The sequence below is a fragment of the Symphalangus syndactylus genome, chromosome 14, assembly GCF_028878055.3.
Source record: "Symphalangus syndactylus isolate Jambi chromosome 14, NHGRI_mSymSyn1-v2.1_pri, whole genome shotgun sequence".
Taxonomy (NCBI): domain Eukaryota; kingdom Metazoa; phylum Chordata; class Mammalia; order Primates; family Hylobatidae; genus Symphalangus; species Symphalangus syndactylus.
In genome coordinates, this window is record NC_072436.2 from 108087958 (window position 1) to 108231470 (window position 143513).

A 143513-nucleotide genomic window follows, 5' to 3' on the forward strand; every position below is an offset into this window, starting at 1 on the left:
CTCTTGGGCGGCCTCCCAAAGTGCTGGAATTACAGGCGTGAACCAACGTGTCCTGCCCAGTTGTTCTTTATAGTCCCTGTTCCCTGATTTTTTTTTTCAAGCTTCTCTGTTAATCTTTAAATAAATTCAGCCTCTGAGTTGAGTTGGTATTTGAAAATAAATAAATAAATAAAATAAATGTATTCAGCAGTCTTCTAGTAAATGTTAAACAACTGTATCACTGTCTCTTAAAAAAAAAAAAAAGAAGCCCTAATTTAGTGTTTGCCAACCTCCATGGTGTAAATATTCCCACCACGGACAATGTCAAGCTACCAGTGTGATATTGCTGCACATGGAGTTGGGAAGAGATGCCCACAATCAGTTCTCCTGACCTACGCCAGCTGGCTTGAGCACACCTCTGATTTTACACATTTGTATCTATATTCTGGTATCCGAAGTCTCTGGGTTTGTTTATTTGTCTTTTAGAGACTCTGCTGCCCAGGCTGCAGTGCAGTGGTATGACCACTGCTCAATGAATTCCTCAATTCAAATCCTTGAATTCCTGAGCTCAAGTAATCTTCCTGCCTCAGCCTCCAAAGTAGCTAGGACTATAGGCACATGCTACCACACTCAGGTAACTTTTTAACTTTTTTGTAAAGATGGGGCTTCACTATGTTGCCCAGGTTGGTCTTGAACTGCTGGCCTAAAGTGATCCTTCCACCTTGACTTCCCAAAGTGGGAGGCAGCCACCGGGCCTGGCCTCTGTTTTTGCTGTCTATGGTTTCTATTTACTTCCACTCAAGATGCTGTGCTTCTTTGCCTGTGTGTGTGATTTTTTTTTTTTTAATGTGAGCTCTTCATTTCTTTAGAACTTTATTGTAAGTGACCTTTGAATCCTGGAATAAAGTTAAATTCCATTAGAGAGGAGTTGACTCCACCTCTGCTAATCTTTAAGCACCCTCTGCTTCCAGTTGATAACATCTTTAGATTATTATTTTTATTATTACCAGATAGCATGAATTCAGGTCACAAACCTGAGTATGGACCACTTTGTAATGACAAGTTCTCAGGTAAGATGTCTTTCTTCTCCTACATTCAACCCTAAGATTGGGAAAGGCAAGTTTCAAAGCTGTTTCTCTGGCAGGGTTTAGCTCTCGCTCGTTCTTACAGTGACAGTGTACTCTATTAGGGTTCTGCTGTATGCAGAAATCTACCATTAAATTATACCTGTGGCCAGGTGCGGTGGCTCACGCCTATAATCCCAGCACTTTGGGACACCGAGGCGGGCAGATCGCTTGAGCCCAGGTTATTGAGACCAGCCTGGGTAACATGGTGAAACCCCGTCTCTACAAAAAATACAAAAAAGCCAGGCTTGGTGGTGCCTGTAGTCCCAGCTACTTCGGAGGCTGAGGAGGGAGGATCGCTTGAGCCCAGCAGGGTGAGGCTGCAGTGAATGTGAATGCACCACTGCACTCCAGCCTGGGTGATAGAGTGAGACCCTGTTTCAAAAAAACAGAAGCAAAACAAAAATTCTCACCTGAGGTCTCCTAGTATGCTCTACAGCTTTCAAAGGAGGAAGCTCAGGTTGTCCAGAGTTTGATAGGAAACTTCAGGAAAAAAAACACCTTCAGTGAGTGCTCACCAGCATTCTTGACTTCATGCCACTTGTAGGATCTAAGAAGCCTTATCTTTGTGCCAGACAAGCAATGCGTTTTATTTTTATGTATTTATTTATATATTTTTGGAGAGAGTCTTGCTGTGTTGCCCAGGCTGCAGTGCAGTGGCACAATCTCGGCTCACTGCAACCTCCGACTCCCCGGTTCAAGCAATTCTCCTGCCTTAGCCTCCCGAGTAGCTGGTACTACAGGCATGCGCCATCACACCCAGCTAATTTTTTTGTATTTTTAGTAGTGGTGGGGTTTTGCTATGGTGGCCTGGCTGGTCTCAAACTTTTGGCCTCAAGTGATCTGACTCCTTTGGCCTCCCAGAGTGCTGGGATTACAGGCATGAGCCACCATGCCTGGCCCACCAATGTGTTTTAAAATGGTTTTGTTTTTGTTTTTGTTATGAGACAGAGTCTTGCTCTATTGCCCAGGTTTGGGTGCAGTGATGTGATCATAGCTCACTGCAGCTTCCAACTCCTGGGCTCAAGCAATCCTCTCACCTTGGCCTCCCAAAGTGATGGGATTACAGGCATAAGCCCCTGCACCTGGCGTAAAAGGATGTTTTAAAATATTTTATCCAGCAGTTTAGTTGTTTCATTGGGCAGAGTCATGAAAGTATCTAATCCTCCACAGTGGCAGAACTGGAAGTCCATTACCTTTAATATATAAATGACATCAAGGTGCATGACATTTACTACAGTATTTTCTGAGTCCTTTTCCTCCTCGAGCCCTCTATTGTCCCTCGCACTCTAAAAGGCATAATTTCTAGTAGTTGAGATAGCTGCTATAGTTGCCATAGGTCCTTCTGAAATTGTTTATGATAAACATGCACTAAATAAAAGGACTTCTCGGCCCGGCACGGTGGCTCATGCCTGTAATCCCAGCACTTTGGGAGACTGAGGCGGGTGGATCGCCTGAGGTCAGGAGTTCGAGAGCAGCCTGGCCAACATGGTGAAACCCGGTCTCTACTAAAAATACAAAAAATTAGTTGGGTGTGGCGGCCTGCACCTGTAATCCCAGCTACTCGGGAGGCTGAGGCGGGAGAATCGCTTTAACCTGAGAGGTGGAGTTTGCAGTGAGCAGAGATTGTGCCATTGCACTCCAGCCTGGGCAACAGTGTGAAACTCCATCTCAAAAAAAAATAAAATAAATAAAAAACACTTCTCACATAAAGATAAAGCGAATTAACTATGATGTGGCGACATGGCTTCTGTCCTTCTACACATGCTCCAAAACAAACCCACTGGCTCTGAACTCAAGACCTGCTCATCTGCCTTTGTTCCCTGAGTCAGTGAATGATATTCCTTCCTGCCCGCTCCCGGGACAGCCAGGCTGGAGACCTGGAGTCATCTTCCACCTTTACCATGACCTCCCACACCATGCAATCTGTTCCCAGGTCACTTGGTGATGTGTTCTTGGCATTTCTGGAGTCTCTTGTTCACCTCCATCTTTCATCCTCACCCAGCCTTAATTATCATCTGTAATTTTTGCTTTGTTTTGTTTTGTTATGTTTTGTTTTGTTTTGTTTGAGACAAAGTGTCACTCTGTTGCCCAGGCTGGAGTGCAGTGGTGTGGTCTCAGCTCACTGCATCCTCTGTCTCCTGCATTCAAGAGATTCTCCTGCCTCAGCCTCCCAAGAAGCTGGGATTACAGGTGTGCACCACCAAACCCAGCTAATTTTTTTTTTTTTTTTTTTTTTTTTTTGAGACGGATTCTTGCTCTGTCACCTGGGCTGGAGTGCAGTGGCGCTATCTCGGCTCACTGCAACCTCCACCTCCCGGGTTCACGCCATTCTCCTGCCTCAGCCTCCCGAGTAGCTGGTACTACAAGAGCCTGCCACAACGCCTGGCTCATTTTTTTGTATTTTTTAGTGGAGATGGGGTTTCACCGTGTTAGCCAGGATGGTCTCGATCTCTTGACTTCGTGATCCACCTGCCTCAGTCTCCCAAAGTGCTGGGATTACAGGCGTGAGCCACCACGCCTAGCCAATTTTTGTACTTTTAGTAGAGACAGGGTTTCATAGTGTTGTCCAGGCTGGTCTGGAACTCCTGACCTCAGGTGATCTGCCCCCCTCGGCCTCCCGAAGTGCTGGGATTATAGGCATGAGCCATGGCCCCCGGCCTATCATCTGTAATTTAAATCCTCTTCATCACTTGTCATCTGAACCTGGCTCCCTACATGGTCTAAGCACATGACTTCACAGTTAGTCCTCCCAGCAATCCTATGTGGTAGGTACAGTCATCATTCCCATTTTACAGATGAAGAAGCTGAGGCTCATCAAGCTTAAGTGAGGGTCCCAGGCTAGTCAGTGGTGGAGCCTGACTCCACACAGTAGTATCATCTAGAGTCTCTATCTTAACCACCACTCTTTGAAGTTTGCCTGGGCATGGTGGCTCACACCTGTAATCCCAGCACTTTGGGAGGCCAAGGTAGGCAGATCACTTGAGGTCAGGAGTTCGAGACCAGCCTGGCCAACAGGGCGAAACCCTGTCTCTACTGAAAATACAAGAATTAGCCGGGTGTGGTGGGGCGTGCCTGTAGTCCCAGCTACTCAGAAGTCTGAGGTACAAGAATTGCTTGAACCTGGGAGGTGGAGGTTGCAGTGAGCCAAGATCACACCACTGCACTCCAGCCTGGGTGACAGAGCAAGACTCTGTCTCAAATAATAATAATAGTAATAATAATAATAATGTTTGCTTTCCTGCCTTCACCATCATCCTCCGTGGCAGCTACAGGGATCTTTCTAAACTGCACCACTGGTCATGTCCAACCTTATCGCAAAACCCTCCAGCAGCGCTTCCCACTGCCTTGGATGAAGCGTCAGCTCTTCAGGAAGGCTCTTTTCACCCGCACAGCCTCATCCCCTATCACAGGAAATTGTTCCTACTGCATTCCATTCACTCTGCTTGCAACCTCACCACAGCCCAAACATGGCATCAGAAAGGAAGTCATGTTCTCCCGTCCTTCTCAGCCTCTGACACACTATTCTCTAACTGCACAGATTTTCCCGTCATTTTCCCTTGGTGAACTCCTACACATCCTTCAATACCCAGCCCAAATGTTACTTGGTGGAAGGCTTCGCTCACCTTCCTGCAGAACTGGTTATTGTGTCCTTTGCCCTATAATACCTTGGCAGGGGATTTTTTTATCTTCAGGGATCATTAGTGCCAGATAAAGTCAGGTAAAAGCAAATCTAGTCAGAATGGGACTAAAATTTCATAGTAAATATTGAGGGGAAAAAGGATTTGATTATTTGATTGAGACTCTACCTTAAAAATGAAACTAAATGAAACTAAAATTTGTAGATATAATTCTGTCTTTAGCTAATGAAATTATAATTGCAAAACTGTACTAATTTTTAGAATGAACAGAGTATGAAGCCAGGAGTGATGTATATTGTTTCTTTTAGGCATCATTTTCTGATAAAAAATTTGTTGGAACACAGGATATGACTGTTTTCTGCACGTTTCATGCCATGATCACACAGAAAGGAAGTCATTTTTGCAAAAACGTTAGAAAGTACCACTAGTTTCCTAACGGGTCTTTCTTTGTCTTTTCATAATGAAATTATCTGTTTTAAGCACCTGTGGTTCTTCTTGTAAATTTCCTCTTCCTCAGTTGTTTCTTAGCCTAAGTCTACCAGATGCTCATTTGTTGATATCTTTGTGGGTGCATCATTTACATCGACTTCAGGAAATTCTGTAATTTGGCAAGGATGGCAGCTTCGCTTTGCAGATGATCACATACACTCAGAGACAGACGGACTGAAAGAGGGTGTTGATACGATGGTCAGAGCCAGACTAGGGTTCAAAAAGGAAGGTTCTGCTGGTCTGGAGTCTAGTTAATTCTATTGGACTGATGTCAGTTTCCTGGTGCTAGTAATGCACTGTAGTTATGGGAGATGTTCCGGTTGGGAAGAGCTGGGTGAAAGATACACAATACCACCTGACACTCTTTTTGGAAGGTCACTTGAGTCTATAGTTATTTCAAAACAAAAAGTTAAAAACATAAAAATAACTCACAGTCAAGAAGGGCCTAAGGAAACGTGGAAATGAAATGCATGAGACCTAAACTGGAAAATTAAACTTAGCGATGACCAGATACTTTATTAAAACGTTATTAAAATTTATTACGGATGAAGGGTGGGGGCCAGATAATGAATACCTGGATTTTCACTAAGTCTTTTCATGGAATTATAATTACTTATTTAACTGCCTACCTTCGCCTCTTGGGACTGTGAGCTCCTTAATGGGTGGGAATGGGTCTTATTGACCTTCATGTTCCCAATGCCCATCATAGGGGCTGGCATTAGATTTAAACCCCTCGTAATGAATGAATGAATGAATGAATGAAGCCTCTGATTTGGTCTTGGCCTAGTTAAACCCTGGGAAGAACAGTGCCTATGGCTTCTCCTCTAATGGTGGCTATGGTTTGGGTTTCCATGGTAACAACAGTTGCTACAGGTTATGGAAACCCTGCTGGAAGGATTTACCTGCTATGATTCTGCCTTCTAACTTAGCAGATGGTGTTTGTCCACCTACCTCTCCTACCCCCTGAATCAGCGAGGAGGGCTTGGGGAATTTCAGGGTTGGTATGTTTGGGAAAACCCAGTTTTGGGTGAAATCACCTCCATGGGCACCTGGAAAGCGACCTGTAGATAAGAATCAATTCTTCCTGTAGAGGCTGGATGCGGTGGCTCCTGCCTGTAATCCCAGCCCTTTGGGAGACCGAGGCGGATCACCTGAGGTCAGGAGTTCGAGACCAGGCTGGCCAACATGGAGAAACCCTGTCTCTACTAAAAATCCAAAAAATTAGCTGGTCGTGGTGGCACATGCCTGTATTCCCAGCTACTTGGCAGGCTGAGGTAGGAGAATTGCTTGAACCCGGGAGGCAGAGGTTGCAGTGAGCCAAGATCATGCCCTTGCACTCCAGCCTGGGCGACAGAGAGAGACTCTGTCTCAGAAAATAAAAAAAGAATAAACTCTTCCCCATGCTGCTCAGCCTCAGATTCTAGGAGGTGGTTTCAGAGTTGGCTTTGGTCCCCTGGAAAAGAACAACTCCATCTTCAAAGTGAGAATATTATTCCCTACACTGTCCTTTCCTCCTTTCTTCTCCCTGAAACTTATAAGAAATAAATCCAGCTGTCCATACATAGTCTCTCTTTCTAGAGGCAATCTAGGGAAATCTTTAAATATCATTCTGTAATCATGCTGTTATGCAACTTGACTCTCAAATGTTTCATGCAATGTATTTTGGACCCCTTTCTATGTCCGTGAATGCAAATCTGCTTCATTCCTTTTTTGTTTTGTGTATTTACTTCCTTCATTCCTTTTAATGGCTCTACAATATTGCACAGAATGAATATATCATTGTTTATTTAACCAATTCCTTTTAATGATGGACGTGGACATTGATCTGGTTTGTTACAAACAATGTTGCAATGGTCATATACATTTGACTACCTAGCTGTTGACATCTATTGCCAACTTGCCCACTGCTGTGGTTTGGATATGGTGTGTTTGTCTTCGCCAGAACTCATGTTGAAATTTGACGTCCAATGTGGTGGTGTTGGGAGGTGGGGCCTAGTGGGAGGTGTTTGGGTCATGGGGATGGATCCCCCACAAATGGCTTGGTACTAGTAGTGCAGTAATGAGTGGGCTCTGGGAGACTGGATTCTCATGGGAATGAATTAGTTCCTTTGAGAGTGGGTTGTTATAAAGCCAGGACACCTTTGGGTTTTGCCTCTTTGCATGCGTCTGTTTCCCATTTGACCTTCTCTGCCATGATATGTTGCAAGATAAAAGCTCTCACCAGAAGCTAGTGTCGTGCCCTTGAACGTCCCAGCCTGCAGAACTACAAGCTAAATAAACTTCTTTTCTTTGTAAATTTCCCAATTTCAGGTATTCTGTTAGAGTAGCACAAAACGGGTTAACACATCCACCCAAAACGTTGTACCTGCTTTCACACTCCCAGCTATAGCATGTGACCATGAAGCCAAATCTCTTGAAACAAAAACAAATCGCATTAGCAATGAAGATGATGATTAGCATGCAAAGGAAGAATGAACCTCACTTTACAGGGAGATTTCTTAGCTATTTTTTGCTTTACTTTCAGCCTCCTAGCAACCTTGCGGGGATGAGGAGACTGATGAGAGGTGTGGCTACTATAATCACTACTCATTTTACAAATATTTGGTGTCAAGCCCATGCAGGATACCATGTAGAGGGTAGGCCAGGGTGCTAGAGATGGCCAGCAGGAGAAGGCACCTCTCTGGAGGATTAGGTTCCTGCACATCCTCCTCCAGCCCAGCTCCAGTTTTTTGCTACCTTTACAGCCAGGCTCCTTGAAAGCATTACCTATCCTCCTCTTTCTCGGATTCTTCTCTTTTCTCTTTTTTTCTTCCTTTCCTTCCTTCCTTTTTTTTTTTCTTTCTCTGAGACAGTGTCTTGTTCTGTTGCCCGGGCTGAAGTACAATGGCACAATCACGGCTCACTGCAACCTTGACCTCCCACATTCAAGCAGTCTCACTTCAGTCTCCCATGTAACTGGGACCACAGGTATGTGCCACCATGCCTGGCTAATTTATTTTTATTTTTTAGCCATAAGGTCTCACTGGAGACCTAAATAAATAGGGAGACCTTATCTCTAAAAAAGAAAAATAAATTAGCCAGGCACAGTGGCACACATCTATTTATTTAGGTCTCCCTATTTAGAGGTAAGGTCTGTCTGCCTAATTTATTTTTATTTTTTAGAGATAAGGTCTCCCTATGTTGCTCAGGCTGGTCTTAAACTCCTGGGCTGAAGTGATCCTTCTGCCTCAGCCTCTCAAAATGCTGGGATTACAGGCATGAGCCACTGTGCTTAGTCCCATTCTCTGTTAAACCTCCTCCAATCAGGCTTTCACTCCTACCTCTCTCCCAAATAGCTCTCGTCAAGGTTACTGTTGCCACATCTAACATGAAAAGCCATCAGCATTTGCCATGGTCTACCACTCACTCCTTGAAATGTTTTTCCAACTTGGGGTTGCTTCTCCTCCTGTATTTCCCCATCATCACCTCCACTTCTCAAATTAGAGCGTACCAAAGCTCTATTCTCAACCTCTTCTCTCTCTCTCTCTTTTTTTTTTTAGCTGGAGTTTTGCTCTTGTTGCCTAGTCTGGAGTGCAATGGCACGATCTTGGCTCACTGCAACCTCCGCCTCCTGGATTCAAGCGATTCTCCTGCCTCAGCCTCCTGAGTAGCTGGGATTACAGGCATGTGCCACCACGCCCGGCTAATTTTGTATTTTTATTAGAGACGTGGTTTCTCCATGTTGGTTATGCTGGTCTGCAGTGGCTCAATTTCAAGCAAATGAGTATTTCGAGCAAACGCCGTCTCCTGGGTTCAAGCGATTCTCCTGTGTCAGCCTCCTGAGTCGCTGGGATTACAGGCATGTGCCACCACACCTGACTAATTTTTGTATCTTTAGTAGAGAGGGGGTTTCACCGTGTTGGCCAGGCTGGTCTCAAACTCCTGGGCTCAAGCGATCCTCTCACCTCGGCCTCCCAAAGTGCTGGGATTACAGGCGTGAGCCGCTGCGCCCAGTCTTCTCTTCTCTTTTCTAGCCACATTCACTTCTTGAGCAATCCATCCAGTCCCATGTCTTTAAATACCATCTGTATGCCCTTGACTTACACATGCCAGTCACTGTTCTAGAACTCCTCCAGGAACTCAATAATCCTAATCCACTTCACAACGCAACTTTACATCAGCTTCTTCTGGGAAGATTTCTTAGATTAATCCACCCACTGCTCACTAGTTCTGTATTCTCCTTGTCCCCAGCATTTGCAGTTGCTGACAACGTTGAAGCTTCACTGGAAGCTCAACATCTTACAAGAGTTTTCACAGATCAAATAGCACATACTGGGGAGCCTCTCAAAAACTGTGTGACCTTGGACAAGTTAGTTGACTTCTCTGAGCCCATATCTGTGAAATGGAAGTAGAAATAAACTCCTACTTCTTAGGGTTTCTGTGGCACCTAAAGGAGACGTGGTCTATGAAACACCAGTGCCCAGTACACAGTAAGTGTCCACTACATATTAGTATTTATTACTATTTTTTTTTTGAGGCAGAGTCTCACTGTGTCACCCAGGCTGGAGCACAGTAGTGTGATCTCCCCTTACTGCAGACTCCGCCTCCTGGGCTCAAGTGATCCTCCCACCTCAGCCTCCCAAGTAGCTGGGACTACAGGCACATGCCACCATACCTGGATAATTTTTGTGTTTTTGGTACATATGAGGCCTTGCTATGCTGTCTGGTCTGGTCTTAAGCCCCTGGGCTCAAGGGATTCATCCACCTCAGCATCCCAAAATGCTGGGATTACAGGTGAGAGCCACTGCACCTGGCCAATTTATTACTATTATTATCTGGAAATGACCCGGCAAGGTAGACGTTTTGATGTCCATTTTATTATGAGGAGCCCAAATCACACAAGACTAGAACAATTTGTGCAGCTCACAGCAGCCAGCAGGAAATCAAGCCACACTTCCTGCCTTTCTGTTCTACTTCCCCACATCCTTTAGAGATTCCTTTTCTAATATTCCACTTTACACCCAACGGCATTCCTCTCACATGTGAATTTTGAATCATTCTCCGATTTCTGGTTTCACCCAACAACGACAATACTCTGCTTCCCAGGGCTTTGTGACTTTTGCAAGCATGCTCATGTAGGATTTCACACTTGAATCACCCAGCAATCCTGCAATATGGGGAACACACATCCCACAATGTGGGCAGGCACATCCTCATTTTGCAGACAGGAAAACTGAGACTCAGAGTGGCAAAGTCACTTGTTCATGATCTCACAGCACAAAATGGCAAAAACCATTGTTAGAATTCAAGGGCTAAGCCAGGGTTCACCTTCCAGCCTACCACAAACTCCTATGCCTTCTCTTTCCCCCTCTCTCCTACCACCAAAAGATTCCGCATTCAGCAGACATTCAATGAATGCTTATAGGGAGCTGCCCCCTCCAGAGAGGGTAACAATGTGCACCATGATCATCTGCAGACCCCAAGGAAGACCTAAGAAAGGCGAGAGGGTTGAGCGGCTGCCTTAGGCTGACCCAGCTCCAGAAATTGTGTCCCCAACTCAAGCATCACCTAGGGGATCTTTCTAAGTATTCAAAGTATTTGGGTAGAAAGTATTTCAAAAACAAGTTGGTTGTTTATTCATGGAACTTCCTCCCAAGACAGAGAAACCACAGGGGTAAGTTCTCTTTTCCAAGTAAGTACATTAATCTGTTTCTCCAAATTTGAACTGTGCAGGGGACAGATTCCCCGAACTCCTGCAAAGCCAGATTCCGCCCATGCGGGAACCAACTTCAATCAATGTCCACCATTCTTCAATCAACGAACGTGTTGCTAAGAGCCTACAAACTGCGATTCTCTCTCTCTCTCTCTGTCTCTGTGTGTGTGTGTGTGTGTGTGTGTGTGTGTGTGTGTCGGTGGTGGGGTGGAAGGGTGGACAAGAGTGGTTGGCATGAAGTATTTTTATTTATTCATTTATTAGGAACAGGGTTTCACTCTGTCATCTAGGCTGGAGTGCAGCGGCATGATTATAGCTCACTGCAGTCTTGAACTCCTGGGCTCAAACGATCCTGCCGCTTCCTGAGTAGCTGGGACTACAGGCATGTACCACCACACCCAGCTAATTTTTAAAAAAATTTTTGTAGAGATAGGGTCATGCTATGTTGCCCAGGCTCAACATGAATTATTCTCGATGTGAAGGGAAATGTCTTCACAGAAGGTGTTAGGGGCTGAATTGAGTCCCCCATCCCTATTCATATGGTGAAGTCCTAAAACCTAGCGCCTCAGAATGTGACTGTAATTGGAGACCAACTCTTCAACAAGGACATCGGGTTAAAATGAGGTCATTAGGGGCCGGGCGCGGTGGCTCACGCCTGTAATCCCAGCACTTAGGGAGGCCAAGGCAGGCAGATCATGAGGTCAAGAGACAGAGTCTATCCTGGCCACATGGTGAAACCCCGTCTCTACTAAAAATACAAAAATTAGCCGGGTGTGGTGGCAGGCGTCTGTAGTCCCAGCTACTCGGGAGGCTGAGGCAGGAGAATCTCTCTTTTTTTTTGAGATGGAGTCTCGCTCTGTCGCCCAGGCTGGAGTGCAGTGGCGCAATCTCGGCTCACTGCAAGCTCCGCCTCCCGGGTTCATGACATTCTCCTGCCTCAGCCTCTCCGAGTAGCTGGGACGACAGGCACCCGCCACCACGCCCGGCTAAATTTTTGTATTTTTAGTAGAGCCGGGGTTTCACTGTGGTCTCGATCTCCTGACCTCGTGATCTGCCCGCCTTGGCCTCCCAAAGTGCTGGGATTACAAGCGTGAGCCACCGCGCCCGGCCAAGGAGAATCTCTTGAACCCGGGAGGCAGAGGTTGCAGTGAGGTGAGATCGCGCCACTGCACTCCAGCATGGGCAATAGAGTGAGACTCTGACTCAAAAGAAATAAAATAGAGACGGAGGTCATGCTATGTTGCCCAGGCTAGTCTTAAACTCCTGGCCTCAAGTGATCCTCCCGCTTCAGCCTTCCAAACTGCTGGATTACAGGCATGAGCCGCTGCGCCCAGCCAGAAAATAAACCTTTTTATTGCTGAAGCCACCCAGTCCATGGTACTTTAATATGGCAGGCTGGGCAGACTGATGCAAAGGGAACGTCCTTTTACATCACGGATTGTTTCCAATGTGGACACAATTTCCACTCCTCCTTATCGCCTTGCACATGCCTGCTTTACTCATCGACATGGCCTCAATTCTACTGATGGTGTGTGAGTTTATACCTACTAAGAAGCTACTTGTGGAAAGGCTAAGAACTACTTTCCATCTTCCACCCCACGTGACTGCCAAACCTGTTATCATCAGGGTGCCTTCCCATCCATTCATTGGAACAAGATATTGAAAGAACCACCATTCATCTACCGCTCTGTATTCTTCCGTTCCAGGAAAATTTCTGGCTTTATTTCTTTGATGTTTTCTTCCCTTCTGTCTTCTCACTTCTCTTTTTAGAGAATCCCTAAACTCTTTTAGTCAGTTGTCTGAATACTCATTCATAGAGGCCTCACCAGTCTTGCGTACCTACCCAGGCTTCTGTTGCCCTGTATAGAAAGCAGAATGATGGGAAAAGATGGAGGCAGGTAGAATGCAGTGAGTTAAATTGTGTCCCTAAAAAATATATGTCTGTGGCCAGGTACAGTGGCTCATGCCTGTAATCCCAGCACTTTGGGAGGCTGAGGGGGTGGATCACTTGAGCTTAGGAGTTCCAGACCAGCCTGGCCAACATGGTGAAACCCCGTCTCTACTAAAATACAAAATTACAAAATACAAAAATACTAAAATACAAAAGTACAAAAATTAACTGGGCATGGTAGTGCAAGCCTGTAATCGTAGCTACTGAGGCTGAGGCAGAAGAATCGCTTGAACCTGGGAGGCAGGGGTTGCAGTAAGCTGAGATGGCACCAGTGCACTCCAGCCTGGAAGACAGAGCGAGACTCCATCTCCAAAAAAGGAAAGAAAGAAAGAAAGAAAAGAAAGAAAAGAAAAGAAAAGAAAAGAAAAGAAAAGAAAAGAAAATGTCTGTGGCCGGGTGGCTCTCACCTGTAATCCCAGCACTTTGAAAGGTGGAAGTGGGAGGATGGCTTGAGCCCAGGAGTTCAAGACCCACCTGGGCAACATAAAGAGCCCTCATTTCTACCAAAAAAAAAAAAAAAAGTTCAAGTCCTAACTCTCCATACATGAGCAAACTTAATTGGAAATAGAATATTTGCAGATTTCATTAAGAATCTCAAGATGAGATCATCCTTGATGTAGATTTGACACAGGTCAAAATCCAACGACTTGTGTCCCTATAAGGAAAGTAGAGGTAGATTTGAGACACAGGAGAGAGAGGAGAAGGCCATGTGAAGATGGAGGCAGGGACGCCCAGGGGTGGTGGCTCACACCTGCAGCCCCAGCACTTTGGGAGGCCTAGGTGAGAGGATGGCTTGAGTACAGGAGTTCCAGACCAGCCTGGGCAACACAGACAGACCTCGTCTCTACAAAAAAAAAAATTCTAAAAATTAGCAGACACGGTGGTCTGCATCTGTAGTCCCAGCTACTCTGGTGGCTGAGGATCGCTTGAGCCTGAGAGGTCGAGGCTGCAGTGAGCTATGATCGTGCCACTACACTTCAGCATGGGCGACAGAGAGATCCTGTTTCAAAAAAAATAACAAGTCTCCAGCATTTCATTTTGGGGAAATTGGGTTCAGTTCATGCTGGTCCCTCTTCCCTGTTGCAATGGTTTTACTGAATGAAATCTTCTTCAGTGCATTAGCTAGCGGTGGGCTCTGTTTATCTTTGATGGACAGAGCCAGAGGTATAAAAACAGCATGCTCATTCTCCTCCACCTTCCAATCTCCTGTCTGGGCCCCGCATTGGCCAATGGGAGCCTGTGGGTGGTGGGCACCACAGCTGCCTGCTGACTGGGGCTCTTATGGTCAGCACCTGTGCAGACGGCAGGTGGGGAAGGGAAGAGAAGGGAGGGGAACCCCTCTGGAGGCAACAGAAGCTAGCCAGCACATCCTGCTTCCTGGGGGCTTCTCATGGCATCAGCAACAGTCTTATCATGACTGTCCCTTAAAACATTCCAAAGCTGGGTGCGATGGCTCATGCCTATAACCCCGGCACTTTAGGAGGCTGAGGTGGGCGGATCACCTGAGCCCAGGAGTTTGAGACCACCCTGGGAAACTCGGCAAAACCCCATCTCTACAAAAAATACAAAAATTAGCCGGATGTGGTGGTGTACGACTGTAGTCCCAGCTACTCGCGGGACTGAGAAGCGGAACGATCGCTTGAGCCCAGGAGGTCAAGGCTGCGGTGAGCCAAGATTGCGCCACTGCACTCCAGCCTGGGTGACACAGCAAGACCCTGTTTCCAAATTAAAAAAAAAAATTCGAAAATGTCTCACTTCTTCTGGGCAATGTGCTCTGAACTTCCAGCTTAGGTCTCAGGACACACCTAAGACACAGGGGCTCTCCAGGTGGGTTCTAATGTCAGACAAAGACATGCATGACCCTGCCTGTTGGGTCACATGGCTGGCAGGATGGCTCTGAAGGCCTCATGTGTGTCTGGCCTGTGCTTAAATCCCAGCCAAGGGAAGCAGCCGTGCAGTCCCAAGGCCTGGCTTTAGGTTTCAGGCTGCCTGTGGCCACACGAAACTCAGGGACTCTAGAAAATATTTTCCTGGTTCTGCAGCCTCTGGAAACCCCCTAAAATTCCCAGCAGGTGGGAAGGTGCAAGGGGCTGTGAGGAGGAAGCCCCAAAGGCCCCAGCCCCCACGCTTCGCTGGGGTGCCGCTCTCCTTCTAGGATCTGGGAGTAAGGTTTCTCTTCTGATATCCTCAGCCTGGCCCTCCTGCCAGCCTCCACCCCTCACCAGGAATGGAGAATACTCATTTATTTTATTTATTTATTATATTTATATATTTATTATATTATTTATTTTTACAGACAGCATCTCACTTTGTCGCCCAGGCTGGAGTGTAGTGGCATAATCATAGCCCACTATAGCCTTGAACTCCTGGGCTCAAGTGAACCTCCTGTCTCAGCCTCCCAAGTAGCTGGGACTATAGACATGCACCACCAAGCCCAGCTAATTTTTTAATTTTTTGTAGAGACGAGGTCTCACTCTGTTGCCCAGGCTGGTTTCAAACCCATGGGCTCAAGCAATCTTCCCACTTTGGCCTCCCAACGTGCTGCGATTACAGGTGTGAGGCACCGTGCCTAACCTGGAGAATATTTAAAATCCAGAAAGGAAACAGAAACTGTGCTATTAGGAGGCAGGACAATGGTTCCTCTGGCAGGGGAGTGGCTGGAAGTGACTGACCCCCACAGGGGCTTCTGGGGGCTGTAAACATCCTGTTTCTTGGTCTGGATGCTGGATCTCCGGGAGTGTTCAGTTTGTGAAAATGCATTGAGTTGTACATTTATGATTTTGCACTTTATATATGTTAGGCTATTGTTTAAAAAATGTATTTTTTTTTTTTGATAGAGTGAAGCTTTGGAAAATAGCCTGCCAGTTTCTCAAAAGGTGCAAAGGGAGCTGGGCATGGTGACTCACACCTGTAATCCCAGCGCTTTGGGAGGCTGAGGTAAGAGGATCATTTGAGACCAGGAGTTGGAGATCAGCCTGGAAAACATAATGAGACCCCCATCTCTACAAATATAAAATTAGCTGAGCATGGTAGTGCCCCCCTGCAGTCCCAGCTACTCGGGAGGCTGAGGCAGGAGCCCAGGAGTTGGAGGCTGCAGTGAGCTGTGATCACACCATTATACTCTAGCCTGGGCAACAAAGTGAGACCCTCTGTCTCTAAAAAGAAAAAGAAAAAAAGAAAGATGTTCTAAAATTGACTGTGGTGAAGCTTGGACAACTTTATTTGCACACTAAAAGCCAGTGGCTGGGCACAGTGGCTCACACCTGTAATCCCAGCACTTTGGGAGGCTGAGGTGAAATGATGACTTGAGCCCAGGAGTTCGAGACCAGTCTGGGCAACACAGGGAGACCTCATCGCTATAAACAAATTTGAAAAGTTAGCAGACATGGTGGTCCAGCTACTCGGAGGTGAGGTGGGAGAATTGCTTGAACCCAGGAGGTGGAGGTTGCAGTGAGCCGAGATCGCGCCACTGCACTCCAGCCTGCGTGATAGAGTGAGACTGTCTCCAAAAAAGGAAAGAAAAGAAAAAAAGCCATTGAATTGTACACTCTTAATGGATGAGTTGTATGGTATGGGAATTATACCTCAATAAAACTGTTAAAAGAAATTCAGCAGGGCATAGAAACGAAACATAGGGAGTTTTTGGCCAACGTCAGCACCATCACCTCAGATTATTCCACCACATCGTCTGCTACATACTTGACTAGCCTGGACTCCAGGAGACTGAGCCCTGAGGTGCAATCGTGGCAGAGAGCAAGGGGGACGAGGCAGACGATGAGAGAAGCGAAGTGATCAGCGAAGGGCGGCCTGTGGAAACCGACAGCGAGAGCGAGTTTCCCATTTTCGCCACAGCTTTGACTTCAGAGAGGCTTTTCCGAGGAAAACTGCAAAAAGTGACTAAGAGCAGCTGGAGAAATTCTGAATGAAGTGAAGTAAGTTGCACCGAGGGAAGTTTAACATCAAGTTGAGATAGCCGGAGACAGCTCTTCAATTCCCATAAACTCATCGAATGTGATATTCTCTCCAGGAAAAAATCAGCTAGATTCAAGTCAGACAGTGGAAGTCTAGGAGATGCCAAGAACGAGAAAGAAACACCTTCATTAACTAAACTGTTTGATGCTACGAAAAAAGGAAAGTCAACTGGGAGTTTACTGACACCCACCAGAGGTGAATCCGAAAAACAGGAACCCACATGGAAAACGAAAAAAGCAGATCGGTTAAAACTGAGACCCAGAGTCCCTGCGGATGATGTGTTTGGAGTAGGCAATCACAAAGCGAATGCCGAGACTGCTAAAAAGAAAAGCACCCGGCGCAGACACACGCTAGGAGGGCACAGAGATGCTACTGAAATCAGCGTTTTGAATTTTTGGAAAGCACATGAGCAGAGTTGGGAGAGAGAATCTGAACTTTCAGCTGTAAACCGGTTAAAACCAAAATGCTCAGCCCAGGACCTTTCCATCTCAGACTGGCTGGCCAGGAAATGCCTACACACTAGCACCTCTGACCTTAGCAGAGGAGAAAGCGGAGATCCCCAGACAGAGAACCCAAGGGCACGAGAAATAGCCACGACCGACACACCTTTGGCTTGTCAGTGCGACACAGGCACCTTGGCTTCAACAAACAGGCCCCTTCTTTCCATATCACCGCAGTCACCTGACCAAATAAACGGAGAAAGCTTCCAGAACGTGAGCAAAAATGCTGGTTCTGCAGCGAATGCCCAACCTCATAAACTGTCTGAAACCCCAGGCAATAAATCACAATTTCATCCCTGTCTTTAAAGTGGGGTTATGTCCACTCTAGCAAGTAAAAAGCTACTGTTACACGTTCCAGTAACTCTGTCAATATTTTCTTGTACCAGAATTGTTATTATGCAGTCTTCATTTGGGCTGGTTTCATCATTTTGCACTGTAAAATAGCTTTACAGTGCATTGCTACAGCCAGAAGAACATATGTATATATTTAAAAATATATCGGATAGTCATATACAAACGAGCAAGGCATTTGTTGCAACTTATTACATAGAATATACCCCAAGCCACTGAAGAAAATCGCTGGCATTAGTGTGCAGCAAATTTGTTCTTTTGGTTTCATCACAAACAGAAGTGCCTCATCATAAAAATACATTTGTTTTTTAGGGTGCCATATTGTTAAAATTAGATAACTTACATTGAATAAATGAATATGTTTTATCGGTAACAAATTTCATTACATTTACCAGTTTTCACATAGGTGGATACAGAACTTCCATTCTTTAGTCATTCCAGGTGGATCTGAGTTTTATATTCGAATGTTTAATACAGTTTTTGAGTTTTGCCTGACTTGAATTTTTAATCTTTCTGTAAAATACATAAGTTAAATGAACATATTAAGTGTGTATCTTTTCTTCAGATACCAGATATGATAGAAATGTTGTAACATAGGTGTGTAGATAGCGGATCCTGGATGGAACAGGCTTCTTTATCAAGAAGAATATAATTCTGCATAAGGACTTAACGAATCCAAACCTGTGTCAAGCCTGTGTGCGTACCCAATTAAACACTGGAAATAAAAATCATTTTGGTGACAAAAAACAAGAAAAAAAGAAAGAAAGAAATTCAGCAGGGCATTAGCATTAGAAAGAATACCAGACCAATTCGAATGAATGCCGGACAGATGGCCCCACCCACAGGGCTGTGCCGGTGCCCACCAGCTGGGCTCCAGCCACCGGACCAACATAGACAGTCTGTTGGCTTCCCAGGCTCAGGAATACTGCAGATCATAACCTGGTGCAGAGAATCTTGAAGGCAGGAAGTACAGGCAAGATACAATGCAATCCTTGGGTTCCCTAGAAACAGATCCTGAGATGAGGATGTGGGTGGGAGTAGTTTATTTGGGGAGGGATCCACGAAGGAAAGGAAGTCAGAATAGGGGATGAGCAAATGAGGCTCAATCCCACTTTGGGGCGAGGGAGATGGGGCATTTATCCTCCACCCGGACCATCACTGCAGGGGGCTGCTCCTGGGGCATTCACTGCCTCCTTCTCGCCCTGGCCCCGGTGGATGGAGCCCACAGGTGCAGAGTCACAGCTTGCCTGGGACATTGGGCATGTGCTGGATTTTCGAGTGCCAAGGAATATGGGCAGGGCAGCCCCAACTCCACCTTGCCTGAGCAGCTCTCAGGTGGTGTGAAATCCCGAGTAAGTCCTGGCCCCCACAGGCCTCAGTTTTCCCTATCTGGAAAGTGAAGGTGATGAGAGCAGTGTTCCCAATGGGGCATTTGGCCATGTCTGGAGACATTCTGGGTTGTTACAACAGGGAGGGAAGGTGTGTCTGGTATCTAGCGGGTGGAGACCAGAGATGCTGAATCCTACAGTGCACAGGACAGAATTTCACAACATAGAGTTAACCAACCAAAAATGTCAGCAGTGCCTCAGCTGAGAAACCTGGGCTAGGATCCAGCCACCGCGGCCTCCCAAAGTGCTGGGATTACAGGCGTGAGTTACCGCGCCCGGCCGAGAAAGTCTAAGAATGATTTTCAACTTGAACATGCGAAGCTCTGAGTATATCCCAGAGAAGGCTTATGCCAACCTCATGCCAGTCAGGGGCCAATGCTCCTGTACCACTGAGGGCCCCAGGCTGCCCCTCAGAAGCAGACGAGCCCGGGCTCCCTGGCTCCAAATCTGCTGCAAGCCTCTCCTGGTTCTCCTGTACAACACTGGGATACCCCTCATGAGCTGTGGGAGCAGAAGCCAGGACCATCCTAAAGGTCTGGAGACAGCCCTATAAGTCCTCAGTCCTCAACCCAAACCCTCAGATTTTTAAAAATAGATTCTACTTTTTAGAGTAGTTTTAGGTTCACAGCAAAATTGAACAGAAGTTAGAGGCTTCCCTTGTACACCCTCCCCCAAAACATGCACAGCTTGTCCCATTCTCCACATCCCTCTCTAGAGTGGAACATTTGTTACAGCTGATGAATCTATATTGACACATCATCACCCCAAGTCCATGGTTTACATTAGGGTGGATGAATGTGCTCGAGGTACATTCTGTGAGGCTGGGCCAATGGGTAATGACATGAATCCACCATTACTGTGCCATACAGAGGTTGCACTGCTCTAAAAATCCCCCGTGCTCCACCCATTTATTCCTGTCTCCCCTCAACCCCTGGCAACCACTGATCTTTTTGCTGTCTCCATAGTTTTTCCAGAATGTCATAGAGTTGGAATCACACAGAGTATGGCCTTTTCAGATTGGCTTCTTTCGCTTACTAAGATGCATGTAAGTTTCCTCCATGTATTTTCATGGCTCGATAGCTCATTTCTTTTTAGCACTGAATAATATTCCATTGTCTGGATGTACCTCGGTTTTTATCCATTCACCTGCTGAAGGACATCTTGGCTGCTTCCAAGTTCTGACAATCATGCATAAAGCTGCTATAAACATCCATGTGTAGTTTTTTGTGTAGACATGAGTTTTTAGCTCATTTGGGTAAATGCCAATGGGCCTGATTCCTGGGTTGTATGGTAGGAGTATGTTTATTTTATTAAAAACTGCCAAGCTGTCTTCCAGAGTGGATTCACCATTATTGCATCCCCACCAACAATGAATGAGAATTCCTGTTGCTCCAAAGGGGGGAGGTACTACACACTTTTAAACAACCAGATCTCGCAATAACTCACTCACTCACTCACTCACTCACTCACTATCAGAAGGACAGTACCCACGGGATGCTGTTCATGAGCACCCATTCATGAGAAACTACCCCCCGATCCAATCACCTCCCACCAAGCCCCACCTCCAACATTGGGGATTACAATTCAACATGAAATTTGGGTGGGACACAGATCCGAATCCTATCACAGCTGGACTTAAGTCCTAGCTCTGCCACTTACCAGTGGGACCTTGGTCAAGCTGCTTAACCTCTCTGGGCCCCGGGAGAAGCAGCACAGTGCAAAGTAGCACTTGTGTTTTGGGGTGTCTGCCCATGTAGCTCTTACATTGGGGCACCTATGGAAACTACCATTTTTTATGCTTAGTATCTTAATACTGATGTCCCTTTGTCTTGGTCCATTTCATGTTGCTATAAAGGAATAACTGATGCTGTGTAATTTACAAAGAGAAGAGGTTTGTTTGGCTCATGATTCTGCTGGCTGGAAGTTCAAGACTGGGCATCCAGTGAGGGCCTCAGCCTGCTTCCACTTGCGGTGAGAGGTGAAGAGGAGAATGTGTGCAGAGATCGCATGGACAGAGAAGAAGCAAGAGTAGGGGCAGGTGCCAGGCTCTTTTTAACAACCAGCTGTCTTGGGAACTAATAGAACAAAAACTCGCCCCATGGGAGGGAGAGATCCATCCCCATGCCCCATGCCCTAAACACCTCCCATTTGGCCCCACCTCCGACATTGGGAATCAAATTTCAACATGAGGTTTGCAGGGAACAAATGTCCAAGGCATAGCACCCTTTTCCCACTGGCAGTCCTGAGAGCCTCTCTTCATGCCTAGTTTCTACTCCTCTGTACCCTGGGTGAGTGCTTATGTCTTTAAGGGGCTTCCCCATGCATGAGTCATGGAGCCAATGTCTTAAGCCAAACGATCTCAAACACAACACCACAGTGGACGAATATCCATCTACCCATTTTTTGCGTGATTCAAAATAAGGTAAGATACAGGTATGGCTGCTGTGACAAAGGCCAATGAGAGACAAATGTATTTCTTTCTTGGGTAACAGTCCAAGTATCAGCTATTTAGAACAGATAAGGAGGCTCTATAGTGCAGGGTCTCAGCTTCCCTCTCTTTCGTGGTTTCCCAGTCTTTATTCATGACTCCCACCTCATGATTCAATATGGCTGCTCCAGCTCCTACCATCACAACGGCATTCTATCAGAGGGAAAAGTATAATCCCAAAGTGGCACAACTTACTTAATTAGCTTTACTTTACATGACCATACTCACTGCTGGGGAGGCCAAGAAGGGCGATCTTTAGCTGATAGGACCATGAGCCAGCCAAAAATCCTCATCTGATGTAAGAAGATATTAGGGTCAGCTGGTAGTTTTGCCCTACATAACAGAACAGATAAAAGTTTAATTTTATTCATGTGGTTGGATGAATACTCAGACCAAGGGGTGTGAGGAAAAGGCCCTCAAATCCCCAACAGAGTAATGGGCAAGAGGCTGAAGTGAGACAGAAGCCTGTTTGGAAAAGCTGTCAATGTTTTCTTTTGTTCAATCAACAAACAGGCATTGAGCATCTCCATTGTGTCTGACACTATAGCAGACACTGGGTGTGTGCAGTGAGGAAAGTGGGTGAAAAAGCTTGGTCGTTCCCAGCTGACATGGTGATCAATTTCTTGCATGCCTTTAGTATTGTGCCTCTGTTTACTGAGCACCTAATATGTGCCAGGCCTGGGTAGGGGATAATGAAGCAGAAACAAATCCAGCCTGACCCCAAAAGACTCTCACAACGAATAGGCACTGCCCACAAGCCACATGGGAAAGCCCAGCTCCCTCTGTTAGAATCACACCTGCCTGGGGTGGGGTGGGGGTGAGGAAAGGAGGAAGGATGGCCTGATCTTCGTCAGCTTCAGTTGCCTGAGCCGTGGTTCCAATCTCACCCCCATGCTGTCCGTCTGTGGCCCTTTCCCCTCCTCTGATGTTCAAGGTCTAGAGCAGGATTCATGGCCCTCTCCTCAAGGCAGCGGGGATCTCAAGAGACTTGGACCTCTAGAAGTAGCCAGGGCAGGGGTGTGGCTGGCTGGTCTGTTATCCAGGTGGCATGGGGAACACGTAGAGTGACACACTCATCCTGGTTTGCTTGGACTATCCCAGTTTTAGCACTGCAGATCCTGCCTCCTGAGAATCCCCTTGGTCTGGGGAAACTAGGAGAGTTGGCCACCCTAGAACCTTGGATTCTGTCTGGGTCCTCCCCTGCTCCCCAACTTCTAAACCAGTGGTTCTTCACCCTGGCTGCACATTGGCATCTCCTGGACAATTTTTTAAGAATGCTGCTGCCTGGGTCCCCCTGCCAGATGAATTCATTCAGAGTTCAGGGTTGAGGCTGGGTGTAGATCTTGTAAAAACAAAAACAAAAACAAAAAAAGCTCCCGGGGATTCAAGGTGGATCCAGGGTGTGAGCCCCTCCTTGGGGATGGGGCCGAGCCAGGAGATGGTGGAAGGTAGATTTTTGTTTTCTAGCTCCAGTGAGAGCTGAGGAAGAGTGGAGCAGGAGCACTGAATTGGGGTTCATTGACTCCTTCCTTCACCCACTCATTCATTCATTCATTGATTCATTCATTCAGTCATTCATTCAACAATTATGTACAGGGGACCTGCTATGCATCAGGAGCTGTCCTGGGGCTGGGGACATGGACTGGGGGAAGAGGGTGATCAAGTACCTGTTTTCAAGAAGCTCACATTCGAGTTGGGGAAACACATAGTCAACAAGTAAGTCGACTGGATACTTCCAGATGAAGATGGGAAGGAACTTGATGGAGTGATGTGTTGGATTAATGGGGGTACATCAGCTCCTGAAAGTCATTGGTTGGGTGCAGCATCTGGGGGCTTCACCACTCCAGACCTTTGGCCTTGACTGTTGGGTCTTGAGGCTTCTAGAAGACAGAGACAGCTCGCAGGCAGAGTCCCAGGTGTTTGCCAGAGAGTGAGTGTCATAAGGTCCTAGTGTGGCACCAACCGTGGCTCCTCCAGAAAGTGACCTCTGAGCTGCCACCTGAAGGACATGGAAGAGCTGGCCATGTGATGAACATGCCAGGGCATGTGGAGGGCATGCCAGACAAGGGAGATGGCGAGGGCATAGTCCCCAAGTCAAGTTTGGTGCATTCCAAGAACAGCCACCAAGGACGGTGGGCAGTGTAGCCCGGGCTGGAGAGGAAGACAGAGTGGCAGGGGCTGAGAGTGGGGGAGAAGTTGCCAGGGCCAGGCCATGTGGCGCTGACATTCACCTGGGTAGGCAGGGAAGCCTCTAGGAAGTTTTGAGCAGGCATCTACAGGATCCAGTTACTTCTGGGCAACAAGCTCACTTCGCATGTGGTCTGGAGACGGGATTGTAGGGAAGGGCACAAGAGGAAAGAGGAGAGATGGTCTCACCCCCCTGGGTGGCCTTGGCCAGTCCCTTTTCTTCACTGAGATTCAGCTGATTATCTGGAAAATGAGGCCAAGAAGCCCCGCTCCATGTGCTTCAGAGGGTCATTTCAGCTGTGCACAGTGGCTCATGCCTATAATCTCAGCATTTTGGGAGGCCAAGGTGGGAGGATCACTTGAGTCCAGGAGTTTGAGACCAGCCTGGGCAGCATAGCAAGACCCTGTTTGTAAAAAAAAAAAAAAAAAAAAAAAAAAATTTTTTTTTAATTAGCTGGGCTTGGTGGCATGCACCTGTGTAGTCCCAGCTACTCGGGAGGCTAATGCAGGAGGATCGCATGAGCCCAGGAGGTCGAGGCTGCAGTGAGCTGTGATTGTGCCACTGCACTCCAGCCTGGATAACAGAGTGAGGCTCTGTCTCTAAAAAAATAAAAAATAAAAGAAGGGTGTTTGGTGACTCCCATGAATGGAAGTCCACTGGCTACAGTTGGATGAAAGTCTCCTGGCTGTGGCAGAACACAGGGAGGGGGCTTGACACCACCCTTTGGGTAGAAGTGGCCATGCCTGGACCCACCAAATGCAGACTGGGGCCTTTCTCAAGTTCTCTGCTTTGTGGTTGGGTTTTTCCAAGTGAACCGAGCTAAAATTATGAATGGTGAACACAGTGTCTCGGAGGTATAAAGGCCAAGTGAGGCTGAGAAATGAAAATCCAGTCCTCGAGGTACCTTGGCCAAGCAGCCCTGGGGCTGCCCGGTCATCTCACTCTGAACTCTGGGACACAGGAAGTGTGGCTGACAATTCCTGGCAGCATAGCACCAACTCCACATTCATGTTGAACATGAAGGAAGCTGGACTGAATTCTTTCTTTTTTTTTTTTTGTTTTGAGGCGGAGTCTTGCTCTGTCGCCCAGGCTGGAGTGCAATGGCGCTATCTTGGCTCACTGCAAGCTCCACCTCCCGGGTTCACGCCATTCTCCTCCCTCAGCCTCCCAAGTAGTTGGGACTACAGGCGCCCACCACCACATCCGGCTAATTTTTTTGTATTTTTAGTAGAGACAGGGTTTCACCATGTTAGCCAGGATGGTCTCGATCTCCTGACCTCGTGATCGACCCACCTCAGCCTCCCAAAGTGCTGGGATTATGGGCGTGAGCCACCGTGCCAGGCCTGGAAGCTGGACTGAATTATGAGAGAAAGGCAGAACTGCAGACACTTGGATTTCCCCAGACAGAATCCAAGAGTGATCACATCTCAGTGAAGGTCCCAAATCTTAGTGTATTCAGATCTTTTCTATTTGGCTGCCAGGAAGCTCAGCCCCATTCATAGTTCGCCTCCACAAATATATTCTAGAACCCCAATGGTGGCTACGGAGATTTACTAACACTGAATATCCATTTATTACAGGTTCACTGCCTGCCAGGCACTGTGCTAAGCACTTAATATGAGGAAGGACTGGTACCATTCCCATTTTACAGTCAAAGCGATGGAAATCCAGCAACATGAATTCACCTCATGGGAGCCACTAGTAGGTAGTCATTGAAATCAATTTCCTCCATCCTCTGTAAAAATAGAATTCAGGGCATGGTGGTGCTTGTCCATAATCCCAGCTACTTAGGAGGTTAAGGTGGGAGGATTGCTTGAGTAAAAGAATGAATAAGGGCTGGGCATGGTGGCTCATGCCTGTAATCCCAGCACTTTGGGAGGCCAAGGTGGGAGGATTTCTTGATGCCAGGAGTTGGAGATCAGTCTGAGCAACAAAGTGAGACCCTGTCTCTACAAAAAATTTTTTAAAATTATCTGGGCGTGGTCGTGTGCACCTGTAGTCCCAGCTACTCAGGAGGCTGAGGTGGGAGGATCGCTTGAGCCTGGGAGTTCAAGGCTTCAGTAAGCTATAATGGTGCCACTGTACTCCAACTTGGATGACAGAGAGAAACCCCGTCTCTAGAAAAAAAAAAAAAAAAAAAAAAAAAAGGATTGTAGTCAAGCACATAACTGGACTACATTTCCCAGCACCCCTTGCATTTGGGGTGGGCAGGTGACTACGTTCTCTCCAGTGGCACCTGTGCCTCTCCTGGGTCCTTTAAGTGAGTAATCTACCTCCTCCATAGTCTTTTCTCTCCTACCTTCTGGATATGGAGTCAGTGGGTCCTGGGGTACAGTGGATCCCCAAGCTAGAAAAAGTCAGGCTTTTCCAGGTGGAGAACAACTGCCCTGCCACCTGCCAACCCAGGACTGTTGCAATAAACAAGTTGCCATTATGTTTGAAAAGGCAAGGTGTGTTTACAACAGGGCCTAGCCTAGGCTAACTCATGATGCCCAGAGTTGGGGCAGAGCCAGGACGTAAACCCAGTTTTTTGGGCTCTGGGAGTCTCGGCTCTGGGGTGCTGAGCGTGTGGCCTGGGGGTTCTCTCTTGCAGCAGGCCTGGAAGCATGAGTGCCGCCTGAGGCTACCGTTCCACAAGCACCAATGCCCCCAGCACCTCCATTCCCCGACTTCTCTTTTTGAGACAGTCTTGCTGTATCGCCCAGGCTGGAGTGTACTGGCATGATCTTGGCTCACTGCAACCTCCACCTCCCAGATTCAAGTGATTCTTCTGCCTCAGCCTCCTGAGTAGCTGGACTACAGGTACGTGCCACCATGCCCAGTTAATTTTGTATTTTTATTACAGGCAGGGTTTCACCATGTTGGCCAGACTGGTCTCGAACTCCTGACCTCAGGTGATCCGCACACCTTGGCCTCCCAAAGTGCTGGGATTACAGGTGTGAGCCACTGTGCCCAGCCCACTCCCCAACTTCTGCTGGCTTCAGCCTCCCTAAACTGCTAGTGGCTCTATTGTGAAGGATTCAGAGCCACCGTTGCTGCTGCAGGGTGCAGCCCGGGCCGTCCCACTGATGCCACAGCCTATGCCTCTAGACAGGGCACAGTTGTCCCTGCTGTTATTGCTGGACAAGCTGGGACTTCTAGCTCAGGCCTGATGTTCTTGCAGGATGAGGCTGTCATCACCTCCAGGCCACCAGTTCCCTCTCCTGGGGAAGAAGTCTGCATGCTCTCCTGGGCACCCTTGTCACCTCCCTGTTTGTGTGATGCTACTAGCAGGGCCTCCCAGCAGGGCTGCCTGGGTCCCCAGGCTCACTGCACACAGCACTGAAGTGCCAGGCAGCTGGAGCAGGGACTGGTGTTAGCACTGCTGAATGCTGAGCCTGGAGCCCTCACTCCTTCCTCGTCCCAGGCTTCGGAGCTGAGTATAACCTACCAGACTAGGACCCTCTTCCCCTCCTAGGTGGCCTCTTTTCTGGCACCCATTGCTGCACACAGAAGCCACATTTCTTTTTTCTTTCCTTTTTTTTTTTTTTTTGTGTGTGTGTGAGACAAAGTCTTGTTCTGTTGCCCAGTCTGGAGTGCAGTGGCACGATCTCAGCTCACTGCAACCTCCACCTCCCAGGTTCAAGCGATTCTCCTGCCTCAGCCTCCCAAGTAGCTGGGATTAGAGAGGTGTGCCACCATGTCCAGCTAATTCTTGTAATTTTAGTAGAGATGGGGTTTCACCATGTTGGCCAGGCTGATCTTGAACTCCTGACCTCAAGCGATCCACTCGCCTTGGCCTCCCAAAGTGCTGGGATTACAGAAATGAGCCACCACACCCGGCCCAGATGCCACATTTCAAGACCTGTGTTTGAATATCCTGAGCTCACTCATGGGGAGGGCTATCTGATTTGGGGGTCCTGTTTCTCCCAGGGGCTCCTCAGTCCCTCTGTAAGTGAGTTGATGCTGACAGATATAAGGGCTCTACCACTTCCATCTTCTGACACTCCTCAAGCGTCAGCTGGTTTGGGGTGCACATGGATGGGGGTGAGTGGGCGTCATCCATTCTTTTTCCTAGCAGCTCCGGTCCCAGCTGGTGTGGCCTGTATGTGGAGAAAGTAAGGCAGAGAGGCCAGTGACTCATTTAGGGCCACCCTACTGGTCAATTCCCACCAAGGTAGTGGATGAGAGAGGTGGAGTAAAGACTCTTTCCTCTGTGTCTCCATGATGGTGGTTGGCAGGAGCCCACAGTCCCTCGGATCCTGTCACCATCTTCATTCCCACCAGGTCCTGGTGAGCTTTCACTTCCAACAGCAGCCCCTGCACCTCTTAGCTAGAGACACCCCTCATGATGTTGGAACCCACTTTGCCTGTGTGTGTTCCTGGAGCCAACGGGGCAAAGGCAAGATGGACAGGGGAGTATAAATACCCCAGCTCCCTCCTCCCACTGGAGACTCTGAGAACCCCCTGTGGGGTGAGCCACAGTTACCTTCTGTTAAGGGTTGACTATGTCCTTCATCTCAAAATTCCTACATTGAAGCCCCAACTTCCTGTACCTTAAAATGTGACCCTACTTGGGCATAGAGTCATTGCAGATGTCATTAGAAAGATGAGGTCACACTGGAGTAGGGTGGATCCCTAATCCAATATGACTGGTGTCCTTATAAAAAGGGGAAATTTGGACACAGACACGCATACAGAGAGAACATCATGTGATGATTGGACTACGCAGCCACAGCTAAGAAAATACCAGAAACTAGGAGAGATGCTGGGGACAGATCCTTCCCTAGCGCCTGCAGAGGGAGCAGGGCTCTGTAGACACATTAATCTTGGACTTCCAGCCTCCAGAACTGTGAGACAATGAATTTTTGATTTTTAAGCCACTCAGTTTTTGGTACTTTTTGATACACCTTTGAGGGACTTTGTCTGCTATCATACCCCTGTGTGGCCTCCCTGCCTCTCAGCCCATCTCTCCGTCCCTCCTCAGGGCCCTGCCTAATCCCTAAGGTGCTCATGCACCCTCATGCAGGGTATGGTCTGCTTCTGGGGAATCCCACCTGACAGCGGGTTTTTTATTGTTGTTGTTTGTTTTTGAAACAGAGTCTCGCTTTGTCGCCCAAGCTGGAGGGCAATGGCACAATCTCAGCTCACTGCAACCTCTGCCTCCCAAGTTCAAGTGATTCTCCTGCCTCAGCCTCCCCAGTAGCTGGGATTACAGTCATGTGCCACCATAACCAGCTAATTTTTATATTTTTAGTAGAGACAGGGTTTTACCATGTTGGCCAGGCTGGTCTCAAACTCCTGACCTCAGGTGATCTGTCTGTCTTGGCCTCCCAAAGTGCTGGGATTACAGGCGTGAGCCACCATGCCCAGGTTACAACAGCAGGTTTTCAGGAGCAATGGCAAACTCGCCAGCGGCAGAGAATGAAGTGAGCACACTGGTCTCTGGGGGTGGTGAGCTCGACTCTGCAACCCCATCTAAGGGGGGATAGCACCACTCAGCTCCCGCCACAGGGAATTCAGGCTCCATGTCACCTGAGCTTCTTTAAGAAAAAACAGAAATACAGGCTTCAAAAAAAAGTGACATCTGATTTTTCTTTCTTTTTTTTTAAGAGACAGGGTCTCTCTCTATCATCCAGGCTGGAGAGCAGTGATGTGATCACAGCTCACTGCAGGCTTGAACTCCAGGGCTCAAGTGATCCCACCACAGCCTCCCAAGTAGCAGGGACTGCAGGCACAGGCCACCGTGCCCCGCCTGGTTAGTATTTTTATTTTTTATAAATAGATATGAGGTCTCACTTTGTTGCCCAGGCTGGTCTTGAACTGGCTTCAAGAGATCCTCCTGCCTTGGCCTCCCAAAGTGCTGGAATTACTGGCGTGAGCTACCACACCTGGCCCCAATTTTCCAATTCTGGCCATTAATCCATGAACTCTGCCTTTTTTTTTTTTTTTTTTTTTTAACTATGCAAGTCCAACCCAAACGTGTCTAGAGCCCAGAGTTGACCCTTGGGCAGGCACTTTGCAACCTTGGGTTAAAGGTTTGGCAGGCACTGTGCACCCCAGTTTTGTGTGATGGGAAAAGCTATGAGCAGGGAGCAGGTGGAGACCTGATATCTACTCATGGGTCTACCACTGGTTTGCTGTATGCACCTGCTTCAAAACCTCTCTGAGCCTCAATCACCTGATCTGTAAAATGGGTATCATGCCATGCACTTTACCTCCTGGGGTGAAAATAAAGGCGGATTGACATAATTTATTTAGCAAACACTTACTATGTGCATGCAATGTGCTGAGTATGTGATAAAACATTAACTCCTAGCCAGACACAGTGGCTCATGCCTGTACTCCTAGCACTTAGGGAGGCTGAGGCAGGAGGATTGCTCGAGTCTGTTCCAGACCACCGTGGGCAACATAGCAAGACCTTGCCTCTACGAGAAATAAAAAATTAGCTGGGTGTGGGGTGTGCACCTGTAGTCCCAGCTACTAGGGAGGCTAAGGCAGGAGGATTGCCTGAGCCCAGGAATTGGAGGCTGTACAGAGCTATGAGTGCAGCACTGCACTCCAGCCTGGGTGACAGTGAGACCCCCACCTAAAAAAAAAAAGAAAAAAACAAATTTCTCCTGCATTCTAGCCAACAGCCCTGTAGGGGAAAGAAAGAGAGATCAGACTGTTACTGTGTCTATGCAGAAAGGAAAGACATAAGAGACTCCATTTTTAAAAAGACCTGTACTTTAAACAACTGCTTTGCTGAGTTGTTGTTAATTTGTAGCTTTGCCTCAGCCACTTTGCCCCAGCCACTTTGACCGAACCTGGAGCTCACAAAAACATGTGTTGTATGAAATCAAGGTTTAAGGGATCTAGGGCTGTGCAGGACGTGCCTTGTTAACAAAATGTTTACAAGCAATATACTTGATAAAAGTCATCGCCATTCTCTAGTCTCAATAAACCAGGGGCACAATGCACTATGGAAAGCCACAGGGACCTCTGCCCTTGAAAGCTGGGTATTCTGAAATATGGCCTCGTGGGATGAGAAAGACCTGACTGTCCCCCAGCCCGACACCCGTAAAGGGTCTGTGCTGAGGAGGGTTAGTAAAAGAGGAAAGCCTCTTGCAGTTGAGATAGAGGAAGGCCACTGTCTCCTGCCTGCCGCTGGGAACCGAATGTCTCGGAATAAAACCCGATTGTACATTTGTTCAATTCTGAGATGGGAGAAAAATCGCCCTATGGTGGGAGGCGAGACATGTTTGCAGCAATGCTGCCTTGTTATTCTTTACTCCACTGAGATGTCTGGGTGGAGAGAAACAGAAATCCGGCTTACGTGCACGTCCAGTCATAGCACCTTCCCTTGAACTTAATTATGACATAGATTCTATTGCTCACATGTTTGTTGCTGACTTTCTCCTTATTATCACCCTGCCCTCCTAATGCATTCCTTTTTGCTGAAATAATGAAGATAACAATCAATAAAAACTGAGGAAACTCAGAGACCGGTGCCAGTGCCCGGTGCAGGTCCTTGGTATGCTGAGTGCCGGTTCCCTGGGCCCACTGTGGTTTCTCTATACTTTGTCTCTGTGTCTTATTTCTTTTCTCAGTCTCTTGTCCCACCTGACTAGAAATACCCACAGGTGTGGAGGGGCAGGCCACCCCTTCACAGCCCTTAAAGCAGGTCATGATTCTCATTTCACACTGAAGGAAACTGAGGTTCAGAGACGTTTAGTAACTTGTCCAAGCTATTTATTTCCCGGCTGATAAGAGGCAGAGCTGAGCTTCAAAGCATGCTGACTGCAAAGCGTCTGAGTTCACAAACTGCTGTTTTGGTTTTTGTTGTTGTTGCTTTGGATACATAGGAAGGAGAGAGATGGGCAGTGACTCCCCGGCTTGCCTTATGGGTCTCTGGACAAGCCCACTGGGGAGGAACTGAGCCTGCGTGGGCGACGCTGGCACAGGGCAAAGCTTCCTGACCCAGTCTGGACAGGGGCCAGGGCTGGGCTAAACAACCTACCACTCTTTCTCCTCAGCAGAGCGTTTCCCGTAAGTGGTGGCAGCCTGCCTGCTGGCTCGCAGAGCTGCTAGGGCAGGCAGCCAGCCATTGCTTGGGCTCCTCCTGCAAGAGGCCCCCAGGGCTCCCAAATCGGGGCTTGGGTAATCTGAGTCCTGCTGCCCGCCCCAACCCAACCTCCCCGCGGCAGAGGGCCAGGCATGATGCAGCGGCTACTCTGGGCTCCCGGCCTCAGAGCTTAAATGCGTCCTCCATGTTGACATGCAGGACAGGGCGTTTTGGGAGGCGATGGGGACATGTGGGCCTGTGCCGAAAGGTAGTGTGTGTGTGTGTGTGTGTGTGTGTGTGTGAGAGAGAGAACTAGATTGAGACCAGACGCCCCTGGGAGGCAATAATCCAGGTCTCTGTGTCCCCTGAATTGTAAGGTCCTCATCAGGGGACTCTGCAGAGATTCGCTGCCAGGCGTGTGTCCTGAGTCGCTCATCCCTTTGTTCACCCACTCTCTGGCCAGCTTGTGGAACGCCAGCTATGCACCTGGCCCATGCTCTATGAACAGAAGAGACGCCTGCCCTTATGGAGACAGTACCCTAGTGGAGGCACGGGGAGGGGAATCTTAACAAACCAATAAGAAAACGAGAGAATTAGAGATCGTAGAAAGTGCTAGAAAGGGAACAAACACGTCGGGCCACAGTCTAGATCCCAGACCCTCAAGAGGGACTGAGAAACGGGTGGGACATGAGCTGGGCTTCAGGGAAGGCCCCTTGCGGGGAGACCTCGTATTTTCAGCCCTGAGAAAATCAGGAGGAGAAGGGCTCTCCTGGCCGGGGAGTCAGCAGGAGCAAAGGCCCTGAGCCAGGAAGGGGCTTGGAAGTTTCTGAAAATCTTAGAGTCTGGCCATCGTGGTCAGAGCATGATGAGTGGTGCAGGGAGAAGTGGGAAAGATCGGCAGGTCCTGACCAAGCAGGGCCTGGCTAGGTCACTTTCTCTAATGGGGACAAGCTCCAGACCCCCCGGGCTGCTGAGGGAGTGACCAGCGTCATGATCTCCCCAGCCCTGCCCCCATGGGAGGGGCCTGCCAACCTCTGGCTGCTCCAACAGGAGGCCAAGGCCCAGGGACCATCTTGCCCACTGGGGTAACAGCCACTGCCCCCCATCCCGGCTGGCCGCAGAGAAGGCCCTGTTGACCTGACATTTCTGTCTCTTAGCCCGTCCCTTGAGTGACAAGAGGCCTTCTCTGGCCTGTTTGCTGACTTCTCCACCGCCCTGGCGGAAGGGTGTGTTTCCCGGGAGGCCAGGCGGGCCACATCAAAACTTGGCTGTCCCTTTTGTTCCCTGGTCTGGAATTTCCCCTCTCTGTGCTTCTGGCATCCTATCTCTACAAAACTGAAATTAGCAGGCCGGGTGAGGTGGCTTACGCCTGTAATCCGAACATTTTGGGAGGCCAAGACGGGAGGATCACTTGAGGTCAGGAGTTCCAGACCAGCCTGGCTAATGTGGCGAAACCCCATCTCTATTAAAAACACAAAAATTAGCTGGGTGCGGTGTCGGTTGCCTGTAATCCCAGCTACTCAGGAGGCTGAGGCAGGAAATCGCTTGAACTCAGGAAGCGGAGGTTGCAGTGAGCCGAGATGGCGCCATTGCACTCCAGCCTGGGTGACAGAGCAAGACTCTGTCTCAAAATAGATAAATAAATAAATAAAATGGGCCAGGCATAGTGGGCATGTGCCTATGGTCCCAACTATACAGGAGGCTGAGGTGGGAGAATCACTTGAGCCCAGGATTTTGAGACCAGCCTGGGCAACATAATGAGACCCCAACTCAAAAAAAAAAAAAAAAAAAAAAGGTAAAATTTATTTGCTTTGTCCCCCAGGCTAGGGTGCAGTGGTGTGGTCTTGGCTCACTGAAGCCTTCACCTCCTGGGTTCAAGCGACTCTCCTGCCTCAGCCTCCAGAGTAGCTGGGATTACAGGTGTGCACCACCACACCTGGATAATTTTTGTATTTTTAAGTAGAGACAGGGTTTCACCATGGTGGCCAGGCTGGTCTCAAACTCCTGATCTCAAGTGATCCACCCGCCTCGGCCTCCCAAAGTGCTGGGATTACAGGCTCGACCCACTGTGCCTGGATGTTTATTTTAATTTTGACAGGCTTTCGTTCTATCACCCAGACTGAAGTGCAGTGGTGCAATCATGGCTCATTGTAGCCTTGACCTGCTGGGCTCAAATAATCCTCCCTCCTCAGCTCTTCGGTAGCTGAGACTACAGGCACACACCACCATACTGGGCTAATTTTTGTATTTCTTATAGAGACAGGGTTTTGCTATGTTGTCCAGGCTTGTCTCTAACTCCCCAGCTCAAGTGATCCTCCCACCTCAGCCTCGTGAGTAGCTGGGACTACAGGCATGCACCACCATGCCAGGCTAATTTTTTTTAATTATTATTTTTTTGTAGAGACAGAGTCTCGCTATGTTGCCCAGGCTGTTAATTATAATAATACATTCTCTTTAATCCACTATGTCTAAAAGATTATCATTATAGCATGTAAACAATTAAAACATGATTTCAATATTATTATTTTACATTCTTTTATTCCTACCAAGTCTTTTTTCTTTTCTTTTTTTTTTTTTTTTCTGAGACAGAGTCTCACTCTGTTGCCCAGGCTGGAGTACAATGGCACGATCTCGGCTCACTGGACCCTCTGCCTCCCGGGTTCAAGCAATTCTCCTGTCTCAGCTTCCCAAGTAGCTGGAACCACGGGTGCCCGCCACCACACCTGGCTAATTTTTGTATTTTTAGTAGAGATGGGGTTTCATCATATTGGTCAGGCTGGTATCGAACTCCTGACCTCAGGTGATCCACCTGCCTCGGCCTCCCAAAGTGCTGGGATTACAGGCGTGAGCCACCGCGCCCGGCCTTTTATTCCTACGAAGTCTTCAATCTCTGTGTGTACTTTGCCCTGACAGCCCATCTCCATCCAGCCTCACCCCATTTCAAGGGCTCAGTAATGACTTGTGGCTCCTGGATTACACAGCACAGTTTGCGTGGGGCATTTAGTGCACTTTGACAAGCTCTAGTTTGTTGTTTTTTCACTTGGCTGTATTTATCTGTCTGCGACTAGAATGTTGGCCTAAAGAGTGTCAGCAATCAGCAGCTTACAGCTCTTGCTAAGGGCTGCGTCCATGTCCACACCAGCGTGCTGGGCACAGCTGGTGTCAGGATTTGCACCCAGGTCTGTCTGGGTAGAAATCCAGGGCTATTTCCATGTACCACTCCCTGCGCCTGACAAGGTGGATGGCGCCCTGAAGGCAGCCCACGTGAGGGGACCCTCCTTCTTCCCTTGGCCCTCTGCTGCGCCCTCCTGGGTAATCTGCACTGGCTGCCAGCCTGAAGAAGGACTGGACCAGGTCACCTGAAAGGAGCCTCTGTGAAACGGGCAGCAGTGTGACAGTCACAGGGGCAGCCATACAAACAGGAGGGTGGCAGCCCCCCACCTCGTGGGCCCAGATGTCCCCTGGCCTGGAGTCATAGTGTAACTGAGTAGCTTGGCTGCAAAATGCTTTTCTTTTTTTTTTGCTCTGTTTCCCAGGCTGGAGTGCAGTGGCGCAATCTCGGCTCACTGCAACCTCCAGCTCCCAGGTTCAAGTGATTCTCCTACCTCAGCCTCCCAAGTAGCCGGAATTACAGGCACCCACCACCACACCCAGCTAATTTTTGTATTTTTAGCAGAGATGGGGTTTCATCATGTTGGCCATGCTGGTCTCAAACTCCTGACCTCAAGTGATGCACCTGCCTTGGCCTCCCAAAGTGCTGGGATTACAAGCACGAGCCATCATGCCAGGCCTCAAAACGCATTTTACACTTCTTTCCCTTTTTCTCTTTTCTCCTTAGTCTCAAGATGTAACGTCAAAACAAACTGCAGAAACCCTTTATTCCCTCCTTAGTCTTTTTTTTGAGACACAGTCTCGCTCTATTGCCCAGCCTGGAGTGCAGTGGCATGATCTCGGCTCACTGCAACCTCCACCTCCTGGGTTCAAGTGATTTTCCTGACTCAGCCTCCCAAGTAGCTGGGATTACAGGTGTGCACCACCATGCCCGGCTAATTTTTTGTATTTTTGATAGAGACGGGGTTTCACCATACTGGCCAGGCTGGTCTCGAACTCCTGACCTAGTGATCCACCCCCTCGGCCTCCCTCCTTAGTCTTAAAATATAGCCTTGAACTGTACTTTCAAACTCTGTCTCTCTCCCTTATCCCATGCACATTTATCTGGCTGTATGCTTGTATTAATTATGTGTTCCCTTAGAAGTTCCAGGAGCTAACCTTGAAACAGACCAGGCTTGGAGACCCAGCTGCAAAATTCCAGAGATTATCTCTAGGTGGTTTCTCAACAACCCGGACATGGTTGGGATGATGCCAGGCTATGCTTCAGGTGGAGCAAGGCTCGAGATAGCTGCTGGAACAAGACAAACTGGCTTCGCAGCCGGCACCACTCCCATTCTAAGTTCCCTTTTTAAAATGTTTTATTTTTTGAGACAGGGTCTAGCTCTGTCGCCCAGGCTGGAGTGTAGCAGCACAAACCCAACTTACTGCAGCCTTAACCTCCTGGGCTCAAGTGATCCTCCTGCCTCAGCCTCCAGAGTAGTCAGGAGTACAGGTGTGTGCCATTGTGGCTGGCTAATGTTTTTATTGTTTTAGAGACAGGGCCTCGCCATGTTGCCTAGGCTAGACTCGAAGTCCTGGGCTCAAATGATCCTCCCGCCTTGGCCGCCCAAAGTGCTGGAATGACGTGTGAGCTACCGCTGTGCCCAATCTTCCAAGTGCCCTTTTTTTAAGTCCCTCTCCCAAGCCTAAAGTTAGAAATGGTTCCTGTAAAGCACGAGCCTGGGCCATTTCCCCACCACTAGCCCTGGAATAAAGTCACTTTCCTTTCACTGCATCTGGTCCTTGTTATTGGCTTTGTAAGTGATCAGCAGCCGAGCCTGTGTATGGTTACAATAGGACTGCCAGAAAATAGAGGCCACCCAGATACATTTGAACTGGAAATAAACAAGTGATTTTTTTTTTTTTTTTTTTTTTTTTTGAGACGGAGTCTCGCTCTGTCACCCAGGCTGGAGTGCAGTGGCACAATCTTGGCTTACTGCAAGCTCCGCCTCCCTAGTTCAAGTGATTCTCCTGCCTCAGCATCCTGAGTAGCTAGGACTACAGGTGCATGCCACCAAGCTCGGCTAATTTTTTGTATTTTTAGTAGAGATGGGGTTTCACCTTGTTAGCCAGGATAGTCTCCATCCCCTGACCTCGTGATCTGCCCGCCTCAGCCTCCCAAAGTACTGGGATTACAGGCATGAGCCACCATGACCTGCCACAAGTGATCATTTTTAAGTATAAGTATGTCCCAAATATCGCATGGAACATACTTGCACTAAAAAAATTGTCATTTATTTCAAATTCTAATTTAGCTCAATTTCTTTATTTTGTTTTTTTTTTTGAGACAGGGTCTCACTCTGTCGCTCAGGCTGGAGTGCAGTGGGGCAATCTTGACTCACTGCAACCTCTGTCTCCCTGGTTCAAGCAATTCTCCTGCCTCAGCCTTCCTGGTAGCTGGAATTACAGGCGCCCACCACCACATACAGCTAATTTTTTTATTTTTAATCAGGATGGGGTTTCACCATGTTGGCCAGGCTGGTCTTAAACTCCTGACCTCACATGAATGCCCTGCCTTGGCATCCCCCAAAGTGTTGGAACTACAGGCGTGAGCCACCATGCTCTGCCTGAGTTCCCTTATTTTTATTTGCTAGATCTGGCAACCCTAACTGGGGAGAAATGACAGGATCATCATCAGATGCCAGGGACTGGGGTGCAGATCTTAGGGGCCAGTGGGATCGTAGGCAGTGCCACTCATAGGAATGCTGGGCTGAGGGTGATGAGCAGCTGCTGGCTTTGGTGTGACAGGTTTGGGGGCTGCCACTTCCATCCTGCCTGGTGGGGACACGGAGTGCATCTTGGGCCTTTTCAAGCCCCAGATGTAGTCAAACTCCTTCCACTCCCCACTGACCCTCTATGCCAACTGCCCTTTGCTCACAGCTAAAGAGTCCAACACCCTGCGTGACTTACGGCCTGCCATGGTCCTGCCAGACTGACCTTCCTCCCCTGGCTGAACGTTCTCCTCCAGCCTTTAGGCTCCCGCACCCTGACCTGTATTTGCCGGAATTCACACTCAAGCCTCTGCCTCCTGGTTCAGGACTCCTGGAGTCACAGGAGAGAAAGACTGTGTGTGCACCTCTGTCCAGGTGCCCTTTGTACCGGAGGCACGCAGTGTGAGGCCAACAGGACCCACTCAGGAAAGGCCAGCCCTGTTCTGCCGGGAAGACAGATATCCCCAGCAGAGGCCCCTGACACAAGGCTCCTGTCCTGTGTGCTGCTGGCCCATAGGGGCTCCTGACCCGAGACCCCTCTGCTGATGACCTTAAGTCACTGTCAACAAGGCCGCTGTTTCCTGAGCCCCTATTCTGAGAAGGGCATTTGACATGTTTTCTCTAGTCCTTCATCATCCTTGCCAGGTAAGGGGAAAGTATGGCCCCACTTTACAGATGTGGAGACTGAAGCCAGAGAGGTGAAGTCCCCTGCCTAAGGCGACCTGCCCCCTCCCCAACAAAGCCTGCAGACTCCAGATGTTGACCTCCAAGTTCATCCAGAGGCCAGTGGCTACCTGAGCCTGGACCTCCTTCCCTGGGGTTGTTCTGGCTTCAGGGTCCCAAGCCCACCTGCAGGGATCAGAGATGGGGTTGCTTCTCGCAGGTCTGCTCCCCAAATCCTTCAGGGGCCAAGACCAGTGGGGATAGTGGGAGGGGGGAGGGTCAGTGTTTCCCAAAGGTCGGGCTTCCAAGCCCTCTCCATGGCTCTTATTAAGGCAGATCTCCAAGCCGCAACCCTGGAGGTTCAGAAAACCTAGAGTGAGATCCTAAAATCTACCCTTTTGTTTGTTTGTTTGTTTTCCAAGACTGAATCTCACTCTGTGGCCCAGGCTGGAGTGCAGTGGCGCAATCACAGCTCACCACAACCTCTACCTCCCCGGTTCAAACGATTCTCCTGCCTCATCCTCCTGAGTAGCTGAGATTACAGGCTTGCGCCACCATGCCCGGCTAATTTTGGTATTATTAGTAGAGACAGGGTTTCGCCATATTGACTGGGCTGATCTCAAACTCCTGACTTCAAGTGATCTACCCACCTCGGCCTCCCAAAGTGCTGGGATTACAGGTGTGAGCCACTGTGCCCGGCCTAAAATCTACCTTTCAACCAGGTGACTCTGCCACAGCCAGTTTTGAAACCAAGATGAGTTCTCTGTGCAACCCTCAGGCCCTCTGCCCACCCCCCAGATTCAAGAAGGTGAGCCCGCAGAGGGCTGTCTGGGCCATGTGTAGAGGGAGGGTGCTTTCTTCCAAGGAGGGAATAACAGGGCTTCATATATGGCCCCAGTATCTGTATCCTCAGCCCTCTGCCCCATGTGGACAGGTCAGGAGGGAGAGAAGTGACTCTGTATTTATAGGGCCACCTCCAGATGGCAGGAGCTGAGGATATTTCTGGAGGAATCTCCAACCCAGTGGCTGAGAATGACAGTTGGTCCTGAGTGGGGATTCCAAGGGGGTTTTCCCATGACTGCAGGAACCCCAACTCAACAGACACCAACAGCTGGTGATTCTTAGGGTCAGAGAAAAAGCCCCTAAATATTCTGCAACGGCTTCTTCCCTCCAGCTGCCCTCCTGCCACCTTCCTCCCAATATCCCCTCCCAGGCTGCTGGGGCCCGGCTGGGAGTGGGCCTCTCCGTTCACCCTTCTGGGCAGGAAGAGCTCACAGGCCTTTCTAGAAAACCAGGCCTTGGTGGTTTAGATCTTTACAATTCAAAGGGTGGTCCAGGGATCAGCAGCATCAGCTTCTCCCAGGGGCTCTCAGAAATGCAGGATCTCAGCCGGACCCGGTGGCTCACGCCTGTAATTCCAGCCTTTTGGGAGGCTGAGGCAGGTGGATCACTTGAGGTCAGGAGTTGGAGGCCAGCCTGGCCAACATGATGAAACCCCCTCTCTACTAAAAATACAAAATACAAAAATTACCCGGGTTGGTGGCAGGCGCCTGTAATCCCAGCTACCTGGGAGGCTGAGGCAGGAGAATTGCATGAACCTGGGAGGCAGGGGTTGCAGTGAGCTGAGATCGCACCATTGCACTCCAGCCTGGGTGACAAGAGGGAAACTCCATCTCAAAAAAAAGAAATCGCACAGGAGAAAGCACTTTCCCTCCACACACACCTGGCAGGCCCTTGTGGGGTCAGCTTAGGGAATTGGGGTGGGGGCGGAGGGCAGAAAGCCTGGGACCCAGGCCCAGGATCAGAGATGAGACAGCTCCTGCCTCCACCTCTGCCCATGGAGACCAGCAGTGGGGAAATTGTGTCATGGGCTTGTGGCCCAGGAGCCCTCTTTGGGGTCACCAGGGGCGGGGGACACGCACCTATTGCCCATGGCGGGAGGGCAAAGGGCAAGATCAGTGGCTTTGGCATCTCGATGCTCAGCCCTCTGCCCGTGGGTGGGGGATCAGGACAGGGAGAGGGCACGCAGGAGAGGAGAGTCACTGTGTCCTGGGCCAGGAAAGACCCTCAGGTGACAAGTTTTCTTTCCTGGGAGGTACCCAGGAAGACTTTCACATCAAGAAACACTACTATTACTGTCAATAATAATATTAATACTACTAATAACTTTGTGCTTAATAAGTGCCTGGCATGGCAATGCACGCAGATCTCACTGTGGTTCTGAAGCTGTGGCTGTAGCAGTGTCACCCCTTAAAAGGCAGATGAGGCCGGGTGTGGTGCCTCACTCCTGTAATCCCAACGCTTTGGGAGGCTGAGGCAGGAGGAAGGCTTGAACCGAGGTGTTCAAGACTAGCCTGGGCAACATAGTGAGACCCTCCTCTCTACAAAAATAAAAATTTAGCCAGGTGTGGTGGTGCAGCCTGTAGTCCCAGCTATTCCGGAGGCTGAGGCGGGAGGATTGCTTAAGCCCAGGAGTTTGAGGCCACAGTGAGCTATGATGGCACCACTGCTCTCCAGCCTGGGCACAGAGACTGTTCCCAACAGTCTGCGCGCAAGAAATTCCCAGGAACCTTGTGAAAAGCAGATTCTCAGGCCCGGCCCAGGGGATGTGGAAGGCCTGGAGTGGGACCCTAGAATCTGCCTTCCCCGCCCCACCCCCACAAAAAAACCAAACAGGGCCCATCCTAACTGCATTTTGTTGAGGGGTGGGGGGGCGGGGAAGGCAGATTCTAGGGTCCCACTCCAGGCCTTCCACATCCCCTGGGCCGGGCCTGAGAATCTGCTTTTCACAAGGTTCCTGGGAATTTCTTGCGCGCAGAGACTGTTGGGAAACACTGACCTTCTCCCAACTCTGAATGCGGCTGCCCACCACTGACATTCATTTATTGCCTTATCATTCCCTCCATCCACGTTTATGCGCCGTCCACACCATTCGCTGACGCAGCCGCCCCCCGCCCCCAACTCCCATTCCTCCCAGTATCTCTGTCCGCAACCCCCCAGGCCGTTCCCTCCCTGCCGCCGCTTTCTCTCCCGGGCGCGTCCCCGGCGAGCCGAGCCCCCTCCCCAGCCCGCGACTGCGCCCTGGGCCCCGAGCGCCCCGCCCAACCCGAGAACGTGCGCTGAGGCGGCCCCACAGGGCGCAGGCCCCGACCCTCAGCGTCCACCGCCTGCTGCCCGCATCCGCCTGTGCGGCGTCCGAGCCCTTCAGCGGCGACAGGCGGAGCTGGAGCCCCGGGCCTGGGCGCCAGGTGGGCTCCTGGGAGGGTGATGAAGCAGGTAGGGCCGCGGGGATGCTGGGGCTGGAGGTGGGGCAGGGACGAGAAGAGCCTGCGGGAGGGCTGGAGAAGCCCGGAGGAGTAGGAGGGATGCCCCGGGGCCTGGGGCTCGGCTACTCCCGGTGGTCGAGAGGGTGGAGAGGGCTTTGCCACTGCGGCCGCAGCGGAGGGGCCCCGCCAGCTCGGAGGGAGCCCCGCCAGCACCCCACTTGGGAACCCAGTGGGGTGCGAGTGGAGTCCAAGCCCAGGAGGACAGGGCAGGTGGGGTCGAGGTGTGCGCTGTGCTTGGGTCTGCCACATGCCCTTGCTGTCCCCCCAGGCCCTGGTGGACGATACCGAGGATGTGTCCCTGGACTTTGGAAATGAGGAGGAGCTGGCCTTTAGGAAAGCCAAGATCAGGTGTGTTGGGATGGGGCTTGGGTCAGGCGTTCCCCAAAGCTGCAAATTCATTCATTTACTCACTCATTCATTCAAAATATATTGAGCACCTACTGTGTGCCAGGCCTGGGGCTGGGGACATATCTGTGGACACATCAGACAAGGTCCCTGCCCTCCTGGAGCCTGCATTGGGAGAGGCAGGAAGAAGGGGTGGAGCTGACGTTGAACAGGCAAGGAGATTAATGAGATAATTGAATGTAAGAAGAAAATCAGCCCTGTGATGAAAGAGAAGGTAACTAGAGAAGGCCACTTGCTTTAGTGCAGCCATGGAGGGCCTCTCTGAGAAGGTGGCATTTGAGCTGAGACCTGAATGATGAGAAGCAGCCAGCCATGGGAGACTCCAGAGGGAGAGTGTTCCAAGCTGAAGGAACAGCAAGTGCAAAGGCCCTGGGGCTATGTTGCAAGATCAGAGAAAGCCACTAAGGCCAGAGGGGAGCAATCTTGGCAGTGGGCTGGACAAGTGGAAGAGAGCTTGGAGTTTTATTCTAATCCCTGCTGAGTCTAGCTAGACAGACTTGTCCTGGGTCAAGTCACTTAACTGCCTGAGACCTCTAGCATCCCAGAAGGTGGCAGGACCAAGGCATGAGGGATGACCTGTGAACGTGGTTGCCGATGGCCCAGGTGGCAGCCACTTCTAGAAACATCCACAGCTCAGCCTCACTCACCCACCCAGTTCTGCTTCCAGCTATCAGAGCCAGTAGGCATGGGACAGGCCCTGGCACCCAAATGCCATTCCTTGTAAAGTCTCTGTTTTTAAAATCAAACTCTCTGATTCAAACCTAATAAACCCCAGAAAGTAATAGACTGTGTTAGTTTCCTATGGCTGTTAGAACAAATTACCATTATCATTTTGGCTTAAGACAAAAGAAGTTTATTCTCCTGCCGTTCTGGAGGCCAGAAGTCCACAGTCAGTGTTCCTGGGCTGAAACCAAGCGCCACACTCCCTTCCGAAGAATTAGGGGAAAATCTGTTCTTTGCCTTTTCCAGCTTTTGGTGGCTGCTGGCATTCTGTGGCTTGTGGTCTGTTCCTCCGTCTTCAAGGCCAGCGTTATAGCATGTTCAGATCTCTCTCTGTTCCATGGTCAGGTGATTGTGTGTGTGTGTGTGTGTGTGTAAGTTTCCCTGTGCCTCTTTCTTATAAGGACTGTTATGATGGCATTTAGGGTCCACCCAGATAATCTAGGATAACCTTTGCATCTCAAGATCCTTAATTATAGGCTAAGTGCAGTGGCTCACACCTGTAAGTAATCTCAGCACTTTGGGAGGCCAAGGCAGGCAGATCACTTGAGGTCAGAAGTTTGTGACCAGCCTGGCCAACATGGTGAAACCCTGTCTCTACAAAAAATACAAAAATTAGCCAGGTGTACTGGCATGCACCTGTAATCTCAGCCACTCAGGAGGCTGGGGAAGGAGAATCACTTGAACCTGGGAGGCAGAGGCTGCGATGGGCTGAGATCACGCCACTACACTCCAGTCTGGGTGACAGAGTGAGACCCTGTCTCAAAAAAAAAAATTCTTAATTAAATTACATCTGCAAAGTCTCTTTTATCATATAAGGTGGCTGTCACAATTTCTGGGGATTAGAACCTGGATTTCTTTTTTTTTTTTTTTTTTTTTGAGACAGGGTTTTGCTCTGTTGCCAAGGCTATAGTGCGGTAGTACAATTATGGCTCACTGGAACCTCAAACTTTTGGGTTCAAGAGATCTTGCTGCCTCAGCCTCCCAAGTAGCTAGGACTATAGGTGTTGCCACCATGCCCGGCTAATTTTTTAAAAATCTAATTTTGTAGAGATGGGGTCTTGCTATGTTGTCCAGGCTGATCTGGAACTTCCGGCCTCAAGTACTGTTCCCGTGTCAGCCTCTTAAAGCCTTGGGATTATAGGCATGAGCCACCACCGCATCCATCCAGGACCTGGATATTTTCAGAGGCTATTCATCCCACCATAATGGCCAATGATTGTCTTTAAGGGAAGACACTGCAAATGAAGATTCCAAAAGAACTGGAATCCTGGGTAAAGAATCTTCTAGAACATCTGAACTCATATGTGTTCAATTTCTGTTGAGCATCTACTGTATGCTCAACTCTGGTCTAGTGGCTGGGGATATGCAGTGTTCAGGACTCCACTCCTGCCTTTACGGATTGCCCCATCTAGGGCAGAGTTGCTTAATCTCAGCACTCCTGACATTTTAGGCCAGATACTTCTTTGCCGTAGGGAGTGTCCTGTGCACCGTAGGATGTTTAGCAGCATCCCTGGCCTCTATTCACCAGATGCCAGTAGCAGCCCATCCATAAAGTCTCAGGCATTGCCAAATATCCTTTGTGGGGCAAACTTGTCCCCGGTTGAAAACCATTGGTTTGCAGGGTGGGAGTAGGCATACCAGTGGCTGTTACAACTCAGTATTTTTGTTTTGTTTTGTTTTTGTTTTTGTTTTTGAGATAGAGTCTCACTGTCACCCACGCTGGAGCACAGTGGTGCAATCTCGGCTCACTACAACCTCTGCCTCCTGGGTTCAAGCAATTCTCCTGCCTCAGTCTCCCAAGTAGCTGGGACTACAGGTGCATGCCACCACGCTTGGCTGATTTTTATGTTTTTTGTTTTGTTTTGTTTTGTTGTAGTAGAGATGGAGTTTCGCCGTGTTGGCCAGGCTGGTCTCAAACTCCTGATCTCAGGTGATCTACCTGCTTCAGCCTCCCATAGTGCTGAGATTATAGGTGTGAGTCACTGCGCCCGGCCAGAATTCAGTATTTTAAATGCTGGGATAGGCAGAAGCTGGGGCTCTTATCCTGGCCAGAGAAGGAGGTACCAGCTAAGCTGGTACCCACAGGTAGGGTAGGAGTTGCTTAGGCTGGGAAGGGTAGCTATACCATGGGAAGGCTTGGAGGTAAGGTGATGAACTTAGGGTGGTTCCATGTGGCGTAAGACGCAGGTGCTGGGAAGTAGCCTGCGTGGAGATTGGGGCCAGACCCTGCAGCAGTCAGCAACCAAGCTCCAAGCTCTGGAGATGCATTGTCCACTGAACCTTCTACGAGGATGGGGCTGTGCCTTTATCTGTGCTGTGCAGCACCGTGGCCCCAGCCACCTGTGGTGATTAAGTATCTGAAATGTGGCCAGGGCGCCTGAGGGACAGATGTTTTGATGTTATTTACTTTAATTAATTTGAATGTAAATAGCCACATGTGGCTGTGGCATTGGGCAGGGCAGTTCCAGAGTTCGGTCACCATGGAAGGATTTTGCTCAGGGCAGTGATGTGAGGATTGCGGGATGGAGGCTGGGTTGTTGGGGTGGAAAGAGGATAGGAGATCAGACCAAGGCACTGGCAGGGATGATGGAGGAAAGGGGCCCAGAGGCACAGGGGAGGTAGAATCAGCCTGCCTTGCTGGTGGTCAAGATGTGGAGTGAGGACAGGGACCATCAGGGTGACACTCAGGCTGGTGGTCTGGTGACTCAGGTGAAGAAGCACTTGTGGGGGAAAGATGTTGAACTCAGAGTGGTCTTTGTTAGTCTGTGTTGGAACATTCTAGTAGCCAGTGGACAGCTGGGAGGAGAGGCCAGGAGCTTGAGAGTCACCAGGGCTGCAATCAGAGATCTGGGAGGCAGCAGCTCATGCATCCAGGTGGGTATGTTTGAGAGCCACCCATCCCAGAATCCTCGGTGTGCCTAATGCAGATTCCTGGCTCTAGCTCTGGACTTATTTAACCAGACTCACAGGGGATGGGCCTAGGAACATGAATTTAAAATAGCACCCCATTGATTCTGATGCGTAGGAATGTAGAGATGGCTCTAAAATCCTGAGAACAAATGAACTTACCCAGATTGCAGTGTAGAAAGGGAATTTTTTTTTTTTTTTTGAGATGGAGTTTCACTCTTTTTGCCCAGGCCGGAGTGCAGTGGTGCAATCTCGGCTCACTGCAACCTCCACCTCCCGGGTTCAGGTGATTCTCCTACCTCAGCCTCCTGAGTAGCTGGGATTACAGGTGCGTGCCACGATGCTGTCTAATTTTGTATTTTTAGTAGAGACAGGGTTTCATCATGTTGGCCAGGCTGGTCTCGAACTCCTGATCTCACATGATCCTAGTGCCTTGGTCTCCCAAAGTGCTGGGATTACAGGCGTGAGCCACCATACCCGGCCTAGAAAGGGGATTCTTAACTGAGGTCTACAGTTAGGCTTCAGGGGTTCAGGAAACCTCTGAAAACTATTATCTAAGTTTCATATGTATGTTGTTTTAGGAAAAGGATCCAAACTTTATTTATTTATTTGTTTGTTTGTTTATGAGACGAGGTCTTGCTGTGTTGCCCATGCTGATCTCAAATTCCTGGACTCAAGCGATCTCTCTGCCTCATCCTCCCAAAGTGCTCCCAAAGGATCCAAACATTAATTGGGTTATCAAATGGGCCCATGATCCAAAAAAGTTAAGAATCACTAGTATAGAGTGAAAACAGTTATTTGTAAATCCCTTGTTGAAATGGATTCCAGGCTGACATCGAAAGGAGGTGATGCTGTGGAAGGTGGCCTGTCACAGGAGTCTGGGACATTGGGTTCATCTCTTCCTTTATCACTTTCTGGCTTTGTGATTTTTGGACAGGTCACCTTGCTTTGCTGGGCCTCCATTGGCCAGTCTATAAAATGGGGATAATTGTATCAGCCTGACTTCACCACGCAGTTACTATACAGTTTATTTAGTAAATATTTATTCAGCATCTGCCAGGGGCAGCTGCTGGGCTAAGCCCTGGGGATGGAGCTCTGGTCTCTGCTCTTTCTGTCCCTGGTTCCAGGTCAGTGAGGTGCAGTGTTGTGGTGGGGGGCCTGGGAAGTACATCACATCTTGCAGGATAAGTGGAGGGTGTGATTCCACAGCAGAGCTGGGCACATAGAGGAAATGTTAGCCATGCTGTGTGTGTTTTTCCCCAGTGGGCAAACTTTTTATTTCTTTTACTTTTTTTTTTCAACTTTAAAAAACTGTGATTAAAAAAACCCCACAGCGTAAAATTCCATCTTAGTCATTTTAAATTATACAGTTTAGTAGTTTAAGTATAGTCACATGGTTGTGAAACAGAGCATTTTCATCTTGCAAAACTGAAACCCTGTACCGTTTAACAACTCTCCTTCCCCCAGCCCCTGGTAAACACCATTCTCCTTTCTGTCTGTATGCATTTGACTACTCTAGGGACCCCATAAAAGGGTCATACAGTGTTTGTCCTTTTTTGACTGGCTTACTTCACTTAGCATAACGTCCTCAAGGTTCATCCATGTTATAGAATGTGCCAGAATTTCCTTCCTTTTTAAGGCTGGATAATAGTTCCATGATATGAATAAACTATGTTTTGTTTACCCATTCATCCACTTGGGTACACTTGTACCTCTTGCTGTTGAGAATAGTACTGCAATGAACGTGAGTATGCAAAGCTCTCTTTGAGATTCTGCTTTCAATTCTTTCGGCCATATACCCAAAAGTGGGATTGCTGGATCCTATGGTAGTTCTATTTTTAATTTTTTGAGGAACTACCGTACTGTTTTCCACATCAGTTGCACCATTTTACAATCTCATCAACACTGTACAAGGGTCCCAGTTTCTCCGCATCCTTGCCAACATTGTTATTGACTGTATTTTCGATAGTAACCACCCTCATGGGTGTGATAACCATGTTATCTCATTGTGCTTTAGATTGGCATATCCCTAATGGTTAATGATGCTGAGCGTTTTTTCATGTGCTATGTGTCCATTTGTATGTCACCTTTGGAGAAATGTCTATTCAAGTCTCTTGCCCATTTTTTTAATCAGGTTATCGGATTTTTGTTGTTGAGTTCTTTATGCTGGATATTAATATTTTCTCTTATTTTATTGGCTGCCTTTTTATTCTGTTGATTGTGTCTTCTGATGCACAAAAGTTTTTAGGTTTAATGTAATTCCATTTGCCTATTTGTACTTTTTTTTTTTTTTTTTTTTGGGGGGCCGGAGTCTTGCTCTGTCCCCCAGGCTGGAGTGCAGTGGCATGATCTTGGCTCACTGCAAGCTCTGCCTCCTGGGTTCACGCCATTCTCCTGCCTCAGCCTCCCGAGTAGATGGTACTATAGGTGCCTGCCACCACCCCCCCGGCTAATTTTTTGTATTTTTAGTAGAGATGGGGTTTCACTATGTTAGCCAGGATGGTCTCGATCTCCTGACCTCGTGATCCACCCACCTCGGCCTCCTAAAGTGGCCTATTTGTACTTTTTGTTTCCTTTGCTTTTAGTGTCTGTGTGCGTGTGTGTGTGTGTGTGTGTGTGTGTGTGTTTAATTTAATATAATATAATTCATGGCCAGGCACTGTGGCTCATGCCTGTAATTCCGCACTTTGGGAGGCTGAGTCGGGTGGATTGCCTGAGGCCAGGAGTTTGAGACCAGCCTGGGCAACATGGCAAAACCCCGTATCTACAAAAAATACAAAAAGTAGCCAGATGTGGTGGCACACACCTGTAGTCCCAGCTACTTGGGAGGCTGAGGCAGGAAGGTCGCTTGAGCCTGGGAGGTCGAGGCTGCAGTGAGCCATTACCACACCACTGCACTCCAGCCTGGGTGACAGAGCAAGATCCTGTCTCAAAAAACAAAATAAATAAAAAGAAATATAATTCACCTTCCACCAATTTATTCTTTAAAAGTGTACAATTCAGTTTTGGTTTTGATACATTCACAAGGTTGTACATCCATCACTACTGTGTAGTTCCAGAAGTTTTTCACTGCGCCAAATGGGAACCCTGTACCCATTAAACAGTCCCTACCCATTTTCCCCTTCCCCAAGCCGCTGGGAACCACTAATCTACTTTCTGTTCCTATGAATTTGCCTATTCCGGACATTTCATGTAAATGAAATCTGGGTTAGTCAGGGATCTCCAAAGAAACAAAACCAATAGGATATCTATAAGTATGTAGAAAGAGATTTATTATGAGGGATTCATTCATGCAATTATGGAGGCTGAGAAGTCCCACGATCTGCCATCCACAAGCAGCAGGCCCAGGAATGCTGGTGGCGTAAAACCCATCCTAGCCTGAAGGCCTGGGAACCAGGGGAGCCTACAGTGTCTAGTCTGAATCTGAAAGCCCAAGAACAGAGGGGCCGACATGTAAATCCTAGTCTGACTCCAAAGGCCCCAAAACCAGGAGGTATGATGTCTGAGAGGAGATGAGGACAGCTATCCCAGCTCAAGTAGGGAGAGGAAATTCCCTCTTCCTTTCTTTGTTGTCGTATTCAGGCCCTCAAAGGTTTGGATAATGCCCATCCAGATTGGAAAGGGAGGGTCTTCTTTTTTCTTTTCTTTTCTTTTTTTTTTTTTTTTTTTTTCGAGACAGGGTCTTGCTCTGTCACCCATGCTGGAATACCATGGTGTGATCTCAACTCACTGCAGCCTCCACCTCCTGGGCTCAACTGATCCTCCTGCCTCAGCCTCCTGAGTAGCTGGGACTACAGGCATGCACCACCACGCCTGGCTAATTTTTCTATTTTTTGTAGAGCCGGGGTCTCACTATGTTGCCCAGGCTGGTCTTGAGCTCCAGAGCTCAAGTGATCCTCCCACCTTGGCCTCTCAAAGTGCTGGGATTACAGCCATGAGCCACTGCATGAGGGTGGATCTTCTTTTCTCAGTCCACCAATTCAAATGCTAATTTTTTTCCCAGAAACACCTTCACAGACCCTGATGCTATCTGGGTATCCCTTAGCCCAGCCTAGGTGACACATGTTTTGTACAATATGTGGCTTTTTGTCTGGCTTCTTTCACTTAGCGTATTTTCCAGGTTCATCCCGGTTTTGGTGTTTATCATTATTTCATTCCTTTTGATGGTCAAATAATCACCCATCGTGTGGACATACCACATTCTGTTTATCCATTCATACGTTGATGGGCATTTGAGTTGTTTCTGCTTTTGTGTTGTTATGAATAGTGTTGCTATGAATGTTTATGTACATGCTTTTTTTGGGGCATACATTTTTGGTTCTTTGGGGCACATACCTAGGAGTGGAATTGCTGGGCCATATGGTAACTCTGTTTTAGCCATGCCGTGTTGCAGACCAGCTGTGAGTGAGTGTTGTGGGTTTCCAGCTGCCTTGGGATGCAGGAGGAGCCTGGGCTTTAGGTCAGACAGACCTGGATCTTGATTCTACCACTCCCTAGCCAAGTGACTCCACCTCCACAGTATAGTTCTCGGCCCAAGCAGGCAGATGCAAATAGGCTTTGATATAAAACTATGTTTCCTCAGCTTTATAGGAAGGCAGAGGTAGGGCATTTTCAGCTCATTGGGAGATCTCGCCCCTGCACCCACATAGCTCCGTTTGCTCTACCACTGCAAGAATTGTGTCTGGCTGCCACAGGTGAGAGCCAAAGCACTATGGATTACCTTGAATCATAGAAGCCGTAGCCTCCGTTTCCCACCAACTTTTTCTATGACTCTGTTTACCCAGACCCAAGGCCTGCTGGCCAACTCAGTCCCTCCAGTGCAGGGGCAGTGGGTGGCAGATACAACAGTCCTTGTGGAGCCTCTGTGCTACGGGAGGCCAGGGTCATTCCCAGGCAGGCCCCCATCAGCCCAGGCCTGATGTTAACCCTTGACTCACAGTGACCTTGAACAGTGACCATGGCACCTTCGGGGTCCCTAGTTTTCTCTTCTGTAAAATGGGGATGATGTTGGCTATATTATAATGTTGTAAAAAGATGATTAAATGAGGTGAACAATGTGTTTAGGGGACCTGGCAGGGCTCCTGATGCCCCTTGTGGGCTTCATAAGTGGCACCTGTTATTCTGATCACGAGTGTGACTTCCACATCCTGGGCTGTAAAGAGGCATGTTCTCAGCTCACCCCATCACACTGGCATTCCCCCTGGAGTTGGAAACTGTCTTCCTATGGAAAGTTATTTTATGCTTTCAAGGCACTGTTTTCACGGAATTCCTCTGAACCCAAAGGTCATGGGCTCTCATGAATTTCCACCCAAAGCAGGAGAGTCTCTTCCTGCCACAGACAGATTTCTTAGATCTAATTTTGGTCTCAGTTGTCAGAGCTGGTTTTGTTTGTGGGGTTTGGCCAGTGTTTCTTTTCCTTTTGGGGAGTTGTGGGGGGATAAGGTCTTGCTCTGTTGCCCAGGCTGGAGTGCAGTGCTGTAATCATGGCTCACTGCAGCCTCAACCTCCTGAGCTTAAGCAATCCTCCCTTCTCAGCCTCCTCAGTAGCTGGGAATACAAGCATGCACTACTGCACCCTGCTAATTTTATTTTTATTTTTTGTAGAGACAGAGTCTCAAAACTCCTAGCCTCAAGTGATCCTCCTGCCTTGGCCTCCCAAAGTGCTGGGATTAAAGGTATGAGCCACTGCACCCAGCCTGATTAGTATTTCTTGGTTGGTCCTTGTTCAGCCTAGCGAATGTCATATTGAGAAGATCATTGTCCTGTGGTCTCACACACTACAGGAAGTCACGTGTTAGTGGGCCCAGGTCTTCAGGCAAACATGTGAAGTAAAAATCACCCCTGAAAATCCTTAACTAGCCAATCAAGTAACTTTTGTCTTTCAAGAAGTCTTTAGCAATCACTTTATCTGCCATTGGATACAAAAGCAGTCCTGAACATGAGCCCCACTTGAAATTGTTGGCTGCTGTTTGGGGGGAACTTAGGTTGAATGAAAGATAACAATAGCAAACACTTCCCCAGCACTTACTATATGCAAGCACTATTCCGGGTTTTTTATTTAGCATAATTCGTTTCATCTACATTACAAACCTAGGCACTATTATTTTCTCAGAGTCAAGATTAAAAAGACTGAGGCTAACAGAGGAGTCGAGTGACTTGCTCAATGTCACACACCTATTCACTTCAAGGAAGGGATTTGAGCCTGACACAGTGGCATGCACCTGTAGTCCCAGTTACTAGGGAGGCTGAGGTGGGAGGATGGCTTCAGTCCAGGAGTTCGAGTCCAGCCTGGACAACATAGCAAGCACCCACCTCTAAAAAGAAAAAAGGAGGAGATTTGAACCCTTGGAATCGGGCTCTAGACTCCATATCTTCCATTACATTGTGCACAGATACTCACAGGGCGAGACACTCAGCATGAGCTTTGCTGTGAGAACAGCAGATTCAGGGCTTCCATCTTAGGCTTACCCTGGGGAGTACTTTATATTTTCCTCCTGTAAATGCTAATGCAGAATTGACCCCACTCTTTAGAGCAGCTTTGCAGCCTTGGCACTATGGATATTTGAGGCAGATCATTCTATATGGTGGAGGCTGTCATATGTATCATAGGATGCTGGGCAGCACCCCGGCCCCCAACCACTACATGACAGTAGCTTCCAACCCCTCAGCTGTGACAACGAAAAATGTCTCCTGACGTGGCCAAGTGTCCCCTCGCAGCCAGATTGCCCCTGGTTGAGATCTCTGATTTAGATTATCCCCTCTCTGTCTGGGGTTTGGATTTGGATAAGTGAAATTTGTATTTGAGGGAACTCAAAGCACCTCTTAACACTTCTGTGTGTGACATTGACCCAAGAGAAGCCGGAGGTGTGGGGGGCAAGGAAGGAGAGGGCACAGGTGACAGTACTGATGATGCCTTGGTGGGCACTTATCCTCTAAAATCAACATTAGCACATCTCTAATTGGTACCCACGCACAGACATGCACACACTTCATGCTCCCCCACACTAAGGAGAAGACTTTTAGTTTTTCTTTGTTGATTTTCCAGGAGTTCTGCTCACCTTAGTGAGTGAGGACCCCTTATCGAGACCTCTGTCCCCTGAGCTTTTGGGGAACAAAGTTATATTGTCACCAGCTCTCTAAAATCTATTTTGAAATTATAGAAATATGACACATAAGCAGGTCCCATCAAGAGCTGATTGTTTAATTTTAAGGAAGGTCCATGATTACCAAGGAAAATAACCCACAGAATCAGGGAACTAGACAAATTTCAGTTCTCTTTGATTAGGGCACGGAATTACATATTTTGAAATTAACTCCTTACATCTAAGGCAGCTTAACTTCCTCTTATTTGTATTTCTTGTTCACATGAAATTATTACATAAGCTGTGCCCACAATAAAATCACTGAAGGGCCAGGTGTGGTGGCTCCTGTCTGTAATCCATGCACTTTGGAAGGCTGAGATGGGTGGGTTGCCTGAGCTCAGGAGGTTGAGACCAGCCTGGGCAACATGGTGAAACCCTGTCTCTACTAAAATACAAAAAATCAGCTGGACGTGGTGGCAGCTGTAATCCCAGCTATTCAGGAGGTTGAGGCACGAGAATTGCTTGAACCTAGGAGGTGGAGGTTGCAGTGAGCTGAGAATGTGCCACTGCACTCCAGCCTGGGCAACAAAACGAAACTCTGTCTCAAAAAAGTAAAATAAAATAAAGTAAAATCACTGAGGGGTGATTTCTGCTGATCTGTGACCCACGTAAGCTGGGAAGGTATTTGGGAGAGGACATTGGCCAGGTTCTTTGATGTTTTATCTTGGACAGCAGCTTGACTGCATGGACCTGGAGTATTTAGTTCTTTTATTTTTTTATTTTTGAGACAATCTTGCTCTGTCATCCAGGCTGGAGTACAGTGGCACAACCTCAGCGCACTGCAACCTTAGCCTCCCAGGTTCAAGTGATTCCCTGCGTCAGTCTCCTGAGTAGCTGGGATTACAGGCATGTATCACCATGCCTGGCTGCATTTTGTATTTTTAGTAGAGACAGGGATTCACTGTGTTGGCCAGGCTGGTCTCGAACTCCTGACCTCAAGCGATCCACCCGCCTCAGCCTCCCAAAGTGCTGGGGATTAAGGGCGTGAGCCACCGCATCTGGCCAAATATTTAATCAGTCATTTATTTCAAGGTTGGCACTTTTGCCATTTGGGGCCAGGTTATTCTCTGTTCTGTGCATCATAGGATGTTTTGCAGCATCCCTGGCCTTATCCTGTAGGTGCCAGTAGCAGCCCCCATTGTGACAACCAAAATGTCTCCAGACATTGCTGGGGGACAGTCCAGATCGCCCACCTCTTTGAGAACCACTGGCTTATTCTTTTGCTCATTCGTTTATTCATTAAACTAACAAACATTTTATAGCACCTTTGTGTGCCAAGCACAGTTCTAGGGGCCACAGAGAAAACCAGATAGGCTTGGTCCCTGCCTTCCTGGAGCTGACATTTTACTTAGGGAGAAGACAATAAACATATAAGCAATGATCGAAACAAAGTAACTTGAGAGAGTAAAGTGGAATGTGATAAAAAAGCGTCCAGGGGCCTTTCTTCAGCCCTGAGGAGTCCTCTTCACGTGGAGCCCAGCCTCGGGGGTTCCATGGCCCCCTGCTAACCCTTCACTCATGACAGGAGCAAGCTGGCTTCCGAGAGGACTCCGAGACAGCCACAAATCATGTTCATGGATTCCCTGCGTTAAAATACAGATGTATCTCTCCCCCGGACTTTAAGATACTTTAGAATAAAAATTGCAAAGTGACAGCCAACTGACTCCAAGCCTCAGCTGTGCTCTTGTCGGCCAGGGAGATATTTTACATTAATTTGAATTTAAAATTTAAAATTAGAAAAGATCACATTAGGCCGGGTGCAGTGGCTCACACCTGTAATCCCAGCACTTTGGGGGGCTGAGGTGGGCAGATCACTTGAGGTTAGGAGTTCAAGACCAGCCTAGCCAACATGGTGAAACCCCGTCTCTACTAAAAATACAAAAACTAGTCAGGCGTGGTGGCGCACACCTGTAATCCCCACTACTCGGGAGGCTGAGGCACGAGAATCGCTTGAACCCAGCAGGTTGCAGTGAGCCAAGATCACACCACTGCACTCCAGCCTGGACGACAGAGTGAGACTCTGTCTAAAAAAAAGAAAGAAAAAGAAAAGATTACATTAAAAATCTGGATTGCCCAGAATAGATGAACACACTGAGACAGAGGCAGATTGGTGGCTGCCAGGATCTGGGAGGAGCGGGGAGAATGGGGAGAAACTGCCCAAGAGGTATTGGGTTTTGCTTTGGAGTGATGGAAATGTTTGGGACAACAGTATGAATTGTTCCCTTCATGCCACTGGAGTGTATACTTTAAAATGGTTAATTTTGTGGGATGTGAATTTCACTTCACTAAATTGGTTTTTAAAAATATGATTGCTAGCTTTTTTGTTTGTTTGTTTTAAAGACAGTGTCTAAGCTCTCTGGCCCAGGCTGGAGTGCAGTGGCATGATCATAGCCCTCAGCAGCCTCGAGCTGCTCAAGCGATCCTCCCCACTCAGCCTCCTGAGTAGCTGGGACTGCAGGCATGTACCACCACACCGGCTAATTTTTTTGTTCTTTATAGAGATAGGGTCTCTCTAGTTGCCTGGGCTGGTCTCAGACTCCTGGCCTCAGGCGATCCTCTTGCCTTGGCCTCCCAAGGTGCTGGGATTCCAGGCATGAGCTACTGTGCCCGGCCTGCTGGCTTCTTTTGGAAATCTGTTAGAGCCAGAAGAATGGACTGGAGTTGCCGGGAGTTGCCTGTGGGTGAGCTGCGGCCCTCACCCACTCAGTTGACTTATTTCCCAGCCTTGCCTGGCCCTATGAGCACCTGAGGTTGCAGCCCCTGACCCCAGCCCTGAAAACAGTGGTGAGAAAATATCCCAACGAAAGCAGTTTCCAGAGGCCCAAGAGGCCTTGAGCTGGAATTCCTCCCTGATGCTGCGGTTGTCTCCCTAAACCTCTTGAAGCCACCTCCGGGGGCCTGAGGGGCCTGTGTGGATAGGCCAGCCCCAGGGTCAGGCTGTGCATATGGACATCTGAGACCATCCAAGGCCACTCACCCACAACCCTGTGTTCCTGGTCAGCCCCTGGCGTTTGTATACGCTGCTCTCTTGCTTCCTAAATTTGTCCTTAGATCTTTAAAACAAAATTTAAAATAAATTTTTAAATTGAGATAGATTTCATATATCATAAATTCAAAATTCACCCCTTTAAAGTATTTAATTCATTGGTTTTTAGTATATTTACAAGGTTGTACACTCATCACCACTGTCTAATCTCCAAACGTTTTCATTACCCCCAAAAACCCCATGTCCTGTAGATCCTAATCTACATCACTGCTAAGCAGTGTTCTGTAAACGAGGCATCTCTCCTTAGCCCCCACAACCCCAATGTCTACCCAGGCCTGATGGTCGGCTGTTGTGTCCACCTCTTGGGTCCCTGTGTTGGTTAAAATGTCGATAAAGAGCCGAGAGCCTCATGGATACCCTGCCGGGACAAGCTCCCACAACTAAAGGGTCAGAACCCCGAACACCAGGACCAGCTGATAGGACCCTGCACCACTGGCCATTCTCGTTGGACAGTGGTCGTCCCATATCAGTTGTTGAATATTTTGATTGTGACTCTGTTTACCCATTAATGACACTGTGCACACTGGGTTGAAACCACTCCTCAGCTCCTTTCCCTCCCTGCTAGAGATGAGTAACATCTGGGAGGGCAGGATTTTGTCCAGCCTGTTCACTGCCTTCTGACCTGGCCCTCCACCTGGTAGATGGGAGGTTCTCCACACATGTGTTGTCGTTGCTCTAAGCTCAATTTATTAAACTCAGTGTTTCTTAAGCAGTGTTGAAAATCAATTAAAAACGTTTATGTGTTGATCAAAAACTTAATTCTATATCCTTGGGCAATTTAAATGACATTTCAAATTTAGCATTCGTGATTATGTGGAGCACCAAATAAACATGCAACCTAAAATACACACAGCAATGACAAAACTTACTGTTTACAGAGTGGTGGGGATTTTTTAGTGGTTAATGAAACCCCAAATGAAATAAATATGTAAAATACAGCAGCAAGATATGTTGAATTGGAAAATAATATTTTGAATTAGTGTCCTTAAAATAACTTAAAAAAACTTTTTACTTTGAAATAATATCAGACTTACGGGAAGGTAGCAAGAATAGTACAAAGAACTGATGTGTACATTTTACCAAGATTCACTAATTGGACGAGTGCACTGGCTCACACCTGTAACCCCAGCAATTTGGGAGGCCGAGGTGAGAGGATGGCTTGAGCTCAGGAGTTGGAGACCAGCCTGGCCAACATGGCGAAACCTCATCTCTACTAAAAATACAAAAATTAGCCTGGCATGATGGCACATGCTTGTAATCCCAGCTACCCTGGAGGCTGAGGCAGGAGGATCACTTGAACCCAGGAGGCAGAGGTTGCAGTGAGCCAAGATTGTACCACTGCATTCCAGCCTGGGTGACAGAATGAGACTCTGACACACACACACACACACACACACACACACACACGTACGTATCATATAAACTCATGGATGCAGACATATTGTTACTCAAATTGTCCCATTGTTGACCAGTAGGAGCCTCTTCCAGTTGGCTTCTGAGTCTTCCTAATTGTGTGTGTGTGTGTGTGTGTGTGTGTGTATTTGTTCTCTAAAGTGTTTGAGAGTAACACATCATGCCTGCTTACCCCTGAATACTTCAATGTGCACTTTTTAAATTTATTTTTTTATTTTTTGTAGAAACAAGGTCTCGCTATGTTGCCCCAGAGCTCCTGGGCTCAAGCGATCCTCCTGCCTTGGCCTCTCCGAGTGCTGGGATTACAGGCCTAAGCCACTGTGTCCAGCCATCAATGTGTACTGTAAGAAAAGGACATTCTCTTATGTAAGCAGAGTGTGATTATGGAAGCTAAGAGACTATATAATGTATAGTTCGTATTCCATTGTCCTTTAGAGTAATTTTTTCTCTCAGTTCGAGATTCAATCCAGAGGCTGGGCAGTGGCTCATGCCTGTAATCTTTTGGGAGGCCAAGGTGGGAGGATCGCCTGAGGTCAGGAGTTTGAGACCGGTCTGGGAAACATGGTGAAACCCTGTCTCTACTAAAATACAAAAATTATCCAGGCATGGTGGCATGTGCCTCTAATCCCAGCTACTCAGGAGGCTGAGGGATGAGAATCGCTTGAACCCAGGAGGTGAAGGTTGCAGTGAGCTGAGATAACACCACTGCACTCCAGCCTGGGCGACAGAGCGAGACTCAGAAAAAAAAAAAAAAAAGACTCAATCCAGGATCTCCAATGCATTTAGTTATTCTGGAACTATTCCAAGCCTTTCTTTCTTTCTCATGACATGGACATTTTTGGAGAGTAAAAGGGCAGCAATTTTGAGGAATACACCTTAATTTGGGTCTGTCTGATGTTTCTCCTGATTACATCCAGGTTATGTTTCTTGGCAGAGATATTTCAGAAATGATGTTGCATCCTAAAAGGACATTTTCTTTTTTTGAGCTCTGTCACTACTAAAGATGGCCCAGAAATCGCAGTTTTCTTTTTTTTTTTTTTTTTTTTTTGGTCATCCACCACCTCTTACCTACAATCCCAGGCCCCAGATTTTGGTCTTTCATTCTCTTTGCCATTCAAAGAAGCCAGGACTCCTTAGAAAGGAGCTGATTCTAAGTCTTGAGGCAGAAACCAGTCAGACTGGATCTGGGACATCCTCTTGTTGACAAAAAGCAGGAATACTGTTTTTTTTTTTTTTTTTTTTTTTGAGACGGAGTCTCGCTCTGTCACCCAGGCTGGAGTGCAGTGGCGCAATCTCGGCTCACTGCAAGCTCCGCCTCCCGGGTTCATGCCATTCTCCTGCCTCAGCCTCTCCAAGTAGCTGGGACTACAGGCGCCCGCCACCACGCCCGGCTAATTTTTTTTGTATTTTTAGTAGAGACGGGGTTTCACCGTGGTCTCGATCTCCTGACCTCGTGATCCGCCCGCCTCGGCCTCCCAAAGTGCTGGGATTACAAGCGTGAGCCACCGCGCCCGGCCTGTTTTTTTAACAAAGTATATTTTTTGAGACAGGGTCTTGCTCTGTTGCCCAGGCTGGAGTACAGTGGCGCAATCTTGGCTCACTGCATCCTCCGCCTTCCAGGCTCAAGCGATCCTCCCACCTCAGCCTCCCAAATAGCTGAGACCACAGGTGCATATCACCATGCCTGGCTAATTTTTTAAAAAATTATTTTTAGTAGAGATGGGGTTTCGCCATGTTGCCCAGGCTGGTCTTGAACTCCTGAGCTCAAGCGATCCACCCACCTCAGTCTCCCAAAGTGCTGGGATTACAGGTGTGAGCCACCTGTGATTTTTGCCTGGCCAAAAATACTTTTTAAAAAGTTATAGGCTGTTCAAAAAGAATAAATAAACTAAAGAGCCTCCCACAGGCCAGGTTGCAGTAGTGATTCAGTATTTGCTGAAGGGGTTAATATGACCACTCAATTCTCCCATTAAATAACCACTGAGTTAGGGTTTACCACTGATGGCCTTAGTTTCTAGAATGCCGTACATATTAGGGTACATTGGTTTGGTTATAGCTTTTAAGAAGTAGAGGTGGGAAATAAACACCATATTAAATATTTGCAACCTTTAGTAGACACACCCTGGCTCCAGAAATATTAAAATGGTCAAAAATAAAAATGCAAGGGAAGACAAGATTCTCTCTCCATTTTGCAGACGAGGAAACTGAAGCTCCCCAGAGCCAGGTAACAGATACAAGTGAGTATTTGCTGCCTTCAGATCTTGTCCAGTTTCTAGCAGAATCTAGAAGCTCTTCAGAAGAAAAAGCGCAAGGCCAGGCACAGTGGCTGACACCTATAATCCCAACACTTTGGGAGGCCAAGGCGGGCTTGGCCCAGGAGTTTGAGACTACCCTGGACAATACAGCAAGACCCTGTTTCTAAAAAAAAAAAAATGTTTTTAGTTAAAGAAAAGAAAATGAAAAGCATGTAGCTGGGGGAATACTACTTTTTACTTCCAGTGCCAAAAAAACAAACAAAAAAAAGAACCCCATGAAGGGTGAAAACAGAAACAAGAATAAAGGCTCCATAACTTCTGCAGTCTCTGTGAGCCACTCCCTCTTTTCATGCCATCTGGCTTGCTGGTTTCTGCTCCAGACTTCTGGAAAGTCAGTCTTGGGCCTCTCTGCTCTTTACTGTCCATCAGTTAATAACTCCGAATCCCCTGTTTTAAAAAGGTAAATGTGAGTACAGCTGTCCTCATGATCTCATCCACTCACCCCCAGCTCTCCTCAAGCCTGGGACGCCTCATTTCACCATCTGGTCCTAAGAGGAACCTCACTCTCCTTGTCTTTCCTGCCCCTTGAAACCACCTAACACAACAACATGCCTTATGCAGAGTTAAACTTCTTCAACAGGCCGGGCGCGGTGACTCACATCTGTAATTCCAGTGCTTTGGGAGGCAGAGGTGGGAGGATCAGGAGGATCACCTGAGGTCAGGAGTTTGAGACCAGCCTGACCAACATGGCCAAACCTTGTCTCTACTAAAAATACAAAAATTAGGCAGGCGTGGTAGTAGGCACCTGTAATCCCAGCTACTTGGGAGGCTGAGGCAGGAGAATCGTTTGAACCTGGGAGGTGGAGGTTGCGGTGAGCCAAGATCCCGCCACTACATTCCAGCCTGGGCGACAGAGTGAGACTCTGTCTCAAACAAACAAAAACAAAAAGAACTTCTTCAACATTAGAGCCTGTAGCAGGGAGCTTTTTTTTTTTTTTTTTTTGAGATGGAGTCTCGCTCTGTCGCCCAGGCTGGAGCACAGTGGCGTGATCTCCACTTACTGCAAGCTCCGCCTCCCAGGTTCAAGCCATTCTCCTGCCTCAGCCTCCCGAATAGCTGGGACTATGGGCGTCCGCCACCACGCCCGGCTAATTTTTTGTATTTTCAGTAGAGACGGGGTTTCACCATCTTAGCCAGGATGGTCTCGATCTCCTGACCTCATGATCCACCCATCTCAGCCTCCCAAAGTGCTGGGATTACAGGCGTGAGCCACCGCGCCCAGCAGCAGGGTGCTTTTGATGCATGACAGATCTCCCCCAACTTAGCAGCTACAGATAACAAACATTTATTATCCCACACCTGAAGTTCAGAAATTGGAGCAGCTCAGCCGGTGGTTCTGGCTCAGGGTCTCCAGAGGTTGTAGTCAAGAGGTTGCCCAGGGCTGCAGTCATCTGAAGGCTTGACTGGGGCAGGAGAAGCTGTGTCCAAGATGGTGTCCTCCCATGGCTGTTGGCTGGAGGCCTCAGTTCCTTGCCATGTGGGCCCCTCAACATAGTGCTGCTCCCAACATGGCAGCTGGCTTGCCCTAGGGAGAATGAGGGAGAGAATGATCAAGACAGAAACAGAAGCGGCCGGGTGCCGTGGCTCACACCTGTAATCCCAGAACTTTGGAAGGCTGAGGCAGGTGGATCACGAGGTTAGGAGATCGAGACCATCCTGGCCAACACGGTGAAACCCCATCTCTACTAAAAATACAAAAATTAGCTGGGCATGGTGGTGTGTGCCTGTAATCTCAGCTACTTGGGAGGCGGAGGCAGGAGAATCGCTTGAACCCGGGAGGTGGAGGTTGCAGTGAGCCAAGATCGCACCATTGCACTCCAGCCTGGTGACAGAGTGAGACTCCGTCTCTAAAAAACAAAAACAAAAACAACAAAAACAAAAACAAAACAGAAGCTGCCATGTCATTGATAACCTAATCTCAAAAGTGACATACAATCACTTCTGATATATTCTCTTGGCCACTCTGATGACCAGGACCCCTGCTTCATTGTGAGACGTGACTACACAAGGGTATGAGCACCAGGCAGTCAGGATCACCGGTGGCCATCTCAGAGGCTGGCTACCGCAGGTCCCATCCCAAAGAAGGAACAAACGCATGGGTATCTACTGTGTCCACTGTGCTCCAGGCCTTGATGTTAGGTAGATGTGATTATCTCCATTTTGCAGGTGAGGAAATAGGCCCAGAAAGGTTGACTTACTTGCTCAAGGTCACACAAGTAAATGGCAGAACTGTACTTTGAAAGGAAATAGTCTGCTTCCCTAATTACTTAGAAAAAGAAAAAAAAAAGGCCGGGCGCGGTGGCTCACACCTGTAATCCCAGTACTATGGGAGGCCAAGGCAGGCAGATCACAAGGTCAGGAGATCGAGACCATCCTGGCTAAGACGGTGAAACCCCATCTCTACTAAAAAAATACATATATAAAAAATTAGCCGGGTGTAGTTGCAGGTGCCTGTAGTCCCTACTACTCGGGAGGCTGAGGCAGGGGAATTGCTTGAACCCGGGAGGCAGAGCTTGCAGTGAGCTGAGATGGTACCACTGCATTCCAGCCTGGGCAACAGAGCAAGACTCTGTCTCAAAAAAAAAAAAAAAAAAAAAAAGATTTACTTTAGAGAATTCCAAACATACAAAACAGAATAATACAGTGAATCCCATGTCCCTATCCCCCTGATTCAGTGATACCCAATTCATGACCAATCATTTTGCATTTCTATCCCAGCTTTTCCCCTTCCCCAGATCATTTTGAAGCAAACCACAGAGATCACATCACATCACTTCAAATATACGAATTTTGATATCCGTAAGAGACAAGAATGATTTTTTGTTTTTGAGACAGTGTCTCGCTCTGTCATCAAGGTTGGAGTTCAGTGGCATGATCTTAGCTCACTGCAACCTCCGCCACCCAGGTTCAATCCTCAGTCTCTCAAGTAGTTGAGATTACAAGTGTGCACTACCTCACCTGGCTAATTTTTGACAAAAATCCTTTTTTTTTTTTTTTTTGAGATGAAGTTTCTCTCTTGTTGCCCAGGCTGTAGTGCAATGGCGTGATCTCGGCTCACCACAACCCCTGCCTCCCAGGTTCAAGCAATTCTCCTGTCTCAGCCTCCCGAGTAGCTGGGATCACAGGCATGTGCCACCATGCCCGGCTATTCTTTTATTTTTATTTTTTATGTTTTCATTTTTATTAGAGATGAGGTTTCTCCATGTTGGTAAGGCTGGTCTCGAACTACCGACCTCAGGTGATCCACCCGTCTTGGCCTCCCAATGTGCTGGGATTACAGGCCATGAGCCACTGCTCCCGGCCAAGAATCATTTTTAAAAATAAAACTATAATAGAATTTTCTGAACTTTCAATCTTTTTTTTTTTTTTTTTTTTTTCCCACAGGATCTTGTTCTGTCACCCAGGCTGGAGTGCAGTGGCATGATCAGGGCTCATTACAGCCTCGACCTGCCCGCTCAAGTGAGCCTGCCACTTCAGCCTCCTGAGTAGCTGAGACCACAAGTGCATGCCACCACGCCTGGCTAATTGTTTGATTTTTTTGTAGAGATGAGCTCTCACTATGTTGCCCAGGCTGGTCTCGAATTCTTGGGCTCAAGTCACCTTCCTGCGTCAGCCTCCCAAGGTTTATGAGCCACCGTGCCCAGACTCCAGTTTTCTAAACTTTAAAATAATTGACAATACCCAAATGGAATGAAATATCTAGCCAGTGTCCCTATCCTTGATTGTCTCATAACTTTATTTTTTTATAGCTTATTTGAGTCGTAATTGAAATAACATCCACACATCACAATATTGCAGTTCGTTGCTCTATAAAATCCCTTTTATGGGCCGGTCGCGGTGGCTCACGCCTGTAATCCCAGCACTTTGGGAGTCCGAGGCGGGCTGATCACAAGGTCAGGAGATCAAGACCATCCCGGCCAACACGGTGAAACCCTGTCTCTACTAAAAATACAAAAAAAAAAATTAGCCAGGCATGGTCGTGGGCGCCTGTAGTCCCGGCTACTCGGGAGGCTGAGGCAGGAGAACGGTGTGAACCCAGGAGGCAGAGCTTGCATTGAGCCGAGACCATGCCACTGCCCTCCAGCCTGGGCAACAGTGCCAGACTCCATCTCAAAAAATAAAATAAAATCCCTTTTACTACGTAGGCTTCCCACCCTCTCCTCTCTCTTGCTCTCTCTTTCTTATCTTTTAAATTGTTCTTTTTTTGAGACAGGGTCTTGCTCTGTTGCCCAGGCTGGAGTGCAAGTGGCGTGATCACATCTCACTGCAGCCTTGAACTCCTGGGCTCCAGTGATCCTCTCACCTCAGCCTCCCAAGTGGCACACACCACGACGCCTGGCTACTTTTTATATTATTATTATTATTGTTATTGTAGAGATGAGGTTTCACCATGTTGCCCAGGTTGGTCTCAAACTCCTGGGCTCAAGCGATCCTCTTGCCTCAGCCTCCGTAAGTGCTGAGATTACAGGCATGAGCCACCGTGCCCAGCCCATCTTTTACATTTTTTAAATTTTTTTGCTTTGCAGGCGAATTGTTTTTCTGTGAGGCTTGCTGGTTGCATCCTGTTGCATCCTTTAATATTTTCCTTGGTTCTCTGTATTTCTTGTAAATGAGTAGTGAGAGGTACAGTCCTGATGTGATTCAGATCTGAGTGTTTTCGGCATGTGGTCTTCAAAGGAGGGGGTGTGTTCTTCCATCAGGAAGCTCCCGGCACCTGGCGGTCTCTCAGAAACCCTTGGTGCTCAGTCCTCCATCCTTGAATTCTTCAGGGATTGGGACAGGGCAGTGGTGTTCTGAGCTGAAGTGATCCAGAAGGAGAAACTCCCCTCATCGAATGTGTGGTTCTTGCACGGTACACTTTGTAGAGAACAGGCATAATGCGTGCTTGAAACTTGTCATTCGTGACTCGATTTTCAAAGTAATGAGTTAGGTCCCCTGCGTCTTCCATGAGATGAGCAATGAGGGTTTTTCTTAAGTATCAGATAGGCCGGGCACAGTGGCTTACACCTGTAATCCCAGCACTTGAGGAGGCCAAGGCAGGCAGATCACCTGAGGTCAGGAGTTCAAGACCAGCCTGGCCAACAAGGTGAAACCCCCATCTCTTCCAAAAATGCAAAAATTAGCCAGTCGTGGTGGTGCATGCCTGTAATCCCAGCTACTGGGGAGGCTGAGGGTTAGCCAAGATCGTGCCACTGCACTCCAGTCTGGGCAAAAGGGCGAGACTCTGTCTTAAAAAAAATGAAGTATCGTATAAACTCATAGATGCAGACATATTGTTATTGCTACTCAAATTTTCCCACTGTTGGCCAGTGGGAGCCTCTTCCAGTTAGCTTTCACCATGTTGCCCAGGTTGGTCTCAAACTCTTGGGCTCAAGTGACTTTCTTAACCTGACTCTCATGGCGTCTGGCAGCTTCCTTGCTATCTGGGATGTTCCAATGTCCCTGCCCCACTGTGTGCATCTCTCCATCTGTACCTGGAATCTGCCATTTCTCCAGGGAGCCCGGGCTCCTGAGTGGAGACTGGAGTTCAGAGGCCACTGTCTCGGGTCGCCTGTCTTATTAGCTCTCTGTGGTTAAGCCTGCTAATCTGAGGGTTCCAGGGGCAGCCTGGAAACCCTGGGCTGAGAGTGAGTGGAGACCTAGGACCTCCTGTTGATTCTGCCACTCAGAGCAGCTGCTAGCCCACAGGATGTTATCCTGAAAACTAGGACAGGTGGCCCCCTCTCAGACAGACACAGACCCCCACCAGGTACATAGCTGGGGAGTGGAGCACGGACAGATTTCAGTACTTGCCTCCCACCCCCATCTCAGCCAAGCACCCTCACCCTGCACCACCTGCATACATAACTGCTTCTTTACTCCCACTCCGGGAAGCTCATGTCACCTCTCTGAGCACCAGTGTCCTCATCTGTAAAACAGCACAGTGTCCTCTTCCTACCTCACTTATTTTCTTTGGGCTCATTTGACCTAAGGCAGATGTTATAGGTTGAGCTGGGTCTTCCCAAAAAGATATGTTTACATCCTAACTCCCTCAAAAATTGAACCTTACTTGGAACTAGGGTCTTTGCAGGTGTAATTAGTTAACATGAGGTCATACTGGAGTAGGGCAGGCCCCTAATCCAGTATGACTGGGATCTTTATAAGGACATGTGAGGATAGAGACACAGGGAGAGGGAGAGATTGGAATGATGTGGCTACAAGCCAAGCAATGCCAAGAATTGCCACTGTTATGGTTTGAGTATTTGTCCCCTGTAAAATGCATGTTGAAATTTGATTGCCATTCTAACACTATTAAGAGCTGGGACCTGTAAGTGATGATTCGGCCGTGAGGGCTGTGCCTCATGAGTGGGTTTCATACCTTTATAAAGGGGCTGGTGGGAGTGAGTCCTGTCTCAGGGCTCTTCTGCCCTTCTGTCATGTGAGGACAGTGTTCCTTCCCTCCTGGGGGTGCAGCATTCAATGCATCATCTTGGGAGCAGAGACCGGACCCTCACCAGATATCAAGTGTGCTAGCACCTTGATCTTGGACTTCCCAGCCTCCAGAACTGTGAAAAATACTTTTTTTTTTTTTTTGGTGAGACAGGGTCTCACTCTGTCACCCAGGCTGGAATGCAGTGGTGTGATCACAGCTCACTGAAGCCACAATCTCCTGGGCCCAATCAGTCCTCCCACCTCAGCCTCCTACATAGGTTGGACCATAGGTGTGTGCCACCATGCCCAGCTAGGTTTATTTTTTTTATTTTGTAGAGACAGGGTCTCCCTATATTTCCCAAGCTGGTCTCAAACTCCTGAGCTGAAGTGATCCTCCCACCTTGGCCTCCCGAAGTGCTGGGATTACAGACGTGAGCCACCATACCTAGCCAAAAGATAAATTTCTATTGTTTGTAAATTACTTGGTCGATGATATTCTGTTACAGCAGCACAAAATAGGCCAAGTCAGAAATTGGTACCAGAGAAGTGGAATGTTGCTATAACAAGTATCTGAAAATGTGGCAGAGATTAGAATGATGCCACTACAAGCCAAGCAGTGCCCAGAGGTGGAGGGTGAAGGGTGAGAATCCGCACACAGGGCCCAGCCTGAGCCTGGCATCCAGAGACACCCCCCCAACTTGTCCCTGGGGCTCACACTTTCATTTTGATGCTGAGCATACCCAGACTCTAAAGTTGATATGTCTCTGTATTTTTTTATTTTTATTTTTTTGAGACAGAGTCTTGCTGTGTCGCCCAGGCTGGAGTGCAGTGGTGCGATCTTGGCTCACTATAACCTCCAAGTCATTCTCCTGCCTCAGCCTCCCGAGTAGATATGATTACAGGTGCGTGCCACGACACCCGGCTAATTTTTGTATTTTGAGTAGAGACAGGGTTTCGCTATGTTGCCCAGGTTGGTCTTTAACTCCCAGCCTCAAGTGATCCACCCACCTCGGCCTCCCAGAGTGCTGGGATTACAGGCAGGAGCCACCATACCCTGCTGGGTATGTCTCTTTAAAAAGAAATAAAGAACAGAAACAAGAGGAAAAAACTGTGGCAACCAGAGGGAAGTTTGTTCTTTTATTCACTTCTACACATGAACCTCTATTGTGCTGACCTTTGAATGGAAACTGAGCACTTGGCAATCAGCCTCTGCTCAGACATCCCAACAGTCCCAAACTCTGATCTCCGGGCTCAGATGTCGGGAGAGTAAGAGGATGTGCTGTCTTTTGAATTAAGAAGCCCGTTTCAGAAGGATGATGGAGCTAACATTGCATCTAGGTCACTCTGGAAAAGAAAAATCAGATCAGCCCAGATGGTTCGTCCCCTGGGTTAGTGCAGGCCCCACAGCGTTCCTGAAGGGTTTATAGAGACCTTTGCTTTTTTAGGCTTGGGTTTCTTAAGTCCTTTCTGCTTTGTTGCTGAAACTGAGTTCATCTGGAAAATGGAAGAGAGGAGAGCACCTCAATTGTCCCACACAGAAGAATCACTTGGGAGTCTTGTTAAAGTGCAGATTCTAGCCCAGGAGGCCAGGGGGTGGGGTTGTGGGTCCTGCGTTTCGTAACTCCCAGGAGGTATGGTGGAACCAGTGGATGGAGAAGTGGCTAAGAATGTACTTCTTCCTGGGCAAACATCATCTTAGCTGCCTCCCCTGACCCCTGGGGATCCCTTGCCCAGCATCTTCTTGGTGGCATGCCACTGCTAGTGAAGCAGTGTTGTCTGTGGTAAATACCTAGGGTTCATTGTCTCATGCCAAGAAGATTAGGACATGGACACACATAAGGAATGAGTTTAGAAGCAGAGGTTTAATGGGCAAAAAAAAAGAGAAAGGAGAACAGCTTTCTTCCTAGTGAGAGAGAAGGGCTTCCGAAGGGAAAATCCGGTGGGCGGTGGACCACAGCAGATTTTATAGGCAGGTTTGAGGAGGTGGTGTCTGATTTACATAGGGCACACAGATTGGTTGGATCAGGTGTGATGTTTACATAGCACTCAGGGAAGGCTGGCCACCCCACTCTAATCTTATTACACAAATGGGCTTTCGACTTGGCCCGTGCCATGTGGTTTGCTTCTTACTGCACACATGGCTGGCAAAGAGAAGGGAAGATGCTCACACCTGTAATCCCAGCACTTTGGGAGGCCAAGGTGGTCAGATCATGAGGTCAGGAGATTGAGACCATCCTGGCTAACACGGTGAAACCCTGTCTCTACTAAAAATACAAATAAAAAAAAAGTTAGCCAGGCATGGTGGCACGTGCCTGTAGTCCCAGCTACTCAGGAGGCTGAGGCAGGAGAATCGCTTGAACCCAGGAGGCGGAGGTTGCAGTGAGCCGAGATTGTGCCACTGCATTCCAGCCTGGGCAACAGAGCAAGACTGTCTCAAAAAAAAAAAAAAAAGAGAAGGGAAGATGGAGCCTCTATGTTGGACATGCCTGGTCCCAGGTAGCCTTTTCCTATTGGCACAACTGCTGGCATTCACCCTGGAAGCTTCCAGCTTGCTTGTCTATGTCTGCAGCTGGATTTTACAGGCTGCTCTTTGTTAGAAAAGAAAATAATTTCGGGGCTGATTTTCATTAAAAGGAAAACCTTACTTGGTACTCCTGTACCCTATTTGCCTAAGTAATTTCTTCTGAACTCCTACATCAGTAGCAGAGAAGCCACCTGAGTGTAAGTGGGTGTCAGGGCCAAAGAAAGAAATAGCAACACCCTACTTATTTTTAACAATGGGGAAAAACATTCGTCTGACAAAGGATGTCCAAAAAGAGCATTACTGGTCATGGTTTTTTTCTCTTTCTTCCGTTCTCAAAAATGTTGACTATTAATGAGTCAAGCAATAAGTAGAGTGATAGGAACCACAGCCGCTGGAGGACTGTCTCTGATCTGGCATGGTAGGTTTTTATCTCCCAGAAGACAGTAAACCAAAAATAAAAGTCTAAGCCCCCCAGCCAACTGAATGGACCCCTCCTCTTGGCCAAGGGCATTCCAAAGTTAACCTGAAGAACTAGATCAGGCCATGATGGGAAGAAGTGGGGGTCAGACATGACTCGTTCTACCCTCCTCCTGTTGGAATCCAGGCACAGCTGACCAGCATTAACATTAACACAGGGACCTTAAGACTGGACAAACAGATTGTTTGTAGCAATAACATCCCAACAGCACAGATAGCAGGCCCTGAAAGAAATTTAAGTATTTTACCCCAAAATACATTTGAGGACTAAACTAATTTTTTTCCTATCTTGCCCAAATTCCTATCTAAGGGGTATGGGGATTCATGGCCTACAAACCATAAATTTTCATCTGATGGGTTTTATTTAACCCTATGTAATCATGACTTACTTTCCAACCTGATTCTAGGGTAACATTACATGACAAAGAAGAAAATCAAAATATTTTACCCCACGATGGCCAGGCGTGGTGGCTCACACCTGTAATCCCAGCACTTTGGGAGGCCGAGGCGGGCGGATCACGAGGTCAAGAGATCGAAACCATCCTGGCTAACACGGTGAAACCCCGTCTCTACTAAAAAATACAAAAAATTAGCCGGGCGTGGTGGCGGGCGCCTGTAGTCCCAGCTACTCTGGAGACTGGGGCAGGAGAATGGCGTGAACCTGGAAGACGGAGGTTGCAGTGAGCTGAGATCACACCACTGCACTCCAGCCTGGGCAACAGTGCGAGACTCTGTCTCAAAAAAAAAAAAAAAAAAAAAAAAATTGTACCCCAAGACATGTTTCTTTGCCATATTTTGAAATGGTCCTGCAAAGCTGTTCTTTGTGGGGGAAAATTTACATCTGTAAAGAATCTCTATTAACATAGCTGGATTTTTTCTCCAGGTCCTCCTAATCCTAAAGAGATTAACTGAGAACCTAGCACCTTTTAAAGGTCTGAATAGGAAACATTTGTCTTCTATTGTCTCTAAGGGCTGCCACTATAAGACTTCAAAAGAACCTTGGTCTCCACAATCTTTTATCTTCATCTGAATATTCCCTTTCTATTGATCCCAGGTATTTAGACTCAACCATCAACCAGAAAATTTAAAAATTTATCTATAGCCTAGAAGGTCCCTACCAACCAGCCCCCTCCTCCTGCCCCTCTTTGAGTTGTCCCGCCTTTCTGAAACAAGCGAATGTACCGTTGTACTTTTTTTTGAGACAGAGTCTCACTCTGTCACCCAGGCTGGAATGCAGTGGCACAATCTTAGTTCACTGCAACCTCTACCTCTTGGGTTCAAGCCTTTTGCCTCAGCCTCCCAAGTAGCTGGGATTATAGGCATCTGCCACCACGCCCGGCTTTTTTTTTGTTTTTTTGTATTTTTAGTAGAGATGGGGGTTTCACCATGTTGACCAGGCTGGTCTTGAACTCCTGATCTCAGGTGATCCACCAGCCTCAGCCTCCCAAAGTGCTGGGATTACAGGTGTGAATCACCACACCCAGCCCCAATGTATATCTTGAATGTATTTGATTGATGTCTCATATCTCCCAAAAATATATAAAACCGGGCTGTACCCCATCACCTTGGGCACATGTTCTCAGGATCTCCTGAAGGCTATGTCAGGGGCTGTGGTCACTCATATTTGGCTCAGAATAAATCTCATCAAATATTTTACAGAGTTTGACTCTTTTCGTCAACACATTTTTTGAATGTATTTTGAAAGAGCCCTACAGAGCTGTGGGGAAAATCTGCAGTCTGTTGAGAACCCCCTTCCCTTTCCAGGTGCTTCCCCTGATCCAGGAGAGAATTCGCTAAGAGCAGCGCCTTTTTAAAGCTGGTAAAAAACATTTGCCATCTGTTCTCTCTGAAGCTGGCTACCGGGAGGCATCATCTGTGATATAAAAACCTTGCTCTTGTCCAGGCGCGGTGGCTCACGCCTGTAATCCCAGCACTTTGGGAGGCTGAGGCAGGTGGATCACGAGGTCAGGAGTTCAAGACCTGTTGGGAAAAAGGTTTTGTGGGGTGCCTGCATAAACTGGCCGTAAAAATATGGGACAATAAGTTGTGGAAAGCCACAAGAGGCCGCTGAGGAGGAAAGCGTCCTAATTGCCATCAAGTTCCCATGCTCAGAGCGAGACCTGCTCTCTTATCTGCAAACACTGTGTTCAAGGAGAAAGACACTCCTTTGAAGCATTGGAATGTGGACAGACGTGCAGGCTCCTAGTTAAGCCCACTCCCACTAGCTACTCTCCGCTAAGTTAAAAATACGCTGTTTGAGCACAAAGGAGATTCGTTTAAACCGCTACTGCTACAGTATGACATACTGTCTCCCTTTCCCCGTTTCACCCCTGAACATCTGCTTCTCAGATCTAAGTGACTGTACTCAATAAATAGTGTGGAGACCAGAACTCTGAGCCCTTTGTAGCCTCTGATTTGCTCTGGCCCCCTGGCTCCCACCTTTATGAACTCTTAACCTGTCTCTTCTCATTCCTTTGTCACCGCTGGACTTTGGGTACCCTACAGGTGGTGTTGAGGCTGGTCCCCAACAGAGACCAGCCTGACCAACATGATGAAACCCTGTCTCTACTAAAAATACAAACAATTAGCTGGGTGTGGTGGCAGGCGCCTGTAGTCCCAGCTGCTCAGGAGGCTGAGGCAGGACAATTCGCTTGAATCCGGGAGGTGGAGGTTGTAGTGAGCCGAGATCACACCACTGCACTCCAACCTGGGTGACAGAGCGAGACTCCATCTCAAAAAAAAACAAAAAAAACCTTGCTCACAACTCCTTATCTTAACCCAGACACTCCTTTCTCTTGATTCCAGGTCTTTAGATAATAACCAATTGGCGATCAGAAAATCTTTGAATTTACCTATGACCCAGAAGCGCCCTCCCTGTTTGAGTTGTCTCGCCTTTCCAGACCAAACCAATGTACATCTTGCATGTATTGACTGATGCCTTTGTCTCCCTAAAACGCATAAAGCCAGGTTGTAGCCCGACAACCTTGGGCACACGTTCTCAGGACCCCATGGGGCTGTGTCATGGGTCATGGTTCTCATATTTGGCTTAGGATTAATCTCTTTAAATATTTTACAGAGTTTAACTCTGTTAGTTGAAAGCCTCCGGCATCTGATGCAAATGTTACTGTCTCATTTTATGGATGGATAATGTGAGGCTCAAAGTGAAGCGGTGTCATTGTCTGGGGTAAATACCCTGGGTTTGTCATCTTGCGCCAAGAAGATTAAGGACACGGACACATACGAGGAGTGAATTTAGGAGGGGAGGTTTAATAGGCAAAAGAAAGAGAAAGGAGAACAGCGCTCTCCCTTGTGAGAGAGAGGGGCTTCTGAAAGGGAAAAAACCAGCCCACTGCAGACTGCACCAAATTTTATAGACAGGCTTGAGGAGGCGGTATCTGATTTACGTACAGCCCACAGATTGGTTGGACCAGGGGTGACATTCACATAGCGCTCACGGAAGGCTGCCCTCCCCCACACTAATCTTATTATGCAAATGAGCTTTCCACTTGGCTGGCGCCATGTTGCCTGCCCCATGTTGCCTGCCCCTTACTGTACACGTGACTGGAAAGGAGAAGAGATGATGGAGCCGCCATTTTGAACATGCCTAGTCCCAGGTAGCCTTTTCCTATTGGCACAGTTGTTGGCATTCACCTGTGCAAGCTTCCAGCTTGCTTGTCTGCAGCTAGATTTTACAGGCTGCTCTTTGTTAGGAAAGAAAATAATTATGGGGCTGCTTTTCATTAAAATCAAAACCTTACAGAGGACTCTCATATCCTCACTATCTGCCTAAATAATTTCTTCTTAACTTCTATATCAAAAAGGGTTTAATACTTTGTCCAGGACTGCATACCCAGCAAGCATGGAGCAGGAGCGTGGGGCTGGACCCTCTGGCTTTCCCCGCACCACGCTGGCCAGGTGCAGGGAGGGTTGGGCATTTGTACTTCATAGAGGGGTGGCCTCTTTTTTTGTAGAGGAACTGGTAAGCCCAGAAGAAAGGACCTGCTTTCTGGAATTTTCTTCATGCATCTAGCTCTAATGGTCCATTACTCAATGGGGGATTTTTAGGTCTAAATTTTTTTTTTGTTTGGACCATAGCTGGGCCATCTAGGCACCCCGAATATCAGCCCCGTGAGCTTGGTTTATCCCAAAAGGCATCTGGCCTCAATGCAAAGTCAGGGCTGCTTCTGCCTATTTCTTTCTTATTCTATTTTTAGATTCAAATTTACGTAAAAGTACAGAGAACAATGAACCTGATGTTCCCATTGCCCATCCCCAGTCATCACCAGGATGTGCCTCGTTTCGTCTTCACCCCCTCCCACCCCCGCACACTCAGGTTATTTTTAAGCAAATTCTAGACATCATCACAGAGCAAAGCAAACCAAGAAGGGAAGAGAATGCCTTTCTTCAGGCCTGCCATACTGAGAAGCAGGCAGGTTTCCAGAGTCTCTGAAAGAGGACACAGAATTTAAAATGTGATGTTTCATGAGGAATTCTCATTGGAGATGGGCTTTAAAAAAAGAGTACAGTTTTCAAAGTAAAGGGTATTTTTTTTTTTTTTGAGACAAGTTCTCCCTCTGTCCCCAGGCTGGAGTGCACTGGTTTGATCATAGCTCAGTGCAGCCTCAAACTCCTGGCCTCAAGTGATCCTCCTGCCTCAGCCTCGCAAAGTGCTGAGATTACAGGCCACTGCACCTGGCCACAGGACAACTTTTAAAGACATTGTTAGATCACTGCCGAATTTAGGATGGACTCACCTTCCCCTGTGGATGGAAAATAAATCTTGGGGCCCCCATATCACTAAGCTAAAGGGAAAAGTCAAACTGGGAAATGCTTAAGGCCAACCTGCCTCCCACTCTGTTCAAAGTCACCCCCCTGCTCACTGAGATAAATGCATATCTGATTGCCTCCTTTGGAGACGCTCATCAGAAACTTAAAAGAATGCAACCATTTGTCTCTAATCTACCTATGACCTGGAAGACCCCTCCCAGCTAATTGTTTGTATTTTTAGTAGAGATGGGGTTTCATCATGCTGGTCAGGCTGGTCTCTGTTGGGGACCAGCCTCAACGCCACCCGTAGGGTACCCAAAGTCCGGTGTTGAAAAAGGAATGAGAAGGGACAGGTTAAGAGTTCATAAAGGTGGGAACCAGAGGGCCAGAGCAAATCAGAGGCTGCAAAGGGCTCAGAGTTCTGGTCTCCACACTATTTATTGAGTATAGTCACTTAGATCTGAGAAGCAGCTGTCTGGAAAGGTGTTCCTCCCTTCCAGACCCAACCAATGTTCATCTTACATAAGTTGATTGTTGTTTCCTGTCTCCCTGAAATGTACAAAACCAAGCTGTGCTCTGACCACCTTGGACACATGTCGTCAGGACCTCCTGAGTGTGCTCTCAACCTTGGGAAAATAACTTTCTAAAATAACTGAGACCTGTCCCAGATATTCAGGGTTTACACCCCCAAATCAGACCTGCTTTAGAAGTTGTGGGACGGTGATATTTGTGCCTCCTCCCAGTTTCTCTGTGTACTCTGTCTAGACAGAGCCTCATACCTATGTCCACCCACCTTTATAAATTCTGGATCTTTTTTTTTGAGATGGAATCTTGCTCTGTCACCCAGGCTGGAGTGCAGTGGTGTGATCTCGGCTCACTGCAACCTCCACCTCCCAGTTCAAGTGATTCTCGTGCCTCAGCCCTCGAGTAGCTGGGATTACAGGCTTCCGCCACCAAACCTGGCTAATTTTTGTATTTTTAATAGAGGCGGGGTTTCACCATGTTGGTCAGGCTGGTCTTGAGCTCCTGACCTCAGGTGATACACCCGCCTTGGCCTCCCAAAGTGCTGGGATTATAGGCGTGAGCCACCACGCCTGGCCTGGCTCTATTTTTTTTTTTTGAGACAGAATCTCACTTTGTCACCCAGGCTGGAGTGTAGTGGTGCAATCACAGCACACTGCAACCACTGCCTCCCGGATTCAAGGGATTCTTCTGCCTCAGTTTCCCAGGTAGCTGGGATTACAGGCGTCCACCACCACATTCAGCTAATTTTTGTATTTTAGAGATGGGGTTTCACAATGTTGGTCAGGCTGGTCTCAAATTCCTGACCTTAGGTGATCCACCTGTCTTGGCCTCCCAAAGTGCTGGGATTACAGGTGTGAGCCACCACGCCTGGCCCTGGCTCTGTTTTTAGAGCAGTTTCAGTTTTGTAGCAAAGTTTGAGGAGAAAGTTCATATAATTTTTATATACTCCCCTTCTCCCCCAATTTCTCCATTTTAAACATCTTGCATTAGTGTGGTATATGTGTTAAACTTGATGAACCAATACATTATTATTAACTAAAATCCATAGTTTAGATCAGGGTTTACTCTTGGTGTTGTACATTTTATGAGGTTTTTCTTTCTTCTTTTTTTTTTTTTTTTTGAGACAAGGTCTTGCTCTGTTGCCCAGGCTGGAATGCAGTGGTGTGATCTCGGATCACTGCAACCTCCGCCTTCCAGGCTGAAGCCATCCTCCCACCTTAGCCCTCCAAGTAGCTGAGACTGTAGGAGTGTGCCACCATGCCTGGCTAATTTTCTTTCTTTCTTTTTTTTTTCTTTTTTTGGTAGAGATGGGGTTTTACCATGTTGCCCAGGTTGATATTTTTTCTTTTATTTTGAGACAGAGTCTTGCTCTGTTGCCTAGGCGGGAGTGCAGTGGCGAGATCTCGGCTCACTGCAACCTCCACCTGCCGGGTTCAGGCAATTCTCCTTCCTCATCCTCCCAAGTAGCTGGGATTACAGGCATGCACCATCTGGCTAATGTTTGTATTTTTAGTAGAGACAGGGTTTCACCATGTTGGCCAGGCTGGTCTTGAACTCCTGGGCTCAAGCTATCTGCCCCCTAGGCCTCCCAAAGTGCTGGGATTGTAGGCAGCCATGAGCCACTATGCCTCGCCCATTCTATGAGTTTTGGCAAATGTGTAATGTCATATATCCTCCATCACAACAGCATACAGAGTAGTTTCCCAGCTCTAAAAGTCCCCTCTGCTCCACCTATTCATCCCTCCCCACCCTCTGGAACTCCTGGCAACCACTGATCTTTTTGCTGTCTCTAGAGTTTTGCCTTTTCCAGAACGTTGTATAGTGGAAGTTGTCCATACACAGCCTTTTCAGATTAACCTCTTTCACTAAGCAATATACATTTAAGGTTCCCCCATGCCTTTTTGAGGTCTGATAGTTCATTTCTTTTTAGCATCGAATAACATTCTGTTGTCTGGATGTACCACGGTTTATCCATTCTGCTATTGAAGGACGTCTTATTTGTTTCTTTGTTTTTTGAGATAGAGTCTCACTCTGTCACCCAGGCTGGAGTGCAGTGTTGCCATCTTGGCTCACTGCAACCTCTGCTTCCTGGGTTCAAGTGATTCTCATGCCTCAGCCTCTACAGCAGCCGGGACTACAGGCACACGCCACCACACCCGGCTAATTTTTTTGTATTTTTAGTAGAGATGGGTTTTCACCATTTTGGCCAGGCTGGTCTGGAACTCTTGGTCTCAAGTGATCTGCCCACCTCGGCCTCCCAAAGTGCTGCAATTACAGGTATGAGCCACCACACCTGGCCAATTGAAGGACATCTTAGTTGCTTCTGAGTTTTGGCAATTATGAATGAAGCTGCTATAAACATTTGTGTGTTGCTTTTTGTACAGATGTACGTTTTCAGCTCACTTCGGTAAACACTTGGGATTGTAGTTGCTGGATTGTATCACATGTAAAATGTTCAGAGTGACTTGCAAAGGCTGGCTTTGGTCAGCGGCTTCCAACAGGAGATTCATATGGTTCAGTGAATTTTTACACACGTGTAGTCATTAGATAAAGATACGGAACATCCCAGCATCCAGAATTCTCCCTCATATCCCTTCCCAATCACTACCCCCCTCACCCACTCCAAGAAAGAACACAACCCCTTGGGATTCTGCCAGTCAGGCAGCAACCACCCCCCAGCTTTTGAAAGCAGATTTTTTGGGGTGTGGGTTTGGGGAGCAGGTAGGAGCAGTTTGCTTCATTTTGGGTTGTTTTGAAGGGAGCCTAATGTCATCACCAAGTTGTTCCTGCTGGTCTGGAGCAGGGGTTGGCACACCCTCTGGGTATTTTGGGCTTGGTCGTCCAGCAAATGAGTGGGTGTGACTGTGTTCCAATAAAACTTGATTAACAGGTTGGGCGCAGTGGCTCACACCTGTAATTGTAGCACTTCGAGAGGCTAAGATGGGAGGATAGCTTGAGCCCAGGAATTTGTGACCAGCCTGGGCAAAATGGTGAGATCCCATCTCTACAAAAAAATTTTAAAAATTAGCCAGGTATGGTGGTGTCTGCCTGTATTCCCAGCTACTTGGAAGGCTGACATGGGAGGAGTGCTTGAGCCTCGGAGGTCGAGGCTGCAGTGAGCCTTGATCACGCCACTGCACTCCAGCCTGGGAGACAGAGTGAGACCCTGTCTTAAAAACAAACAAAACAAACAAAAACAAAAACAAAACCAACAAAACTTTATGACACAGGTGAGCAGCAACTACCTGGGGCTGGTGGCACAGGGTTAAGAAGAATTTACCAAGACAGTTATAGGTAAAGACAGGCAGATTTATTAGAGAAAGTATGGAAGTACATTTCAAAGGAGCAACGGGCAGGCCAGCAAGAGAGGAGCTGACTGCCAGGAAACAAAGGCTTGCTGGGGATTTTCTAGGATAGTGCTTGTGCTGTGTGCTGAAGAGGGCTTTGTGAAGTACTGATAATGCCAAGGTTGCAGTGAGTTCACTTGTGATTTTTTTATCAGCTGAGGGTCTGATGACAGCTGGGTGCAGGAAGGTTGTGTTATTTGGCCAGGTACGGTAGCTCACACCTATAATCCCAGCACTTTGGGAGACTGAGGCAGGTGGATCACCTGAGGTCAGGAGTTTGAGACCAGCCCGGCCAACATGGTAAAACCCTGTCTCTACTAAAAATACAAAAATTAGCGAGATGTGGTGGCATGCAACTGTAATCCCAGCTACTCAGGAGGTTGAGGCAGAATCGCTTGAACCTGGGAGGCGGAGGCTACAGTGAGCCGAGATCATACCACTGCACTCCAGCCTGGGCAACAGAAAGTGAGACTCTGTCTCAAAAAAAAAAAAAAATTCTGTTATTTGTGAAGGAGGGCTGTGTGTTCTGGACCATGAACAGAGGGAGATTTATAGCTTATCTGCCTTTTCTTTTTGCTTTCTCTCATTTCTGCCAAGCTGACTCTCCCTAATTAAGACTCCACACTTTATTTACAAAAGCAGGCTGTGGCCCTTAGGTTGTAGTTTGCTGAACCTGGGTAGAGCTGTGCTTTTTCTTTGTGAAATTCATGTCCAGGTCCCACCTGAAATCTGAATCCTTGTGTCCTGTGCACAACGTGAGACCTCCTCAGGTGGCTTTCACACACATTCCAGGTTGAGAATCTACTGTGCTTCCCTCCAGGGAGGAAGACAATGGGTGACAAGGGCCCAGAGCTGCATAAATGGATCTAGAAAGAGAGGAAAGTTGAACAGAAGCCCCCATGAGGACTCTCCCTGCCTTGACAACACTTTACTTGAGTAATCCCATTTCCCCCTTTCATCCCTGTGTGATTTTCTCACCTCTTCTTTTTTCTTTTCTTTTCTTTTTTTTTTTTTTTTTTTTTTTGAGATGGAGTCTCACTCTGTCACCCGGGCTGGAGTGCAGTGATGTGATCTTGGCTCACTGCAACCTCCACCTCCCAGGTTCAAGCAATCCTCCTGTCTCAGCCTCCTGAGCAGCTGGGACTACAGGCGTCTGCCACCATACCAGGATAATTTTTGTATTTTTAGTAGAGATGGGGTTTCATCGTGTTGGCCAGGCTGGTCTTGAACTCCTGACCTCAAGTGATCTGCCCACCTCTGCCTCCCAAAGTGCTGGGATTATAGGCGTTAGCACCCAGTCTCCTCTTCTTGAAACAATGGTTTTCTACCTGGCTGGGGTTGGGGATGTTGGATACTGCGTGGAAATAGCACCTGTTCAAGTTGAACATGATAAAGGTTCATCTGGGGGAATGTGAGGGGCCCAGGAGTCTTGGGAGATCCCTGCAAAGACAAAAAGTAGTCCCCTCAGGAGTGAGAGAAAGTCGTGGTCAGAGGGGGAATTTCACAGTTTGGCTCTTGGTGGTGGAACTGTTGTTTCGAGTGACGTGGAGGACTGAGATGGTAATGGCTGTCACCTATTTTTGAGCATGCTGTGTGTTTCAGGCACTTTATATGTACCACCCTCACCTGATGTTTTCAGTATCTTAGGAAGTGGGTCCTGTTGGCATTCCCATTTTGCAGAAGAGGAGACCGAGGGATCATAGAGTTAAGTAGCTTAGGGGAGACCACAGAGCTACTCAGAGGTTAGAGCCAGGATTGGAACGCTGGTGGTCTAGCGCCTAAGCCCATGGGTGGCAGGCCAGGTCTCACTAACATAGGCCTCCATAACAGCTGTCTCAGCACTGACTGAGTGGTGAAGTTAAATAGTAAAAGCTGAGAGAGCCAGTGCCCTTATACAAAGGCTGGAATGTGACAAAAGCCCACCCAGAGTTGTGCCGAGGCCTTTCCTGAGCCTTGAAGTATGACAAGATAACGAAGGAATTCTTAACAGGACCCATTTAGGCTTAAATAAGTTTATTGGGGGGTCTGAAGAAACTCCCCAGGCCTCCACAAACAAGTTTATTGGGGGTCTGAAGAGACTCCCCAAACCCCCATGATTTAGCAGGAGACAAGATAAGGGTAATCACCCCAGCACCTGGACCCATTTAGATTAAATTTACTGAGGCTCCAGAGGAAGGTCTTCAGGACTCAAATGTTAGTTATAGATTAAAAGAAGTTTATTTTATTTTATTCATTCATTCATTCATTCATTTGGAGATGGAGTCTCGCTCTGTCGCCCAGGCTGGAGTCCAGTGGCATGATCTTGGCTCACTGCAACCTTTGCCTCCTGGGTTCAAGCAATGCCCCTGCCTCAGCCTCCCGAGTAGCTGGAATTATAGGCGCGCACCACCACACCCGCCAATTTTTGTATTTTTAGTAGAGCTGGAGTTTTGCTGTGTTGGCCAGGCTGGTCTTGAACTCCTGACCTCAAGTGATCTGCCTGCCTCATCTTCCCAAAGTGCTGGGATTACAGGCGTGAGCCACCGCCCCCGGCCAATCACTTATTTTTGATGAATGCAAACTTACCCATGACATATAGCTCAGAAGGTATATAAGCTCTGGAAAACTTGGTAATTTTAAGTTGGCCTGGCGATATTTTCTAGGTCTTCTCCCTGTAACTGGCTACAGAAATAAAAACTTCCTCTCTCAGTTCATCTGCATCTCGTTTTTGGGCCACAAGAATATGCCGCCTGATTCTCAGTTGGTCCGGGAACACAGGCAGCTGGTGCCATGCCCACTATGCTGTTTGCCTCTCAAGGGGCAACCTCCCAGGTTGGTGCCTGGGAGGGCAGAGTTGGAGAGCAGTGGCGCTGGGAACTGGAGGTGATTGGTGGGGTGTGTGTGTGTGCTCCATGTTGCCGGGGAGCAGGAGGATGGAGGACCCAATGGCAGAGACGAGTGGACAGGACTTCAGCCATGACTTTCAAAACTCTCAACACTGGAAAACCGTTCTGAGATCACACAGTATTAACTAGAGGCACAGGCTGGGCAAACTCCAGATAGGCACTGAATGAGGATGTGGAGGATGCTGATGGAGCAACCTGCACGAAATAGGATTAAAGCAACATTTAAAAGGGCAACCGGCATCCTCTTCTACTTGCTTTGGGCTTTGAACTCTGTTTGAGTAACACCACTTTCCATTGAGTTAATCGGGGCCCAGCTAAGTGGAAGCTATCAACAACTGGAAATTTTTCTGCATTTTATTTTAGGAGAGCCACAGCCAAAAAGAAAAAAGAAAAGAAGTGGGTGGGCAGGGGATTTATTCGAATGCATTTACTTCCACATTTTACCATGGGTCATCGTACACTTGGCTCACACTCTGACATTTTTTTGAGATCTATCTATTTTGTTGTTTTGAGATGCAGTCTTGCCCTGTAGTGCAGTGGTGCGATCTCAGCTCACTGCAACCTCTACCTCCCAGGTTCAAGCCATTCTCCTGCCTCAGCCTCCCAAGTAACTGGGATTACAGGTGCCTGCCATCGGGCCTGGCTAATTTTTGTATTTTTAGTAGAGATAGGGTTTCACCATGTTGGCCAGGCTGGTCTCGAACTCCTGACCTCAAGTGATCCAGCCGCCTCAGCCTCCCAAAGTGCTGGGATTATAGGTGTGGGCCACCGCGCCCGACCCTCTATATGTTTTTACATTTGTATTGTTCTACAAAAAGGACAGATGTTTCCAGTGATTCTAACTGACTCGATTACAAGGTTCAACATAACAAATATATTTGCCGAGAATCTTAAATACCGGGTGCTTTTGGGGATATAAAAATATGTTAAACATGGTCTGTGCCCTCGAAGAACTTTCAGTTATTGAAAGAGCATTTATTTATCTCCAGGGGCAAGGGACAAAATTTTATTAAGTTAGGAAATTCTCAATAAGGTTTATAGCAAAAAGAGACACCCAAGAGTCTTACCTTCTGGAACACTCCAGGAAGTTTTTAAGTTCTATGTGATCCTGTCTAATTCTTCTTTGAGACAGAGATTTGCTCTGTTGCCCAACCTGGAGTGCAGTGGCGTCATCTCGACTCACTGCAACCTCCACCCCCCAGGTTCAAGCGATTCTCCTGCCTCAGCCTCCTGAGTAGCTGGGATTACAGGCGCCTGCCACCACAACTGGTTAATTTTTGTATTTTTAGTAGAGACAGAGTTTTGCCATGTTGGCCAGGCTGGTCTTGAATTCCTGACTTCAAGTGATCTGCCTGCCTCGGCCTCCCAAAGAACTAGGATTACAGGTGTGAGCCACCACGCCTGGTGATATTGTCTAATTCTTCTTCTTCTTTTTTTTTATTTTGAGACGGAGTCTTGCTCTGTCACCAGGCTGGAGTGCGGTAGTACGATCTCAATTCACTGCAACCTCCGCCTCTCAGGTTCAAGCAATTATCCTGCCTCAGTGTCCCGAGTAGCTGGGACTACAGGCGCCCACCACCACGCTCAGCTAATTTTTGTATTTTTAGTAGAGATGGGGTTTCACCATGTTGGCCAGGGATGGTCTCAATCTCTTGACCTTGTGATCTGCCTGCCTCAGCCTCCCAAAGTGCTGGGATTACAGACGTGAGCCACCATGCCCGACCTGATCCTGTCTAATTCTTAAATTCTGGGTGCACTTCCTGGGTTGGTTTTCATTCAGGTCACCAGGAGAGCCAACAGCCTGAGAGGCTCAGATGAGACCCATCCTGGTGAATAGTTGGTGCTTTGCCATGCAAAAAGTCACTATGAAGTCTGCTTCTGAATCCTAACATTCCCCTGGGGGTCGGAAACCCCACAGTTTTATAGGCGCCTATTGTTTGTTGACTCTGACTCCATTTCTTCTTGGGGAGAATGAGCAGGCTCTTTCCCCTGCAGTTCTGTGTGGACCTCTGTGACCACCCCATTCTGCCTCTCATTTTCCAAAGCCCACAACATTTTGTAACTCTAATCCAGAGGTTGCAAGCTCACTGCTTGCAGGCCAGTGAGAAACATAGACTGTGATATTTCAGTAAAAGAATTAGTGGCCATCATTTAAAATCAGATTTCCCATAGCAAGTCTTGATTTCTGACTTCTCATAAAAATCTTGGACCTGGCAGTACTGGGTCTGGTTTGCACAGCTGCCTGGTGCTGGGAAGAGTCCCTTTCATCCCTCCCTTTTCCTCCCCTGCCCTGAGGGGCAGGTTTCATTCTCATCCATCACTGTGTCAGAGGCGGGTGAACCAGAGTAACTCCATCTTGAAGAGGGGCTGGGTAAAATGAGGCTGAGACCTACTGGGCTGCATTCCCAGACGGTTGAGGCATTCTAAGTCACAGGATGAGATAGGAGGTCGCACAGGGTACAGGTCATAAAGACCTTGCTGATAAAACAGGTTGCAGTAAAAAAGCTGGCTAAAACCCACCAAAACCAAGATGGCCGTGAAAGTCACCTCTGGTCATCCTCACTGCTACACTCCCACCAGCGCCATGACACTGTCGATGTCATGGCAATGTCTGGAAGTTGCCCTATATGGTCTAAAAAGGGGAGGCATGAATAATCCACCCCTTGTTTAGCATATCATCAAGAAATAGCCACAAAAATGGGCAACCAGCAGCCCTTAGGACTGCTCTATCTATAGACTAGCCATTCTTTATTACTTTACTTTCCTAATAAACTTGCTTTCACTTTACTCAGTGGACTTGCCCTGAATTCTTTCTTGGGTGAGATCCAAGAACCCTCTCTTGGGGTCTGGATCTGAAACCCTTTCTGGTATAACAACTGGGCTCGTACCATTGATTTCCTGATCATAATTGAGTATCGTTCTCTACCTGTGTGCTCTATTTAAACTGGGAAACCACAGAAAGAAACCGAAACCCACAAGCGTCTTCTGTCTGGCCCACATCACCCACTGCCATCACCTGCTCTATACAATTTGGTAACCTTTCTTTTCTTGTTTTTTTATTTTATTTTTTTTATTTTTTGAGATGGAGTCTAACTTTCTCACCCAGGCTGGAGTGCAGTGGCGCGATCTTGGCTCACTGCAACCTCCACCTCCCAGGTTCTAGTGATTCTCCTGCCTCAGCCTTCCGAGTAGCTGGGGTTATAGGCGGCCGCCACCATGCCCAGCTAATTTTTGTATTTTGAGTAGAAATGGGGTTTCACCATGTTGGCCAGGCTGGTCTTGAACTCCTGACCTCAGGTGATCCGCCTGCCTTGGCCTCCCAGTGTGCTGGCATTACAGGTGTGAGCCACCGTGCCTGGCCTATATCAGAGTTACATTAAAAAAATAAAAAAAAAAGGCCGGGCGTGGTTGCTTATGCCTGTCATCCCAGCACTTTGGGAAGCCGAAGTGGACAGATCACCTGAGGTCAGGAGTTCGAGACCAGCCTGGACAACATGTTGAAATCCTGTTTCTACTCAAAATACAAAAATTAGCTGGGAGTGGTGGCAGGCTCCTGTGATCTCAGCTGCTTGGGAGGCCGAGGCAGGAGAATTGCTTGAACCCGGGAAGTGGAGGTTGCAGTGAACCGAGATCATGCCACTGCACTCCAGCCTAGGCAACAGAGCAAGACTCCATCTCAAAAAGAAAGAAAAAAAAATAAGAAAAAAAAGCAATTTACATAGGATGAGCATGTTCCCCTTGGCTCCCTCTCTTCTTTCTGGCCAGGTTTGTGTCTAAAGGCACAGTGAACAAGAACCACCTTCCCTTAGATTAAATGCCAGGATTCATGTGCCATTCACCACTGAGCAACTATGATGAGTTAGACCTGCCATTCACAGGTCACATGTTTCCCTCTGTCCAGGAACACACATTCCCTGATGACATGAGACACCTGCCCCGTGGGCTGCGTGTGAGCTTGGAGCTCATTGACCGGCGGAAAAACCCAACCTTTACCTTTAGGGAACTGGCCGTCATCTCTGCTAGGTGGGAAGGCAGTGATTGCTGTCACGTTTCACTTCAAAGATGACCGTGTTTCGAAGAGGGCAAGTGATATTTGGAGTTAAGTGGTGGGAAAGTACTGGATTCTTCGAAGGGGAGGAAAAAAAACGGTGTCAGCATGACTGTTTGGGGACTGCTGAGCTAATGATGTGTCCCCAGGGCTACAGCCTGAGTTTCTGCTTCATATGCACCAGGGAGAACATTCCATTGAGCCATGCTAATGCCCCCAGCAAAGTCTGAAGTGGTAAAGGGAGTTCAGTGACCATCCACTTGGCTCTTGGAGTGAGGGCGCCTTCTGGGTCCTTTCCTAGACACCCCTTGGCCACCTTTTTCCACCTGTTTTTCCGAGTGAGTGCCATCGTCACCTACGTGTGCTGCGACTGGTTCAGCAAGAGCTTTGTGGGCTGTTTTGTCACGGTGCTGTTCCTCCTGTCCCTGGACTTCTGGTCTGTGAAGGTGAGGCCCTTTCCTGTGATGTCACCACTCCCGAAACACGAGGCTTGTCCCCTGTGTGCGTGGGACAAAGAGGTACTTTGGTTTAGACTCCTGAGACATGCTTAAGAGTGCTGAGCAGTGTCACTTAAAAGGGGAACGGAGAAACCCTGTCTCTACTAAAAATACAAAATTAGCCGGGCACGGTGGCGCATGCCTGTAATCCCAGCTACTCCGGAGGCTGAGGCAGGAGAATCACTTGAACCCGGGAGGCGGAGGTTGTGGTAAGCTGAGATCGTGCCATTGCACTCCAGCCTGGGCAACAAGAGTGAAACTCCGTCTCAAAAAAAAAAATTAAAAAAAAAAAAAAAAGGTAAGGGGAAAAATGCATTGTTTAGCGTTTAATAAATGGCTTTTGTCAAATGTCAATTGTCATTCTTGCACATGACAACCCCATATGACTTTGCATTTTTTTGTAAAACTTATTGTATTAGTCTGTTTTCACGTTGCTGATAAAGACATACCCAAGACTGGGTAATTTATAAAGACAAAGAGGTTTAATGGACTTACAGTTCCACGTGGCTGGGGAGGCCTCATAGTCATGGTGGAAGGCGAAAGGTAAATCTTACATAGTGGCAGATGAGAGAGAATGGAAGCCAGCTGGGCGTGGTGGCTCACGCCTGTAATCGCAACACTTTGGGAGGCTGAGGCAGGAGGATCATCTAAGGTCAGGAGTTCGAGATCAGCCTGGCCAACATGGAGAAACCCCGTCTCTACTAAAAATACAAAAATTAGCCAGGCGTGGTGGCGCGTGCCTGTAATCCCAGCTACTTGGGAGGCTGAGGCAGAAGAATCACTTGAACCCAGGAGGTGGAGGTTGCAGTGAGCCGAGATTGTGCCATTGCACTCCAGCCTGGGTGACAAGAGTCAAACTCTGTCTCAGAAAAAAAAAAAAAAAAAGAGAGAGAGAGAGAGAATGAAAGCCAAGCGAGAGGGGTTTCCCTTATAAAAACCATGAGATCTTGCAGCACTTATTTGCTACCATGAGAACAGTGTGGGGGAAACTGCCCCTATGATTCAATCATCTCCCACCCGGTCTCCCCTACAACGCGTGGGAATTATGGGAGTGACAATTCAAGATGAGGTTTGGGTGGGGAGACAGCCAAACCATATCACTTGTATATGAATTAATACATATATTTAAAACATATATGATATGAACATATAAATTATATATGTTTTGTGGGGGGAGTGTATAACTTTTTAAAGTGAGCTTAGTTGAAAACTAGAAGCCTTGACATCTGAGAATCCACTACAATTCAACGCCTTTTTTCTTCCTGCTCCCAGTACAAGTCTGAAATGAATCAAGGAACTTTTATTTATCAATACAGTGAATAAGCCTCTTTGCCTGTGACCTGCTCAGAGTCCTTTGTCTGTTGTCCTCAGAATGTAACCGGAAGACTCCTGGTGGGCCTTCGATGGTGGAACCAGATAGATGAAGATGGGAAGAGCCACTGGATCTTTGAAGCCAGGAAGGTATTCTCCATGACGAGCTGAACTAACCAGAGCGGGGATAATGGGTGTGGAAAGTTTCTGTGGGTTCCTTTGGAGTTTTGTGCATATCTGATTCCTGCCCTACACAAAAGCCACCACTGCCGGTGCCCTGGTGAAACATGGGTGTGGCAAAAGTGTCTGCAAAATAGACCGGATGCGGTGGCTCACGCCTGTAATCCCAGCACTTTGGGAGGCGGAGGTGGGTGGATCACTTGAGGTCAGGAGTTTGAGACTAGCCTGGGCAACATGGTGAAACCCTGTCTCTACTAAAAATACAAAAATTAGCTGGGCATGGTGGCAAGCACCTGTATTCCGAGCTACTCCAGAGGCTGAGGCAGGAGAATCACTTGAACCCAGGAGTTGGAGGTTCCAGTGAGCCAAGATCATGCCACTGCACTCCAGCCTGGGTGACACAATGAGACTTTGTCTCAAAAACAAAACAAAACAAAACAAAACAACATCAACAATAAAAAATCCCACAACAACAAAAGCATCTGCAAAATAAAATAAATGAAAATACGAGCACACTTGTTTGCAACCATTTCCACTTGTTTTGACATTTCAATTACTTTCCTTTAACAGGTGTCTCCAAATAGCATTGCTGCCACAGAAGCTGAAGCACGAATCTTCTGGCTGGGCCTCATAATCTGCCCCATAATATGGATTGTGTTTTTTTTTAGCACCTTATTTTCCTTGAAGCTAAAGTGGCTGGTAAGGCCAGACCTTGACTTCCACATTGCTTTGATGTCTCTGCAAAACCAGTGTTTGCACCACTAGGCTTTTGTTGTTATTTGTTATTGATTGATCAATTATAACAAGTTTATTGAGATATAATACACATTCCATACAATTTACCCATTTAAAGTATACAATTAGGGGCTTGGCGTGGTGGCTCACGCCTGTAATCCCAGGCCTTTGGGAGGCCAAGGTGGAAGGATTGCTTGAGCTCAGGAATTCGAGACCAGCCTGGGCAACATAGCAAAACCCCATCTCTGCAAAAAATGCAAAAATTAGCCAGGCCTGGTGGTGTGCACGCTTGAGCCTGGGAGGCAGAGGTTGCGGTGAGCCAAGATTGTGCCACTGCACTCCAGCCTGGGCGCTAGAGTGAGACCCTGTCTCCAAAAAATAAAATAAATAAATACTAAGTGTGAAATTCAGTGGCTTCTAGTGCAGTCACAGTGTCGTGCAGCCAAAATCACCATCAATGTTAGGAAATTTTCATCACCTTAAAAAGAAGCCTTGCACCCTTTTGACATTGCTTCCCTGTGCTTCTGTTCCTCCAAGCCCTGGCACCTATTAATTTTTCTGTTTCTATGGATTTGCCTATTCTGGGCATTTCATATAAATGGACTCACACAGGCTGGCCCAGTACCTCACATCTGTAATCCCAGCACTTTGGGAGGCCGAGGCAGGTGAATCACCTGAGGTCAGGAGTTTGAGACCAGCCTGGCCAACATGGCAAAACCCTGTCTGTACTATAAACACCAAAATTAGCCAGGCGTAGTGGCACATGCCTGTAATCTCAGCTACTTGGGAGGCTGAGGCAGGAGAATCGCTTGAACCCAGGAGATAGAGGTTGCAGTGAGCCAAGATCGTGCCACTGTACTCCAGCCTGGGTGACAGAGTGAGACTCCGTCTTAAAAAGAATAGAGAAAACAAAATATCTGTAGATAGTAAAACAACAGTGTCATTTAATGAAAGTGCGGGCCCTGGAATTTGGATCCCGGCTCGACCACGCTCCAGCTGTGTGACCTTGGGCAGCTTTCGTCTTCCTGAGCCTCAGTTTCCTCTTTGTAAAATGGGATGATGACGGTGTTAACCTCTCCAGTTGTAATGATTCTGAGGTGTCCGTGGGTATTTGCGAATGCTCAGTAAATGTTGGCTGTTACTGTTCTTAGGTGCAGGCTAGAGCACTTCTACTTGGCTTGAGAGGTGCATTTCTGTAAATGCTCTTAGAAAGTGACCTTTGCGTCAGGAGATCGAGACCATCCTGACTAACACGGTGAAACCCCGTCTCTACTAAAAATACAAAAAAATTAGCTGGGCCTGGTGGCGGGAGCCTGTAGTCCCAGCTACTTGGGAGGCTGAGGCAGGAGAATGGCGTGAACCTGGGAGGCGGAGCTTGCAGTGAGCCGAGATGGCGCCTCTGCACTCCAGCCTGGGCTACAGAGCGAGACTCTGTCTCAAAAAACAGTGACCTTTGCTTTCTTTGTCTGAATGCAGGCTCTGGTGGTTGCTGGGATCTCTCTCCAAGCTGCAAACCTGTATGGCTACATCCTTTGTAAGATGGGAGGCAACAGTGACATTAGCAAGGTCACAGCCAGTTTCCTGTCCCAGACAGTGTTCCAGACGGTGAGTAACTGAGGTCTGACTCCTGGACCACTCCTCTCCAGGTAGTCAAAGTCAAGGTGGCCTCTTGGCAACTGCGGTTTGTAATGTAACATATCAGCCAGGCTGCCATTGTTTTATTGTTTATTTTTTGGGAGACAGGATCTCGCTCTGTCACCCAGGCTGGAGTGCAGTGGTGTGATCGCGGCCTATTGCAACCTCCATCTCCTGGGCTCAAGCGATCCTCCCACCTCAGCCTCCGGCGCAGTTGGGACTACAGGTGTGTACCACCATGCCTGGCCTTTTTTTTTTTTTGTATAGACGAAGTTTTGCCATGTTGCCCACGCTGGTCTAGAACTCCCGAGCTCAAGCAGCCCGCCTGCCTTGGCCTCCCAAAGTGCTGGGATTACAGCCATGAGCCACTGTGCCTGGCAGTTTTGCTGTTTAATTGTAAGATTTACATAAAATGTACCATTTTAACCATTTTAAAATGTATAGTTCTGTGGCATTAAGTATAACCACTTTGTTGTGCAACCTTCACCCCACCCAGCTCCAGAACTGCTTTCATCTTGCAAAACTTAAGCTCAGTACCCGTAAAACATTAACTCCCCCTCCTCCTCGCCTCCTGGACCTAGCAACCAGCATTCTGCTTTCTGTATCTATTGGTTTGACAGCCCTAGGGACTTCCTATAAGTGCAATTATAGTTTTTGTCCTTTTGTGACTGCCATTGTTAGTTTTCAGTGATTTTTAAAACTATAGAATTAAGGAAAGAGTCACAAATGGTTTTTCAATTTTTTATTTTTTGTTTTTTTTTTGAGATGGGAGTCTCACTCTGCTCCCAGGCTGGAGCACAATGGCGTGTCTCGGCTCACTGCAACCTCCGGCTCCTGGGTTCAAGTGATTCTCCTGCCTCAGCCTCCCGAGTAGCTGGGGTTACAGGTGCATAACACCATGCCTGGCTAATTTTTGTATTTATAGTAGAGACGGGGTCTGGCCATGTTGACCAGACTGGTCTCGAATTCCTGGCCTCAAGTGATCTGCCTGCCTTGGCCTCCCAAAGTGCTGGGATTACAGGCGTGAGCCACCATGCCCGGCTTGTTTTTTTTTTTTTTTTTTTTTAACTTAATAGATATTTCTAAAAGTGAGAGACAGAAGTCTTTGAAATTTGACCAGGTTCATCCTGAAATGGGTTGAACCGTCTTAAATTTGAACAGCGCTGCTTTATGCCAAGACATCAAGCAACCAATTCCACAGGTTTTCTGTACTTTGTGGGTTTTCTCTGGCCTTCCATCAGCAGGATTGCCCTACTCGCGTGTAAGGACAGAAAACCATGGTTGACTTTTCCCCTTGCAGGCCTGCCCAGGTGACTTTCAGAAGCCTGGCCTCAAGGGGCTGGAGATTCACCAGCATTAGGTGCGAAATGGATCATGGCACCCATGTAGAGGAGCTGGGGAATTCTGAAAAATGCAGCTCTTGGGGCACAGGGGCCCGGGGTCTGGGTGGGCTTCCCCTGTTCCCTGGGGTGGCCAGGTACGTGACCAGGCAGGAAGCAGACTGGGCAATGGGCCTGCCCTGGGCTGTGCAGCCACATTGCTCTTGGGGTGAGGAGCTGGGGGCGGGGGCGGGGGGCGAAGTCACACCTTCCTCACACTGAACATGTGCAAATCTGACCATATGTGCGGTCCTAGGGAAGGGCGGGGAGGGAAAAGAGACAAGGGAGGGAAAGAACAAGGGGATTTGTTCTTGTTTCCCACCCACCCACTTTTATGCCCCAGAGTGGAGGGAAAACAGGAATTTACTCTTCTCCCATGTGGTCTCAGATCCTGTGTGTCTCAAACAGAGCAAACACCTCATGGCAGTGAGGATGATCGTAGAGTTTACATCTGTCCCTCTTTTTTATATAATTAAAAAACCTGAAAATTGGTTTGCATGACACTGGACATTACTGGATATACTGTGCACATATTACTACACAGGGTATTTACACAGACCCCAAATTCTGTCTTACGGGGTGATTCAAGGACTCTTCAGGGGCTTTTTGATTTGACCCAGCTGCGTCATATGCAGTGATTTTAGAACGAACCTCAGCATGAGCTCTGTCGCTTTTAGATTTTTCCTCAATCTGAAGAAGAGCATTTGGACTGTGGTGTTTGAAAACATGCCTGTGTGTTCTGCAGTGAAGCCGCACACTCACCCCTTTGGTTCTTTTCTAGGCTTTCTTATCTTCAGAGGCAGAAATGGCTTAAACAGGAGTTTCTACAATCGACTAAGCTTCCGACACAGCAGAATCCCACGGTCCCACAACCCGTTTGTTTTTTACGTGAAACAGGCCTCGGGGGAGAGGTTTGAGGGGGTTTTATTCTTAAAACGGCACATTTGTAGAGAATGCCCTTTATATATGTTCTAAAGAAAAGTGTACAAATACTCAATGATTAAAGTGTCTCTGAGAAAGTGGCTTTGGACCACACCAGCATCTGGTCCCTTTTTGCTATGACCCGCCCCATCCTGGAGCTGGTCGGGTCTGGCTGGATGTGCTGCCCAGTGAGTGCCTCGCTCCGTAACTGCTTGGTCCTGAACAGTCTCTCGTTTCAGGAACTGATGAGGTTCTCTTCTTTTGACTGATGGAGATTACAAAACTCTTGGATTCCTGGAAAACAAGACCACAGGCATAGAGTGCTAATGGCTTGTCTACCCCTTCACAGCCCTGTCCTGTGCTGGGGAGGGCTGTGTTTTGACAGGGATGGAATCCTCTGGCTAGTTCCATAAAAAGCCGTGTCTGTGATGCCGAGTCTGTGAAAGTGACCGGAATACCTCACACTACCCATCTTGGTCATAACCAATGGCTGAGGCCTTCCTCACACCATCTATAGATGGAGGATTCTGGGAATGCTGTTTCCTTACCCTTGACATCATTCTTCTAGGCAAGTAAAACCTAGCCACAAACTCAGAGACCACAGCTTTAACAAACACACCCCTGCCTTAACTCTGGGGCCTCTGATGGCTGCCACTGGCTGAATGTGGCCTGCACGTGGGTTTGGTTTGGTCTGGCTCACCAAAGTTTTTATTTTTATTTTTTATCTTTTTGAGACACGGTCTCACTCTGTTGCCCAGGCTGGAGTGCAGTGGCGCGATCTCAGCTCACTGCAACCTCCGCTTCCCAGGTTCAAGCGATTCTCCTGCCTCAGCCTCCTGAGTAGCTGGGACTACAGACACACACCACCACACCCGGCTAATTTTCATATTTTTAGTAGAGACAGTGTTTCTCCATGTTAGCCAGGCTGGTCTCGAACTCCTGAGCAGCCTCAAGTGATCTGCCTGCCTCCTCCACCCAAAGTGCTGGGATTCCAGGTGTGAGCCACTGCACCTGGCCTTTTTTTTTTTCTTTTATCAGTTACTTTTAAAAATGAATTACTTTATCGCTTTATTGGGATGTATTTCCTAAGCCATAAATTTCACCCTCACCATGTTTTTTAAACTATGAGTTAATTCACAACACTCACACATTGAGAGATTTCTCATGGACTCCTGGCTTCCTTGGCTATGGGGGCCACTCTGTGGTCATCACAGACCCCACCACCCACCCGTCCTTCCACACCCCCCACACCCTTGGCTCCTTTATGTTGCTTCCTGCCCCACAGGCATCTGCATTTAGTACTCATGGAAATACTTACTCTGAATTATACTTCTGTAGGCTAACGTGGCTGGGGAATCTGGGGCGTCAATGAAAAAAGACTGGCCTTTGTCACAATTCTTACCTTAAAAAAGAAACAAACGGAAGACAATTCAGTCCAAGAGGAAAACAGAGTGGCCACAAGATCTTGGGGCTCTTTCCATGCTGGTGACAATGGGAAGATCTTGAGCCCGCTTGACTCATAATGAAGAACAAAGTAGAAAAGACCAGTGGGGTCTCAGGGACCTTCCTTCCAGCAGGGTCCCCAGCCAGCATTTCAGCGTGGCTAAATAATCAGGTGGTGTACAGAAAATGCAGGTTCCAGGACCCCACAGAGAACTGACTCAGCAGCTTCCAGATGGGCCCAGGAGTCTGCATTTTCAGAGATCAGCTTTTGAGCGAAAGGATCATGAATGCACATGGTTAAAAAAAGTACAGAATACAAAAGGATATGGCATGAAAGGCCAAGTCCGAAAAGGGCTACTAGTGTTCTAGGTGTTTTTCCAGAAAGATTATGCGCATATAAATGTGCACGCTCGCATGTGTGCACACACACATACACACACTCTCATATACCTAAAATACGAATGGGAGCACATGGCACACACATTCTGCCTGCTGCTTTGTCTGTGTATAATTTTACCTTCCAGGTCATCTGTGCTGGTGTCTATCAGTCTGCTAGTCTATCCCTGCCATGTGGCCATTGTTGCAGTCCCCTCCTATGCACACCCGTTTCTCTAGGACCACGTTATCCCAGAGCCAGGTGGACAGGACACAAGGGGCTTGGGGTCACTGGGGGTGTTCTCGCCTCCAGTCTGCCCTGCCAGCCCCCAGTCATGGGTGGACCTGCCATCAGCTTGCTCTGCCCACTCCCCAGGCCCTGAGCTGCTGGAGAAACAGGCAAGTGACTGCACTGCCCATGGCCGGTCACCAGCCTCAGGTGAACCCCAGGAGGGGTTCCTACCTTGCACTCATCACTTCCTCAACTTCACTACTGTGTCACCCTGTGGGACAGGGAAGTCCAAGAAGCCTGTGGGGAGGGGGTGGTGGGAGATGGGGAGCCCAGATGGCCCAGTGAGGCAGGAAAATAGGGTCTGCAGGCAGGGAACATAAGGCCAAATCGCACTTCAGCCATAACAGGAAATGTCCTCTCCATAGGACGTATGCCGTAAATGACTTTGTAACTTTACTTCATCCTCTTTGTTTATATAGGGCGTACCTCAAGTAGAGGGCATTTAAACACAAAAACTCTGTAATGGGGCCTTTGAGCCCCTATTCTCAGGACCGTTCTCCTCCCACACCGTGGAAGTTGACTTTCATTTTCTTTTTATTTTTTGAGACGGAGTCTCGCTCTGTCGCCCAGGCTGGAGTGCAGTGGCACGATCTTGGCTCACTGCAAGCTCTGCCTCCCGGGTTCACGCCATTCTCCTGCCTCAGCCTCTCCGAGTAGCTGGGACTACAGGCGCCCGCCACCACGCCCGGCTAATTTTTTTTTTTGTATTTTTAGTAGAGACGGGGTTTCACCGTGGTCTCGATCTCCTGACTTCGTGATCCGCCCGCCTCGGCCTCCCAAAGTGCTGGGATTACAAGCGTGAGCCACCTCTCCCGGCCGACTTTCATTTTCAATAAATCCCTTCATTCCTTCCTTTCTTTGTGCGTTTTGTCCAATTTTTTGTTCCAGACACCAAAAACCTGGACACCCTCTGCCGTTAACACTGGGACCACGAGACCATGTGGAACTCGCTAGGGAGGCCCCTGAGTGCACATTCGCTGGGCCAGACCTGGGAGGTTGGGGATCCCAGAATAGTCATGCTGGGGCTACTTTCTGTCCCTGACTTTCACCCAGGTCTCCCTTCCCCAGAGGGCTCCCCAGCCCCCACACACAAACATGCTCTAGCGTTTTCCCATCCTAACTGCATTTCCCCCTGGGCTACCACCTCTCCAAGAACGGGCAGCATTATCAGAACAGCTGGTGTGAGCACAGCCCTGTTCCAAGAGATCCCAGGCATCCTCTCGCCCCACCCTGGCAGATCCCTCTCACTAGACACCACTGTCACCTGCATTTTACACACAGGGCCATCGAGGCTGACAGAGGGTAAATGACTAGCCCAAGTCCCACAGCTAGTGGTGGCGGAGCAGGGCTCTGAGGCCAGCCCTTCCTGTGATCCTCAGCACACGGGGGCCAGGACCCACAGCACCAGAGCGCTGGCATCTGTAACTCTTTGCCACCATGTCCCCAGAGGAGACTGAACTGCTGTCCTCATGCCTTCCTGTCTGTTCCTAGGAAGGTGGGTTTGCCTCCACTGTGTCCCCAGTGACCTTGCCAGATGCGTGTCTGTCACTTGGCCCTCACGCTCCACCCTCTTGGGTGTGTGACAGTGTTAACCACCCCTTCCTTTCTGGCACTCCCTGGCCTTGCTATCTGTGGTTTCCCCTCAAGGTGAGATTCTGCAATGTGCCATTTGACACACAGGACCATGCCCACTAGAAGGCACTTAATGTTTTCAGCTCAGAATGAGCCCCGCAGCTGTCACTGGCGGCTCCTCTGCTTTGAAATTAGCTCTTGTGAACCACCTGGAATTTTGTTTCTTTGTGAAAAGTGGCCCTGAAAGGAAAGACCAGGGCCAATGCCAGGGCTTGGTGTGAGGGAGGTGGGAAGATGGCGGTTGGTGGCTCTTTGGAAGAAAAGCCACATCAGGATCTAACAGCCCCAAGGTCACTTCCGGATCTGTCAGACAATGGCAAGGGCAGGCCTGTGGCTGGACCCATGGACATATTTGGGTGGGTCAGCAAGCATGCCATTTTTTTTTTTTTTTTTTTGGAGACAGGGTCTTGCTGTGTTGCCCAGGCTGGAGTGCAGCGGTGCGATCATGGCTCACTGAAACCTCAACCTCCCTGGGCTCAAGTGATCCTGCTAACTCAGCCTCCTGAGTAGCTGGGACCACAGGCACATGCCACCACACTGGGTGAATGGTTCTTCTTTTTTTTTCTTTTTTTTTTTTTTTTTAGAGACGAGGTATCTTCCTGTGTTGCCCAGGCTAGAGCATGGTGTGTGTGTGTGTGTGTGTGTGTGTGTGTGTGTGTGTGTATTTAATGGAGTTAATTGCTATCATTTAGTAATCCGGAGACTTTGGGTAAGGATATAGATTTCTAGCTCTTCATTAAACCTTGGAAAATGTGGCAATTGTGATGGCCATAAGGACACATCTCTTGGATCTCTGACAGCAGCTGCCATGCTCCAAAATCCATCACCACGTTTGTGTTGAGGCAATGCCGCCCCCAGGCTGCTCCCAGCTAGTGACTGAGACGAGCATGGCACTCGGGCAGGCACGCTTCTGGGAGATGCAGCCCCTCTGATGGGTAAGTGGGCTCAGGAATGCCCTGGTGGCTGTGCCCAGCTTTCCTCAACAGCAGCCAAGACACTCCAGCAGACTGAGATGCTCCAACAGACAAATATTCCAGCAGACTGAGATGCTGAAAAGTAAAGTACACTTAGGTGCTCCAACAGGCTGAGATGCTCCAGTGGGCTGAGATGCTCCAGTGGGCTGGGATGCTCCAGTGGGCTGGGATGCTCCTTCGGGCTGGGATGCTCCAGTGGGCTGAGATGCTCCAGTGGGCTGGGATGCTCCAGTGGGCTGAGATGCTCCAGTGGGCTGGGATGCTCCTTCGGGCTGGGATGCTCCAGTGGGCTGAGATGCTCCAGTGGGCTGGGATGCTCCAGTGGGCTGAGATGCTCCAGTGGGCTGGGATGCTCCAGTGGGCTGGGATGCTCCCATGGGCTGAGATACTCCTGTGGGCCGGGATGCTCTTTCGGGCTGATAGGTTCCTTCCCCCGCTCCTTCATCGTGGGCTAACGCTCTCCCTTGTCATTTTCTCCCACAGATGTTTCCCCTGACAAATGTCCTGCCCACCAATCCCATCTCGGCAGAGCTGAACTGCGGCAGAGGTGCAGGCTGGCAGGAATGGATGTGCCCTGGGCTGCTGCAAGCTCCTGTCCCCAATCACATCCATTCATGCAGCCCAACTGCCTCCAGGGGCCTCAGAGGGCAGCTCTCATCACCACTTCTGGCCACTGCAAAAGCTGCCTGGTGAGTGTTTTATAATGCTGGGGCAGGTTGAGAAAGCGGCTGTACTTTTCTGCATGTTGCTGGGGAAACCACATGGCAGAGAAGTATTGTGGGACGTGGGAATAAGGGAAAAAGCATTTGGGGACACAGCCTCCTGGGCACATGGGGTCTCTGGCGTTCTCCCGGGCTGTTCCCATCTTCAGAGTGGCCCTTGCACGCCACCCCCTACCACTTCCTCCAGGCAGCCGTTGCCCAACACTGTCCTCCTGGCTCCCGCTTTCTGCACGGCCCCTTGGCAATCCTGTCTACGTCCTGTGGCTTCAAAACTCGACTGCACGGACATGAACCACATTCTCCTGACGAACCCCAGAACCTGCTGACAACCTGAGCCCCCGAGCCCCTTAGCCACAGCACCCCAGAGGGCCCGGCCTCCCTCTACCACCCCTGCTTCACTGTCTCTGAGGGACGGACCCTCCTCCAGGTGACTTGTACTGGCAGCAGGGACAACCTCGACCCTCAGATGCCGTCACTTTCTCTCTTGTGTGTGTCCCTTCCTTTCTACACCAACGCCGTAACCCAGGGCCTCATCCTGAACCCCTATCCCAGGGCAGCCACCCCTGAGCCTCCTGTTCTGAGGCACATGACACTGACACTCACTGACACTGGCAGCCGTTTCCCACAGGCTCCCATTCTCCCCATGCAGCCCTTCCCCAAGGCTCCCCACGTGGCCTCCGCCCTCCCCACCTCCAGGCTCTCCATGGCCCCGCCCTCTCCCCAAGCACGCGGCCCCCACCCTCTCCTGGCCAGGCCATTCTTCACCCGCCCAGCCCCTCGTTCCCGTCCCCGCACAGACACCTTGCACTGGCCTTGGTTCCCTGACAAATGGAGTAGAAGTTCTGAGGCATGGGTGCAGCCAGCACTCCTGGATCCTGGCCTCCCCTCCAGCCTTCTCTCTCTGTTCTCCCCTCAGACCTAAAGGCGAGTGCTGGACGCCCCACAGGAGCCCCACTGCAGGGCCCCAGTAATGGCGGCCTGCCCGGCTCCGCGGTCCTGGGGGACAGCAGCCTCCTGGGGGAGCAGCTTCAAGTGTAGGCCCTGCCGAGCGCCCCGCGGCGAGTGGGCACCCGGGGGGCGTGTGGGTGGAGACGTGAACCCCCGTCCCTCCTTCAGTCCCAGGGCCACTCAGGGAGCAGGCATCTCTTGGGATCCTGGGGGACCCAGGTACTTAAGAAGAGCATTTTCTGGGAACTTGGCCCCTGCTCGCAGGCCAGTGATCCGCGTTCCCGTCTGTCCCGGTGTTGGAGACAAAGGGGCCTCATCTGTGCCGTGCTAGCTTCTCGGGGCGCAGGAGGCTGGGCCCCTTCCTGAGGGATTTTCACCTCACGCTGCCTTCCTCTGTAACCTGGACACATGCCCATCCCCTGGAGCCGCCCCTCTATCGGGCGCCCTCCTCAGTCCCCTGCCACCACCACCCTCACCAACTTCCACCTCATTCTTCCAGGCCTCACCCCTCTGCCTGAGGCCTGCTTGCTCCCGCTACCTGCCCGCAGGGGTCTCGGACTCTCTGCCGGTGGCCTCTTGGGGTGCCAGCTGGAGGGTGGGTCTGGCTCCAGCGCCCCATTGACCCTCCTCCTTCCAGTGCCCCTCTCCGTAGCCGCCCCCTGTTGTGCCTGACCCATGCCTGTGGGGCTGACTGAGGAGTGAGGTCCCGCCCCACGCCGGGGTCACCCACCTATGAGTGGATCCAGGGGCACTCTGCCGAGGAGAGGAACCTCCAGGTCCTGGCACATGAGCTCCGCGCCCCCAGTCGTGGGAGGGAATATCTGAGATTCTTTCTGCAAGGCAAATTCAAAGGGGAGGAAACATAATTTTTTTGCAGAATCACAAGGATGGACCACATTTTAAAGAAACTTACAAAAAAAAAAGGCTTAGTTTGAATGTGGAACACTTAACACCTAAAGGACTTTCCTTTAGTCAGCAGAAAGGGATTTTAATTGTGATTCCACTTCCCAAAATGACAGGGAAAGCAGAAACAGTTTACAGAGCAGCCTTCCAATCACTTCCTCAACCATGACAGCAGGATCTTGTTGGGCTCGCCTGGCGGTCCCACGCGCCCTCACCTTGCACTTAGGACAGATGAAGCCACTCATGTTCTCCACCACCCCGATGATGGGCAGCTTCACCTTGTGGCAGAAGTTGATTTCTTTCCGGACATCCTGGAGTGACACCTCCTACGAAGGTAAAAAGACCTGTGATTCTAGCATCAAAGTGAGAGACAGGGAATGTCTGTGCAACCGAGGGGATGACTGCAATGCAGTGGATCTGCGATCATAAAGCCTTAGAGGTTTCTGCCCTGATAGGGTTCGGCTCTGTGTCCCCATCCAAATCTCAGCTCGAACTGTAATCCCCATCATCCCTACATCCCACCAGGAACAGGCAGTTCCTGGTGGGAGGTGATTGGATCATGGGGGCAGTTTCCCCCATGCTGTTCTCGTGATAGTGAGTTTTCACGAGATCTGATGGTTTTGTAAGTGTTTGACAGTTCCTCCTACACACTCTCTCTGTCACTGCTGCCACTGTGTAACATGTGCCTGCTCTGCCTTCCACCATGATGGTAAGTTTCTTGGGGCCTTCCCAGCCATGCGGAACTGTGAATCAATTAAACCTCTTTCCCTTATAAATTACCCAGTCTCGGGCAGTTCTTTATAGCAGTGTGAAAATGAACTAATACATGCCCTCTGCCAAATCCATATTTATTTAGTGCCTACTAGTGCTATGCCCTGTTTGTTTGAGGTGCTATTTACTTCCCACACAGCCAAATAGCAAGAAATCAACCTAAAAGAAATGACTTTTTTTTTTTTTTTTTTTTAGAGACAGGATCTCACTGTTGCCCAGGCTGGAGTGCAGTGGCACAATTATAGCTCACTGCAGCCTCGACCTCCTGGGCTCAGGCAATCCTCCTGCCTCAGCCTCCTGAGTAGCTGGGACTACAGGCATGTGCTACTCCGCCTGGCTAACTTTTTAATTTTTTGTAGAGATGGTTGTTGCCCAGACTGGTCTTAAGCTCCTGGTGTGAAGTGATCCTCCTGCCTTGGCCTCCCAAAGTGTTAGGGTTAGAGGCATGAGCCACTGTGCCTATCTGAAAATGACCTTTTAATGCATCTGCATGCTCCATGTCCCCATACTATACTATATTAAGCCAGACTGTGCACTGTTTTCTAGACCAGAGCTTGGCAAACCCCAGCCTGGGGGCTGAATCTGGCTGGTTTTACAAAGTTCCTCTGGAACCAGCCATGCCCATCCCTCTAGGCACCGTCTGTGGCTGCTTCATGCCACAGTGGCACGGCTGAGGGGCTGGGACAGGGATCGTGGGGTCCGCAACGCCTACTTACCATCTGGCCCTTTACAGAAAAGTTTGCCGATCCCTGCTCTAGATAATTATAAACACAAACAACTGACTAAAAGGAAATAAGGAATACTGCCCAATGTGGACAACTTTGCATTTCCTTCTAAACTCTGAGTTTTTACAATGTGATTACTGTGTATAAACACCACTCAGTGGCTCCCTATTTTCCTCAGTTAATGTTATCACAGATCCCTGTGCCCAAGTCCTGCTGTGGCTTGTCACTGTCAGGTGTAGGGACTCCTTAGCACCTGGGGCTTCACCACTCATGTGAGCCCGAAAGGCTTGCAGCTTTGGGCCTGTTCTTTTCCTGAGATGCCTGTTTGGCTCTTGGCACTGAGGCTGGGATGCAGAGGAAGAGGCGTTCAGCTAGAAAGTCAATGGGCTGCGACTCAGTCTCTCATTTCTTTCTTTCTTTTTTTTTGAGACAGAGTCTTGCTCTGTCACCCAGGCTGGAGTGCAGTGGCGTGATCTCGGCTCACTGCAACCTGTCTCCTGGGTTCAAGCAATTCTCCTGCCTCAGCCTCCCAAGTAGCTGGGATTACAGGTGCCCACCGCCACCCCTGGCTAATTTTTGTATTTTTTTGGTAGAGACAGGGTTTTGCCATGTTGGCCAGTCTGGTCTCGAACTCCTGACCTCAAGTGATCTGCCTGCCTTGGCCTCCCCAAGTGTTGGGATTACAGACATGAGCCACTGTGCCCAGCACCAACCACTTTTTAAAAATGTGACAGAAAACATTCCTAAGGACAAATCCACTTTCTCTCCACTGCCATCACCCAGGCCAGGCCATCCTCCCTCCAGTCCAGGGTCCCAGCTGGTGTCCTGCTCCTCCGTGCGCCCCCATGTCCCCTCTTTTGCAGGATGCCAGAGTGGACACGAACGTTGCACCATTTTCTGACCCAGACACCCTTCCCATGGCCGCTGGGCCTGCCACTCCATTGGCTGTACCCTCATGCCGGTGTCCAGCACCTGTGTTCCTCAGGGAGCCACAGGGGCCACCAGGGAGGGCCAGGCCTTTTTGCTGCCCTGGTGCCTGGCATGTCAGAGTCAGAGCTCAGTGAGTGCTGGATAAGGGTGAGACTGTGGGTAGTCCTGACTGACTGTGGCCAGTAAGATCAAATCAAACCTCCTTTGCTGGGCTGTCTTAAGTGTGGAGGAGAATGCCATGAAGAGAAGTCAAGCGTAACTGTGGAGATGGAGAAGAGCCCTTGGTTTCTCAGGCCCCCGAGATGGATAGCATCATGGTCCTGCCTGCAGTTGCTCTCTGCAGGGCTTACAGAGAGGAAACTTCCTATCGCTCTCCTCTCAGCTCAGGCTCACCAAGGGCCTTGGGGCACAGCCACTAGGTGACTGCTACAGAGGGTCGCTGGGTGTCCCTAAGGAAGGAGCAAAGGCACCCAGTGGCTTATCCGGAAATCCCTATCTGCACCCAGCTGGTTCTGTTGAAAACTGGAGAGATTTCCTAAATCATTCCGCGATGTAAATGGAAAATCCACTGTAGGCTGGGGGAGCGGACACATGGACACGGCAGGGCTGACGGGGCCAGGCAGCACAATATGAATTATAACTGCACTGGTGGTTTCCCTGGTTTCCTCAAGGAAAGTTCAAAAAGCATTCCTGACCCACTATTGTTTAATCCGTGGACTAAAAAAAACAAATTGTTGAATGGTTGCCCGCTGCAAATGTCTAGACCAAAGATGAAGTTTTTCTTATTTTTATCTTTTGAGACAAGGCCTCACTCGGTTGCGCTGACTGGACTGCAGTGGCGTGATCATGGCTCACTGCAACCTCCTTTCCCCAGGCTCAAATGATCCTCCTACCTCAGCCTCCCAAGTAGCTGGAACTACAGGCGCAAGCCACCATGCCTGGCTAATTTTAAAATATTTTTTGTAGAGATGGGGTTTCGCTATGTTGTTCAGGCTGGTCTCGAACTCATGGGCTCAAGTGATCCTCCCTTCTCAGCCTCCCAAAGTCCTGGGATTACAGGTGTGAATCACTGTGCCTGGCTGAAGTTTTTAACAAGAGGTTTCTGCATATCCACATCGGATGCAGCTGTGGAACACACACTGGGAAGAGCCTTGGTGAGACCAGAGTATGAGAGGCAGGTGGGAGAGAAATCTCGCAGTGTGGAGCACAGTTTGGACCCGGCTCCAGCTGGGGGCTTGCTCACCTGGGGAGTGGTGATGATCACTGCTCCATCGATGTGTGCCGCGGCCAGGTACTGGACGACCGAGAGGTGTTCATCCGATGTCCCAGGTGGGGTGTCCACAATGAGGTAGTCGACGTCTCCCCAGTCCACATCTCGGAGGAACTGCTTGATCATGCCTAGAAAGAGGAATCCACAGGCGATGCTTACTTTTCCTTTCTTTTCTGTACTTTCAACTCCCTCTTTTTTTTTTTAAAGGATGGGGTCTTGCTATGTTGCCCAGGTTGGCTCTGAACTCTCAGGCTCAAGCAATCCTCCCACCTCAGCCTCCCAAGTAGCTAGGACTATAGGTGCGTGCCACTGTGCCCAGCTCATGGAGAAGCATGCTCTGATCTTTTTGTGCCTTTGGTCTACGCTGTAAATCAGTGGCTCTCAACTGAGCGTGAATTGCAATGTCTGGAGACATTTTGGGTTGTCGCAAATACAGTAGGGGGTGCTACTGGCATCTTGTGGCTAGAGGCCAGGGACACTGTTTAACACCCTATGATGTAGAACATGGTCTACTCCTCCCCCAACAAAGACTTATCTGGCTCAAAATATCAATAGTGCTGAGGCTCAAGCTTGCCCTGATAACACTTTCACATTATTACCTTAGTCTCAGTACCAAATCAACCTGCTGTTGATCTCACCTCTCTGACCCAAATAAGCCACTATAAAACCATGATAAAAATAACTTCAGGGTTCTATACCTTTTTTTTTTGAGACAAAGTGTCGCTCTGTCCCCCAGGCTGGAGTGCAGCGGCATGATCTCGGCTCACTGCAACCTCCGCCTCCTGGGTTCTCCTGCCTCAGCCTCTCGAGTAGCTGGGATTACAGGTATGTGTCACCGTGCTTGGCTAATTTTTTATGTTTTTGGTAGAGACAGGGTTTCACCATGTTGGCGAGGCTGGTCTTGAACTCCTGACCTCAGGTGATCCGCCTGCCTCGGCCTCCCAAAGTGCTAGGATTACAGGCGTGAGCCACCACACCCAGCCAGGGTTCTATAGCTTTTAAGGAGAGAAAAACTCACAGCAGATATTTATAATTATGTAATGGAAACTGGTATTTCTGTTAGCTCTTTTCAACCAGTGAAGAAAGAGGCACTGGATGCTTAAAAATAAGAGACTGTGAAGTCCAGCAGGCTGAGACTGGCAGGACAGGGAGCAGATAAGGCCAAGAGCCACAATGCTTGTGGGAGAATGTGAGAAACAAAAAAAGGCAGCGTGGCAAACCGTTTTTCTTGGGTCCCCTCCAGATAACAGCGTCATCAGGACTGCTGAGCAGGAAGCCCACTGACATCACCCCCAGGTTGTCTTCCAGGTACTGCAGAGGGAACAGGGGGAGGGCAAGACACGCTTTACTCAAAACCACACAGTGAGGCCCTCCCCCAGGTCTTCTGTTTGAGCTCTGACTGAAAAAAACATTTTCAGGACAAAACTACCATATGACCTATGAGCGTATTCACTCTTTGCTCCTAAATCATTTTTGGAAAAAAAAAAAAAAGGGTACCATGTTGTATGTCCATGGGCTGCAATGACAGGGAACTCAGCAAAAATAAGTAAATGTCATCTCCTTAACTCTCTTTTTTTTTTTTTTTTGAGATGAAGTCCGGCTCTATTGCCCAGGCTGGAGTGCATGGTGCGATCTCGGCTTGCTGCAGCCTCTGCCTCCTGGGTTCAAGCAATTCTCCTGCCTCAGCCTCCCGAGTAGCTGGGATTACAGGTGCGTGCCACCATGCTCGGCTAATTTTTCTATCTTTAGTAGAGATGGGATTTTGCCATGTTGGCCAGGCTGGTCTCGAACTCGTGGCCTCAAGTGATCTGCCTGGCTTGGCTCCCTGAAGTGCTGGGATTACAGGTGTGACCCACTGCACCCTGACTCCTTAACTCTCTTAACCAGAGATTTACAAACTATGGCCTTCAGGGCCAAATCTGGCCCACCATCTGTGTTTGTAAATAAAGTTTTATTGGAATACAGTCCTGGTTGTTCAGTTACATATTACTACTTTTGTGCTACGACAGCAGGGAAGGTAGGCCCACATGCTGAAAATCTTTACCGTCCCACACTTTACAGAAAAAGCCTGCCAATCACTGGTTTTAATCACATCCTCTGTGCCTTGAAAAGTACCCCAATAAATACCCATGGACCAACAAACCACAAACCCATTATGTACACACAACCACACACTACTGTGAAAATAGGGCAAAGAGGTGAAAACTCACCACTGGAGACCAGCCTGAGCCACTCTGGTGAACCTGTGTGAACAATGAACACCGATGTTCATTAGTAGAAATCATGTACTCTGGTCACATTTCATGCGCAGACAAATTGTATAAAGTAAGAAGATGGTTTTATAAAATATAATTCATTGTCTTACATGGTACCACAAAATTCCTAAAAGGAGGTGAACAGCTGGGGCGTGGGAAATAAAGATGCAACTCAACTCCCTTTGTGACCTAAGCTGGGTTATTTGGAAACTCTACTTGGGTGTCTAGATAGGGAACCAAAGTTACTCAAGTTCAAATATGATGTTGTGTCTAAGCTATTTTAAAAGAGTGATAAAAATCGGCTGGGGACTGATGAGAAAATGCAGGTACCTGTGGAGCAATGAGGTGGCTTTTGTAAAAGCACAGGAGTGAAGGGAATGAGCTCTCGCAAAACAGCTGATTCAGAACCTGTCCCGAATCAGCTCCAGCCGCTGCCCCCAAGGGCAAGGGCTGGGGGTCAAAGGGGAGCTCCCTCGGGCAACAAGATTCAGACCTCTTCCCCCCAGCAGGCGTCCAGCAGCACACAAAGTGCCCACTGAAAGTTTAATTTTCTTGATGAAGCCTTACTTTTCTCAACAGGTTTACTGAGACATGATTCATAGACAATACGACTCACCCACTGAATGAGTGGCTTTCTGTACAGTCACAAGCGTGCAACCATCACCACAATTTTATTTTTTATTTTTATTTTTGAGATGGGGTTTTGCCCTGTCGACCAGGCTGGAGTACAGTGGCGTGATCTTGATCAATGCAACCTCCACCTCCCAGGTTCAAGCGATTCTACTGCCTTAGCCTCCCAGGTAGCTGAGATTACAGGTGCCCGCCACCATGCCCAGCTAATTTTTGTATTTTCTGTAGAGACGGGGTTTCACCATGTTGGCCAGGCTGGTCTGAAACTCCTGACCTCAAGTGATCTGTCCGACTTGGCCTCCCAAAGTGTTGGGATTGCAGGTGTGAGCCCCTGTACCCAGTCACCACAATTTTAGAACATTTGCATGACTCTTAAGAAGAATCCCTATACCCCTCAGCTGTCACCACCCCCCACAGTCTCTCTCACATCCTCCCAGCCTTAGGGGACCCCAATCCACTTTCCCTCACTGTGGACTGACCTACTCCGCACATTTCATGTAAGTGGAATCATACAACATGTGGTCCTCTGTGACTGACTTCGAGGTTCTATTAAAAGAAACCCAGCCAGGTGCAGTGGCTCACACCTGTAATCCAAACACTTTGGGAGGCTGAGGCGGGAGGATCACCTGAGGTCAGGAGTTTGAGACCAGCCTGGTCAACATGGTGAAACCCCACCTCTACTAAAAATACAAAAAATAGCTGGACTTGGTGGCGTGTGTCTGTAATCCCAGCTACTCAAGAGGCTGAGGCAGGAGAATTGCTTGAGCCTGGGAGGCGGAGGTTGCGGTGAGCCGAGATCGCGCCACTGCACTCCAGCCTGGGCAACAAGTGCGAAACTCCGTCTCAAAAAAATAAATAAATAAAAATAAAATAAACCCCACAAAACCATTCATTCCTATTTATACTTGTTTGCTAAGTCCACTTGTCTTAAAAGAGGGGTAAACAGGATGATCCAATAGTGCAGGAGAAGAAAATGGGGAAACTTCTGTTTTATTTTCTTTTATTTTAAAATTTTCTGTTTCTATGAAATAATTCCGTGTGATGACAGTAGCTTATACCCTCACTGGGGCGTGTGCTACCAAATCCATTGGGGTATGTGACCAAGCCTCAAGGGATGCCATCGCTCTCCTTCCCTACTCCTTCGGAAGCAAACCCCAAGGCCTTAGAAGTGCCTGCAAGGCCTGGCCCCATCTGCCTCGGGCCACCCTCCAGCCCCTGCAGTCACTCCACTGAGGACACAAGGACACTTTGCGTCAGTGGCCCATGCAGTTGCTCCCTTGGCCCAGAATGCTCTTCCCCCAGCTCTCCCCTCCCGTCATCCTCTGCTCAAATGCCATCCCTCAGTGAGGGCACCTTTGATCACCCCTCAGCCCCTCTGACCCTTCCCTACTGTCTATCTCCTCACTCTGGGTTGGTTTCACATTATCTAGCACCTGCCTTCTCCCACCCAGACGGGGGTCTTCACGGACCTTGTTCATCACTGCATCCGCAGAACAGGATTAATGCATTCCTGGCACTAATTAAAGAAAGAACCAATCTTGAGACTCTTGGGACATCCCAGCACCCCCAGCCCCAGCTTCCATGCACTGCCCTTGGGGGAATCCTCTCCTGGAGGGCTTCTTGCTAGCAAGAAGAGGCCAGCAACTACATAGACTGCTACAGCCCTGCCCCCAGCCCACATCGCTCACCCGCCCTGCAGTCTCAGTTCCCCAGGGGAGACCACAAGGGCAGAAACATTCCCTTGCTTCCAGGGTACAGACCCCTAGCAAGCCCTGGTCTAATGTTCCCAGTCAGAGCTAAATTTCCGTGTCTTACTTCTGCATTTCACTGGCTGTTTCCCTTCCCCTCTGAGGAGGCATCGAAACTAATACTTCTCCAATGGTGTAGACAGACTTCATATACAATCCCGCCCCTCCCTCACCAAGACTCGCAGTTGTTGTTAAAAGTAGACAGATGGACCACTGAGCATGTATCTGAGCTCCTCATGTCCACATAAACATTTACGGGCCAGCTGCGGTGGCTCACGCCTGTAATCCTAGCACTTTGGGAGGCTGAGGCAGGCGATCACTAGAGGTTAGGAGGTAGAGCCCAGCCTGGCCAACACAGTGAAACCCCGTCTCTACCAAAAATACAAAAATTAGCTGGGCATGGTGGCACGCCCCTGTAGTCCCAGCTACTCGGGAGGCTGAGCACAAGAATTGCTTGAACCCAGGAGGTGGAGGTTGCAGTGAGCTGAGGTCGCACCACTGCACTCCAGCCGGGGCAATAGAGTGAGACCTTGTCTCAAAAACAACAACACAAAACAACAACAAAAAAAAAACCTTTATGGGCTCTGCATGCCTCTCTGTTGAGGTTTGACAGTTCAGTGCTACAGAGTTTGCCTTAAGAGGATAATTTCCTGAGTTCTGTAACCAGCTATTACCTGCTCTCCTTCCAATCCCATTATCTTGGGAATCGACGGCCCACATATATCGATGTCTAGAAGAGCAATCTGGGGAACAAGAAGAGACCAAAGCGGTTATATAACTGAATGCACACGCTCCAGATACGTACAACTGGGAGGGGAGCGGGGTTAGAGGAAAAGGACAGGGGAGAAGACAGAAACTGGGTCAAACTTGGAGCCATCAGATTCTCCTGAGGGAGAGTCCTAATGCTGATCTCAAGGTTCATAAACACTGATGCCCCCATTCCCCTACCCCTCGGCCTGGCTGAGCTCGTCAAGGGTGATCTTACAGACCTGGCTGTCAGGTCACTTGGAGGCTCGGGCTCAGACCCTGTTTACTGAGCCTTGGTTGGAGGAGACAGGGAAAGGGGCCTAGCGCCTTTTTGGCTTGTGTAAGAGAATGGATGGAACAGCCAAGAGACAGCTATGTTGGAGCCACCCTAAACAGCTCTCTTTTGCTCACCCCCTCACCAAGTCGTGGTCTCTGCATCTAAAATTTTACTCAATCTCATCCTACCTTGTTCAGGAGTCTCAGATATAAGCCAAATCTAGCCTATTTAAGCAGAATATGAATGTATTAAAAAAATATTGGGGGCTGGGCGCAGTGGCTCACGCCTGTAATCCCAGCACTTTGGGAGGCTGAGGCAGCCATGTGCCTAGAAGGTAAGTATCATTATCTGTGGTTTACAGAGGAGGAAACTGAGGTTCAGAGGGGACCAGTTCAATAAGCAGGGAACAGAGCTGGGACATAAACTGAGGTCTTTCGGCCCCAACTGGGGCTCTTTCCAGTACACGACGGGCCTGCTGTGGAGGATCAGAGTGGAGCCTCTAGCTGAACCCTGACCAAGCCCTGTTTTCCTTTGATCCTGAAGGTGAATGATGGTTTAGGCTAAACTTCCAAAACAGAAACTTAAAGTAAGATGGAAACCTGGAAAAGCTCTTTACTTGTGACTCAGGTGCAGCTTCAGGCGACCCCTTCCACCCCAAGCCTTCCCCTCTGATACAGGAGGTCTGAGTCGGCCTTCAGGAACCTTCTGAGAACAGGGCTAGTATTCATCTTGAAAGCTGCAATGACTCGGATCCAAAGTGCTGCACCTCCGGGTTACTTTTTAACTTGCTCCGAATTAGTTTCTTGCCTCTTTCTTCAATCCTCTCAACAAACCCAGCCTCCTACTTCCTCAGCCCCCAGCGCTGCCTCAAACCTGTGCATGGGAAAAACGCCATCCACAGACCAGCGCTGGCCTCAGGCGCCCTCTATGGGGCCATCTGAGGAGAACAGCAGAGCGACATCATCGGAAAACCTGACTTGCTCTCTCTGGACCTTGATACTTGGGACTGATGTGTCAATGATCCACGGGGAAATGACACTATCACTGTGACTGTGATACAGACTGTCCTTGATACTCTCAGGTTTCTAGCGACTCTGTCTCCATGCCCTTCCTTCAGGGAACAATTTAATCAATTCCCTTTAGAGGAATTCCACTGCCTTGGGGAGTGAATCTTGAGCGAAATGATGTAAGGATATGAGAAGCAGATCTAGCGCACTCACTCACTCCCGTGGCAGGCCTGGGAGGCTGTTGACAAGCTCCTGCTACCCAGATGGCCAGGACGGCCCTGGGTCCTGTCTGTTCAGACTTCCTGTTGATCCTATTACTACCCCCAAATCTGTCCAATTAATTTTGCTTAGGTTAGGCCAGAAAAGCAAAGTTGAGAGCAACGCGCCTGCGTTCCTCCCAGCAGGACCTCTGCGCCTACGTTTGCAGCTGATGGGAAGAGGCTGTGTTTGCTGCAGAGGTGGAGACGCTGCAGGGCTGTCGGGACCCAAAGCGTCTCCATTAATCAGCATCCCAAATTGCCCCGATGAGGAGGGTAGGGGAAGAGGGATTTAGTCCTAACTTTTAGTCCTTGCATGAGTTGCTTCTCCTTTCTAAGCCTTGGCTGTCTGGGCTTCTGATCTGCGAGACGAGTGCTCCGGGGTCATCAAGGCCCCTCCCAGCTCTGCAGTCCCAAGACCCAGAGGAGGGCCTCGCACACTCAGTGTGCTGACCCTAGTGCTGACCTAGGTTGGAGGAGACAGGGAAAGGGGCCTAGCGCCTTTTTGGCTTGTGTGACAGAATGGATGGAACAGCCAAGAGACAGCTACGTTGGAGCCACCCTAAACAGCTCTCTTTTGCTCACCCCCTCACCAAGTCAGCACCTAGTGCTGACCTTGTAATGACAGTTTGCCTTTCAGATCACAAAGATCATAAATGTTTAATTTATGGTGGCTGGGTGCGGTGGCTCACGCCTGTAATCTCAGCACTTTGGGAGGTTGAGGCAGGGATCACCTGAGGTCAGGAGTTCAAGACTAGCCTGGCAAACATAGTGAAACCCTGTCTCTACTAAAAATACAAAGATTATCTGGGTGTGGTGGCACGCGCCTGTAATCCCAGCTACTCCGGAGGCTGAGGCAGAACTGCTTGAGCCCGGGAGGCGAAGGTTGCAGTGAGCTGAGATCACGCCACTGCACTCCAGCCTGGGCAACAGAAGGACACTCCGTCTCAAAAAAACAAACAAAAAAAGTTTAATTTATGGAAGTTGGTGACTTGTTATTTATTCATTGTTTTTGAGGTAGAGTCTCACTCTGTTGCCCAGGCTGGAGTGCAGTGGCGCAATCACGGCTCACTGCAGCCTTGACTTCCCAGGCTCAAGTGATCCTCCCACCTCAGTCTCCTGAGTAGCTGGGACTACAGGTGCTCACCACCACGCCTGGCTAACTTTTTTTATGTTTTATTTTTTGTAGAGACAGGGGCCTCACTTTGTAGCCCAGGCTGGGAGTCGGTGACTTTTGCAGGGAAGACAGTGTGTGACTCTTGGCTGTCTCATGGCTCAGGCTTAGGCTACAGAGGCTCCTTCTGCCTTCACCACAACTTACACACTCCCTGGGCAGCCTGTGACTCGTCAGGGGTGTTTTGTAATTCTACTCTGTCTTGATCCAAGGCCCTTTGTGCCAGTGAGATGACAGGCACCTGCCTGCCTCAAGCGCTAACATGGAATGGTCTTGCATAGAGTTAGAGCCAAGCGTCCACCAGATGGCAGGCAGAAAAGGGTCAGGACATGTCCCACCATCCTGCTGGATTTAGGGCAGGGAGAAATCTGTGCTGCTTGACTTTAATCAAGACATATTCAGCATTTTCCATGTGTTGACACTTTGCAGATAGTGATGTCACTGTCATGAGTATGTCTGCCTGGGGAAAACACACTTTCCTAAATGCTGACTTCTTTTTTTTTTTAAACCACCGCTGCATAAATAGAGCTGATCTAGACATCTTTCCACACTGAATGGTGTGCTTTCCTTCTATATACTGCAAACTCTAGACAGGCATGCAGCAAAGACTTCAGAACGTAATTACATGACAGTGAATGATATAAACAGTTGTCTACTCACAAGTGGTTACTTGCAAGTGGTGAGATGAAAGCCCATCTCCAGTGAGCTGTTCAGGAATATTCCTGACAGCTTTGAAAAGCGAAGATTATTCTAAACGATACAGACACTCTGAGAAGGCAGATTTCTTGGCCAGCCCACTAGGCCAATACAGATTTGACCCTCAAATGGCAAGAGATTGCTGACTAACAGAATGATGAATCAACAAGTGTGTATGTGTGTGTGTGTGTGTGTATCTATCTATATACTTTTTTTTTTTTAAACAGAGTCTTGGTCTGTCACCCAGGCTGGAGTGCAGTGGGGCAATCTTGGCCCACCGCAACATCTGCCTCCTGGGTTCAAACGATTCTTGTGCCTCAGCCTCCCGAGTAGCTAAGACAACAGGTGCGTACCACCACACCCAGCTAATTTTTGTATTTTTTAGTGGAGACAGGGTTTCACCATGTTGGCCGAGCTGGTCTCGAACTCCTGACCTCAAGTGATCCGCCTGCCTCAGCCTCCCAAAGTGCTGTGATTGCAGGTGTGAGCCACCATGCCCGGCCTAACAAGTATATTTTGAATCTGCCCAGTACTATATACCTTGGGTAGGCTACAAACTCATCTCTAAGGCAGATGTAATCATCATCCCTTCATATCCAGTGAGTGAAATAAAGTAATAAAAATGGTGGCCATCACAGACATCTACTGAGCATTTACTATTCGTCAGGCCCCGTGCTAAGTGCTTTACATGTGCCATCTCACTCAGTCCTCAGAGTCCCATTTTATAGATGAGAAAACGGAGGCAGAGTAGGCCTGGTAACTTGCCCAAGGTCACAGCAGTGATGTAGAAGGAGGTGGGACATGAGTTTGGGCTGTCTGACTCCAGAGTGTGTGTTCTTAGCGACCCACAACCCCTTTTATTAAAGTTGAGATCCAGAGGGCAGCAGTGGGTAATTTGAGTTTTCATGCTCGTCTGTATACATGGGTGGAAATGAATAAACTCGTGTAAGGGCCAGCAAACATTTTCCACAAGGGCCAATAGAAAATATATTATTAGGTTTTGTGGGCAAAATCAAGGATCATATGCAGGTACTTAGGTACTAATTTAAAAATTGCAATTTTAGGCCAGGCGCGGTGGTTCATGCCTATAATCTCAGCACTTTGGGAGGCCGAGGCTGAAGTTCAAGACTAGCCTGGGCAACACAGCAAAACCCCACCTCTACAAAAAACACAAAAATTAGCTGGGCATGGTGGCAAGCACCCGTAGTCCCAGGTACTTGGGAGGCTGAGGTGGGAGGATAGCTTGATGAGCCCAGGAAGTAGAGGTTGCAATGAGTCCTGATCATAGCAATGCACTTCAGCCTGGGCGACAGAGTGAGATCCTGTCTCAAACAAACAAAAAACATTTCAAAAATGTGAACATTCTTACTTCACAGGCCATAAAGACAGGAGATGGGCTGGATTTGGCCCACTGGCTATAGTTTGCAGGTCCCCGGCTTAGAGAAAAGCAAAAAGGGGTTAATAAAGAGGAAAAAGAAGTGTGAACGTAATGTAATAAACCATCCACATGTAAGGAGAGATATACATCTGCTAGCCATTTTCTTGACTACGGAATCCAGTGAAATGCTTCATTTGACTACTGGGCATTTCTTTGCTCTCTGCAGGATTGAGATTCCAAAGAGGCCAATTCAACTTAGTCTAAGGAATCTTTTTTTTTTTCTTTGACAGTCTCATTCTGTTGCCCAAGCTGGAGTATACTGGTACAATCTTGACTCACTGCAACCTCTGCCTTCTGGGCTCAAGCGATTCTCATGGCTCATCCTCGTGAACAGCTGGGATTACAAGCCTGCGCTACCACGCCCAGCTAATATTTTGTATTTTTAGTAGAGACAAGGTTTTACCATGTTGGCCAGGCTGATCTCAAACTCCTGGTCTCAAGTGATCTGCCCGCCTTGGCCTCCCAAAGTGCTGGGATTACAGGCATGAACCACCGCGCCTGGCCTAGGACTCAGTTATTTAGTAGCCATCACGACCCTCAGACAAAACGAGCATCTCCCAGTGGTTCCGGAGGTCTCACCTGTGTGTTTTCATCCTCTGCTAGGCCATGGGCAAGGTGGGCGCTGAATGTGCTTTTCCCAACACCGCCTTTCCCAGACAATACCAAGATTTTGTGTTTTACGGTCTTCATTTTCTCTTTGATTTCCTCTATAGCTGCAAAGAAAACCAAAGTTCAGGGGATGAGGTCCCTGACCAAACCTCGAATGTCATTCTTCCAGTCAACTAGAACGAGCTAAGTCCTAGTCCTAGTCCTGGGACTGTTTAAAACGATCCTCCAAAATACCTCTTAGACAATGGTAGAAATAAGTGCTAGGAAGAAAATAAGGTTATTATCACACTTGAAGGTGTCTCATTTATTGGTTTACACGTTTGTCTCCCCCAGGTAGAACATACTCTCCATAAAGGTAGGAACTGTCTGAAGCTTTCAGTGCTGTATTCCCAGCTCCAGAAGAGAACTTTGCATACAGGAATGGCCCCCAAGTTGGGAGCAAAATCCCCCAGAGACATTTGGTAATGTCTGGAAATACTTTTCTTTCTTTCTTTTTTTTTTTTTTTTTTTGAGACAGAGTCTTGTTCTGTCGCCCAGGATGGAGTGCAGTGGCGTGATCTTGGCTCACTGCAACCCTGCCTCCTGGGTTCAAGTGATTCTCCTGCCTCAGCCTCCCAAGTAGCTGGGATTATAGGTGCCTGCCACCATGCCCGGCTACTTTTTGTATTTTTAATAGAGACGGTGTTTCTCTATGTTGGCGAGGCTAGTCTCGAACTTCCAACCTCAAGTGATCCACCCACCTTGGCCTCCCAAAGTGTTGGAATTACAGGCATGAGCCACCATGCCCAGCCTGGAGACACTTTTCATTATCACAGGAGAGGTACTGCTGGCATTTGATGGGTACAGGCCAGGGATTGTGCTAAATGTCCTACAATGCACAGGACAGCCCCCCACAACAAAGAGTGATCCTGCCCCAAATGTCACCAGTGCTGAGGCTGAGAAACTCTGATAGACAGCAGGCACATACTAAGTATCTGCCAGTGAAACTACCTTATTTCAAATCCTTAAAACAATACACGAGGTATAAAGGAAATTAAAAAGTCTCATGACTGGCCAAACTCAAGTGAAAGTTAAGCCTGGAAACCTCCCAACACTGCTGTCCTCCTCCCCATCAACAGACAGCTGTTACTTCCCAACTTTGTGTCAAAGCATTCTACATTAACCAGACCCCCGCAAAAGGCCAAAGGCCCCATGCATCTCCATCGTGGGATGACTGCCCTTACAAGCTGCTCCTAAGGAACTTCTTTGCTGGCCCCTAAATCTTTGAAGATGAGTATCCTCCCATAAACAAGGAAATGTCAACTTTAACTTTAGGACTGTAACCTCAGTCTAACTCCTTCCCTATTACTGATGTCTGTTAAACGTCACACTGAAAATGTCCATTACAAGCTTATCTTCCCACATGCCAAACAAAGACGGGGTGAGATCAGTCCTTCCTCTCCTACCCTGAGACGTCTGCCTAATTAATTCTTCCTTTACTCCCTCTTTTGAATGTTTATTTTCTGTATAGTGTAGATATACTGGGCACAAATTAAAACCTCACAAGAATGTAACTACCTGCCTCAAGGCCTACTGCACTTTTTGCTGCATGCTTTTTCCCCTTTTAACGAAATATATAAACACAAGCCTTCTGGAACCTCTCCAGGGAGCACAGGCCACAGATATTTCTGTCACCTGTATTTTCCAGGGCACGCCCTCAAGCTCTGGCCCAATAAACCTCCACTGAGACTCGGTTCGGTCTCTCCACTGGATTGACAGAGGTAACTATTTTTCTCTTCATTATTATTATTTTTTTCTTTGAGACAGGGTCTTACTCTGTCACTCAGGCTGGAGTGCAGTGGCATGATCTCAGCTCACTGCAACATCCACCTCCTGGGTTCAAGTGATCCTCCCACCTCAGCCTCGAGAGCGGGCATGCACCACCACACTGGCTAATTTTTGTATTTTTAGTAGAGACAGGTTTTACCATGTTGGCCAGGCTGGTCTCGAACTCCTGACCTCAAGTGATCCATCCACCCGCCTCAGCCTCCCAAAGTGCTGGGATTACAGGCGTGAGCCACTGCACCAGGCCTGTCTCCATTTTTGATGAGGAACCAGAAGCTCAGAGAGGTTAGGACTATTGCTGAAGGTCACACCACATGGACCCAAGAATCAAATCCAAGTCTCTGTCTGAACTCCTTCAAGATTCTCCCCCTTGGCCAGGTGCAGTGGCTTGCGCCTGTAATCCCAGCACTTTGGGAGGCCCAGGCAGATGCATCACCTGAGGTCAGGAGTTCGAGACCAACCTGGCCAACATGGTGAAACTCTGTTTCTACTAAAAATATAAAAATTAGCCAGCCTTGGTGGCAGGCGCCTGTAGTCTCAGGTACTCGGGAGACTGAGGCACGAGAATCGCTTGAACCCGAGAGGTGAAGGTTGCAGTCAGCCGAGATCGCGCCACTGCACTCCGGTCTGGGCTACACAGCAAGACTCTGTCTAAAAAAAAAAGGGGAAAAAAAAGAAAACAAATTCTTGTCCTTCTGCCTCCTGCTTTTTAAGGTCCTTCTGAGCAGGCTCCCTGGGTCCTCTCATCCTGGAATCTGTGCTTCACAGCACTTAAAGCTGTGGTGGTTTAGGTGCTAGCTCACGTGTTTGTTTCCCCTATAAAGCTAAACTCCACTAGCGCAGTGACCACGCCTGATCCCCAGCTGTGTCCCCAGGACAGCACCATACCTACGAGGCGATCAACACATTTCTGTTGGATGAATGGGAGAATCACTCCTCAAAAGGAAGAAAATTGTGTCAAGAAAGTAGCTGGCAGAGCCAGGATGTAAGTCCGAAGACTCCCCGACTTCGAAGCTTATCCCATTTTCTCTGCGGTCGGTTATTGTCACTCAAACCTCTGGCCCCGACCCTCTTAATTAATGTCCTTTTTCGACTCCGCGCCGGTCAGTCTCCACCCTCCATCCGCGCCAGGTCCTTCGCGCTCGCCTTCCAAAGGCCTCGTTCCTGTCAGTCATTCCAAGCTCCTCCCTCACCCTGCCCACTTCCCACGCCCCGCCCCCTCTGGGCCCCACCCCTCTCCGAATACAATACCTTCTAGCCCGCCCCTGTCACTGATTCTGCAGATCCCGCCCCCTCCCCCCACGCCCCGCCTTTTCCGGGCCTGCGCCTCTCAGTTCCTGTTGAGGCCTTGCCCTTTTCTCACCCGGGTCTGGAGTGGCCCCCGCTCCAGAAGCGCACAGCCGCTGGTTGGGGCATCCATGACATGAAGCTCCTCTGCCCGCCTGGGCGCTGTCGGCCCCTGGACAGTCTGCGCAGAGACAAGACCACAGTTAGAGCAGCTGGCGACACTTTCGCCCCGCCACCCACGCCCCCTCCGCGAGCTCACCGTGAGGCACCTCCTCCATTCCGTCGCCTTTGCCGCCTTCGTGGTCACCGGAACCCGCTGTCGTGCATTTCCGCCTGTGGGCACAATCTGATTCTCCGGCCGCGCGAAATAAGTCTCGGAAAGAGGGGGCTGTGCGCACGCGCGAACCTTGGGCCGAAAGACTGGGACTCAACGTCTGTTCCTTTCAGAGATTTCCTATCATAAATACTTCGGCAGTGCATCTCCTAAGAACAAAGGCATTCTTCATGACCTCAGTGCCATTTTCATACCCAAGAGATTTAATATTGATGCAGTACTAGCCAATGCAGTATTAGCCAATAGGCAGTTTATATTTCAATTTCAGTTGTTAGACCCCCTCCCCTGCTGGTTCACTCACTGCCTGGAGTTAATTCTCTTCGGTCTCCTTTAATTCAGATCAGTCCTTCCTTTTTTAGGGACAGTCTCATCACGTTGATAATTTTGACGGGTCCAGACCAGTTGTCTAATAGAATATCCCATATTCTTGATTTGTCTAATCCTCCCCTCCCTCTTGCCCCGTAATTAGATAAAGGTTTTTTCTTTTTCCTGCAGAACACACTTGGATAATGTCAATTTGTCCCGTTTTTGGTAATGTGAAGCTTGATCGATTGCTAAAGGTGGTATCTGCTACATTTCACCATTGAATGTTAACTTCTTCCATTTGTAATTAACAAGTTCTCTCTGGGACCATCTTCTTCTCTATCAGCCTTTCACTCTGATTTTAGCAGCATATATATATATATATATATATATATATATATATATAAAGCTATAGATTATATATGAGATAAATATCAGTTTTATACCCTCTCTTTTTTCTTTTTTTTCGAAGACTCACTATGGATTCCTGGATTTTTTTGTCTTTTATAATAAATTATTATTATTTCTGGTCAATTTTTTTCCCCCAAATGTGGCCAGTGAAGCCACTTCAAGACAGTTCTTATGTTCTTTGGGCACTAATCCAGCTTCTTTGAGCATTTTCTTGCTTTCTGATACAAGATATTTCAGTCATCCCTTTTCCCTGCTGCAGTCATTTCTTCAGGGAGCCTTGGTTACTTTTTAGCATACAACAGTTCAGAAACCAAGATCTGGATGCCACAAATGCTCATTGCTACTGGAGTGTCATTGCTCACAGGTTTGGCACCTGTAATATTAATGAGTGAACAAGCTTCACCTAGCCCCAGACACTAAGAATATGGAAACGTTTATTTATTTATGTATTTATTTATTTTTGAGGTGGAGTCTCGCTCTGTCACCCAGGCTAGAGTGCAATGGTGGGATCTCGGCTCACTGCAAGCTCTGCCTCCTGGGTTCACGTCATTCTCCTGCCTCAGCCACCCGAGTAGCTGGGACTACAGGCCACCATGCCTGGCTGATTTTTTGTGTTTTTAGTAGAGACGGGGTTTCACCGTGTTAGCCAGGATGGTCTTGATCTCCTGACCTCGTGATCCGCCCGCCTCGGCCTCTCAAAATGCTGGCATTACAGGCGTGAGCCACTGCACCCGGCCTCGGAAACGTTTATTAAACAGCAGTGTATGAGCTGCCTGTCACTACCACTAATTATGGCCAGCATTTTGTAGAATACTTACCGTTTGGCAGCTGTCATCTTTGTGCTTTCATGTGAATTACTTAATTTATGTCCTTTCATAGTCCTACTGTCTCCATTTTTGGATGAGGAAACTGAGGCTTAAAGTAAACTAGTTTCCTGAGGTCACATGACTGGTAGCAGGGGAAGCAGGGTGATAAACCTGGTCTGTCCAGGTGCAGAGCCTGCACTTAGTAACACATGGTCCCAGCCAGCACTGGGCTAGATGCCAGTGATTCCAGACTAACCTGACCGCTGCCATCTGGAGCCCAGTCTGGTCGGGAGAAGAGGACCAGAGTGATGGGGCATCAGCAAAGGCCTGGAGAGCAGAGAGGAAGTCACCGATCAGGTAGGGACTGTTGTCATTTCCACTTTATAGGTGATGAGATGGCTGCAAAGATTTACTTGCCCACAGTCTGAGAGGCAGAAAGAGCAGAACTGGGTTTTTAACAAAGTCTCATACAGGGCCTTGGCTCTTAATTACTATACTGCACATTAGAGGGCAGGATGCAAGTTATTCTCCTTTTTATTTTTATATTTTTGGGATGGAATCTCACTCTGTTGCTCATGCTGGAGTGCAGTGGCGTGATCTTGGCTCACTGCAAGCTCCGCCTCCTGGGTTCAAGCAGTTCTCCTGCGTCAGCCTCCCGAGTAGCTGGGACTACAGGTGCCCGCCACCACGCCCTGCTAACTTTTTGTATTTTTGGTAGAGACGGGGTTTCACCATGTAGGCCTGGCTGGTCTCGAACTCCTGACCTCAGGTGATCCACCCGCCTCGGCCTCATTTCTAGTGCTAGGATTATAGGTGTGAGCCACTGTGCCTGGCCAGGGCCACTTCTTAAGGCGAGTGCTCCCCAAGACTCTGTTCTTGGGCCACTTCCAGTCCCACTTCTCACTTCCTCCTGGTCAAGCAGCTGACAGCCCTGATGCCATCCATCTTCTGTCTCCTGCTCCCACGCCTCTTGCTTCGTGAGTTCGGATCTGTGGATCCTACCTTGTGCCTATTGGATTTTATTGCATGGACATCCCACAAGCGTAACCAATAAATGTCTACAACTTCTTCTCAAGCCGGTTCCTGCCTCTGGATTTCTTATACCTGGAAAGGGCATGACCCCTGCGCTAAGAACTCTAGCCGTAAATCTGAGCATCAGCCTTGCTTAGTTTTCTCCAGCTGCATCAGTGATCAACTGCTGTGTGACAAGTCGCCCCAGTATGTAATGGTTTAAACCCGCCATAGTTTATTGCTTCCTGTGATTCTTCTGGTTTCACCCGGACTCCCTTAATGTGGCTTCATTCAGCTGGGAGTTGGCTGGAAGGTCTCAAATGGCTTCACTCTCACACTGGCCTTGATTCCCCCCTCATGGCCTCCCTCTCTCATTTTTCAGTGGTCTAGCCTGTGTACCTTTAAATGGCAGCTGGGAATGACAAAGCTGGGAAGTGACAGTCACTTTCACCATGTTCTCTCGGTCAAAGCATCACAGACAGACTCCTCCTGTTGATGAGTGGGGTGGCATACCTATACAGGGATGGGGGTCAGTGTTGTCCATAGAGATGCCCACAGCAGCCCCTGCATCCAATCAGACATCAGGCCAGCAGCTGCACCCCCAGGTGGTAGGCTGGTAGCACACGTGACCCCACTTCTCTCCCCATCTGGATCTGTGCCCTTGGCTGCTGAACTTTGCAGTGCCCTCCCACGTGCGGGGAGGGGGTTCTATCCTACCCCTTGACTCTGCTCAGGCGTGTGACTTATTTTAGCAAATGTGATTCAAGCAAAAGCTTGTAATGGGGATTTGCCTGTTTTAATCCTTCTCTGGCTCCCATGCAATCGCTAGGAGAAGGTCTGGGCTGGCCCATGGGAGGTGAAACACATGGAACTGAGCTGAGCCACCCCTGTGCTCTCAGTGAAGGCCGTCCTAAACCAGCGGCCCGAGACACATGAGAAGAGTCCAGCCAAGAGCTGCAGATCCACCCATCCAGACCCACAACTGGCGGTAGATGCATGAGTCCTGAAGAACCACCTAGCCGATGCACAGGCTGGTGAACTAGCTAAATGCTGATGGTTTGACACCGCTGAGTTTGGGGTGGCTGTAGACAACTGACACTCCATGCCTTCCAGCATCCCTCCTGCCTCAGCTCAGGCCCCCTCGTCCTCCTGGTCCTGCAACAGTGTCTGTTTCAGCCGGGATAGGCTAGTCTATGCTGCCAAAACAGACATCCCCAAACTGAAATGGCTCAAGGCAACCAAATTTATTTTGGCACTTGCTCCATATGTAACTTCATGGACAGAGGCCCCTGCTCCCTGTGGTTCCTCAGGGACACAGACTGAAGCTCCATCTTCTCATGTGGCCCCTTTTGAACACAGAGGACACAAGCCAGGAGAATTGTACCCTGGTTCTGAAATGCTTCCACTAGAAATGACACTTATCTGCCCACTTTTCATTGGCTACAATTAGTCACACACATCAGGTGCAGCGGCTCACATTTGTAAACCCAGCATTTTAGGAGGCCAAGGCAGGAGGATTGCTTGAGGCCAGGAGTTGGAGAACAGCATAGTCAGACCCTGTCTCTACAAAAAAATTCAAAAATTAACCGAGCAAGGTGGTGCATGCCTGTAGTCCCAGCTACTTGGGAGGCTGAGGCAGGAGGATTGCTGGAGTTGGAGTCTGCAATGAGCGATGAGCTATTATCACACTACTGCCCTCCAGCCTGGGCAGCAGAGTGACACCTTGTCTAAAAAAAAAAAAAAAAAAAAGGCCGGGTGCAGTGGCTCACGCCTGTAATCCCAGCACTTTGGGAGGTCGAGGTGGGTGGTTCACGAGGTCAGGTGTTCGAGACCAGTCTGGCCAACAAAGTGAAACCCTGTCTCTAGTAAAAATACACAAAAAATTAGCTGGGTGTGGTGGTGTGCGCCTATAATCCCAGCTGCTCAGGAGCCTGACGCAGGAGAATTACGTGAACCCAGGAGGCGGAGGTTGCAGTGAGCCAAGATCGTGCCACTGCACTCCAGCCTGGGCAACAGAATGAGACTCTGTCTCAGGAAAAAAAAAAAAAAAAGGCTGGGCGTGGTGACTCATGCCTGTAACCCAGCACTTTGGGAGGCCGAGGCAGTTGGATCACCTGAGGTCAGGAGTTCAAGACCAGCATGACTAAAAGTGTGAAAACTCCATCTCTACCAAAAATACCAAAAATTAGCTGGGCACAGAGGTGCATGCCTGTAATCCCAGCTACTTGGGAGGCTGAGGCAAGAGAATTGCTTGAACCTGGGAGGCAGAGGTTGCAGTGAGCCGAGATCACACCACTGTACTCCAGCCTGGGCAACAAGAGCAAAACTCTGTCTCAAAAAAAAAAAAAAAAAAAAAATTCACATGGTCATGCCTACAAAAGTATAGGAAGCACAGTTTTATATGACTGGAGTCATATTTGAGTATAGGAAGTACAGTCTTATATGACTGGAATCATATTTGACTATAGGAAGTACAGTTTTATATGACTGGAATCATATTTGAGTATAGGAAGTACAGTTTTATATGACTGGAATCATATTTGAGTATAGGAAGTACAGTCTTATATGACTGGAATCATATTTGAGTATAGGAAGTACAGTCTTATATGACTGGAAGTGAAGGAAAAGCGGATATCCAGGATCACAGTGATGTCACCCACAGTTCCCTGAATTGTTTCTCAGTCTTCACATTCTTTCCCCATGCAAGTCACTCTGCTGCTCATAAACCATCAATGGCTCCCTATGGCCCACAGGATAAGGCCCAATTTTCACATGGTGTTCAGTGGCCTCCATGACTCATTTTGACCCTTCCAGCCTGAGTGTCACTGAGAATACCGAGTCTATTCACTAAACAGCTGGCCTTTGCCTGGCACCCTAGTTCATTGCTGTCACTCACACAGGCCCTTCTGCCAGGAATGGCCATTGCCTGTCCCTCGCCTATCTGGCTGTGGCCCAGTCCTCTGTGACAGGCCAAGTCTCAGCAGCATCTCCCCATGGAGGCCATTCCTGGCCTGCAGAACTGAACACAGTGCGTTCCAGAAGTCTGAGCACGGTTTTCCGTTCTAACAACTTCCAAAGTATGAATGCCATAAACTTAACAAAAATTAGCATTTGAAATTTCGTGTAATTTTCCTTTACACTTACTTAGTTCTGTGATTTTGAAAGACTAGATTTTAAATTTAAATTTTTTTATTTCAGTCCCTCTGACTGAAGATGGTGAATAAAGACTAAAAATGAAAGATAAATTTACAAAGCGAAGTGCCAAGGATTTAAATAGACTTCAAAATAATTTTAAAAATAAATTCGTAAAACTATAGAGTCGGAAGGTCAGGGTTGCTAGGAGTTCAGCGGGTGGGAAGGGATAAGAGGTAAACGGGAGCCCGGGGAAGTTTTAGGGCAGGGAAGCTACTCTGTGTGACTCTGTAATGGTGGATGCATGTCATTATGCATTCGTCAAATCCCATAGAACACACGACGCCAAGAGTGAGCCCTAATATAAACCATGAACTTTATTTAATAATAATGTGTCAATATTGGTTCATCAACTGTGACAAATGTACCACACTAATGCAAGATGTTAAAAATGGGGGAAACTGGCCAGGCGTGGTGCTTCATGCCTGTAATCCCAGCGCTTTGGGAGGCCGAGGTGGGTAATCACCTGAGGTCATGAGTTTGAGAGCGGCCTGGCCAACATGGTGAAACCCTGTCTCTACTAAAAATATAAAAATTTGCCGGGCATGGTGGTGTGTGTCTGTAGTTCCAGCTACTCGGAAGGCTACAAGGCAGGAGAATCACTTGAGCCTGAGAGGTGATCTCAGCACTGCCCTCCAGCCTGGGCAACGCAGCAAGAATCTGCCTCATACAAAAAAAAAATATGAGTGGATGAAACAAGACTAAAACCTGGTTAGAGCGGCTATAAAAATTTAGCTGGTGAGTTCAGCCAGACAGGGGCACTTTAAATATTCAAAGCAGGTCTGCGAGCACCCTTAGAAAACATAGGAAGTGCCTGCGGTTCCTTAGTTATACCAGCAGGTGGAGCTCTCCCCCCATCTATGATCAAGGTACTCAGGCAATGGAAACAAAATTAAGTTTAGATGTAGACAATTTTCTACTTCTTCCCTGGGATCCGGCAAATTTAACAAGGGGCTATATACACACCAGGTGCTCAACACATAATTGAGTCGAAAAACAAGGCTCAGATGCATTATATAGAGAGAAACTGGCAAGGACGTGGATCCTTGAGCGCCAGGTGTTCGCGTTCAGGCTCCCTGTCTCAGTTTCCGTCTCTGAAAAATGTCAACAATAATATTCAAAGAGTTATTGTTGGGAAGATTAAACAAGTTAATGAGTAAAACAGTGTTTTAGAGTGTCTGGCACATTTAAGCCCTATATAGATGTTAGTAATTATCGGTTTATTTCTTTTTTTAATGAGACAGAGTCTCGCTCTGTCGCCCAGGCTGGAGTGCAGTGGCACAATCTCGGCTCGCTGCAACCTCCGCCTCCCAGGTTCAAGCGATTCTCCTGCCTCAGCCTCCTGAGGAGCTGGGATTACAGGTGCCTGGCACCACGCCTGGCTAATTTTTGTATTTTTAGTAGAGACGGAGTTTCACCATGTTGGCCAGGCTCGTCTCGAATTCCTGACCCAGGTGATCCGCCCGCCTTGGCCTCCCAAAGTGCTGGGATTACAGCCGTGAGCCACCACTCCCGGCCAGTTTATTTCGTAAGCTGCTTTGTTGGGGTATACCTGATATACAACAAACTGCACATATTGTAAGTGTACCATTGCCAAGTTTTGGCATATGTATATACCCAAAGGTTTCCTTGTGGTCCGTTCTTGTTCTTTAGCAATCACTGACCTGTTTTCTTTCACTGTAGATTAGTTTCGATTTTCTAGAATTTTACATAAATGTAATCATACAGCATGCACACTTTTTAATTCGGCTTCTTTCACTCAGCGTATTTATTTTCGTTTCATCCACATTGTTTCGTGTATGAAGCTCGTTTCCTCTGGTTGCTATTCCACTGTATGATTATACTACAGTTTGTTTATCTGTTAATGGACATTTGGCTGTTTCCGATTTTGGGGTGTTACAAATAAAGCTGCCGTGAACATTTTTGTGCAAGTCTTCATAGTGACGTATATCTTCATTTCTCTTGCTTAAATACCTAGGAGTGGAATGGTAGATGTGCACTTAACTTTTAAGCAACTATGAGGCCGCCGCGGTGGCTCATGCTTGTAATCCCAGCACTTTGGAGGCCAAGGCAGGTGGATCACGAGCTCAGGAGATCGAGACCATCCTGGCTAACACGGTGAAACCCCCATGTCTACTAAAAATACAAAAAATTAGCCGGGCATGGTGGCCTGTAGTCCCAGCTACTCGGGAGGCTGAGGCAGGAGAATCGCTTGAACCCAGGAGGCTGAGCTTGCAGTGAGCTGAGATCGCGCCACTGCACTCCAGCCTGGGAGATGGAGCGAGAGACTGTTTTAAAAAAAAAAAAAAGAAAAGAAACTACGAAATGGTTTTCCATAATGATTATGCATATTCACCTGCAGGATATGAGACTTTTAACAGCTCCATATTCTTGCCAGCAATGGGTACAGACAACCTTGGATTTTAAATATTTCAATAGATGCATACTGCTGTATTATTGTAGTTTTAATTTGCATTATTTTAATGACTGTGTCAAAAATCTTTTCTTTTTCTTTTTCTTTTCTTTTTTTTTTTGAGACAGAGTCTCACTCTGTCCCAGGCTGGAGTGCGGTGGTCCAATCTCTGCTCACTGCAAACTCTGCCTCCCAGATTCAAGCGATTCTCTTGTGTCAGCCTCCCGAGTAGCTGGGATTACCGGCGTGTGCCACCACACCCGGCTAATTTTTGTGTTTTAGTAGAGACGGGGTTTCACTGTGTTGGCAAGGCTGGTCTCAAACTCCTGACCTCAAGTGATCTGCCCACCTCGGCCTCCCAGAGTGCTGGGTTACAGGTGTGAGCCACCAGGCCCGTTCATGTGCTCACTTGACATTACATATTTTTTGTTGAGAGTGTTCATTCAAATCTTCAAGCTCACTTTATAAAATTTGTTAATTTGTTTTATTATTGAGTTTTGATATTATGTATATATTCTGGATGGAAGTCTTTTTTTTTTTTTTTTTTGAGACAGAGTCTCACTCTGTCGCCCAGGCTGGAGTGCAATGACATGGTCTCTGGTCACTGCAATATCCACCTCCCGGGTTCAAGCAACTCGACTGCCTAGGCCTCCCAAGCAGCTGGGGCCACAGGTGCACACCACCACACCTGGCTAGTTTTTGTATTTTTAGTAGAGATGGGGTTTCACTATGTTGGCCAGGCTGGTCTTGAACTCCTGACCTCAGGTGATCCGCCTGCCTCAGCCTCCCAAAGTGCTGGGGTTACAGATGTGCACCACTGTGCCCAGCTGGAAGTCCTTTATCAATAATGTGTTTGGCAAATGTTTTTTCCTATGCTGTAGCTTGTTCTTTTATTGTCTTAAAAGTGTCTTTTGAAGCCATTCTTAATTTTGATGAGGTTTTATTTGTTCATTTTTTTCTTTTATGTATTGTATTTTTGATATTATATCTAAGAAAGAGTTAACCGAATGCAATGTCACAAAGATTTTCTCCTGTTTTTCCTTCTAGACATGTTATAGTTTTAGACTTTATATTGAGGTCTCTGATCCATTTGGAGTAAATTTTTGTGGGTAATTTTGGTATGTGGTGTGAAATATGGGTTGAAGTTCATTTTTTTCTGTTTGGATATCCAATGGTTTCAACACCATTGGTTGAAAAGGCTAGCCTTTCTCCACAAAATTAACGTTGTACCTTCATTGAAAAAATCAATGGACCATTTCTGGACTCTCTTTCTTTCTCTCTCTCTGTATATACACATATATACACACACACACATATATATACACATGCATATATACACATATATATACACACACACACATACACACACATATATATATACACACATATATATACACACACACATATCTATATTGAGCCAAGGTCTCACTATGTTGCCCAGGCTGGTCTTGAACTTTTAGGCTTGAGCAGTCAGCCTGCTTCAGCCTCGTAAAGTTCTGGGATTACAGGTGTGAGCGCCTTCGCCTGGCCTGGACTCTTTATTCTGTCCATTGATCTATTTGTCTATCCTTATGCCACTATCATACTGTAGCTTTATAATAAGGCTTGACCATGATCATACCACTGCACTACAGCCTGGGCAACAGAGTAAGACTCTGTCTCAAAAAAATAATCATAATAAAAATAAAATAAAAATATATAAGGCTTGAAGTCAGACAGCCTAAATCCTCTAACTTTTTCTTTCCAAAATTGTTTTCGGCTATGCTAGGTCTTTGAATTTTCATATAAATGTTACAATTAGTTTATTAATTTGTACCAAAAAAGCCTACTAGGATTTTGAATGGGTTTGTATTAAGTCTGTCCATCAATTTAGGAAGAATTGACATCATAACAATGTGAAGGCTTCTGGTCCACACATATGACATATCTTTCTATTTTATTTTATCTATTTTAACATTTCTCTCAGTAAAAGTTAGTAGTTTTTTCCTCAGTCTTTTTTTTTTTCTCTTTGTTTTATTCTGGATACTTTCTATTGCCATGTTTTCAACTTCACTAATATTTTCTTCTACAGGGTCTAATTGGCATTGTTATGAATGGAATGTTTGTGTCCCCTCCACAGATTCATATGTTGAAGCCCAAACCAAATACCAATGTGATAATATTTGGGAATGGGGACTTTGGGAGGTAATTAGAGCTAGATGAGGTCATGAGGATGAGATCTTCATAATGAACTTTGTGTCTGCATAAGAATAGACACCAGAGGGCTTGTGCCCTTTCTCTCTCCATAGGCACACACCAAGAGAAGGCCATGTGAGGGCAGATGATGAAGCCAGTCTGCAAGCCAGGAAGATGGTCCTCACCAGAATCCAACCATGCTGGCGCCTGGTCTTGGACTTCCAGCCTCCAGAACTGTGAGAAAGTGAGTGTTTGTTGTTTAAGCCCCCCAGACTATTATTATGTTATGGCAGCCTGAGCTAAGACATATTCTTAATCCCATCTTGCATCAAGGTGGGATCGATATTTTGCATCTCAGACATTATAGTTTGCATCTCTAGAAGTTCAGCTTAGGTTTTTTGTTATTGTTGTTTGTTTGTTTTCAAGTATTATTCATTTTTAAGACTAAATGTGGTGAATCTTTTTTCTAGTTTATTGAACACATAGACTACAGTTATAATAACTTAAAATGTCCTAATCCACTAATTCCATTATCTGTGTTATTTCTGGTTTGGTTTCAATTGATTGATTTCCTCCCCTCATTTTGGGTCATATTTTCTTGTCTCTTTGCATGGATACTGCCTTTTTTTTTTAATTGCATGCCAGAGTGCTAAAAATGTTTGTGCTTTTACAAATATTCTGGATCTTTTATTTTTCTAGGACACAGCTAATTTACTTGGAAACATTTTTATCATTTTGAGATTTCCTTTTAAGCTTTGCTAGATGGGGCCGGGCGCGGTGGCTCATACCTGTAATCCCAGCACTTTGGGAGGCCAAGGTGGGTGGATCACTTGAGGCCAGGAGTTTGAGACCAGCCTGGACAACATGGTGAAAACCGTGTCTCTACTATAAATACAAAAAATTAGCCAGGTGTTGTGGCATATGCCTGTAATCCCAGCTACTTGGGAGGTTGACGTGGGAGAATTGCGTGAACCCAGGAGGCAGAGGTTGCAGTGAGCCGAGATCAAGACACTGCACTCCAGCCTGGGCAACAGAGTGAGACCCTGTCTCAAAGGAAAAATTAAAAAAAAAAGTTTTGTTAGATGGGACCGGAGTGCTATAAGTCCAGAACTCATTTTGCCCTAATATTGAGGTAAAACTCTTCTGGGATCTGACTTGATGCTACATGAATTATGACATTTTCTATTGCAGTTGTTGGGGTCAGGAACTACCCAGCCTTGCATGAGCTCTGGGAATTGTTTCCTTTAAGGCCGGGGTGGTTCTTTCTCCAGCCTAGGGTTGTTTGCTTGCATGCACCCGTTCAACTGAAGACTTAGGGGAGCCCTCTGCACATCTCAGGGCATTCTCTGCATGGCCCTCTGCTGCCTCTGCTCCATCCTTCACACCCTAGCCACATCGGCACTCCTCCTTCCCAGCTCCGTCTCTTGAAGGTCAATGGACTCCCTTTGGTGGACTGTTCCTGTGCCAACGCCTGGAAACTTTCCCCAGGGAGTCAGCTGGGCAATTATAGGACACACTTCATCTCCTTCCCACAGCACGGGGATCGCCGTCCTTCAAGACCTGGTGGCCAGTGTCTGGAACACCATTGCTTTACGGATTTTGAGTGTTTTCGGAGTCATTTCAGGTAGGAGGGTAAGATCAGTCCTTGTTTACTCAATCTTGTCTAGAAGGTGAAATCTATTAGATTTTTATTGATACACGTATATATGCATATTTATATTTAAACACATATATATGTTATATATATGTTTGCTTTTATGTTTTGGAGGAATAAATATGTAAATAATGGTATGGAAGGGCTTAATTGAAAAGTAAAAGTCTTCTTCTATGCCCCATTCCCCTCCTCCACACCTGCCCAGCCCCTAAAGATTTCTCACTTTGGCGCTGTTTCCTGTGTATCCTCCCAGAAGTGTTTGTGTGTACAATTCCACATGTATCTGCTTAAGTGGTATCACACTATATTTGCTGTTTTATACTTTGGTTTCTTCACTTGCTATATCCTTTTTTTTTGAGACAAGGTCTTGGTTTGTCACCTGGGCCCTGAGGTGGGGCTGGGTGGGGACATGGCCAGGAGATGACACCATGAAGTTCTCAACTCAGGAGGCTCTGCCATGACAGGGGCTCAAAATCCAACAGATGCCATTGCTGCTGCTACCACCTTCTATACCACCGCATGCACCTTCAGTGCAGTGGTATGATCATGGCTCACTGTAGCCTCCACTTCCTTTGCAGCCTCCACTTCCTGGGCTCAAGTGATCCTCCTACCTCAGCCTCCCAAGTATTTGGGACTATAGGTGTGTGCCACCATGCCTGGCTAAATTTTTTATTTTTTGTAGAAGTGGAATCTCACTATGTTGTCTGATTTTGGCCTCAAGTGATCCTCCCACCTCAGCCTCCCAAAGTGCGTGAGCCACTGTGCCCTGCCACCTAATACAAAACCTGGTACAAAAATCTTTCCTTATCTGCCAACACCGGTCTGACTTACTGTTTTTGTTTTATTTTGTTATGTTTTTGAGATGGAGTCTTTCTCTGTTGCTCAGGCTGGAGTGCAGTTGTGCGATCTCAGCGCAATGCAACCTGTGCCTGCTGGGTTCAAGCAATTCTCCCGCCCCAGCCTCCTGAGTAGCTGGAATAATGGGTGCGTGTCACCACACCTGTCTAACTTTTGTATTTTTGTTAGAGATGGGGTTTCGCCCTGTTAGCCAGGCTGGTCTTGAACTCCTGGCCTCAAGTGATCCACCTGCCTCGTCCTTCCAAAATGCTGGATTACAGGCGTGAGCCACTGTGCCCGGCCACTTAATATGAATCTTTCCTTATCAGCCAATACTGGTCTGCCTTACTCTTTCTGTGTTGCTGAACTTTCTGTAGACTGGGTGTTCTATATTTTATTTAGCTGTCCCTTACTTGGGGATATTTGGTCAGTTCTACCTTTTTTCGCTGCTTGCAGTCAATGCGGCAATGAACATAGTTCTGCGTGTGTTTTTCGCACATGTGCATGTGCCTGCAGGTAGATTTTCTGAAAGATTGTTGAATCACTGGATGCCAACCAGGGCCAGTGCTCTAAACACCAGAGAGATTTCTTCTGAAACTGAAAATGAAAAACAAAATGCTTTGCTATCAAATATATTTTAGGTTTTGAAGGGTACAAACTAATAGCCGGGCGTGGTGGTGGGCGCCTGTAGTCCCAGCTACTGGGGAAGCTGAGGCAGGAGAATAGCTTGAGCCCGGGAGGCAGAGGTTGCAGTGAGCCGAGATTGCGCCACTGCACTCCAGCCTGGGTGACAGAGTGAGACTCTTGTCTCAAAAAAAAAAAAAAAAAAAAAAAAAATTGAATGATACAAATTGAGATGGATGCTGAATTGTAAGCAGAGCAGGTTCTTTCTGGGTTTCCTCTGTCTCGTGTGTGTGTGTGTGTGTGTGTGTGTGTGTGTGTGTGTGTCCCCATTTCCCTGTTTCCTAAGCACTGCTTAGAGCCACCTCCAGTCACAAATTTTGGCTTCAAGGAAGGCAAAGTTTAGACAAGATTCCTGCCTGCCATAGGGTGCGCCAGTGGAGCGCCTGTTGGCTTGAGTGGCACTGACGACTCATTTGATCTGAGGGGTTCTCCCTTTCTTCCCCTCCTCCTCCTCCATGGAGTATCGCGTTGCCTCCAGCACTTGGGTGAACAGGGACGAGTGAGGCTGTGTAGCTGCTCCTGGGCTGGTTGGAGGGTGCTGGGTGCCCGCTGTGAGCAGGCCCTGAGTTGGGGCTGGGTGGGGACATGGCCGGGAAATGACACCATGAAGTTCTCAACTCAGGAGGCTCTGCCATGACAGGGGCTCAAAACCCAACAGCTGCCATTGCTGCTGCTACCACCTTCTATGGCAAGCCCTTAGGAAACATTTCTCTAAGCACAGCCAGCCCCCCTGAGTCAAACGCCAGCAAATTAAATTTCCACCATCCTATTGTGTGGTTCTCACTGAGGGGTTTCCTCTCTGCCTCCCACGCCAGGCTGAGCCCTCCAGGGTCGGGGTTTGTGTGTCTCATCTGTCTTTTTCTTCTTCGATGACTCCCATGCCTGATCTCACAGTGCACACACACATGCACCCACACTGACACACAGCCTCACACCTCTCCAGGCTCACTCTCACACACAGAACTCGTTCACTCTCACACTCACATATACACATGCACACACGTACTCTTACAGTGTCACACACACCTACCCCCACTCACACCCATACTCAACCACACACACACACATTCACACACTCACATTTGCTGTTTCTCGCACTCACTGCATATTCTCCCACTGACTCTTTTACAGAATTACCCACACTCACACATTTACACACACACTATCCTCTCACACACCCGTCCTCTAACCTATGCACACACACAATTTGCATTTGCGTATGCACACACTCATATTCACTCACACATACACACTCCTTCTCACTCCCATTCTTACACACTCAACACACCTGCACTCACAGTCACACACCCATTCTTTCACAGCTATCCGCGTGCACAATGTGGCCACATCCCCTGACCCAAGACATATACTAAATGCTATAATATGCCCATATAGCATGTAATATACCCATATGCTATAATAATACCCAGCAATATTCTGCCCCTCCCCTGCAGCCATTTAGCAATACCTTTCAATAGGTCAATATTTGGAATCAGTAATACATTACCATGGTTCAAAATACAAAATGTTCGAAAGAGCACACCTGGAAACCCTCCCTCTTGCCCCCTGCCAGCTCCTCTCCTGTCCTCGGTCCTTCTGGCGGGATATGTGCCTCTGCAAACACCACCCTCCACCTCTGTTTTCAGCCAAATGACAGCAGATTGGACCCTTGTCTCTCCCTGCACCTCATATATCCCTCCGCATGGTTACTCCACATTAGCACACATAGATTTTCTAGCCCTGTGCTGTCCAGTATGATAGCCACTGGCCACAGGTGGCGATTTAAATTTCAATTAAGAGTTGACTAACCACATTTGAAGTGCTGAGTAGCCTCATGTGGTTAGCGCAGAACAGTACATTTCCATTGCTACAGAAACTTCTGTCAGACAGCGCTGTGCCAGTTGTCACCGAAGACGGTCTCCAATGCGTTCCTTCAGCAGGCAGATGGGTTTCACATCAGGTTTACAGATGCAGCGCGGTTTCTTTCCAGCCCGTGGAGCTCAAGCAGCTGTCTCAAAACAATCTGGGCAGGTTCCAGGCAGAGATGGCGGGAAAATGGCCCGGCAACCTTGACCTAGAGCGTCCAAAGTGCAGGAGGCCCAGGTGGGGGCGCAGGATCGGGATTCCTGCTCCTGGGGACAGTGAGGTCTCTGCCTCTCCCATCTCCCCGACCCTCCTCCTCCTCCACTGCCCACGCAGGGTAGGATTCTGCCGGCCATCTGGCATTTCAGAAAGAGAATGTGTTTCCCATGAATACGGTTTAAGAGAGATTGAAAACAATCTTTTGGTGATGGACAAGAGGCCTCTAAGCAGTGGTGTAGCTAGGGTATTTGCATTGGAGTAGGTCTTTTGTTTAAACACTTTCCTCCACTGTACAACATTTTCAGTAATAGTTATGTTTTTGGTTAGTTTTATGGTTTTGTAACAATTAAATAAAAGGAGAATATAGTTCAATTTTCTTTTTTCTTTTTTCTTTTTTTTTTTTTTTGAGACAGGGTCTTGCTCTGTCATCCAGGGGGGAGTGCAGTGGTGAGATCATGGCTCATCGCAGCCTCAACCTCCTGGGCTCAAGTGATCCTCTCACCTCAGACTCCCTGAATATCTGGGACTACAGGTGCACGCCACCATGCCTGGCTAATTAATTTTTTTTTTATTTTATTTTTATGGATGGGGTCTTGCCACGTTGCCCAGGCTGGTCTGGAACTCCTGGGCTCAAGTGATCCTCCTCTCCTCCGCCTCCCAAAGTGCTGGGATTACAGGTATGAGCCACCATGCCTGGCCAATGTTTTTTTGTTTGTTTGTTTGTTTTTGAGATGGAGGCTTGCTGTGTCGCCCAGGCTGGAGTGCAGTGGCACGATCTCCGCTCACTGCAAGCTCCGCCTCCAGGGTTCACGCCATTCTCCTGCCTCAGCCTCCCAAGTAGCGGGGACTACAGGTGCCGGCCACCACGCCCGGCTAATTTTTTCTATTTTTTAGTAGAGACGGGATTTCACTGTGTTGGCCAGGATGGTCTCGATCTCCTGACCATGATCCGCCCGCCTCGGCCTCCCAAAGTGCTGGGATTACAGGCGTGAGCCACCGCGCCCTGCCGCCTGGCCAGTGTTAAAGACATGGTTTGGAATCAGTAAAAGATTTCATGGAGCAACTAAAAATGTCATGTTCCAAACAAAAACATCACACCTTGCAGGCTGCACTCTGCTTTACTGTTGGACTCTTGACATAGATTCTTATCTTTCTTTACAGCCGGGAAAAATGCACACGGGTTATACACACATGCACACACGGAAGTAGAGATCATATTTTGTCCATATATATTATATAGGCAGTCAAATATCAGAAATTTGAGATTAATTCTTTCCTTCAAGGAGCCCCACTTTGCTTAGGAAGATCAAGCAAGAGCCCCAAGTGGATGGTAGATTTTCATGGGGTTTATCCTCACTCAACTCCCCAAATCACTCAAGCAGCTGACCTGGAGCCCAGATGAGCAAGGTCCCAGACACTTCCAGCCTGCAGAGAGCAGTCCACCTTGGAAATCACCATAGGACATTTTTTGGCCTCTTGCTGTCCTTTTCTAAGGCTCTGCCTTCCCCTCCACAGCAGCCCCTGTAACTGGCCTCAGTTTGAGGGAATCTTGGGAAGCCCCTTTCCGGCCTTGGTGTTCACGCCTGAGCTCCCCCACACCAGAGCACCAGGATCCCAACCAACTCAAACAGGCAGGAGCTGCTACACCTGAGTGGGATCTGTTGGCATCTGAGCCAGGGCCCAAGGAAAACCCTGTATGCTCCCCGCAGAGACCCTTAGAACAGAATATATGCACATAAAAAGTACATAGTGATAAAGTGTATAACAAGAGGTCCGCAGGAGCGAGAAATCATCAAGATGATATATAATCGGGGCCAGGCACGTTGGCTCATGCCTGTTATCCCAGCACTTTGGGAGGCTGAGGGTGGTGGATCCCTTGAGGCTAGGAGTTCGAGACCAGCCTGGCCAACATGGTGATACCCCGTCTCTACAAAAAATACAAAAATTAGCCGGATGTGGTGGCACGTGCGCCTGTAGTCCCAGCTACTTGGGAGGCTGAGGTAGGAGAATCGCTTGAACCCGGGAGGCAGAGGTAGCAGTGAGCCAAGATTGCACCACTGCACTCCAGCCTGGGTGACAGAGTGAGACTCTGTTTGAAAAAAAAAAGATGATATATAACAAGTAAAAAATACACATGCTGTTCAATCCTGCAGCTTCTTCTGAAGTTATCTCACATATGCCCTGAAGTGTATATGGAAGGATATTTATTGCTTTTAATATTGTGCTAAGTGAGAGTGCTAGACTCAAAGGACTGCATGTTATATTATTCCTTTTATGTGACATTTGTGGGGATCAAGGGCCCTATTGGTGGCAGGGGGAAGGGACAGGGAGGCTTCCTCGGGTGATGGAAATGCTCTAATCTTGGCCGTGAGTGGGGGCATGCCTGCATGACTTATTCAGGACTCAGGAGCTGTGTGCTGAAGGAGGAGAATTTCACTGCGTGAACATTGTACCTCGATAAACTTGACTTAAGAAATTACACGTGGAAAGATATTTATTGCAACAATGCTTGTAGTAGCAGAAGTCAGGGAACAACTCAAATGTGCAGCCATAGAGAATGGTCAAATAAATAATGGTATATCTGTACAATGGAGTACTACACACCTACTAAAAAGGAAGAAAGAGATGTTTATAACTCGAAGTGGTATGGTCTCCAAGAGCATTTGTTATGTGGAAAATGGTTTGTATGGTATTAACCATTTATTTTATATATATATATACACATGCAGATATCATAGATGATATTCTTCATATCATAGTGTGTTAACAACATTAGGGATATTATAAATATCATAGAGATGATATTCTATTAATACCATTGTGTGTTAACACTAGAGGTATTATAAATAAATATCATAGAGATGATATTCTATTAATATCATCATCATGTGTTAACAACAGTAAAGATTTTATAAATGTCATACAGACAATATTCTATTAATATTATCTTGTGTTAACAACAGTAGCGATATTATAAATATCATGTGTTGAACTAGACAGTATAAATATTATCCAGTGTATATCCAGTATATCCAATATATCCAATAACACACAGTGTTAACACTAGACATTATAAATATAATATAGATGATATTTTATTAATATTGTAGTGAGTTAACACTGGACATTATATTATCTAGATGATATTTTATTAATATCATAGTGTGATAACACTAGACATTATAAATATCTAGATATTTTATTAATATAGTGTGTTAACACTAGACATTATAAATATAATATGGATCGTATTTTATTAATATAGTGTGTTAACACTAGACATTATAAAATTATAAAGATAATATAGTGTGTTAACACTAGAATTATATCATATAGATGATATTTTATTAATATAGTGTGTTAACGCTAGACATTATAAATATCTAGATATTTTAATATCTGTGTGTTAACACTAGACATTATAAATACCATAAAGATGATATTTTGTTAATATCATAGTGTGTTAACCCTGCGTGTTAACAGTAGACATTATAAATATATAGGTGATATTTTATTAATATAGTGTGTTAACAGTATACATTTTGAACATAATATAGATGATATTTTATTAATATCGTGTTAACATGAGACATTATAAATATATAGATGATATTTTATTCATATGGTGCGTTAACACTGTGTATTAAAATTAGATGTTATAAATATCTTATAGATGATATAAATATCGTAGTGTGTTAACAGTAGATATTATATTATATAGATGATATTTTCTTATTAGAGTGTGTTAATACTAGATATTATAAATATCATATAGATGATATTTTATTAATATCATAGTATGTTAACACTGTGTTAACACTTGGTATTATAAATATCACATGGATGATATTTTATTAATATAGTGTGTTAACACTAGCTATTATAAATGTCATCCAGATATTTAATATCATAGTGTTAATATTTGATATTATAAATATCATGTAGATGATATTTTATTAATGTCATGGTGTGTTAACACTGGATATTATAAATATCATATAGATGATATCCTGTTAATATTATCGTGTGTTAACACTGTGTGTTGATAGTAGATACTGTAAATATCATACAGATAATATATATATATTTTTTGAGACAGAGTTCTCTTTTTGCCCAGGCTGGAGTGCAATGGTGTAATCTTGGCTCACTGCAACCTCCACCTCCCAGGTTGAAGTGATTCTCATGCGTCAGCCTCCCAAGTAACTGGGACTGCTGGCGTGCACCACCATGCTTGGCTAATTTTTGTACTTTTAGTAGAGATAGGGTTTCACCATGCTGGCCAGGCTGGTCTTGAACTCCTGACCTCAGGTGATCTGCCCACCTCGGCCTCCCAAAGTGTTGGGATTACAGGCGTGAGCCACTGTGCCCAGCTGTTAACACTGTGTGTTAACACTAGCTATTAGAAATATCATCTAGATGATATTTTATAAATATAATAGTGTGTTAACACTGGATGTTATAAAATATCATCTAGACATTTTATTAATATCATAGTGTATTAACACTATATGTTATAAATATGTAGCTAATATTTCATAGATATTGTGTGTTAATGCTAGGTATTATAAATATATAGATGATATTAACATCATAGTGTGTTAACACTAGATATTATATAGATGATATTTTATTAAAATCATAGTGGTTTGACACTAGAGATAATATAATAAATATCACAGCAATATTTCATTAATACTGTAGTGTGTTGACATTAGATATGATATGACAAATATCACAGCAATATTTCATTAATACTATAATGTGTTGACACTAGATATGATAAACATTACAGCAAAATTTTATTAATACCATAGTCTGTTGACACTAGATATGATATCACAGCGATATTTCATTAGTACTATAATGCATTGACAATAGATATGATAAATGTCACAGTGATATTTCATTAATACCATAGTTCACTGATACTAGAGATACGATATATATCACAGTGATATTTCATTAACATCATAGGGCACTGACACTAGATATGTTATGATAAATGCCACAGAGATATTTCATTAATACCATAGTGCATTGACACTAGATATGCTAAGATAAATGTCATAGCGATATTTCACTCATACCATAGTGCATGACACTACATATGACAGTATAAATATCACAGCGATATTTCATTAATAAGATAGTGTGTTGACACTAGATATGAGAAATACCACAGCGATATTTAATTAATACCATAATGCATTGTCACTAGATATGATAAATATCACAGCGATATTGCATGAATACTCGTGTGTTGACATTAGATATGATAAATACCACAGTGATATTCATTAATACCACAGTGCATCGACACTAGATATGATATGATAAATATCACAGTGATATTTAATATCAGTGCATTGACACTAGATATGATAAATATCACAGTGATATTTAATATCACAGTGCATTGACACTAGATATGATAAATATCACGGTGATATTTAATATCACAGTGCATTGACACTAGATATGATAAATATCACAGTGATATTTCATTAATTTCATTTATAGTGCATTGACATTACATATGATAAATATTGCAGTGATATTTCATTAATACCATAGTGCGTTGACACTAGATATGATGAATACCATGGCGGTATTTCATTAATGCCATAGTGCATTGACACTAAATATGATAAATATCGCAGCGATATTTCATCAATATCACAAGGTGTAAACACCGTGTATAAACACTGGTTACTATAAATATTAGAGCAATATTTCATTAATATCAGAGTGCATCACTGGGTATTATCAATATCAGAGCGATATTTTATTAATATAGTGTGTAAACACTGGATATTGTAAATATCACAGCAATATTTCTTTTTCTTTTTCTTTTTTTTTTGAGACGGAGTTTTTGCTCTTATTGCCCAGGCTAGAGTGCAGTGGTGCAATCTCGGGTCACTGCAACCTCTGCCTTCTCTCAAGTGATTCTCCTGCCTCAGCCTCCCAAGTCGCTGGGATTACAGGCGCCCGCCACCATGCCCAGAAAATTTTTTTTCTATTTTTATCAGAGACGGGGTTTCACCATGTTGGTCAGGCTGGTCTCGATCTGCTCACCTCGTGATCCACCCGCCTCGGCCTCCCAAAGTGCTGGAATTACAGGCATGAGCCACCGCACCTGGCCCTTCACAGCAATATTTCATTAATATTACAGTGTATAAATACTGGATATTATAAATATCAGAGCGATATTTCATTACTCTCACAGTGTAAACACTGTAAATACTGGATATTATAAATATCAGAGCACTATTTCATTAATATTATAGTGTATAAATTATTGGATATTATAAGAGATACTTATATCATGGTGTGTAAATACTAGATATCATAAATGTCAGACTGATATTTCAGTATTATCACAGTGTGTAAACATGGGGTATTATAAATGCCAGAGAGGTATTTGATTAATATCACAGTGTGTAAACAATGCATATTATAAATATCAGAGCAGTGTTTCATGAGTATCACAGTGTGTAAACACTGGATATTACAAATATTAGAGTGATATTTCATTAATATCGCAATGTGTAAACACTAGATATTACTATATATGAGCAATAGTTCATTAAAATCACCACGTGTAAACACTAGATATTATAAATATCAAAGCGATATTTCATTGATACTACAGTGTGCAATCATTGGATATTATAAATATCAGAGCGATATTTCATTAATATCACAGTGTGTAAATATCCTTGAGATATTGCTGCTAATATCATAGTGGGTGTAACCCTCTTTTATTATGCATAATTCCTCGAGATATTACTGTTAGTATCACCGTGGGTGTACTCCCTGTGATATTATGCATAATGTCCTTAAGATATTACTGATAATATTACCGTGGGTGTACACACTGTGATATTATGCATAATATATCCTCGAGACATTACTGGTAATATCAAAGGGAATGTATACCCACTGTGATATTATGCATAACATATCCTTGAGACATTACTGCTAAGATCACAGAAAGAGTATACTCTGTTTATGTACAACCCCTGTGATATTATGCATAATATATCTTTGAGAAATTATTGCTAATGTCATAGGGGGAGTACACCCTGTAGGTACACCCCCAGTGATAGTATGCATAATATATCCTCCAGACATTACTGGTAATATCACAGCGGTGTGTACACCATGTATGTGTAAACCCCTGTGATATTATGCATAATATATGCTCGAGACATTAAGGCTAATATCACATGGGGTGTAAACCCATGTGTTATTATGCATAGCATATTCTTGAGATATTACTGCTAATATCACAGGAGGAGTACACCCTGTAATATTATTCATAATATTATGGAAAGATATTACTTCTAATAGCACAGTGGGTGTATACCCTGTGATATTATTTGTCATATTGTAGGGCAATATTACTCATATATCACAAAGGGTGTACACCATGTGTGTACACCCAGTGATAATATTTGTAATATCGAAAAGAGGTATGACTCTTAATATCACAGTGGGGGTACAGCCTGTGATATTATTTGTAACATCATAAGGAGATACTACTCCTAATATCATGGTGTATACCCTGTGATATTATTCATAATATTGTAGGGAGATATTACTCCTGATATCACTGTGGGTGTACACCCCGTGTTATTCATAATATCAAAGAAAGATATTACTCCTAATATCACACTGGGTGTACATAATGTGTGTATATCTTGTGATATTATTTATAATATCGTAGGGAGATATTACTCCTAATATAACAGCAGGGGTCCACCCTGTGATATTGCTTGTAATATCATAAAAAGATATTACTCCTAATATCACAGTGGTTGTACACCATGTGTGGACACGCTGTGATATAATTCATAATATAGTAGAAAGATATTACTCGTTTTACAGTAGATGTACACGATGTGTGTACACCCACTATGATATTAGGTGTACAAATAATATCACAGTGGGTGTACACCCTGTGATATTATTCATAGTATAGAGAGATAATACTACTGATATCATAGTGGGTGTACACCCTGTGATATTATTCGTAATATCATAGGGGGACATTACTCCTAATGTCACGGTGGGTATAAACCCTGTGATATTATTCGTAATATGGAAGGGGGATATTACTCCTAATATCACAGTAGGTGTACATCCTGTGATATTATGCATAATATCGCAGAAAGATATTACTCCTAATATCACGATGGGTGTACACCCTGTGATATTATTCATAATATCATAGGGAGATATTTCTCCTAATATCATGATAGGTGTACACCCTGTGATATTATTTGTAATATCGTAGGAAGGTATTACTCCTAATATCACAGTGGGTGTACACCCTGTAATATTATTCATAACACTGTATGGAGATATTACTCCTAGTATCACTGAGGGTGTACATTCTGTGATATTATTCATAATATTGTAGGGAGATATGACTCCTAATATCAGAGTGGGTGTACACCCTGTGATATTTTTCATAATATTGTAGGGAGACAGGACTTCTAATATCACTGTGGGTGTACACCCTGTGATAATATTCATAATATCATAGGGAGATGTTACTCCAGATATCACTGTGGGTGTACACTCTGTGATATTATTCATAATATTGTAAGGATATATTACTGCTAATGTCACTGTGAGTGTACACCCTGTGATTATTCATAATAGTGCAGGAAAATATTTCTCCTAATGTCATTGTGGGTGTACACCCTGTGATATTATTTGTAATATCATAGAGAGATATTCCTTTTAATATCACTATGAGTGTATGCTCTGTGATATTAGTCGTAATATCGTAGAGAGCTATTACTCCTAAAATCACTGTGGGTGTGCACCCTATGATATTATTCATAATATTGTAGAGAGGTATTACTTTAAATATCACAGTAAGTATATGCTTTATGATATTATTTGTAATAGCATAAGAAGATATTACTCCTAATATCACTGTAAGTGTACACCCTGTGATATTATTCATAATATCATAGAGAGATATTACTTCTAATATCACAGATGGTGTACAACATGTGATATTAGGAGTAATATCTTAGGGAAATATAACTTCTAAAATCACTGTAAGTGTAAAGCCTGTGATATTATTTGTAATATTGTAGGGAAATAGTACTCTTATTATCACAGTGAGTGTATACCTTGTGATATTATTCATAATATCACAGAAAGATATTACTCCTAATACCACTGTGATGTACACCCTGTGATATTATTTGTAATATCTTATGGAGATATTACTCCTAATATTACAGAGAGTTTACAACATGTGACATTATTTGTAATATCTCAGGGAAATATAACTCCTAATATCACAGTGGGTGTACACACTTTAATATTATTCGTGATATTTTAGAGAGATACTCCTAATCTTATAGTGGGTGTACACCTTGTGATTTTATTCATAATATACTTAGAAGGTATTACTCCTAACATGCTTAGAAGATATTACTCCTAATGTCACAGTGGGTATACACACTTTAATATTACTCATAATATCCTCAGGAGATGTTTCCCCTAATATCACAGTAAGTGCACACCCTGCGGTATTATTCATAATGTCCTTGGGAGATACTACTTTTAAAAACACAGTGGTTGTACACCATGTGTGGACAATGCTGTGATATAATTCATAATATAATAGAAAGATATTACTCCTAATGTCACAGTGGATGTACACACTGTGATTTTATTTGTAATATCCTGGGGAGATATTACTCCTAATATGACAGTGGGTATAAACCCTGTGATATTATTCATAATATCCTAGGGAGATATTACCCTAATATTACAGTGGGTGTATGCCATTGTGTAAACACTGTGATATTATTCATAATATTTTAGCAAGATATTGCTGCTAATATAACAGTGGGTGTACACCTTGTGATATTATTCTTAAATCCTAGAAAGATACCACTCCTAATATCACAATGTGTGTACAACCTGTGATGTTATTTGTAATTTCCTGGGAAGATATTACTCCTAATAGCACAGTAGGTGTAGACCCTGTGATATTATTCGTAGTATCCTAGGGAGATATCACTCCCAATATCAGTGGGCGTACACCCTGTGATATTACTCCTTGTATGTTAGAATGATCTTACTCTCAATATCACAGTGGATGTACACCCTGTGATATTATTTGTAGTATCCTAGGGAGATATTACTCCAAATACCACAGTGGATGTACATCCCTTGATATTATTCATAGTATCCTAGGGAGATATTACACCCAATATCACAGCGGGTGTACACCCTGCGATATTATTCGTAATATCCTAGGGAGATATTACTCCTAGTATCACAGTGGGTGTATACCTTTGATATTATTTGCAATATCTTTGGGTGATATTACTCCTAATACCACAGCGGGTGTACACCCTATAATATTATTTGTAATATCCTAGGGAGATATTACTCCTAATATCACAGTTGTGGTACACACTATGATATTATTCATAATATTCTGAGAAGATATTATGACTAATATTACAGTGGGTGTACACCCTGTGATATTATTCATAATATTTTTGGAAGCTATTATGCCTAATATCACAGTGGGTGTACATTCTGTAATATTATTCATAATATCCTAGGGAGTTATTCCTTCTAATATCACAGTGGGTGTACACACTGTGATATTCTTTGTTATATCCTGCGAAGATATTCCTCCTAATATCACAGTGGGTGTAAACCCTGTGATATTATTCGTAATATCCTAGAGAGGTTTTCCTCCTAATATCACACTGGGTGTACATCCAGTGATATTATTTGCAATATCCTAGGAAGATATTACTCCTTATATCATAGTCAGTGTACACCCTGTGGTATTATAGGTAATAATCTAGGCAGATATTACTACTAATATCACAGTCGGTGTACACACATTACAAATAGGATATTATTCATAATATCCTAGGGAGATGCTACTGTTAATATCACAGTGTGTGTATACCATGTGTACACACACTGTGATATTATTTGTAATATTCTAGGGAGATATTACTCCTAATATCACAGTGGGTGTACATCATGTCTGTACACCCTGTGATAATAATATTTGTAATATCCTTGGGAGATACTTCTTCTAATACCACAGTGGGTGTATAGCCTGTGATATTATTCGTAATTTCCTAGGCAGATATTACTCCTAATATCACAATGAGTGTACACCATGTGTGCACACCCTGTGATATTATTAGTAATATCCTAGGAAGATACTACTCCTAGTATTACAGTGGGTGTACATGATGTGTGTTATTATTAATAATATCCTAGTGAAATGTTACTTCCAATATCACAGTGGGTGTAAATTATGTGTGTACACCCACTGTGATATTATTTGTAATATCCTAGGGAGGTATTACTCCTAATATCATAATGGGTATACACCATGTTTGTACACCATGTGATAATATTCATAATATCATAGGG

General features: G+C 47.2%; 2 protein-coding genes, 2 long non-coding RNA genes and 1 pseudogene across 14 annotated transcripts; 3 read left to right on the forward strand and 2 right to left on the reverse strand.

Annotated features, from left to right (window-relative positions):
• Positions 1–16437: 16437 nt before the first annotated feature.
• LOC129463042 (rho GTPase-activating protein 21-like) lies at positions 16438–17842 on the forward strand (annotated as a pseudogene).
• Positions 17843–41193: 23351 nt separating this feature from the next.
• TVP23A (trans-golgi network vesicle protein 23 homolog A) lies at positions 41194–97150 on the forward strand. 4 transcript variants are annotated; one of them, XM_055242586.2, is made up of 8 exons: positions 41199–41589; positions 41908–41987; positions 84876–85020; positions 86443–86532; positions 87133–87261; positions 88774–88902; positions 90233–90292; positions 91093–91346. In XM_055242586.2, the coding sequence occupies exons 1-7, from the start codon at positions 41581–41583 to the stop codon at positions 90290–90292; spliced, it is 642 nt and encodes a 213-aa protein (XP_055098561.1). In that variant the 5' UTR covers positions 41199–41580; the 3' UTR covers positions 91093–91346. The 4 variants fall into 4 exon arrangements, with proteins under 4 accessions (XP_063474308.1, XP_055098561.1, XP_063474309.1 ...); XM_063618238.1 differs by lacking the exons at positions 90233–90292; positions 91093–91346 and adding an exon at positions 89041–90223 and having other exon boundaries at positions 41194–41589; XM_063618239.1 differs by lacking the exons at positions 90233–90292; positions 91093–91346 and adding an exon at positions 94057–97150.
• LOC129462531 (uncharacterized) lies at positions 59520–64291 on the reverse strand. Its single transcript, XR_008650877.2, has 3 exons — positions 63980–64291; positions 60890–61115; positions 59520–60242 (listed from the first exon to the last, which is right to left on the reverse strand). It is a non-coding gene; the product is annotated as an uncharacterized lncRNA (long non-coding RNA).
• Positions 91220–116537, reverse strand: NUBP1 (NUBP iron-sulfur cluster assembly factor 1, cytosolic). 7 transcript variants are annotated; one of them, XM_055242581.2, is made up of 11 exons: positions 116426–116516; positions 116243–116347; positions 113026–113159; positions 107525–107593; positions 104428–104460; positions 103438–103528; positions 102191–102345; positions 98737–98847; positions 98349–98451; positions 92551–92634; positions 91220–91526 (listed from the first exon to the last, which is right to left on the reverse strand). In XM_055242581.2, exons 1-11 carry the CDS (start codon positions 116442–116444, stop codon positions 91468–91470), a joined length of 963 nt encoding a protein of 320 aa, XP_055098556.1. In that variant the 5' UTR covers positions 116445–116516; the 3' UTR covers positions 91220–91467. The 7 variants fall into 7 exon arrangements, with proteins under 7 accessions (XP_055098556.1, XP_055098558.1, XP_063474305.1 ...); XM_055242583.2 differs by lacking the exon at positions 92551–92634 and having other exon boundaries at positions 116426–116537; XM_063618235.1 differs by lacking the exon at positions 107525–107593.
• LOC134732518 (uncharacterized) lies at positions 98770–112756 on the forward strand. Of its 2 annotated transcripts, none has more exons than XR_010115787.1 (3): positions 98770–98855; positions 102954–103042; positions 112677–112756. It is a non-coding gene; the product is annotated as an uncharacterized lncRNA (long non-coding RNA). The 2 variants fall into 2 exon arrangements; XR_010115788.1 differs by lacking the exon at positions 112677–112756 and adding an exon at positions 103807–103856.
• Positions 116538–143513: the final 26976 nt, after the last annotated feature.

Bases quoted from the DNA above. Each gene is read 5' to 3' on its own strand.
- TVP23A (XM_063618238.1), top strand. The intron at 86,533-87,132 runs GTATTCTCCATG...TTCCTTTAACAG, and splicing joins GGATCTTTGAAGCCAGGAAG to GTGTCTCCAAATAGCATTGC. The intron at 88,903-89,040 runs GTGAGTAACTGA...TTTGGGAGACAG, and splicing joins CCCAGACAGTGTTCCAGACG to GATCTCGCTCTGTCACCCAG.
- NUBP1 (XM_055242581.2), bottom strand. The intron at 98,452-98,736 runs GTGAGGGCGCGT...TTTGCCTTGCAG, and splicing joins TCATCTGTCCTAAGTGCAAG to AAAGAATCTCAGATATTCCC. The intron at 91,527-92,550 runs GTAAGTATTTCC...CTTGTTTTCCAG, and splicing joins CTACAGAAGTATAATTCAGA to GAATCCAAGAGTTTTGTAAT.